The 144179-nt window shown below is 44.4% G+C and overlaps 1 protein-coding gene across 3 annotated transcripts; it reads left to right on the top strand.

Moving 5' to 3' along the window:
* The first annotated feature begins 52937 nt into the window (after window positions 1–52937).
* FKRP (fukutin related protein) lies at window positions 52938–105776 on the top strand. 3 transcript variants are annotated; one of them, XM_069207663.1, is made up of 3 exons: window positions 52956–53024; window positions 97259–97427; window positions 102905–105776. In XM_069207663.1, the coding sequence occupies exon 3, from the start codon at window positions 103323–103325 to the stop codon at window positions 104832–104834; it is 1512 nt and encodes a 503-aa protein (XP_069063764.1). In that variant the 5' UTR covers window positions 52956–53024; window positions 97259–97427; window positions 102905–103322; the 3' UTR covers window positions 104835–105776. The 3 variants fall into 3 exon arrangements, with proteins under 3 accessions (XP_069063763.1, XP_069063764.1, XP_069063765.1); XM_069207662.1 differs by lacking the exon at window positions 97259–97427 and having other exon boundaries at window positions 52938–53024; XM_069207664.1 differs by lacking the exons at window positions 52956–53024; window positions 97259–97427 and adding an exon at window positions 75727–75844.
* The last annotated feature ends 38403 nt before the right edge of the window (window positions 105777–144179 follow it).

The raw sequence follows: 144179 nt of genomic DNA, 5'->3' as shown, positions 1-144179 counted from the left end.
GCGAAAGCGGAACAACGCTTTCGTTAACCACGACTTCCTTGTTCGGTGCCGTAACCGCGCAAGTACTGATCAACACATATGTGTGGTTAAGGCACAGAAGAAGGTAGTCGGCTTCGTTGGAGGACGTGATCAGGCAAGTGGGGCTGTTTTAGGGGTGGGGGTGGAGGGGTCGGTCATTTTTAATTTTTGGGGGCCGGGGTCAGGGTGGTTTAGGGTGGGGGAGGGGGGATCGGGCATTTTTAGTTTTAGGGGTGGGGGTCAGGGTATTTTTCGTTTTTGGGATGGGGGGTCGGGCATTTTTAGTTTTAGGGGCGGGGTATTTTTAGTTTTAGCGGCAGGGTTGGGGGGTCAGGGTATTTTTAGGTTTAGGAGGGGAGGGGGGTTGGGCATTTTTAGTTTTTAGGGGTGGGGGGGTCGAGGTATTTTAGGATTTAGGGAGGGTGGGGGTCATGGTAGTTTTATGGACGGGGTGGGGGTCGGGCAGTTTAGGTTTTAGGGGGGTGGGGAGTCTCAGTAGGTTTATGGGCGGGTGGGAGGTCGAGGTAGTTTAGGTTTTGGGGTTGGGGGTTGAGGTAGTTTTAGGGGTTGGGTTCAGGGTATTTTTAGTTTTTGGGGGTGGGGGGTCAGATATTTTTAGTTTTTAGGAGCAGGGTGGGGGGTCGGGTAGTGTAGGTTTTAGGTGGGGTGGGGGTCGTGGTAGTTTTAGGGGTGGGTTGGGGGCATCGGGTAGTTTAAGTTTTAGGGGTGGGGGATGGGATAGTGGTAGACTTGTTTTTAGGGGTGGTGGGGTTGGGGTCTGATTCTGTTAGGGGTGGGGGAGTCGCATGCTGGAACCACGCATGCCATTCACACATGCCTTTACCAGAAATGCCTTTACTACAAAAAATCATTGTTAAGGCATTCGTGGTAAAGGCATTCATGGTAACAACGCGGTCGTTGTTCCGACCGAGTTGTTTAGGCATGCGTGGTTCCAGCATGCGCTGTTCCGACTCCTATTTGGTGAAAATGAATGCAGCCCTACTTGATTGCCTCCTTGCTCAATGTGCACATATGTTTTCTCTTGTAATGCCATTTCTTCTGCGTGTCTTCATGACCTGGGAGTGGATATCTTTGTAAGGTGCTGCAACAGCCTTGCTAGGGTTGCAAGATTCAGGATGAACCTCCCACAGTATGTGGCTAACCAAGGGAAACTTTTGACTTTTGATTGCAAGGTTCAGCATGCTGCATTTGGATGTCTGTACTCTTTGCAAGATGCCGGTCTTGGAGAAGATGTAGCCATAGAACTCTATTTCGTGTTACAGGAATTGGCATTTCTGCTTGTTTGATGTTAGCCCTACTTTCTCCATTCTTTGGAGGGTGGCAGCCAGCCTCCTCTTGTGTTCCGAAACAGCAGTGGCATGCAACAGAATGCCATTACTGACATTGAGGACACCCTTCATTCCCGCCAAGGTTTCACAAAGTGCAGTTTGAAAAACTTCAGCAGCAGATGAGATACCAAAGTTGAAATGGCAGTACCTCCTGAGGCCAACATGGGTTAAAAAATAAGTTAATTACCGGCAGTCTTTGTGGAGCTCCAACTGGTTCTACCCAGAGTTGAGATTCAACTTTGAGAACCAACGAAACCCATTCAGATCTGTGATGAGGTCATTGATTGTTGGATTATTAAACTGTTTCCTATGAATGGCTCTGTTTGGCAGTCACATGTTGATACAAATGTGTATATTCCTAGGTTACTTGGGCTTGCACGTGGCAACCATGGGAGAAACTTAAGGCATGGACCCAGTGACCTTTTTTATGGCTCCCACCTTTTCCAATTTCAATAACTCAGCTTTCACAGTGAGCCAAAGGTAGAAAAGAATTTGTACTTAATGGAGAGCAAGTGGCTTCCCAGAAGGGTTAATGTGGGGGCCTTTTCAGGCAGCTAAGCCCTTAGGAGGTGTTGGATGTCTTTGAGACATTCGTCAATGTCCATATCAGTAATGGGTGATGCAAAATGGATCAGGCCAATGATCTTGTGCAGTGAAGCAGCCCAGGAGACATTTCCATTCCTTCAGTTGCAGCAAAGAACTCTGTTTCACAGGACAATCCACTATGGGTGATGGTGAAGTGTAACATTCCATACTTTGGAATAGGAGATGCACCTCGATAGACAAAGATGTAGACCATTGTCGGGAGCATTGCAGATGGTGGTTTTAAAAGGTGAAATTGGAATCTGATCATCAAGTTCATTCACTCAGTGGTGTCAATGAGGGATGTCACTGGTGTGAGTCCCACTAACACTTAGTACATGGAGCGGGAACGGTTAGCCTTGTTTCTCCAAACTAACGTGCATGAGATGAGGAATATCTTATTGTCTTTTTTGGCAGTCTGTAGGGTGGGAGATCCTACAATATTTGGAGGGTAGGGTCCCCTGCATCTGGAATCATACGCATTCTCTATTGGGTCCTCGCTCTCTTGGTGAGCTTTGACAGACATCTCCACAGACGTTTGCATAGTGGTTGGGGAGTTGGCAATTAGAGTTTTCCATTGCTACCCAGGTCTTTCACTGGGTGTGCAATGTTGCAAGGTGTGGGGAGAGAACCTACAATATCTACACACTTTCTGTCAAAGTAAGTCAATTGGGACTGGTCTGGAGGTCATGCGGGTGGGGCATGCTTCACTTTTCCATTAGTGCTAACGATAGCATCTTGAAATACACCAGCACCGGGTGGGCTTTGAACAAAAACGTCTTGTGTTGACTTAACAGACTGATATGGTGCTGTATGCATAAAGCACCATCAGTGAGCAAACACCTCATTCTAAAAATTAGCTGAGTTCACTAACATCTAGGACCGGGAGTGGCGTAGTCCTGATATAGACTTTAGTACTCCCTGACTGAAGTTGTCACTTTAAGATTTTAATCAATAGCAGCTAACAAACATAAGAACAGCAGACAAGGATGGTTGTTTCAATCATTTATATAAATGATTGAAGGCAAATGATACAGGACATGGGATAAGTGAATTTTTATAGCAAGGCATACAAATCATAAGTACAGAGAACTCAATACAGTTCTAGGTGAAATCCAGCATAGATTTGCCTTCTATGGGTAGAGATTATGGTCTCCTGTACACAGAATTCCACCACGTCAATGCAGTCACCACTGCCTGCTTCCTTACCCTCCACATGCTCCGAAAAATCTTCAAATGGCTTCGAGTCTCACCAGCCGAACTGTTACTCAAGCCGTTGTCACCAGCCTCCTGGACTCTTGTAATGCACTATACACTGGAATCACATCACACCTCAGCCAGAACTCAGTAGCCAGACTCATCCTTGACCCTTCAGACGGCCCCACATCACCACCCACCTGAAGAAACTCCACTGGCTCTCTGTCACAAGAGATGCCAAATCAAGATTCAGATGCACACCGGTTAAAGCCCTTCACAACCAAGGACCAGCATACATCAACCACTGCCTGGACATCCACCTTCCCTCCGGACTCCTGTGCTCTGCCTCAATCTCCCCTGCCCTCCCTTCCCAGAATCTGCTGCAGCAACAATGGAGGCCATTCCTTCTCCTAACTCACTGTGAAATTCTGAACAGCCTCCCAATCCACCTTTGGACCTCTCCCTCCCTCCAGGAGTTCAGAAGGAGATTCAAGACCTGGCTTTTCAATTGAAGCTCCAAATAGCAGTCTGGACCTAGCACCCGGATACTCTTACTGTGATTACCACGCACCACAAATCTTTATTGCTTGAAATCTTCACATTTTTTAATAAGACTTCTAACAAAGACGTTCATAACATTCTACAGGATCACTTGGATCTGAGGCTGTGCACCAATAGGAGACGATCAATAAGATACATTTTACTACAAAATACATTCAAAGTTTCCCTCAGAGAGCAATGGCTTGGATTTGTAGGTATTGTCGCAGTTTGTTCAAGCAAGCTAATGGATACATTATGCAGTGGTAGCCTGGGACAGTTGAAATTGTCCTTGATCTGATACAGTGAGAAATAGTTTCTAGGAACACTTTCTCTAGTTATCAGTAAGATTCAGCTATTATTTATTTAGAAGAGTCAGCAACAGTCATTGTGCAATAGACTGTTTCACTGTGCAACATAGAAGATAGCATTAACACAGTTAAAGTTAGAATACTCTCAAACTACGTTCTGTTCATTAAGTAAAGAAAAGCAACTTCTACAGCACCCCTCTGATGATTTTGAATCATCACCCCACATCTTTAGTCAAACAGTTTAATAGTGTTTTGGTGGTAGAAACATTTTAGGAAAACTGAGAAAAAGCAGGAATAGGACAGGGGTAATTCGAAATATGGTGCTCCCTCATCTGAAAGGGTTGGAAGTGTGTTAGCTCTCCATATGGAAACATTTTCTGCTGCTAAGATGATTCTCTCATAGTGCGTTAGACGGCTATTTGTTAAATCCTGGGTTCTAGTGTGGTTCGCGAGGATCTCTAAAACGTGGGGTACCATGACAATTAAGGGGTAACACATGGTAACATCTTCCCCAGCCTGAGTACTCCCCAATGACTATGCCACACAGGGAGCTGAATCATCACTCCAAATCTTTATTACAAAACACCACTCATTAACTTTGGATTCTTCTTGTTGGATTCGGCCAAGCTACCAAAGCGTCATAAAGGTGACTTTGCATCTTTTCCATCTTTCCATCAATTCTCTTCCTCTTTCTCCATCTTGTTGCTGATAGCTTCTTATACCCACAATCCGTACCAGTTAGGGATGAAATCCCTTTGCAAAGTTTCAAGCAAACACATACACATGCAATACCAAGCAATATATGGAGGAGAGGGGTTAGAAACACCTTCAGGATTCTTCCACCTATGCTAACTAGCCATTCGCCTATCTTCACAAATCCCTTTCCAATAGATCCAAACACAGATCCAAATCCTTCCCTGGTACCTGATTCTTCCAACTCATTTAATTCATGCATTATATTCGTAATGTTAATAATGCAGCCAACACGCTGTGTATCTACGCATGGGATATTTGCACAGAATTACCGAGCATGAATGACTTTTTAAATTAAACCCTCTTCTGCAAGGAGAAAGTCAAATGCAATGCAATTTTGCATAATTAAAGCTCTCATTGTAAGCATCTCCTTGTTGTTCACTGCCAAAGAACCTGCTTTGTTACAAGCAAACCGTTTGACAAAGATGGATAATCTTCTAATCATTACATCGTTCAGTGTCACTCCTATTTGTGGAATGAAGGCTCCAAAGATATCACTAAGGATTTGCTTAAATCTACTTCTCCATATATACCATGTTGGAGGAAAGTCTAACTCATTAGTATGATATAATCTTGGAAAAACTAAATCTGCATTTCAACTACCTGTCCAGTTATATGGCAGCTCAAAATAAGCTGATTTGCCATACACATAATAGATCCCTTTTATACTTGTCTCTAAATTTGAGGTCGTCCCCTTTACGAAATAATTATGTTCACATTCGCTCCATCCTAGTCTCTCAACAGTTTAATTTCCCTCTGGACGTAAGGATCCCTATTTAAAGACTTCAATGTGCAACCTAGTAGGTGGTTCTTTCAGGGTTTCTTTGCCCTTCCCAATAACATTTTCATCATTGATCTTCCCTTTTCCTATTTCTTCATCTATCCTTATCCTCTTGTTTAGTTTGTCCAAGAACACTTTCTCTTCACTGTTAATTTTTCAGGTTAAACCATACATGCTCTGGTTAGAATTAGTCTTGTTAAAAAATTCATCATATACCCAAGCTGCTCCCTTCAACGTATGCCCTTGATAAGAATGAGAAATATGTGTAGTAGCCCACAAATATGAACTTTCCCCATGAACAATTGGAACTTCCTCTAATGGATCGTCAGAGTCAGAGTAAAACAGTTTAATAGTGTTTTACCGGCAGAAACATTTTAGGAAAACTGAGCAAGAGAAGGAATAGGACAGAGGTAGATGGAAATATGACGCTCTCTCACCTGCAAAGGTTGGAAGGTAGGAGCAGACATAACCGTTCTCCACTCCCATAATCATCCCTTACTTCACTAACATTTGGTAATATACACACTCTCAAGTTGGGGGAGGTGAGAAATTTTACTTGGAGGGGAAGACCTAACTGTAGGCTCAAAGGTAGAGTTTATTGGTATGTGAGCGATACTCCATCCAAGCAAATAGACATCCAACAGCCATCCATGCACAGAAAAAGAACTAGCAACTGTTAGGCTCACTATTAGAGTTTTGCAGCATTGCTATGTATGTTCATCTAAATCAGATCAAAGAAATCCTTAGATGAAAGTTAGTCCTTTAAGTACTACCCTATTGTCTCTACCCTATCTCGAAAGCTACCAGAATTTGTGTTCTATTTCCACTAGAGACCTAAGTGGGCTACTGTCCTCTGACCATTACACGAACTCTCTATCTTTTCATCAATGGCGTGAACAAATAGTCTCCTGTCGTGGTGCCTTTTCATCTCAGGGATGCTCATCAACGTCAGTCAGGCAATCATCAGAACCAAACTTAATTCTGGCAAGGTATGTCCAGTCTGGACCTGTGTACTTCTGATTGCTCTTTCTTTCTCGTTTGAGTCGCTTGCTATAGGTCCAGTCCAAGCTTTCATACACTATGTCAATCTGGTCATCTTTTTGGGTAGCTGCAGCTCTTGGCCAGCTAAGGCTCGGCCCTTGGAGGTGCTTGAAAGTTCTGGCTCTGATGAAGCAGACTCGCTCTCTGGGATGGAGCTTCCATGTTCTGCTCCACTCCTTGCGAAATCTGAGCCAGATTAGTTTTGGTCTTTCATATGTTTTCACTGTCCCTTTGAATGTGCTTTCTTAATCCAGTAGTGGATATCACAAAAGTTGCAGGGGCAAAAGCACTCTCAGCTTGCCCTTCCTCTTCTTTTGAGGCCTCGAACACCTCAAACCTGGGGTGACTTAATATTGGCTCCGCTTCTTCCTCCTCGTGCCTCGCTCTCTTGGTAGGAGAGACGTGAACCCATGCTGGCAGACCAGCATATTTGACAGCTTTGTTGGTAACCAGGATCGCCTGGTAGGGTCCTCTCCAATGCTCCTCCAAACAGGACTTCTGTATGTGCTTTTTGACGTAGATCCAAACACAAGGGTTCAGGTCATGCCCTGAAGACCCTTGAATTCCTGGAGTAGCAGCATCAACTTGATGAGAGATGGCATGCATCACGTCAGACAATCCTTTGTGGTACACACGGACCAGGTCATCAGTTATATTCACAATGGCGGCGGCCAGGACAGAGGGTATGTCACTGCTCTCCACATCAATATCTCATGTAGCAACATTGTGGTTCTTTTACAAAGGGGACTTTCGATGCCAATAAGTACCAAGGGAAGAGCGTCAGGCGACTTCAATGGTGTGGAAGCACAAGCCTTTGCCAGGTTAGCTTTGATAGTCCCGTTCACTCTCTCGACAACACCTGATGCTTCAGGTTTGTAACATTAGTTGAACCTCTTGTCAATCCCTAAAGCTGTACATACCAATTGCATTATCTTGCTTTTGAATTGGGTTCCTTGATCGAATTCAAGATGAAGTGGCATTTCGAATCTTGGTATCAATTCCTACAGCAGCTGCCTGGCAACGTCTCCTGGTGGGATATGACTCGACCCATTGTGAGAATAGGCACACAATGACATGGATGTACCTCAACTGGTTACATCACAGTATCTCAACAAAGTTGATCTGGAGACGATTGAAGGGACCATCAGACTTCCCAATGTGGCTCATGGCTACTGCAACTCCCTTGCCCATGTCCTGCTTTTGACATATGGTGCAATGCTGACAAAAACTCTCAGCCACTGATCTAAAATGAGGATTGTGACAATAACATTAAAAAGTAGTCACAATCCCATCTCTACCTACATTTAGTGGGCCATGCATGTGTCACACCTTTGCAGGCAGAAGGGAATCAGGGAGATGTTTTTTTTCCCTCTTCCGATATCCAGATGTCGCTGGCATCACCCACACATCCCATTTTTTCCCATTTTGCCTTCTCTAACTATAGGGCAGCATGTTCTACTTCCCTCAGCTCGTTAAAAGTCTGCATGGTAATCAGGAGCATATTAGATGCAGTATCCCCTTTCGCATTACATGGTTTATCTAAATGAAAGGTGCTGGGCTCAAGAACACAATTTCGGGCAATCTCATCCGCACTACAGTTGTCTCTGCTAACACAATAATTGCTGGTATAATGTGTAGCACACTTCGCTACCACAATTTCCTTCAGCATTTGCACAGCATTTAACAAATTTGAAACATACAGCACTTTCCTAATGGGAGTACCAACTGACATCAGAAAGCCCGGCTGTGACCTCAAATGACCAAAGTCATGCACAACTCCAAACCCATACTAATTGTTAGTGTAAATAGTAACTCAAACCCTTTGAAGTACAGCAAGCTCAGGTGATAGCACTCAGCTCCGCCACTTGTGTGGATGTTACATTGCACAAGTAGGATGCTTCCACAACCCTACTCAGTATATATTCAGCATAAGCAGCTTTTGAAGTGCTGCGGCCATCCCTCAACAGGACCCGTCAACAAACAGGAAATGATCAGACTCAGCCTGAGAAACATGCAGTAAGTCATGTCTCGATTCTATGCACAATTCAGTGATGCTGACACACTCATTGTCAAACTCCCCTTCATCATCCTCTTCTAGGGTTGGCAACAGAGAAGCAGAGGTTAGTGTGTTACATCTCCAAATGGAAACATTTTCTGTTGCTAAAATGATTCTCTCATAGTAGGTTATGCAGCTATTTGTCAAATGCTGGGTTCTCGTGCGGGTCATGAGGATCTCTATGGAGTGGGGTACCATGACAATAAAGGGGTAATGCACTGTAGCATCCTCCCCAGCCTGGGTACCTACCAATAACCACTACACACATGGAGCTGAATATTATAAATCTTTATTCTTCTGTGTGTGCCTGTGAACTCCACATTCTAAACAAAGCTTTTATTAAATGCCACTCTAAAAATTACATCACAATACTATAGAGTCCATTCTGAGCTAAAAGTGTCCCGTCATAAATCTCTCAAGCAAGAGACTACATCCCCCCTCTGTTAAATAAATAATTACAATTTGTTTGTTACAAAATCTGTATTATACATACATATATATATATATATATATATATATATATATATATGTATATATATATATACACACACACACACACACTCGTGCACACACACACACACACACACACACAATTATATCTCCGCGATAAACGTTCTTGGCACTTTTATTATTCGGCCTGAACTGGTTACTGGAAGCTGGGAGCTGTCATCTTCATTGTCAGGGATTTTTAAAGTCAGTGAAGAGGTAACAGCAGTCATTGAATTTTCAGGTTCAGCCTTTCCTTTGTTGAACCAGTCATGCTAATAATAAAATTATTAATGAATGTTTATGTGCTTTGATTAACAAAAAGTTCATAGAGAAATTAATTGTAGAGAAAATAATGTACACGTTTGAAAATGTGCCCACAAAGAATGGCAGCCACTTATACTAATTTGTACTAAAATGATAAAAAATGCGTGAAATAATGAAAATGTGTAATAATAATGTAGTAATGTGCCATAATGAGCTGTATAACCTATGTTTTGCATTATATTGTAGAGTTAATTTAGCCAAAGTTGTGGCCTTGTTTTTGCCAGGCCTCATGCAGTAGCTGAGATATTAGAGCATGCTGGAGGAAAGCGACCATGATAAACTAACCTTGCACCACCCAATGTTAAAGTCTGATTAGCTAGAATTTTCTTCAATGTACCGATGGACAGGAGATGATGGAATCAAATTGCTACAATTATGTGTAGAGTAGACGAGATGTACTTCCCCAGGACTCAAATGTAGAGACACTGACTGAAGAGGAAGATACAACATTTTCGATACCTGATGAGCCGGATGATGAGGACATCGTACAGTAAACCAATCAATGAACTAAGAACAGCGAAATGCTAGAGTTCATAGATTTGTAGAATTGAAGGTATTGGGTAGCATCACATATGGTGATTAATTGACCAATTAGGAATTAGGGGGATAGAATGAAAAACTCTAATTAAAAGTCATAACAAGGGGCAAAAACTAGAGATGCAAGGGGAGAATTGATGACGTCGAGAGATGAGGTTTGAGATTCTGTTACTGGGTTTAAGGGCTTAAAAGCCTGATGCGTTGCTGATCAATTGATGACCTGAAGACAAAGACTGACTTTGTTGCTGATCCATTACGTGGATAGGTAGCTATGACAATGTGACTGATTAACTTTTGTGCCTTTCTTTATAGGTACCAACTGCGCTGTTTTTATAGTTTTTTTCTAGTTAGATGTTTTCCAAATTCAAGTTTCTAAATTGTTTTCGCATGAAGTCCCACATGCTAAGTGCTAATCTGGGTTAGGTAGGATTCTGTGGGCGACGTTGAAAGTGACAAATGATTGACAAACTGATTGCTGAACTCTGCTACTGATGTTGACATATTCATCTTTGTTGGCTTATGCTGAAGCATTAGAGCATATGTTTTCTCAAGTTCTGATTATACTGTGTTATTGTTGGTCGCTAATAAACTAATTCTGAGCTGATTGAATAAAGTCTGAATTAACCTCATGCACTAGAATTGTAACTAATAGGGAAATAAAAATTGTTAAACATATATTGAGTTGTGGTTATTAATGAAATGTTGATATAATTGTCTAAAAAATAATGATTCTCTTAGTAGAGATTGATGAGTTATATTGAATATTGATAACATTGGTCACTACATGGCTAGGATAATCCGTGCAATCCAAAAGGTTAATCGGCCTATATGCGTCCCCTTATATGTTTACTTACTAAGGACCAGGTGCGCTAGCAGTTTTTGGTAGCAGAGGATGGTTAGTTTCCTTGGAAAACTAGTTATGTGGTGATTAATGTTATGGTGGTAGTTTAAGTTGGGGTTAGTTGTTTATTTTATGAGGTTTGAATTTTTGTTTTTTGTAATGACAACTGTAGCAAAGATGATGTCCCCTTAAGCCCAGAAATGACTTTCCCAGATCCTGGATCCCGCTAGTAAAGTTGGGTATGTTCTCTGCGTATAAGTGATAGTGTGAAAGTGGTAGGTTGCTCTCGCAAAGGGTTATGCAGATCGCAGATGATTTGTGATGTATGAGAGGTTAAGTAGGGAGTTTGCGTACTTCAGTCGAGGTTTAGTAGGAATGTGCGTACTCCACCGTATGAGTAGGGAAGTCGTCAAACTTCACATGTGTGTGGCGCTTTGTGCTAAAGAATTGTCCACGTGGCTGATGGTGATGTACGGACCCTGCGTGGTCTAAGACTACGGAGTATATTGACAAGTGTACGAGACACTTGGTTATATGTTGTAATCTGTCTGGTTTAGTAGGATGATCGGGTGTGGTCAACAAGTCGGTGTGTGAGTTAAGTGAGTAAGAGAATTTTTTTTGACTGAGATTTGTCGAGTCCTATGTGCAGCAGGACAGACTCTTTGAGCAGTTGAGAGTGAAATTTGCGGGTCAAATTTTGCTTCGAATCTGGGAGACTGAGAAAGAGGAATAGCTGCATGAGCGAAAGTGCCATCAGTGAAAATCTGTAAAGTCTTTGAAGCGATTGTGTACCTTCCTGTAGTAAATCATCAGGTTTGTATTGGTTATTGGTTTTTGGTAAGTGCTCGCAATAATTTTGCATTAGTTCTGTGTGAGTTGGAGTTTAGGAGGACAAGCCGCAGTGTGTGGGTGTGATGTCAGAGTGATCCGCACTAGGATAGGGTGGTTAGTGAGAAGAGTTGCGAGCGGATTGGCAGCCATCTATAAGAGGCAATTGGTTGAGTAAGCGGGTGAAAGGAATCTTGGGAGTAAAAGTCATTTCCTTATTGAATCGAATACACAAAAGAAAGCAAAGATGAAGTTTTCAAAGCATTAAGAAGTGCCATGAAGTGGGATTCTTACAATACGGTGACAGTTGGGGAGCATATCCCACCGGAAAATTTTCCGGCATTTATTGTGATGGAGGAGTGAGGTGTCGTGCCATGTCTTTGGTTAAAGCAGTGGTACAAACTGACAGAGAAACAGGGAGCTTTGGCTTTTCCAGAGCATGGAACATTTAATTTGAGAATTTTGGATCAGTTGCGAATGACATTATATGAGACAAAGCCACTTCCAAGATCGGCACAGTTTGAGGCTTTAGCGGTTTGGGAACTTGTAGTCAGACAGCAGCAACAGATGAAATTCCAGAGGCGAATAAGGAAGGTAGAGAAGTCCTTGGCAGAAGCAAAGGTGGGACTGGGAACAGAAGAAGTGGAGAATGACAACGTTACAGGGTGTTAGTTTGTTTCCTGCTATTGCAGTGGAAGATGAGACAGAAGAAATAGAAGGTACTGACAAGAGTGAAGAGTGATAAGAGTTCAGGGGATCAGAAAAAGAAAAAGACTTATGTTGACAAAGAATATCCAGATATTCAGGATCTTATTACACATATATTGAGGGATCGACCTAAGCCATATGCGGCGCACGAGGAAGGTCCAAGTGCTAGTTCTGTTCCGACAGCTGCAGGGTTTGCCGAAGTTCACGTCAATGACAGGGACACAGTCAGATGTGACACCAGTTATGAATCAGAGTATGGGAGTAGCCCTTCAACAAAATGCGGGTGTCAGAGCAGCACCAAATGCAATATCGTTGCCAATTACAGTTGGACCAGCGGTACCATTGTTAGCGCAGAAGAAATCGAATGCAGGAGAACAGGGTGAAATGTCACAGAGCCTCGTGAGGAGAGGAGTGAGAGATCATGAGCAGGTAATATCGTCCATGGGTCAGAACTTTGATGGATCTAGACCGTTAATGTATCTTAGGGCCAGATGTAGGAAGAAAAATATTTGCGAGTCGGAAATAGCGACTCCTTGCGAATCGCTATTTCCGACTCGCAAAACGAGATGCATGAAAAAATCGCGATTTGGGGCGGAGTCGCACTGCAATTTGCGACCTCGCAAATTGCTAAATCGCTATTTGCAAAATCGCAATTTGTGAGGTCGCAAATTGCACAAGGGTGTGGTCCGGAGTCGCAAATTGCGACTGAGTCGCAAATTGCACGCAGGTGCAAATAAAATAGTCAAAAACACACTTCCTGGTTCTGAGTGATGACATCAGAACCAGGAAGTACCCCCATGGAACAGGGAGGAGCTTACCCAGCACAAACAGCAGAGTCACACCCAGCTGAGAGGAACTACTACAACCATGGCATCTCAGGACAAGGAGACATCCAGTGAAGGAAACTGAAGTTTTCTGAGAAGGAGCTGGAGGTCCTAACAGAGGAGTACTGCCTGCACCATGATGTCTTGTTTGGTAAGGCAGCAATGAGTGTCCCTGACACCCAGAAGAAGAAAATCTGGCAGGACATCCTTACCAAGATTAATGCATTGGAGTCAGCCATTGCACAATAGATGAGGTCCGCAAAAGGTGGTACGACCTCTGGTCCAGGATCAAGGAAAGGGTGGCTGAGCGTATGAGGGAGATGCATGGCACTGGAGGAGGACCATCTACAGTACCACCCGTCCAACATGCACCAGACAACATGGATGAGACTGATCTGGGTCATGAGGCAGCCAGCCTGACACCAGGGCCACTGATGAGGGAGAGTCGGCTGGCTCTGTGTGGAGACATCAATGCCCAATGCAGTCAGCGAGTCACAGACAAACAATTTTTAGGACTGGAGGCATCCTTACTGCAAAGGCACTGGCTGAAAAACAGACACATGCGGTTGATGAATAGGAACCTGAAAAGACTGCAGCAGACACTCTCCCAGGGTTTTGCCAATGTGGACAACCAGTTTACTGCTATGAACACAAACATGGCGAACCTTACAAGCTCCATAAACAACGTGGTCAGGGAAATGGTGGCAGATAGGGCACATGCAAGGTGCAGAGGGCGCAACACTGCTGCCTGTTTGGACAGACTGAGTGTATCAATTGGGCGGCATGCAACCACAACAACCTGCCTGTCAAGGAGCACAGTGAAGCAAGTGAAGCTGCAGGTGGAACTCAGCCATTTTGCTGGTGATGTGGCAAAAGAACTAGGGCACATCAGCCATGCAGTGGACCTGATAGAGACCAGCATGGGGCATTGGCGATATCCCTCAGTATAATGAGGAGATCCCCAGTGTCAGCAGTGTATATGCCTCTGATGCATGGATCCTGTGGAGTAGCAGTGCCCGGCAAGGATCAGGGGACCAACCTGGATTGGGCCATGGTGGCCGTAGTCGCAGGAAGCTGTGAGCTACCAATCTGTGTTTTGACTGAGGCACATGACCTTAATGTGTCAGACATTACTTTTTGCTTTCTTCATTCAGTTGAGTTGAGAATATTTTCTGCATTATATTCCTGACATTAAAGGGATAATTTGTAGTACTACACAACTGAGCTATGTGTGTCTTACATTAGTGAGTGTTGTCACGGTTGCCACGTACCTGCCAAAGTAGTGGGTTGCAATGTGGTTCCGTCTCTGTCTGCCCTCCATTGCAATGCTTCCATCCCCAGGCTGTCGGTGTGGTAGCTCTTACTCTTCATCCTCTGAATCGGTGTCATCAGGGTTTGCGATATAGCCCACGTCTGGTGGCAATGTTGTGGAGGATGGCACAAGTTGCAACGATCTTGCATGCAGTTTCTGGGGCATACTGGAGTGCCCCTCCACTTTTGTGCAGGCATCGGAAACGTGACTTCAACAAGCCGAACGTCCTCTCTATGACAGCTCTGGTCCGCTGATCTCCTATGTTGTATCGCCTCTCATTCTGATTCCCAAATGTTAGGTATGGGGTGAGTATCCATGGTCTCAGGGCATATGCACTGTCACCTGTGTGACAAAAGATGCAAAATTAGCAGGGCATCACAGGGTTACGCAGTGACATGTATTTAAGGTATCAGAGTATACTCGACAGTACCTAATAAATATCCTTCGCCAAACTCCCCACGTTCTAGGTGTTGGTGTATCCCACTGTGCCTGAATATGTATGCATCATGTGTACTCCCTGGATATTTAACTACAATGTCAGTAATGACATTATGGGCATCACATACCACCTGGATGTTTAGTGAGTAGGTACATTTCCTATTGCAGAACACATATTCCAGATTTGCTGGTGGGCAAATTGGTATAGGTGTGCCGTCCACACAACCTATTACATGGTGGAAGTTGGCAATTCTGTAGAAGTCCAACGTGGTGCTGTTAATTTCAGTCTCATTCCTGGGAAGGTATATATATATAGGGACATGTGAGCGAGTATGGCATCTAGGAAACATCTGAAGAATCTTGAGAGGGCACTTTGGGATACCCCACCTGACACTTCAATCGCCCCGATAGCTACCCGAGGCCAAAAGGTGCAGTGAGCAGAGCACTTGCATGTGTGTGGAGATGGAGCAGCCGTGCATTGTCTGGTGTTCAAGCAGTTCAACTGTGCTGCTCAGTCTGTATTTATCACAAATCTCATCTTCAATTGTTGAAATAGTGTCTGCCTGGTTCGGAATATCCTCTCCTGTCTCTGCCTCCTCCTCCTCCTCTGCTGGGTAGCCTGGACTCTCCTCCTCCATGCAATCACGTATAGTGCAGCCATTTTGAGCAACTCCTTTTATACTTTGGTTCTGGTTACCACCTGTTCGGAATCAGTGCTAGTCTGGGTGTGCAAAACGAGCTTTTTGCGACTAGTCGCAATTGGCAACTGCCTTGTGCATTCGGTTTGCGACTCGTAATATGCGACTTCATAATTGCGAGTCACAAAATCAGGTCGCAATTTATGCGAGTCAGTAATGGGTTGCATCGCTATTTGGAACTCCGAAATGGCATTGGTACATACCATTTCGCTTTTTGCGAGGTCGTAAATAGCGCTGCGACCCATTTGCAACTAGCACAAGTTTCGTACATCTGGCCCCTAGTCCACTCGTTGCACTTCCAGATGGGGTAAATGGTCTGAGTGCAAGTCAGAGTCTGAAGCTTTTGACACCACAGACTCCAGGTGCAGTGGTACAACAAGTGCCATTGAACGAATGCAAGTAACATCTCATTACATGGATTAACAGCACAGCAGTTTATCGAGTGGTTAGATAGTCTGAATACTCCTCGAAATGCATCCAAAGGTGAAAGCAGATTGATTGTGTAAGGTTAGCTACAGAAATAACTGATTTAGTCGAGGGATCAATGGGAGTGAATAGATTAGAATCCTATACAGAAGAAGAGCTGAGGTACTTGTGTCCAAGCCAGGAATTACGAGAGAAGTGGGCAAGATATATCAGAAATTGGCAGATCTGGTAGACAAACATGACATAGAAATTGAAAGAACAAAGCACTTAAAGTGGAGTTACAGGTTAGATTTGGAAGCAAAAGACTTTGAACACATGAGGTCAGCAGGTATGAAAGCGCATCTCAAAGAGTTATTGCAGAGTGCTTAGATTTTGGGAGCATTAGAGAAGTGGGAAGGCAGATGGGCAAAAAAGAAGGATAAACGGAAACGAGATTCACAAGATGGGTCTGAAGGTGCTCAGAAAGAAAATGATCCAGTAAAGATTTTACTGATGAGGGAAATTCCCAGAGGGCAGTTTGTTCAGGATCCTTGGCACAGGAGTAATATTTTGTCATTCACAAATGATTATCCAAAACTGAGAGAGAAACCAGGTTCTTCGAAGGATTGAGACCTGAAATAGGGCAGATGATTAAGAGTCATTTGATTTGTTGGCAAGTGGAACCAATTGATGAGGTGTTGCAGTATGCAAAATACTGTAGTGATGAGACTGAGTTGAAGCAGAAAAAGTTGAAAGAGAAAGCATTGGTGATGCAAATTAAGGCAGCTCAAACAGGAGTTCAGGGAGCTTTAGTGCAACAATTACTGCAGCAGCAGGGAACTGTTATGTTCCAACATCAGGTGAGAGGTAGGGGTCGTGGAGTCAATATGACTCATGGTCCGGACTTCAGTACTGTAGTGGTTCAGAATGATATGAAAGGGATGAAAAAGATGTTACTGTGTCATCTGTGTGGAAACGTGGGACACTGGAAGTGGGAGTGTCTGTTGATGGTGCTTTATGGTGTTGTTCAGCAAGGTGGTGATGTCAATACATTTCAAACTGTGAAAGTCCCTATAATGAGAGGACTTAATCCGAATCAGAATCAAGTGCAGAATATTCAACCAATGCAGCAGGTGCAAGTGCCGCGTGCACAAGTGACACAGTTGCAACCAATGCAGCAGCAGGTTCCAATGGTACCTAGACAGCAAATGCAGATACCTCATGCCCGATGGAACAGCAACAGATGATGCTTACTCAGCAGGTCACAGGTCAGAGACAAAACAGAAGTAATGACAGTGCACCAATTCCCGTAACATAGTGAGAATGACATAAACAATGAATGGATGAGTATTAGTTAAGATGAAGAGCCATGTATGCTTGCAGCATCCTCAGAGGTAGATCAGAGAGGACCTTTTGAGAAGGGAAAGGTGATGGGTCACAGAGTCTCATTCTTAGTGGACTCATGAACTACAAGCTCTACAGTGAGAAGTGTAGAACTTACCTCTTTCAGGTACAACAGTTCAGTTTGTGGGAGTAACAAACAGACAGTTGACAAATCCGATCACATATCCAGTAAAGGTTGAGATTGGCAACTTCCAGGGATTGCATAAGTTTGTAGTTTGTGACTCAAGTCCAGTATCTCTACTGGGAAGGGACTTGTTATGCAAGACCAAATGTTCCATTAGGTGTTCGACTGCAGGAATAGAGGTTCAAACTAACAGTGATGATGAGGAAGAACAGACACCTGAAACTGAGAAGGAAAATATTAATGAAGAGTACCCGTTAATTGAGTTTTTCCCGATGTTTACTGTGAAAGAACTGCATGCGGATTTGCAGGAAACAGTACAGGAGAATGTGTGGGACCAAACAGGTAAAGAATTGGGCTTAATCAAGGGAGTGGAACTGATTAAGATCACATTGAAGTCAAATGTAGTGTTTCCGCAGCTTCCACAGTATAACATGGCACAAGATGTTCTGATGAAAGTGGCACAGATAATTGGAGATTTTTCTGAAACAAGGGATTCTAGAATTCACCGATAATGGGCTTGAAGAAGCCATGTGGAAAAGTACGCATTGTGCAGGACTTGGGAAAGGTGAATGACATGGTGGTCAAGTGTTGTCCTGCAGTGCTGAACCCAGCAGTGATACTGTTTCAGATTCCATGAGATGCAGAGTGGTTCACAGTGGTTGACTTGTCACAAGCTTTCCTTTCTGTGCCGTTATGTGAGGATAGTCAGTTTCTTTTTAGTTTCCAATTCCTAGTATACAGCTGGTGCAGACTTCCTCAAGGGTATACGGAGTCACTGTCTCTGTTTAATCAGATCCTGAAAAGAATTTGGAGTCATTGTAATTACCGTACCAATCGACTCTAGTGCAGTACGTTGATGATTTGCTAATTGCATCCAGGACAAGGGACGAATGTAAGTATGACTCAATTGCCCTGTTTAATCATTTGGGAAAGTTTGGACATAAAGTGTCACCTTTGAAATTGCAGTACTGTCAGAAGTCAGTGAAATACATGGGACACCAGATTGAAAAAGGCTCAAGGAGAATCTCCAGAGAGAGGATTACAATGATACTGCAGAGAAGTCCTCCGACTTCGCAGAGAGATGTCAGAATGTTTTAGGGAATGGTAGGTTATTGTCATCAGTGGATTCCAAATTTTGCTGAGATTGCCAAACCATTGCAGCAACTGACACATAAGGAAGTTACTGACCCCAGCGTTCACTGAGTTGAGAGAGAGTTTGTGTAGCGCTCCAGCGTTGGGAATGGCTGATTACACGAAGTCATTCACATTGTTTTGTCATGAACGTGATGCTTGTTCTTTGTCTGTCTTGACACAGATCCATGGAGGTGCTTATCCCCCAGTAGCCTATTTTTCAGCTACCTTGGACCCAGTCGCAGCAGCATTACCAGGTTGTCTGGGACAGTTGCCACAGTTGGTCAAAGCCTTTCATAATGTGACTGATCGGATACCCTTTGACGGTAATGGTACCTCATTCAGTTGAGATTTTACTGACAAGGACGAAAACGCAGTATTTGACTGGTGCAAGACTGACAAGGTATGAGACGAGCATACCAGGTGCTCCAAATGTAACATTGAAAAGATGTACAGTATTGAACCCTGCAACATTACTTCCAAGTGATACTGTTGAAATCTAAAAAGAGGAAGCCATCGAGCATGATTGTCTTGAGGTAACTGAACTGCGTACAAAACCAAAGCCTGATATCAGAGATACTAGATTGGAAGAAAATGATCAAATTGTCTTTGTTGATGGCTCATGTCTCAGAGATGGTACAGGGACATTGAGAGCAGGATACGCCGTATGCACAATCATAGGTACATTAGAAGCTTCCTGGCTTCGAGGTGTATATTCCGCACAAGTGGCAGGATTGGTAGCTCTTACTAGAGCGTGCCATGTTTCTGCAAGACTGAGAGTCACAATCTATACCGACAGCCAATATGGATTTGGAATTGTTCATGATTTTGGTCAATTGTGGTTGCAAAGAGGTTTCCTGACATCCACTGGTACACCAGTAAGAAATGGCGACAAGATAAAAGAGTTGTTTTATGCAATACAGTTACCTGAAGAAATTGCCGTGGTGAAATGCAGTGCGCATCAAAAGGCACAAGATTACATCTCATTGGGAAATGGATATGCAGATCAAGTCGCAAGGTTTTGCGCACTGAACTGTATATCATTCAAAGACAAGTGGGAACTGATGTCAGAAGAAGAAAACACATGTACAAGTTTTGTATTGAAAATGAGTGATACTCTGGAAGAGTTGAAAACATTGCAAAGTAATGTTGACAAGGAACAGAAACGTCTATGGGCTAAACTGAAATGTGTCCAACGTCCTGATGAGATTTGGGTTTCTGAGGAGGGTCAGATGATCCAGCCCAATAGTTTATTGTCTCAAATGGGCAGATATTATCATGGCCAGACACACATAGGAAGGGATGCCATGGTTAGATTGTTCAAGATCGACTGGTTTAACCCTACGCTTGCGCCGGCAGCAGAGGCAGATTGTCATCGCTGTATAATTTGTCAGCAGTTAAATGTGGGAAAAGGGACAGTGGTGAATGTGAGCCACATTGGAAGAGCAGGAAGTCCATTCAGCAGAATGCAATTGGATTTCATTGAAATGCCTGTGTGTGGAGGTCTGAAGTACGTGATGGTGATAGTGTGTGTTTTTAGTCACCGGATTGAAACATACCCTCAAAGAAGGAATAACAGTCTCACAGTAGCAAAGTTGTTGCTTACGGAATTGCTACCACGTTTCGGGTTTCCAATCTCTTTAGAATCAGATAGGGGAACTCACTTCAATAACGAGGTGATTAAACTCTTATGTGCAGCACTAAACATCGAGCATAAATTGCATTGTAGCTATCGCCCTGAAGCATCAGGACTGGTGGAACAGATGAATGGTACCTTGAAATCAAGAATTGCAAAGATGTGTGCAGCTACGAATCTGAAATGGCCAGATGCATTACCTTTGGTCTTGATGACGATGAGAAACACACCTGACAGGCAGACAGGGCTGTCGCCCCCTGAGATCCTCATGGGTAGAGCAATGAGGTTACCAGCAGTTCCAGCCAATGCACTTGTAAATATTACAGATGATATGGTGTTGGACTACTGCAAGGGTCAGGCTGATGTGGTTCGCTCTTTCTCTCAGCAGGTGCAGGCCACCACTCTGCCACCCATCCATGAGCCAGGGCACAACCTGAGAGCCGGTGACTGGGTCGTTGTCAGAAAGAATGTTCGCAAGATCTGTCTAAAGCCACGTTGGAGGGGTCCTTATCAGGTGGTGTTAACAACTACGACAGCTGTGAAGTGTGCAGGACTCTTGAACTGAATACACGCGAGCCATACAAAAAGAGTGGTATGTCCACCAGATCATGAAGAAGTGCTGTTGAGAGCACCAACAACAGGGAAACAGGTCGCCACACCTGAACCAGAAAAAGAGCCAGCAGAGCCTGAAGTTGAACCAGAGCTTGTGGAAGATGGTTCTATTACCCCTGTAAGAGACAAGAGTGAAGAATTACAGGAGGGTGCAGAAGAGCCAATCTCGACAGATACAGTAGGAGAGCCTAGCTCAGCAGAGGTTCCTCCAGAAGCAGAAGGTGCTGAAAAGCAGACAGAGCAAGTGCCGGACCAAGAGGGGGAAAAAGTTTAGACGGGTCAAAGTCAAGGTGATCCGACTCCTCCTGAGCCCGTTGCAGGTCCATCAAGAGAAAACCCCATAGCGAAGGAGAAGAGTCCAATCCTGAGAAGAATATTGACAGAAGGAACAAGAAAAGGAGATAACTGGCCTGAATCGCAGATTGGGAAGAAAAAGGAACTGGTCATAAATGAAACAATAGAGGAAGAAGTGGATACTACGAGAAAAGAAGAATTGAGTGAAGGAGAACTAAGTGGTGATCGAAAGTTGAAAAGAAAGAGAATAGCTGGTGATCGAAAGTTGAAAAGAAAGAGATTAGCAAGTCGACGTTACGCAGCTCCTTATTGGGCATATACAACTACCAATGAATGGCACATGAGTTTATGTCTTTTTGTTTTGATAGAGAAGTTCTGAGTCAGTACTTTAATGTAACCTGATGGTGATCAAGAAGCTGAATTGTTGACCTAATCTAAAAACCTAAGAAAAGACTGTTTGAAAATAAAGCTAAAAGAGACATTGATAACCTGATTGTACATTGAAAACTGGATGTGACAAGCTGCTACTCTATTTTGACAGAGGAAATGGGTTCCTGGATGTGAAACTGAAGTGTGAGAGAAGACTTTTTCTTCATTTTTTGATTTTACTGTACTTTATCTAAGAGTTACTTCTGCTTTCTGATTCTCTACAGATCATGGCTGAGCTAGATAATCAAGACAGAATTGCTAGGCGCTGTAAATACATGAGTGTAGGAATGGCAGTTATGTGTGGAATAATGCTTATAGTGATGATTGTGGGAATGTTTGTTCCTGATATGAAAGGAGCCACTTTTACTTCTGCTCCTGAAACTACTACATTAACAGCTTTAGAGAGGTTTAAGTTAGATGAGAAGTATTTGCATGATTATACTAATGCACAAGGAGAGCTTTCTTCTAATGTTTTCTATCGCTTATTGAGTGAGTATGTTGACACAATGATTATGAGGAATTGTCTTGTATATACGCAAATTCCTTTGTCAGTAGAGGAAGGAGTTACGTACTATAGTCTTCCACTAACTTATGGAATAAGCTGTAGTTTGCTACTAACAAGGTACTATAACCAAGAGTACATACAGTATTTTTATTCTAACCACGATGTTGTGTTATCATTTGTTCCTAATATTAGATATCTGAGTAAAATAGCTAGAGAGCATGATATAGTGATAGTTAGAGGATTCTTTGAGCCTACACTCACACTTGGGACAGCTTATGCGCATCGTAACAATCTAACGTGCTTGTTTACACCTTTAGAGAAAAGCTTCATAGGACATACTGATGATAGAAGAAAAGCACTAAAGGAGAAATTAGAAATGGGTTTAGAGAAGATGACTTACAAAAATGATTATGCTTACACTGCTATTAAAGCGCAAGGGAAATTAGCATTAGATGCATTAAGCGTAAGGAAGCTTTGTATTTATAGGCCAAAATCACGCACTGAACACTTTATTTGTGGGAACGAGTGAATGTAGGCATGTGTTTTTCTTCCAGAGTATAGGGACTTTTATGCTGAATGGCCAGGACCCTGCGATTCCTGGGATCTATTATACTTGTTGACTTAATGCTTATTACCGTCTTCCAAGAGAATGGTATGGGACATGTTATTTCGGGATAGTTTTTCCAAAGATTTATCAGATAGATGACCTAAAGAAGTTGCCGAAATTGACTGAATTACATCATAAGCGACAGAGGAGGGAAACCTCTTCTGCAATTGTGGGAGATATCTTTGGTGCAGTGATTCCCTCAGTAGGAGTCATCCTGAATTCGATCAAGATACGTAAGCTGTCTACTATTGTGTATAACATGCTGACAAACTTTACAGGGGCAATACTCCTGATAGATACTGAATTAGCCGCGGATAGAGCTATGACGCTTCAAAATAGTCTTGCTTTAGGCATTCTTTTAGCGAAAGACGGCGGAGTCTGTAAGATGATTAATGCTAGGCATTGTTGCTCGTATGTTCCAGACAATGATAGGGAGATAAGAGACTTAGGGCCATATGTACGAACACATTTTCCCATTGACACAGAATGGGAAAAACCCTTTGCTACATCTGGCCCTTACTCACTAATCTGACTAACTCAAGTAAGGATTTGAAGGAATTGAAGGAACCAGGTGTTTGGGAAAAGGTTGGAAAAAAATTTGCTTCAGTGGGAAATTGGCTTAGTCAAATTTGGAATGGGGTATTATTAAAAATCATACAGGGAAAATTAATTGTGATTGCTTGCATATTAGGAATATGGGTTAGTGTAAATTATGTCAAAAGATAAAATTGAAAAGATCTAAAAATAATCAGAGGAGGGAAGAACAAAACAGGGAAAGAATCTATAGGGAAGATTTGAGGAGGAGCCAAAATACAGCAGAAACTGAATTATGAAATGATGGTAAAGAAACGTGTGATGAAATATTTAGTCATCAGAGGAGGGACTGTTGAAGCAGATATGCTAATTAGAAATTATTAATGAATGTTTATGTGTTTTGTTTAACAAAAAGTTCAGAGAAATTAATTGTAGAGAAAATAATGTGCACGTTTGAAAATGCTCCCACAAAGAATGAAAAGAATGACAGCCACTTATACGAATTTGTACTAAAATGATTAAAAATGCGTGAAATAATGAAAATGTGTAATAACAATGTAGTAATGTGCCATAATGAGATGTATAACCTCTGTTTTGCATTATATTGTAGAATTAATTTAGCCGAAGTTATTGCCTAGTTTTTGCCAGGCCTCGTGCAGAAGCTGAAATATTAGAGCATGCTGGAGGAAAGCGACCATGATAAACTAACCTTGAACCACCCAATATTAAAGTCTGCTCAGCTAGAATTTGGTGAAATGTACTGACGGACAGGATATGATGGAATCAAATTGCTACATTTATGTGTAGAGTAGACTAGATGTACTTTCCCAGTACTCAAACAATAGAGACACTGACTGAAGAGGAAGATGCAACATTTTCGATACCTGATGAGCCAGATGATGAGGTCATCATGCAGTGAACCAATCAATGAACTAAGAACGTAAAAATACTAGAATTCATAGATTTTTAGAATTGAAGGTATTGGGTAGCATCACGTATGGTGATTAATTGACCAATTAGGAATTAGGGGGATAGACTGAAAAACTCTAATAAAAAGTCATGACAAGGGGCAAAAACTAGAGATGCAAGGGGAGAATTGATGACGTCGAGAGACGCAGTTCAAGATTCTGTTATTGGGTTTAAGCGCTTAAAAGCCTGATGCGGTGCTGATCAATTGATGACTGAAGACGAAGACTGACTTTGTTTCTGATCCATTCCGTGGATAGGTAGCTATGATAATGTGACTGATTAACTTTTGGGCCTTTCTTTCTAGGTACCAACTGAGCTGTATTTATAGTTTTCTTCCGGTTAGATGTTTTCCAAATTCACATTTCTAAATTGTTTTCGCATGAAGTCCCACATGCTAAATGCTAATCTGGGTCAGGTAGGATTCTTTGGGTGACATGACAGTGACAAATGATTGACAAACTGATTGCTAAACTCTGTTGACATGTTCATCTTTGTTGGCTTATGCTGAAGCATTAGAGGATATGTTTTCTCAAGTTCTGATTAAATTGTGTTATTGGTGGTCACTGATAAACTAATTCTGAGCTGACTTAATAAAGTTTGAATTAACCTCTGCACTAGAATTGTAAACAATAGGGAAATAAAAATTGTTAAACATATATTGAGTTGTGGTTATTCATGAAATGTTGATATAATTGTCTAAAAAATAATGATTCTCTTAGTAGATATTGATGAGTTATATTGAATAATGATAACATTGGTCACTACATGGCTAGGATACTCCATGCGATCCAAAAGGTTCATCAGCCTACTCACATGTCCCCTTGTAAGTTTACTTACTAAGGACCAGGCGCTCTAGCACCTTCATCATCTCGATTTGGAGACCGATGAATCAAAGGCCTAAAGTGAGATGAGTCTCTGGTAACAGACTTCCAAGGCACTGGGCAGCCACCATGTGTCCCTTGGTAGACACCACATGGAAAGGTTCAGCATCATATGGAGCATCAGATTTCCTTCTGTGCATCTGTCGGGTGATCACTTAAGCTCCTCTGTTAAATGTGATGTTCTTTGCATGTCGCCTCTGTTCTCAATTTTTTCTCTCCTGGTGGTCCATTGAGATAATTTGGTTGTTACTGCTTTCCTGAAACTCAAAATTGCAGGACTTTCACTGTGGTTGAGTGAGATGTTGAAAAATAAGCTCCTAAAGTAGAATTTAATAGTTATCTAACTGAGCCTCTCACGTGGTGCACGCTGTACTGCTTTTTTTTTGTGTACTCATAAAACGCTCAAGAAGCCCATTGAGCTCTGGCCACAAAGGTGTAGTCCTTTGATGCTTTATGTTCAAATGCTCAGGAATTCTTTGAATTCTTGACTGTTAAACGGAGGGCCATTGTCAGATTTGAAAATGGCTCGACTGCCCAATGTCGCAAAGATGCCATCTATTTTTCAATGACTCGTTTGTGAGTTGTGGATGAAAGATCAACGATCAAAGGAAAACATGTGTATTTAGCTACAGTAACCATTAGGTGATGTTCTTTACTGAGCAGATCAAAGAAGTCAATGGCTATTCTCTCCAACGCATGCTTAGGGAGTTCTGACATGTTCAGAGTATGTTGAGTAACACTCGTAGAAAGGTAGTTGTATAAATGACAGGCCTTGAGTCCTTTTTCAACCCTTTCATCTAAGTAAGGAAAACAAACTCAGTCTTGAAGAGCTTTTTTTGTGGCAACAAAACTACAATGTTCTTCATGAGCCACATCAATGACTTTCTGTCACAGACTGTCCAGAATCAGGATTCTCGACCCTCGCAGTATTACTCCTTCGGAGTAAAAGGAGCTGAACAATTCAGCTTTGACATTTCTGTATTTTTGATATTCACCATCAAAGTGAGAGGTCAAGTGTGTCGGTTCCATGACTGATGTGTAATTATGTCTTTTAACCTCAGCATGTCACTATCATGACTCATGGCCGTGATAATCTAGGCTAACAAGATAGAAACTGGTGTATTTTATTTTACGATTAAATTAATGTAGGATTCAGCAATATTGGATGGAGTACTGCAACCTTGTATAAGCACTCTGGAAAAGTAGTCAGCATGTTTCTGATCTTTTCCTGGATGATGCACAATTGTATAATTGTATTCTTGCAATTGTACTCCCCATCTTTCAATCGTTCACCTTGGCTTGTGGAGTGCCAAAGATGGCCAGTAAAGCTTGATGACCAGTTACCAGCGTAAAAGGCTTCCCGTACAGGTACACATGGAAATGGTCACAAGCCCATTTCAAAGCTAAACTTTTGTTCTCAGGTTGTGAGTGAGCACGTTCTATTTGGGACAAACTTCTACTAGAATAGGCTACAATATGCTTTTGAGCATTTTGGTGTCCACTGTGCTGTGCAAGAATACTGCTAAATCTAATTAGGCTAGTGTCAGCAAAAACCTCTGTATGAGGTTTAGATTTAAGTATGCCATTTCAGTGGTATTTTCAATTACATGTTTCATTCTCTTAAAACTTCTCCCACATTCATGTGAAGATTGAAATGAAACATTTTTCTTCATCAGCTCTCGTAATGGAGCACTAACAGTGGCAAAGTCTTATTTATACCTTGAACTACAACTGGACATATGAAGAAATGAATGTACCATAGAAACATATTTTGGGGAATCAGCATTTGACAGAGCTTGTTTTGCAGAATCGGGTGTCATGCCCCCATCAGAAAAGATATGGCCAAAGAATTTTAGTTTTGTTTTGTTGAACTCACACTTGTCTGCATTCAAAGTCAAACCTGCATCAGTGAGTAAACAACATATTTGTGTAAGAACTCTATCATCCTCCTTCTGTGTAGCTCTGAAAACAAATATGTCATTGCTATAACTGAATGCATTCACACCGGGCTGTATGATACATCTAATGAAGTTCGGCAACCTGATGACACACCAAAACTAAGGGCCTGATTTAAAACTCAGTGGACAGGTACTCCATCACAATGGTGACGGATATCCAATCGGTCGAAATCTAAATCCCATTCTAGCCTATGGAATTTGGATTTCAGCAGACTGGCTACATCTGTCACCATTGTGATGGAGTAACCCATCTACTGAGTTCTAAATCAGGCCCCAAGTCTTTTGTATCTAAACAGACCAACTTGTGTAGAAAAGGTTGCAATGTACCTGCAGTTTTCTTTGAGCTCCAACTGGTGATAACCTTAATTTAAATAAAGGCGAGAGAAGACCCTTGCTCCATTTAATTGCGTTATCATGTCAGTATTGTGTGGACCTGGATGTTGTCCAATTGCCTAGTTTGCCTGAAGGATGTCAATACAGATGCATACAGCTTTTACTGTCCTTTTTGGGCAGTACCACTATGGAAAAAAAACCATGGCGTTGGATCAGTGGAAGGCTGAATAATGTCATGCTTAAGTAACAATTCAAGTTCTTTTTCAACAACCTTTTATAAATAAAAAGCATTTTGTCTATGTCTCTGAGCAACAAGACGGACATCCTCATTAATATGCAGCTTTACTTTCATAGTCTGAAGCTACCCTAAACCATGAGACAACAAAGGGAATTGACTTACTATTTTGTGATGAGCATTCATGTTCTAATTCATAGAAATCAGTCCCATATTAGTTGTTGTGCTGAAACTGAGTAGACAGGCACTTGATGCTGTACATTGAAGGACATGGATAGGTGTTTGAACATTCCTTTTCTTATCTTTCATTGTTACTACAAATTAGCCTTGACTTTTTATGGGCGTCGATGCAGCCCACGTATACACTTTGGTTTTCAATTGCATAAGTTGCAGTAATGGAGACAGTTCATTGCATTTCTCTTCAGGCATTAAATTTATCAATGCACCACTGTTGATAATAATGGGTATCGACAATCATTTATTTTCAATGTAATCTTTGGACAGTGTTTGTATGATTTTGGCACTTTGACATATCAAGTTTTCTTTGAATTACATTTTTTCTTCACATGCAGAAGGTCCAACATGCACACGTTTTTCTGAAATAAAGATCGACATGGCATAATCACCATCTACACTTTCACTTGATATTGAGAACTGTTTGACGATGATTTAGATGATGATCTACTTCGCTTAGTGACAATTTGCCTCAACTGGCGTTGCGGCTTGCCCTTGTGGTCGTGCGTCGAGCGTTGCTTCTGAAACATTATGGTGGCCATTTGTCTTTGTGCCGTGACACATTTTCTTTTTCCTTCGCTTTAAACACTGTCACAAAATGGTTCTCTTTCCCACATCCTTTACAAATTTGTCCAATGGCGGGTCATTTACCTCCATGTGGAAAAGAAAATCGACATCAAAAACATAACTACATGTAGTCGTCACTTTGTGTCCTTTAGTATTTTGCTTTGACTTACTTTTCACAGTCATGACTGATTCGGTCTGGCACCTCTGACCTCCATGTTAGAAGCTTGTGTTTCAGCACACCTTTCAGTTCTGGCAGTCATTAATACTCGCTTTAGACTAAGAGTTTCACTCAACATTCTTCGTCTGAATGAATCTGACACACATCCATCAATAACTGTAAGATGCATAGCTTCTTTATCTTTAAATGAATTGGACTTACAGTGTTCAATGAGTGCATTGAGTCTCTCCACAAACTCATAGGTAGTTTCACCTACTCTTTGGTGTTCTTGACTGAAAACGTATCTTTCATAATCGACATTTGGTGTGGGACTGAGCTTGAGATTCAAAGCTTTCCAAATCAGGCAGATTGTGACATCTTTGCCAGTTCTCTGCATTTTCTTTATGACTTCTTTCACACTATCAAAAGCAAGATTTTTGAGGTACTTGATAACCTTTCTGATATCAGTCTCTTCAAGTGCCTCAATGAAATCATGAAATATCTCTATCCAAGAAGTCTATCTATTGGTAATATTTTGCTTTTTGGTGTTAATGAAAGGTGGTGGTGGTTTCAGGAAGTCAGCAGCATGGTAGCTAGTCATGTGGATGGCTGACATTGAGGGTGGAGCTCTTTTAGATGCTGTCTGCGGTCTATTAGGACCTGCATCATCGCTAGGGCCCTGTGATGGATCAGCCTCTGTGTAATCCTGGACAGTGTTAGGACTTTGATCGTTTTCTTGGTCTTCATCAAATCCCCATCATTTTTGGAGTCCTCTAGAGTTGTTCTGAGCCACCACCTAGCAGCTTTGTCACTTCAGGTAAAGGACAGCTCAGTAAGCACAATCCCTGTGCTTTTCTTGGGTTTCCCTGCCCGGTGCTGAGGTCATAACGCTCCACTTATCAAGACTCTGGTAAGTGTAGTAACAGTATGCTTCTCTTAGCAGGGTTCTTTGGTAATTTATGATTATCTTTGACTCTGCTTTGTAAACCTGGTCGTATGGGCCTTCAGCGTTAACGCTCCATGCAATGTATAATTTATCTTGCATCGCAGCAAGGTACCTTTCTGTATGACGTTGTTCTTAATTTCTTGAAGAATGATTTGTATACTTTTAAGTAAAGCTTTCCGTATCTTCAAATGCTTTACACTGGATGGAGTTGCACTTTCACTCCACATGCACTAATCGTTGGGTTGGCACTTTGACAAAAGCACATGTTGCACACACAAGCAGTCTACTTGGACCCCGCAAACTCTCTGGGAGAGCACAATCGCTCTTCGGGTCACTTATCCCTTAAGTAGTAGCCAGTTGTAGCGTCCTCCCTAGCCTGGGCAACTGGCAATAACTACACCAAACATGGAGCTTAATTTTACACCTCTTTATTCTTCTGTGTGTACCTGTGAACTCCACATTCTAAACCAAGCCTTTATTACATTCCATGCTAACGTTTACACCACACCGCTACGGAATTCGTTCAGAGCCAAAAGTGTTTCGTCACAAGACACTACACCCATCACAATCCCTTCAGTTTGCAGAATACAGAAGCTCAGTACTGCAACTGCTTTGAAGCAGCCAGGCAAAGCTGTGGCCACTGGATCAAGTGTAGCTGAAAAGTAGCCAATAGGGCTCTTAGTCTCACCATGGGCTTGTGTTAGAACTGCCAATGAACACCCATCTATTTTGTGACAAAAGAACACAAATTATTTTGTACAGTCTGGCATTCCAAGAGTGGGTGTGCTACAAAGTGGGTTTTTGAGCTCCTAGAAGGCCCCCATGCTTTTGTCATCCTTTTGGTACCATATCATTGACTTCAGTATGCGTTAGCCTTGTCAAAGGCTTCGCCACAAAGGAAAAGTTCTGAACCCATTTTCGGCAGTAGCCAACCATGCCCAAAAACATCTTCACTTCCCTTTGGGTGGTTGGGAACTTCATCTTGAAGACTATCTCTATACGCATATAGGACACTCTCCTCGTTCCCTTCCCTATCTGTTCAAGTACATGACTTCCTTCTGACAATACTGCAACGTCTTGGGAGAGAACTAATGTCCACTATCAGCTAAAAGATTGAGCAAGGCAATGATGTCTTGTTTGCAAGCTTCTGTGGTCATCAAAGCAATCAGGAGATTGCTGATATACTTAATGTGGAGTTGCATGGTAACTGCTGCGTCTCTCAGTTCTACTTAAGGACCTGGTTGAACTAGGATGGACTTTTGGTATACCCTAGTGGCCCACATGAGGGTCTTCTCTTGGAACTGGAACACAAATAGGAACTGTCTCTCTTTGTGTAACTGGACCAAAAAAAGAGCTTAGTAAAGGTCAATGACCGTGAACCCCTCAGCCTCTGAGAGAATTTGGAACAAGATCACAGCTGGGTTCGATACCACAGGATAGCATGAAACGACAATCTGGTTAATTTTTTGGGAAGTATTGAACAATTCTCCACTTTTATAAGGCAATAGATTGGGAGTTACATGGACTCCTGATGACTTCGTTCAGAATGCACTGTTGTGTCCTATTCTCAATAACAGGGGTGATCCCTGCAATAGTTTTGGGTGAGACTGGGGAAAAAACAGCATTGAGTCAGAGGGTGATCTTAAGAGGCTTTGCACCTTTAATTAGCCCAATCTCTCTGTAAAATCCCAGAATTCCTGTCTGTCTGTTTCCTTCAAATCCACCGGCAAGTCCTCTGTCATAATGACCGGGTACAGTAAACAACAGGCTCTTTGGATTGAACGTGTACTGTGTGTCTGGGTATCAATTCTTACCCCCTCCTGCGCTGATTAGATGATGCAGTTGAGTTTGCAAAGGAAATCAAATGCTAACAATTTACAGGACTAGAATCGCAAATCACACACTGATGTTGCTCTCTGAGATCTCCTATTTTGACCAGCACAGGAGCAATGATTTGGTCAGTGCACTGTTGGTTTGTAATACCTGCAACATGGACTTCCTTTCCCAAGAGGGATAGGTCAGGGACCTCAACTATTCTAACTGTTGAATGAGTCGCTCCAGTGTCTAGCAGGAAAAATACAGGATGCCTGTTAACCTCTACATCAACCCACGGTCCACTGTGGTCCACTTCCAGGACTGCACCAAGTATACACTCCTTACCACCCATGACACCGTCAATGGCCCTGTTTGGAGACTGAGAAAGTCTTAAACTCCATAGGAAGTGGATCTCCTTGTGTCATCAGATTTTCGGGCATTCTCTGTGGTTTAGGTGGGGATAGGGAATACCTCCTTGCATCTGTATTGGGTTGAAACAGTTTGGCAGAATTCCAAATTTTGAAACTTCTGAAGCACCCACTGGGGGACTAGGTATAATGGGGAGCTCACCCTAACCTGTTGAACTCATCTCCTGGGAATCCGTCTCTATTCGGTCTGGATTGTAGCCACCTTCCTGCTTCCGGTGCCCTACCCTATTGTAAATGTAACACTGGGTAACCTTCTTAAGGAACTTATATTTGTCCCTGTTGAATTTCAGCGACTTCTCCCCATCCATGGAACGTTACAGTTTATTTGATGGAAACTCCCTGCATTACTGTTCCGAAGCTAGGGTCTAACTCGTATCCCTAGATTGGAACTTTAAGTTGCTTAACCCCTCCATTCTGTGCAACCTGAGTTTGGGCTACAATAAACTTCTCCTTATGCCTCTTTCGTTTCACTTCTAGTGTGTCACTTCAGTATTTTGTGTACTGCAAGATCTCATCAACTGTCTTGCTCTGCAAGCAGAGGACACTCTGGATGATTTGATTGCTAATATCTGACCTTAATCCATACACAAAGGATGCTAGAAACCTTCCCTTGTCTCCCAATGGATCATTCATCACACTATGCTCTCTATACAACTACCTCAATCATTCAAAATAGGCATGCAATGATTATTGGCCAATTCATCTCATTCTGGGGGACCTTTGTTTTCAGATGCTTTATGATCTCATCGTACTTGGCTCTAACAATAGGTGAAGGTGTATTCATCCGTGCCACCTGAGGTGGTTCTTGTGTAGGCCGATCAAATGGCCTTTTATAGTCTGTTCACAGATCTTTTGGGACTGCTACCTCCAGTAACACATCCAAATCTTCCTACAGAACTTTGGAGTTGGTCACAATCTGTTCCATTTGTGTATATCTTTTTTGAGATTATCTCTAAGCTTTGGAAGAATGTTTTATAAAATGAAAGAGGTCTGATTAGGACCGTGGAACATGTACATAAGCTCCTCCTTGTGTTTCAAGCAAAGGGGACTCTTTTACTATCTTCTCTGCGTTCCTCTCTTGACTCTTCTCCTTTTTGTTTTAACTTGCCCTTCTTTCAACCACAATTCCCTACATTTCTTGGTATTGCCCTATTTTCTGATTTTCTCACTCAGCTCCCTCAAATCAGTCCTCAAACCTCTCCACTTCAGCAATCGCAACTTCTTCTCAGACATGGCCGTCCTGGTATTCTTCCTCAACTTTTTCTGCTGCAATTCCACGTTCATCCGTGACCTTCCTTATTCTTGCATGCGGCTCTCTCACCACTCTTTCGGCTTCCTTGCTTAGGTAGAGCAATTCATCCTCCCCACAGTAGCCTAAATAATCCATTTCCACATTTCCCTTCATAATCTTTTCAAATTTTGTTTTCAGCTATGCCAGATTTATGTGTTGTGAGATCTGCCCTATTACTGGTGAATTTCCTGACAGGTCGGTGCACATACTTTGACCTCCCATCCCGCTACCAACCAAGTTATGTCCTTGTTGAGGGGATGATGCCATTCCTCCGAGCCTTAGTGTGAGGTCCTAAGGTATAATAGGGATAAAATATCTTGGGACGGAGCTAACAGATGTCTTGAAGGGGGGAATGACTAGGTTGCCTGATAAGGGCATGGTGTTTATTGCAACAGACACAGGGGTCTGACGGACAAATGAAATAACAGTTTCTGAATAACTTGGAGGTGCTGAGGGTTCTGCAACCGTTTCAGTTTCAGTCGACCCTGAGGCAGGGGCACTAGGTGCAGTAGCTGACTCTTTATGTGGAGGCTAAGATGTTCATCTACGAAGGCATTTTCTTCCTCGCTCTATGATTCAGTCCCCTTCTTTGGTTTTTCCTCTTCCTTTTCTTCACTCTCAAGCGGGTTGGTCCCAATAGTCTCTATAGCCTCCTCTCTACACTTCCACTGCCTTTCCTCATCCTGTGCAATTCCCCAGGAATGGGCCCTACTACAGAACTTTAGTTCAAACCCTTTCTCTTTTTCTTACTTGCCACTTGTTCCCAAAGGTTTAGGGCTTCAAATTGAATGGGCCTAGGCTGTGGTTTCAAATTGTACATCCTTCTCCTCTGTTGGGCCTGGCCCTTTTCGCAGGGTCATCCCCAAACTTATTGCCTCCTTCCTCCTATTTTTTCTCATCTGTTTTGTTGGCTTTTGGTATTCTGGGCACTTTACCACTGCTGATCAGTGCTAAAGTGCAAGTGCTCCCTGTGTAAATTGTGATTATGATTAGTTATCCATGATTGGCATACTTTATTTACCAGTATGTCCCTGGTATAGTGCACCATGTGTGCCCAGGGCCTGTAAATCAAATGCTATTAGTGGGCATGCAGCCCTGGCTGTGCCACCCACATGAGCAGCCCTGTAACCGTTCCTCAGACCTGTCATTACAGTGTCTGTGTTTGCAGTTTTAAACTGCCATGTGGACCTGGCAGGTGTACCAACTTGCCAGGCTCAAATCCTACCTTTTACTACTGGTGAGTCAATCCTAAGGTAGGCCCAAGGCACCCACATTGGCAGGATGCAGTGTATTTAAAAAGTAGGAAATGTACTAGGTTGTTTTACATGTCCTGATAGTGAAACACTGCCACCTTTGGTTTTCCCTACTGCAAGGTCTATCTCTCCCATAGGTTAACATAGGGGTTGAATTGAAATATCTTTAAAGTGCAATTTCCCATTGGGAGCAGACAGAGATGTGGAGCTTAGGGTCTCTGAACTCACAATTTAAAAATGCATCTTTGGTAAAGTTGGCTTTTAAATTTTCAGTTTGAAAATTGCCACTTTTAGAAAGTGGGCATTTTCTTGCTTAACCATTCTGTGCCTCTGCCTGGCTGTGGAATACACGTCTGGGTCAGACTGACAGTTGGGTTGTTTGTGAATTCACTCTAGACAGTCACAGAAAGGGAGTTGAGGTGTGTCCTGCATATCCTGATGAGTCTTCTTGGGCTAAAGTGGAGTGAAGAGCTGACACTTGTACCTGAATAGGGCTGAGCCTGTCCTTACACAAAGCAGTCTCCACCCCCATGCAGTGTGTCTGGAGCCAGGACAGGGAGAGGCAGGGTCTTGTATACTACAAAGACTTTCCTTTGAAGTGTGCCTATTTCAAAGGCAGAAATGAGTATAAGTATTGGGCTGCTGTCCCCACAATTTGAGGACACTTCTGGATCAATAGGAGACTCTGCCAAGGAGAAGGGCTGAAGAGTTGTGAGGAGTATTGTCCCTTTGTGTGTGTGCTTTGCTGGGTTGGCCTGCAGTTGCTGCTTCTGCTTTGGAGAGGACAAAGACTGGACTTTGATGTGTATCCTGCTTGTGAAGTTTTTCCAAGGGCTTGAACTGAGCTTGCCTCCTGTTGTGAAGAACCATCAAAGATTTAATCTGCCAGTGCCAGAGTTCTTCTGTTGAGAGTCCTGATTTGCTAAGTGGTGACAAATCCAGTCCCTGGGTCCTTAGAAGTGAAAGCTGGTAACCTGTGGGGGAAAATCCACGCACAGCTGTGTGTGTGTAAGAAAACCGACGCAGCGCCTGTCCCACGGATGAAAATTCAACGCAGCGCATGCCTCGTGCCTGGAGAATCAATGGAGCATCTGTTCTCAATGTGAACCCTTTGCATAGTGTGTCGAAATTTTCCATGCATCAGCCCTGGGCATCAAATCTTCAACATCGTAGCAAGGACCTGAAGCTGCAGGTCCGGAAATTGACGCATTGTTCTTCTGTAGGGAAAAAATTGACGCACAGCCTCACTTGCGAGTAAGGAATCGACGCATCACTTGCTTTTCTGGCGCATCACCTCTCCTGCAGCTTTATTTTGATGCATGTCAGGTACTTTGTGCTAAAACAACGCATCCACCGATTCATGTGGATTAAGACTCTTTCAACTTCAAAAATTGATATCCTTTCTTTGTTATGTTAGATTTTTGTCATTTTGGTCTTGTTTAACTTAGATTAATACTGGCTATTTTTCAAAACTGTTGTGGAGTACTTTGTGGTGTTTTCACTGTATTACTGTGTGTGTGTACAAATATTTTGCACGTTGCCTCTGAGATAAGCCTGACTGCCTGTGCAGAGCTACCAAGGGAGTGAGCAGGGGTTATCTAGGTGTGTGGCACCCTTATCCTGACAAGAGTGAGGGTCCCTACTTGGACAAGGTGTAAACTGACTGCCAACTAGAGATCCCATTTCTAACATCCTTAAATTCTCTACACCAAGGAATGAGTAAAGTCCAACTTAATGGGAACTGGAGATCCCCATCCTTGGATGTATATTAGTGCCATTGGTTAAGCCACATGTATGTGGGCAAGCCTTTCTTCACCCTGTTCAATTTGGGCTGGCTCTTATTGGAACCATCACCTCTGCAACCAGATCTGTCAGTGTGAAAACACCTTTTTGGAACAACTAGCGGGGCACGCCAACATATAGGCCCAGAAATAGTGCAGTCCCGATATGGATGTTGATGCTCTCAACTGGAGCCATCACTTTCAGATTTAACTCAGTAGCAGGTAATAAGCATTCTTGTCAAAATCACAGATAAGGATGGTAATGTTTTATATTAACGATTAAAGCTAATAATATAGGACATGGCATAGGTACAGAGAATTGGGTAAAGTTCTAAGCAATATCCGGCATAGATCTGCCTTCCAAGGGTGGGGAATTTGCTCTCCTGCACTTACAAATCTGCACGTTCTTATATATGACTTCTCACAAAGATGTTTGTTCACTTCTACATGAGTACATGGTTCTCAGGCTGTGAACCAATAGGAGCCAGGCAAGGAGAAACATTTTACAACAGACTACATTCAAAGTTTCTCTCATGGGGCTATGCCTTGGATTTGTAGGTATTCTCACAGTTTGTTCAAGTAAGCTAATGATACATTGTGCAATGGTACCCTGGGACAGCTTAAACTGTCCTTGATCTGGTACAGTGAGAAATGTCTCTGGGAACACTTTCTCTTGTTATCTGCGGGATTCGTACAAATCTTTATTTAGAGCAACGAGTCAACAATAGTCATCACATAATAGATGTTAATGATATGCAAGAAGGAGGACAGTATAAACAGTTTAAGCTAGCATACTCACATGCTATGTTGAGTATATTAGGTAAAGAAGAGCAACTTCCAGGGCATGTAGGTTAGAAAAAGGGTCTTCATGACAATGACTTCCTTAAATCCACTAATCTTGTCGTTAAAATGTGTGTGTGGGGGTGGGGTTGAATAGTTTTCATTCCATAACAATCACTTTCTAGAAATGCCTCAATGCAGTGGTATAAGCTGATGCACTAATAAGAAATACACTTTTTAGGGCCGAGCCTGTAAGACAATATTGTATACAGAAAAGAGCTTAGGCCACCCATGTGTACCATTTTTTCGCTTCAGCGCCACTCTTCTTTACAGGCTCCTTAATTGGACAATGCATGTACAATGTTATTTCCAGACATTTCTGTAGAGCAGAAACCAAGCAAAGATTGATTCAAGTTAATCTGTGCCAATCTTCTGCTACTGAGGTACTATTTCTCACACCCAACCCACTCTCCCTGCCTCTTATTCTCTCCATAGCACTTGCGTTGTTTTTCATTTTTTTATGCATGAAGAAATAAGTGACTTGCCCAGAATCACTGATTGTTACAGCGGTGATACAACCCTACTTGTTGTAATTGGATTCTGTCTCTCACTGACAAACAGTAGCAGCACGTCGCCCCCCCTCCCCCTCCACCACAGTGCTCAATCCACCTGAGCTTAAATGCAGGTGTGGGAAGGAGAAGGGGCTTCTAGTGCATTAACTTCTTTTCCCTGTAGTGTTGTGTGAGTGTGTATGACGGAACCCTTTTGGCTCCTGAAAGACTCAGTAGAATGATGATGCAAGTGTTAGAATTTGGTGATAGAAATGCAGGCTTAGAATGTGGGGTTCACGGTTACACGCTGACGAATAAAGATGTGTGATACATGGCTCTGTATGTGGCATATTGATTAGCATGTACCCAGGCTGGGGAGGACGCTACAACTGGCAATGAGAAAGAGGATAAGTAACACGATGATCGACAGTGCTCTTCCAGAGTTTGCAGTGGTCCAAACAAACTGCTCGCGCCTGCCCTGTGTGTCTTTGTCGAAGGGCTGAAGATTGATGTTTGGCATATGAGGAGTCAAAGCGCAACTCAAGCCTGTGTGAAGATAAAGAAAGTTCCACTGATACGTCAATGCAACATTGGTCAAGAAACTACTAGCAAAGCCATACAGAGAAGTACTACAACGCAATTTAAAAGTATATAGTGCATGGAGTGATGACGATAAAGGCGGCCATAAACAGATACAGAAAAGAGTGCTAGCTGACAGAACAATTGATAACCAAGCATACTGTTGTCATACTTATCAGAGCCTTGAGCAGGAGAGCTCTATGACCTCAGCAGTGGGTGAGGAGACCCAAGAAAAAGCTTAAGGATTCTGCCTACTGAGCGGTACATTACCTGAAGTGACACACCACTGAAGCTACCAGGTGCTGGCCCAGCACAACTCCAGTAGTCTCCAGAAACTGAACCGCTCCAATGTAGATTGAGAAAGAGGTTACAGTTCCAGACTTTTCAAGAAGATCCAGAGGCCAGAACGTCACCAGCCCCCAATGATGGTGTTCATGAACCAATTCACCAAGATCACCAGGTGGAGATGGAGAGAGCTCCAGTGTCAGCCGATACTGTAAACAGTTATAATGCTGCCGCCTCCTGAAACCACCACCACCCTTCGATTCTGCCAAAGTCCAAAATATTGGCGTTAGATGCAATGCCTGGATAGAGATGTTTGATGATTTCATTGATGCGCTTGACAGTGGTGCGTTGACAAATATTATGCCTCAGGAGAACTATAATGAACTATCTCCATTACCACAATTGATGCCATTGAAAACCAAAGGGTACACATGGGCTGCATTAACATCCCTGAACGGTAGTGACGATGAAACACAAGAAAACAAAAGTGCAAGAACCTATTCACATACTTCAAGGTAAGGTGTCAAGTGCCTGTTTACTCAGCTTCAGCACAGCTGCTGTTAAGGGACTGATCTCAGTGAACTACAATATGAATGCTCGTCACAGAATCGTAAGTCATTTCCCTTCATTATTTTGTGGATTAGGAAAATTTAGGACTACGAAAGTACGATTGCATATTAATGAGGATGTCAGTCTTGTTGCTTAAAGACACAGAAGAATTGCATTTCATTTACCAGAAGCGGTTGAAAAGGAACTTGAATCATTACTTAAGCATGATATCACTGAGCGTTCTACTGGTCCGAAGCCATGGGTTTCTTCCATAGTAGTGGTGCCCAAAAAGAACCGTGAAGAAGCTGTATGCATCTGGCTGGATGTGGATCAAGCGAACAAGGTAATTGAAAGAGAATGGCATACAGGTCCGCACACTGCTGACATGATAACAACATTGAATGGTGTGAAGGTCTTCTCTCGCCTTGGTTGAAATAAAGACTATCATCAGTTGGAACTCGAAGAGAATTGCAGGTACATTACAACCTTTCCTACACATATTAGTCTGTTTCGATACAAAAGACTACGTTTCAGTGTGTCACCAGCTGCAGACATTTTTCAAGATGCCATTAGACGGATCATACAGCCTGTTGTGAATGCTTTCAACTACAGCAATGACATTAGTTTTCAGAACTACACAGAAGGTACACGACAAAGCTCTCAGGCGAGGCTTTTGTTTACTTGTTGATTCCAGCTTAAAGCTAAATGCGGAGAAGTGTAAATTCAATAAGACGCAGCTAAAATTCTTTGGTCATATCTTTTATGATGGGGGCATGACAGCAGATCCAGCCCAAGTACAAGTGTTATCAACTACCAGTCCCCCACAAGATCTTTCCATGTTACGTTCATTCCTTGGCATAGCCAGGTACTGTGCCAGATATAAACAAGACTGCCACTCTGAGTGCTCCATTGAGAGAGTTGACGAAAAAATAATGTTTCTTTTCACAGGTCACATGAATGCAAGCAAAATGTTAAGAGAATCCAACAAGCTATTAAAAACGCTACTGAAATGGCATATTTTGATCCAAAGCAACATACAGAAGTAGCTGTTGATGGCAGCCCAGTTGGGTAAGGTGCAATCTTTGCACAGCACAGCAGACACCCAAATGCTCCAAGACATATTGCAGCTTATGCAAGCAAACGTTTGTCCCAAACTGAATTTGCTTATTCACAACCTGAAAAACAAAGTTTAGCATTGGTGTGGGCTTTTGAACATTTCCACGTGTTCCTGTATGGGAAACCTTTCACACTTGTGACAGATCATCAAGGAATATACGACGAAACAACGACTGCAAAAAAAACTACTGCCTTAACAACGAGGTCGGAACACCGACCTCGTTGCTACTACTAATGATTTTACCACGAATGCCTTAACAACGATATTTCGTTGTAAAGGCATTCCTGGTAAAATCATTAGCAATAGGCACCATTCACCCTACATCCCTCACCCCACCCCCCCAACCCCACCCCAAAACCTAAAACCCCCTGACCCCCCACCCACTCCCCAAAACCAAAAACGCCCCCCCCAAAACCTAAAACCACCTGACCCCCCACCCACTCCCCAAAACCAAAAACACCCCACCCCCCCAACCCCACCCCAAAACCTAAAACCCCCTGACCCCCCACCCCCTCCCCAAAACCTAAACCCACCACTTACCTTCACCAAGTCCCTTCTTTGTACCTTAACCACGCATGTTTGTTGTTCAGAACATGCGTAGTTAAGGCACAAAAAACCGAAGTCGTGGTTAAAAAAAGCGTTGTTGCCCTTTCGTTAACCACGACCTTCGTAAAAAAAAAGTTGTAAAAAAGGATGTTTCCCATCATCAAGCATTGCTGAAAATCTTTGGCAATCCAAAGGCCAAGATCCCTCCGCACATTGAACGTTGGGGTCCACAATTACAGGAATACAACTATACAATTGTGCATCGTCCAGGGAAAGGTCAAAACCCTGCCTACTATTTCTCACTGTATAGAGCCTATACAGTGACAGGGTACCCCATCAAAAACAGCTGAGGCCTACAAAAACTTCATTGTGAAATCAAACACATCAGCTGCTATTTTGTTGAAAAAATAGTCACTGCCATAAGTCAAGATAGTGACATGTTAGAACTGAAATATATTATCACACATTAGTCATGGAGATAATATATTTAACCTCTTACCAGAGACAGTGAATACCAGAAGTATAAAAATGTCAAAGATTAACTGCCCGTAACACAAGAAGGAATTATCCTGAGGGGTTCAAGAATTGTCATTCTGGAGACTGTGCGTCAACAGATAATTGAGGTGGCCCATGAAGGACATAACAGATTTGCTGCCACTAAACAGGCTCGCTGAGATAGAGTCTGGTTTCCTCGCCTTGATGAACAAATTGAGAGAGTTGAAGGCCTGTCATCCATGCAACTGCCTGTAATTGAAAACCGCTGAACACTTCTTAAATGTGTCAGAGCTGCCAAAGCATGCATGGGAAATAATTGCTAGTAACTTTCTTTGGTCCACTTTTTTTTAAAATATATTTTATTAACATTTTGTTATTATACATATGTGTTTCAGTTCAGAGTAATCACTTGCACCGGTTATACATGAACACATAGGCTGGTCACAGTTGTAGCATACATTACTCGTGTTACACTTTTAGGTCTTGTGGAGCCCCTAGTGCGTTTACTGCAGTTATCAGGTACTGACTCTAGTGTTTTAAACCCCTTGACCCACTACGCCGAACTCATCGTTGGTCTTAGTGTATTGGATTTATGCGATTTTTATACGTAACAAATTTGTGGATAAAAAACCCATTCCTATTTGCAACTTGGAGAGGAGATCATGGGAAGTGAAGATCGGAGATAATGGGAGAGAAAGGGAAAAAAGAGGGGGGGGGAGGGAGGCTAGGAGGTGATAGGAAGGGTAGTCAAACTGAACAACGGGTTAACTTTACAGCATTGTATGGGTGATACTTGTAGTTAATGTTTTTTAAGGAGCAGGCGCGCTATGGTGATCTTAAGGAGGCCATGCCCGGGGCGCACTAGTATGTGGGTGGGGCAGGAGTCTGCTCTTTCCGCTTCTTCCACCCCCTTACTCATGAGGCACTATGGGCGGTGGCAGTTCTTGTGGCTTTTTGTTTCTACATATGGTCCAATTATCGGTACTGGGACCTCAGGGCGCCTGCTGGGCCACCTCCTGTTCAGGACCACCCCTTGGGGCATGCTGTTCTCCAGTCACCCCTACCTGGGCGTCAGTTGTACTCTTGGTTAGAGCGTCCCATGTCGTCACCAGTTCTTCCCAAGCCGGGGCAATAGGAACAAGTCGGACACCCTTGGCTTCCTCAGCTTTCAGGACCTGTAGTTCGGCCCTGGACCATTTCGTAACATCCCTTTTCCAATCGGTAAGGGACGGGCTGACCGGGGCCCTCCAGCCTTTTGAGATCAGCCTTTTGTAGAGGGCCAGCGTTAGGTCTAGAAAACACCCTCTTACTTTCCCCTTTAGCTCAGTTGGCCTGAGTCCCAGTAAACACAGGTTCGGGGTGGGCCTTAACTCCACACCGAGTAGTCGGGATAGGGCAGCCAGTGCATCCCTCCAGCCGGTCTGGAGCGTCGGGCACCCCCACACCATATGGTCAAAGTCTGCCTCGCCCCCCCAGCATCTCGGGCATGTCCTGGGAGTTCCTCCGTATATTCGGAATAGTCGGTGCGGTGTGAGGTATGTTCTATGTAGGTAATTATATTGGATGTAACGTAGCCGCATATTACGTGAGACCACCCGGGGGTATGCTAGCGCTTTGCTCCATTCTGATTCGGTCAATTCCCTCCCTATGGTGCCTCCCCATCGCTCCCTCAGGGATTGCAAGGAGCCCAATACTGCATGGGCCTTGGCCCGGTAAATCTTAGCTATCAGGTGGGGTTCTTCTCCCGATGTCAGCAAAAGGTGCAGCACCCCGTGGACTGCGGGCTCTGCGTTTATCGTGCACCAGTGATCTTTCAGGGCGTGAACCAGCCTCCCGAAGAGTAGGAACTGGTCCCGGGGAACACCCGCTTCCGTTAGGGCAGAGAAAACTCTCAGTACCCCCCGTTAAAGAGGCCGCTCACGGTCTCGATCCCTGCTCTTGTCCATGGGCCAAGTCCGAGGCTTCCCGGGCACTGTCCCCCAGTCCCCAGGACCAGTGCCGAAATTGGCAGAGCCGGAGAATAGGGGGGGCCCATTCCCACTCTTTTCATGCACCTCTCCCAGCACGCCAACGCAACACTCGTCATTATGTTTCTACCAGGTAGGGCTACCTTCCTACCTATCATACGTGCCATAATCCATGCTGCGTCTATTGTCCTCCGGGGTGTGCACAAGTCCAGCGGTCTCCTGCCCGTCATCCAACCAGGTATCCATTGTAGCTGGGATGCCAGGTAATAAGCCTCAAAGTCGGGGGCGCCCAGTCCTCCCATTTGAGTCGGTCTGCAAAGGGTTGTAAGTGCGGTGCGCCTACGACCGTCATCCCATATTAGCTCCCTTAGCAGCATGTTCAGGTCGCGGAACCATGATGGGGGGATCAGCAGCGGCAGGTTTGCGAAGTAATAGAGGAGTCGGGGAAGCATAATCATTTTGGACAGTGCCACTCTAGCCATTACTGTAAGTTTCAAGGAACGCCAGAATCCCACCGAGGACCTCAGCGATCGCAGTGCTCTGCCCGGATTACCCTCCCTGAGATCTCCCAGCTCGTGGTATATCTGGATACCCAGGTACTTGAAGGTTCGGGGGGCCCAGTTCACATCTGTTGGGCATGTAGCAGGACACACGCCGTCTGGGGACAGAGGGAACACGTACGTTTTGCTGCGGTTTAATCGAAGTCCGGAGACCTCACCAAAGTTCTCCAAGACACTGAGGGCCCAGGGGAGGCTGCTGCCGCCGTCCCCAAGGTATATTAGTATGTCGTCAGCATACAGGGAGACAATGTGTTCAGTAGGTCTGCACATTACCCCCCGTCCCGCTCCCTCCTCCCGCAGCCGGCTCGCCAGAGGCTCAATCGCCAGGGCAAACAGAAGCGGGGAGAGGGGGCATCCCTGTCTGGTTCCACGAAACACCGGGTATGCTCCGGATATCACTCTATCCGTCCTCACCCTTGCCAGTGGGGATGAATATAGTAGGTCAACCCAACTCACCCAGTTCTCACCTAGGCCCATCCTCGTCATCACCGACCTCAGGTAGTCCCACCTAATTGAATCGAAAGCCTTTTCGAAGTCCACCGCTAACAGAAGCCCGGTCGGTGGAATCGATTCTCGGGGCATATGCATGATAGAGAAAAGGCGTCTGAGGTTTAGGGAGGTGCCGCGGCCCGGAATGAAGCCGTTTTGATCAGCGTGAATCAGCGTGGGCATATGAGGGAGCAGGCGGTCGGCCAAGATCCTGCTAAGGATCTTAAAGTCGCTGTTCAGCATTGATAATGGACGGAAGTTTGTCACCGAGGGTTCACTGCTAGTGGACTTAGGAAGTGGCACTACTAGTGCTTCGCGTATCGTGGCTGGTAACTCTCCGTTCCGCAACGCCTCTGCGGACATTTCCGCCAGGCTTGGGGTTAACAAGGATCTATGGGGGTGATTCTCAGAGTTCCCCCCTCCAAAATACCGCTCCGCGGTCGAAAGACCGCTGAGGGTATTTTGGGTTTTGCACTGGGCTGGCGGGCGACCGCCAAAAGGCCGCCCGCCAGCCCAGTGCAAAACCCCCTTCCCACGAGGACGCCGGCTCAGAATTGAGCCGGCGGAGTGGGAAGGTGCGACGGGTGCAGTGGCACCCGTCGCGTATTTCAGTGTCTGCAAAGCAGACACTGAAATACAAAGTGGGGCCCTCTTACGGGGGCCCCTGCAGTGCCCATGCCATTGGCATGGGCACTGCAGGGGCCCCCAGGGGCCCCACAACACCCCATACCGCCATCCTGTTCCTGGCGGGCGAACCGCCAGGAACAGGATGGCGGTATGGGGTGTCAGAATCCTCCATGGCGGCGCAGCTCGATTCATTTGGGCAGCGGAAAACCGGCGGGAGACCACTGGTTTTCCGCATCTGACCGCGGCCAAACCGCCGCAGTCAGAATGCCCTGCGGGGCACCGCCAGCCTGTTGGCGGTGCTCCCGCCAACCCTGGCCCCGGCGGTCCAGGACCGCCGGGGTCAGAATGACCCCCTATATTTTTTGTAGAAGTCCATGGGGAGACCGTCTGTTCCGGGGGTCCTCCCAGGGGCCAGATGCGCTATTGCATCGTTGATTTCTTCTATAGTCACCGCCCCCCCCCCAAGCTACCTCAGGTCTCAGTTCTCGGAGCGGGGTCTGTTGCAGATAATTGTCAGAGGTCACTAGTTCCAGGCTGCTAGGTCTACCATACAGGTGCATGTAATAGTCTCTGAATAGTAAGCTGGCGGGTAAGGTGTCGTGATAGGCTCGTCATGAATAAAACCTGATCTTGGTTAGGGGCGTAGATGCAGTTCAGGACTAATGGGGTCCCATGTAGTTTACCTTCCAATATCACAAACCTGCCCTCCTTGTCTATGTTTGCAGTTTCGATTGATAGAGGGACACCTGCTCTGATCCATATCATTGCACCCCTTGAATAGGCTGAATACTCCGTTGCGAACACTCGCCCTCTCCATCTTCGTCTGAGTTTCTCTCCCTCCCCCAGGGCGAGGTGGGTCTCTTGTATCATTGCTATCTGCACCCCCCTTCTCTTTAGGAAAGACAATATTCTGTGTCTTTTGGCCGGGGTACCCATTCCCCTGACATTCCAGGTTATGATATTGTAATCTGCCATCCTGTTCTTGGGATCTGATAATTGGAGGACCAGTGCGCACGGCAGTTCAATTTACCCACTGCTGCCCTCGCTCCTACATTGTGATAACATTCAGTTGCCCATGCTGTTGGATTAACTCAGAACTGTGAACCCCAACTCCCCCTCCCCAGGGCACCCTCGGAACTATGGGTAGCCCAAAAAAATGTGCAACAGTGCAACTTTACCAAACACAGAATTACAATACTCGCCAGCCAAGCCTGAGAGGCGAGAGGTACAGTCAGGGGGGGAAGCGGCCAGGTCCGGAGGGGCCAATCATTCGTTCAGATCGTTATTACCTCAGGCCCAGCCGCGCGGCCAGGTCAACCCAGCTCGTCAGCTGTTTGCGGAGTCACCTTTGGTGCCGGGGACGGGCTCCCCGAGCCCCCGGCAGATGACACTATTGTGTTGTCGGAGTCCGCCCCCGAGTCCTCGCGGGAGGTCGCCTCACAACTGACCCGGGCCGCCGCCTCCAGGGCCGCTCTTCTGCCTGTTTCCCTCTGCGTTTCCGTCGGGGCTAGGCGCAGGCGATCCCAGGGCCTCTTCCTCCTAGTTGCTCGGCAGAACCCGCCAGCACCACCATCCGTCAGCGCTGGTCGTTGTGTTTGGGCCCCACGCCTCTCGAGCCAGTCCCGTGCCTCCTTGAGGGATTGGAAGAAAGTGGTCATTCCATCCACGATCACTCTCAGCCTAGCAGGGTATAAAAGCGAATATTGGATCCCTTCGGTTCGCAGTGCTCTTTTGACCGCTAAGAATGAGGCTCGCCTATTCTGGACCTTCAGCGTAAAGTCTGGGAATAGTGTTACTTCTCCGTTTGCCACCTTGAACGGGCCCGTTTCTCTGGCTTTCTGCAGGAGGATATCCCTGTCCTTGTAATGCAGTAGTTTAGCAATTACAGCACGGGGGTCTGCCAGGTGCCAGCGGTCTTGATGGCACGCGGTGAGCGCGTTCTAACGTGTAGTAGGGAGTCAGGCATCCCCGCGCAACTTCCGTACTCAACCATTTCTCCAAGAATTCAACCATGTTCTCCCCTTCGGACCCCTCGGGAAGGCCCACCACTCGTACGTTGTTCCTTCTGTTCCTCCCCTCTGCATCTTCGGCGCGTTGTTCTAGTCTTGCTACTCTGTCAGCCAGTGAGGTTACATGTCTTTCTGCCTTGGGGCGATGTCTGCCAGCATAGCCTCCGTGTCTTTGACTCTGTCGGACAGCTTGTGATGTTCGGCTCGCAGGAGACCCACCTCAATCGCGACCTGGTTGATGTCACGTTGCAGTGTTGACTTTGTGCCCTCTATGGCTCCCAATATTTTGTCTAGGGTGTCCTGAACTTTGGAGTGTGGCTGGCTCAACAGTTCCGCTGCGCCGTTCCCAGGGGGAGCCGGGGGGTCCATGGCACTGCCCTTATGTCGGCCCTTGGGGGGGGCATCGGTCCGACCAAGAGGATTGTCCCGGGGAGGGGGCCGGGTGCTGACCCGGGCGCTGTCGTGGGAGTCGCCGCCGAGATTTACCCCGCGATTTAGGCTACACGGCTTTGATGCTGTTCGTGTTCGTCGCTGGGTGGGCCCTGGGCGCACGGACGGTCATGTTCTGCCTCGGAGGGGGGGGGTTCCGACGTGGTCAGTCGCGATTGTTTGCCACTCCAGGCAGTGCCAACCCCCTCGCCTGCACCCGCTGGCAGGGCCCACAGTACCAGCCAGTGTCAGGCGCGCAGCGCCGTCAGGCCGAGGCCGATCCCACGCTCTGCGTTCCTACTTCTCCGCCGGTGGCGCCAGCATGCTTGTGGGTGTGTGCTCGCTTGCCTGCGCAACACATGCGCACGATGGCTGGTGGTGTACTAGAATATCACTCTGGCCCCCAAATGGCGGTGCAGAGTCGTTTGCGCCTTCTCGTAGGGGGAGATAGGGGGTATCCCTCACCCCACTGGTTATCCTACTGCTGGTTGTTGCCAGAGAGGGCCGTCTGCCACCTGCTGTCGCCGCTTAGGATGTCTGTATGGGGCAAGTGCCTGTATTCTCGGGGTGGCCCCACTGGGAACTGGGCCACACCCGTTTTATTTGTTTCTGGCGAGGCGCACCATCAGGGGGGGCACCAGCAGGCCCAACGGTGCCCCCACAGCGTCACAAGGTCCCGCCTCCGAGGTCCGGGGCTCGGGCGTCCCCGCCGTCTTTCGCAGGCCGCTTCTCCCGTGCCCACCGCGGCCCGCTATTTCACACGAGGCCGCGGCTTCAGGGCGGAGGAAAGGCCTCAGGTCCTCTTGTTGCCCGGGCACCGGGTTCGACCCGGGGGTCCCGCCGCTCCGCCCACCTTCCGGCAGCGCGGTCGGGCAGTTTAGTGCCCACGCAGCTTGTGCCGGCGCGCCGGGCCGAGGTTCTTGTGCTGGCCCCTCCGGAGCCGGGCTCCTATGCTGCCGCCATTGCCGAAGTCCTGGCCACGCCCCTTCTTTGGTCCACTTAACAAAGGACATCTCCTGATGGTTGTTGTAGATGAATACTCTTGCTTTCCATTAATTAAAGGTCTCTTGTCAATCACTCAGGAAAGAGTCACTGTGAGATTATATAGCACCTTTGTGACATAGGACACTGCTATGATTTTAAAATCTGACAATGGCCCACCTTTCAATAGTTGAGAATTCAAAGACTTTCTCAATCTGTTTAATGTGAAGCATCTGAAGCGCACATCTTTTTGGCCAATGGCCTTGATGAATATTTCATGATGTGTTAAAGAAAGCTGTTCAGCGTGCTGAATTAGAAAAGCTCAACCTCAAAACTGTCTTGAATTCTACCCTGTGAGCTTACCGTTCAACTCCTCACTCGACCACAAGTAAAAGACTTGCAACGCTGTTGTTCGGGAGAGCAATGACGATTACGTTACCTTAGTGGACCAACACAAGATCAAGAACCGATGAAGAGACCCATACAAAAGACTTGAATCGTTAAAAGTAAATGAAGGCATAAGCAGATAAGAGACAAAATGCAAAGGAAGTTGTTTTCACAAGAGGAGATGGAGTGCTTGTACATCAGCCAAGAAGGCGTAAATCTGATACTCCATGCCAAGCCACTCTATGCTGTAACCAGCAAAGGGCACATAGTGAATGTCCAATGCGAGACTCCTCGCATTTCAGACATGTGGCTCAACGCTAGTCAGATACTGATGCCAGCATAGAGACTGGTTCAGAAAAGACAATTGGAAAACCACTCAGTAGAGTGATGTCGCAAGTGTCAGAACGTGGTGAAGGGAATGCATGTTTAGAATGTGGGGTTCGCAGTTACAGGCAGATGAATAAAGATGCGTAGTACATAGATCAATGTATGGCGTATTTATTAGCGGGTACCCAGGCTGGGGAGGATGCTACATTCCCTTAATGTGTAAACTCTGTATAATAAAACTAATTTTATTGTGTTGTTTATATTTATTTAAAGCAACGTTGTTGAGGCTTTATGCAGGGCTTGTAGTGACTATTCCAGATGTTGCAGTCCCACCCTGCTAGCTCTCAGTCCCCATGTGCTTGGCTGCTAGATTCCAACAAGAATTAGCTGCTAAACCTGCTGAATGCCTATAACAGCTCCTTTTTATATAAAATTGCCAAAATCAAAGACAAGTTATCCTAACAGCTTGTGCTAAAGAAGCAATAATTTTGCGATCCGTGCAAGCCGCCGGGGTCCTCATTCATTGTTTCCAACCAACAGAAAAGGTTATAGTCTTCACTTAGGTTCATTGTCAGAGTCTTCCTTCCTTTCTCCTAGTAGCTGTGTGTGCTGAAGTCAATAACATTGTGCAGTCACTCCTCACAAACTTTTTTTTTAAATAATACTTTGTCAATAGTTAATAGTGCAAAATAGCACTGAATTATATTCTACTCTGTGCTGACGATATAATAGGTGGTTTAAATGAAGAAATTTTGTCCTGTGGTTCGCTGGTAGGGCACGAAGTAATGAGTTGGTGAGTGACTTACCTGGGCAGAAATAATTGGTGCATATTTCTTGTTCACACTGAGCTATGACAGCAAAGTGCTCATTGTTGCTAGAATGTTTTGGTTTCATTACCGTTTCTGCAACCTGATGTATAGTTTTGTGTTTTCCGTTCATAATAGAGTTGCCAATTAAAGAACTCAACTCCCAGAAACAGGACATTAGTTTTGCTCTTTTGTTGTTGATTTTGTGTTGAATGATTTTCTGGTTATTTCATGCCCCTTACTACCAGACTAACTTTGTGAAAGACACGAGAGCTGCAAATAACAGCAACCAATAAACACCACCGGCACATAGCTGTAAAACCAATTCTGCTCACAAACCACAAGTGCTTACTAATACGGTGCTCTATATGTTCACTACTGGGCACACTTTAAGTATGACAGTCACAGCCTAAGGGTGCTCAACACTACATCAAGATGCTAATCGTATACATTTTATACAGCTACTTTTCACACATCAATCTAAGGTGTTGCTTGTCTCTGCTAAAGCAGCAGCTACATATTTCTTGCTCACACTGTGCTGTGACAGCAAAGACCAGTGAATAGAATTTTACACAACTATAGCATCAACCACTGGGACAAGTAGGGCTGCAGCACAAACCCTTTGGCTGCCAGTTTACAGAGAATTGTCTGCAGTTGAGGTAATATGTGTGTCCATATGTTAATACTGTTCAAACTTGTATTTATGGTCCATTAATTAAAAGCCTTCATTATTAGGGTGAGCACTGTAAATAAACATTTTAAGGTCACACTGCACTACTGACACTGGTGCCAGTAGAAAAACAAAGTGTACACATGTTTGAAAAGTTTAACAATATGAGGCTAAGTATAATGATCCCAGAATGCTCTCTGATTAGATGCAAATGTTTGCAGAAGTTTGTAAGCAAGAATGATGATACTTTGCTTTCAAAATAATACGTTCAGAAACAAATGCAAGTAGGAAAAAAAGCATTTCACTACTATGAAATTTTAGGTTATATTTTTTTTGAAGCATCATTTAGTAAAACGTGTTGATGCATGCTAGTATTTCCAAACACATATTCCTAATGGAAAATCAGTGTAACCATTATCAGCAAGATTATGGGAAGCATGAAAATAAACAAGCACTGGCAAAGCCAACCTATCAGACATTTTTTGTGAGTCTTTTGGTTTCGCCAATGTGTGTCTTATTTCGACATTGATTTTGTAACACTTTATTATTGTGGGAGGTACCAGGCCCTCAACATTGTAAAAAACACTGGCAAAAAGAAAAAAAAAACTTTTTGGTTCCAAAAAAGCACACATTGCCACCAGTGGCTTAACAAAAGCCCCGCAGCCTCCCTCCAGGGGCCTCCTCAGCACAGCACCAGCCCTGAGTGAGCCTGGAGGGGGGGCTCTACTTTTGTTATGCCACTGATTGCCACAGTGGTTCCTGGCACTAAACGAACTTACTTTGTGTGGAAATATGCTCCTTGTGGAAGAGCAAAATGCAATCACTCACAGTAACGCCAGCCGATAGAGAGAGAAATAGAAGTTTAATTTTTTTAAAATGTCTTTGTTTGGGCCAGACCTAATTAGGGACCCACTTCTTAAAGAAAGTAACAAAAGTGCATCCATGGTATGTCTTTGAATTAGGGGCTTTCATGAATTCACAAGAGCTTACAGAAGTAGACCAGGAATTCGTACTCCCAGAAAATATTTGTGAACTGTATTTTAGCATGAGGAAATATGCATGTCTAGTTTTGCTCAAGGGAAAATCTATTCAGTGTTTACAAGTTCACTTTCTCTCCAACCACATTTTTTCCGAACCTTGGAAGAACATCTACTTCTACCCTTGTCAGGAGTAAATTTCCAACCTTTCTCACTATGGAAAAAGATTAGAGAAGAGCTGGTGAAAATCCTTAAAACATGCAAGTTAGTAGTTTTGCAGACTCAAAGGCATTCCAGCCCTGGAACTATTGCTTACTTCTTCTTCCAGCTCCAAGAAGCAGATCTGTGAAAAGGTGGCAAAATAAGGTAATTGCTATAAAAGCGATTGAAATTGCAAGTATTCAAGCCTCACTATAGTAATAGCCCTGGCATAATCAGAGAGGCTATTATCAGAGCTCTTACATACTGAGATTGCTGCCATAATTTGTTGCCGCACTGCATGGCACCAAAGGGACAAGTAGATTTTTGTTTTACCAGACAACCTGATTTAAGAAGCAACCTGTCCCTGGTACAATTCGATATTTTATTTAATTCCACACCCCTATTTGTTTCTTTTTGGTTATGCACCAATAAGAGTTCATGTGTTTGTTAGCTCTCTCCTTCTATAACTTGTATGCCCCCCATCAAATGCCCATCCCTGCTCTTTTTGTTTCTCTCATGTACTTCTGCACCATATACCCATTGCACTGTGTGCTTCTCCCTTCCTCTCATGACGCTGTCACTCTCGTGTTCTTCTCTTTCTCTCTTATGTCCCCAACCCCTACTGTTTTCTTCTCTTCACCATGCTGTGTTCTTTTCTCCATGTGTGCTTTTCCCGCCCTTCTATTGTTCTCTACCTTTGGCAATGCTTTCCTGCCTCCGCGGCCAGCTTTTACTCCCCATAGGCTCCTCCATTACCCTCCAACTTCTAAGGTCCTTTTTTTTTTTTACTTTCCTCTTTTGTTCTCATATATTTTATTATTTACTGCTTCAAGTGACAACCCTTATCTTGGATTGTTAAATAAAAAAAAATATAACAAATGACACTGACCTCATTCCGCTGGTTCGAACACATACACCAGCTGAACCACCACAACCGCCTATTGAAGCTGCATCTTTGCACCTTTTTCCTGATGATGCATGCACATCATCGAGAAAACGGCAGAAGCTGCAAAGCATGTTCAAAAGGTACCGCAAAGCCAATAGGTCACACGTTATCGAGACATATGTTGTAGAGACTTTATCGTGGCTTTACATGGTTTGTTGCACGATTCAGGTGCCGAAACATTGCCACGGCTGGCCGGGCTTCAGCACGAAACTCTTGGAGCCAAGCAAGACCTTAGAGTCGGCTCGCCCTCTTAATATTTTTCCATACTTCGCGTCCTGCCTATTCCTATAGAAAACAGGAGACGCTAGCAGCCTACTCTAGTCTACCAGACCCGAACAACGACTAGTACGACTCAGACAGCAAATCAGTACGTCTTAATTCTGTATGACGCAGTAGGATTGGTTGGAGAGCTATCAATGGCAAGTCAGCTTACATACGAACAATAACGCTAATTCCAAGACGACTTCCATCATAGGTTCACCTCTAAAATTGTTTTTATGTGACCCGGAAATGCTAAAATTACAGTCAAATTACATTCGTGGAAAGTTCAGGTATGGACTATGAGAATGATGCTGAATTCAAGGACAGTCAGTGTAAGTAACGGATAGATCATTGCCGTATAACGAAACAGAACACGTGCTTGCTCCCCATTTATGCATTTTCCACCCTCCGCTATGCACGCATAGTTGTTCAATGGGTTCAGTGTTACAATCCTGGCTTTATTTATCTAATTATACTTAGCATGCTGTGACGTTTAAAGGGCACATCTCCAAAGCTATCTTCTGCAGTAAAAAAAAGGGATATAGTAGTTCAGGTCATGTTATTGTCAGTTACTACAAACTCACCAACAATCGAGATCTCTTTCAATCTAAAATAAATAACATTCAAAACACCCAGTGCAAACACACCATGCATGCATCGCTTAGCTAGGATTTTGAAACCTAATGTCTACATAGATCTCTCTTTCCATAGTCACATTATTTCAGCTTTCTAGCAAGGAGGAAACCGGGTTCATTTAAACTATATTTAACTACACCCCTCATAATGCGAACTTCAGTAGTAGTAGTCGTAGTATAGTTTATTCGATCCATATATGATGAGTTATATAAAATATATAAAATCATACATAAATACATTTAAAAACAAAAATAATAAAAATACATTTAAAAACTCAAGCTCAAAAGCTTAGAAACAGCATAAGGAAAAGTACCTCATGGGAATTTCCTAAACATGATACCCGTGTGCAGCATAATACGAGATTTTAGCTAGTATTTTGTTCCTAATGCACCAGACAAAAAGTATGTACCTTGATACAGAAAACACAACCTGCTTCGTGTTATCAGATGTTAAAATTTGTATGGCTTCTATAAGGCATGAAATAGACATTAGCCGACATGACGGGACAATCCCTGGTTTTCTCAGGAACAGGGCAAAAAATCATAAAGTGTTCTACAGATTAATTACTAAGTCTCCACACTGGGCGAAATGGTGGTAAAGTGTGCTGTTTCCATTTACTTCTTACTGTATTCACAGGTAGAATTCGATATCTAAATTGTAAGTAAAGTGATAAGTGATCATGCTAGCAGGGGTTCTGTCTGATCCATACATTTTCCAAGTGTTAAAGTGCATTTAATATCCAAGATCCGCTCAGTTAAAATGTCATGTGTGAAATAATTAAAAATGGTGCGCTGAATGTAGTCCCAAAACATTGTCTTTAGGATTAATGCTTTATCTTCAGCCATAGTCTTTAGTTTTTCTGAAATTTCTTTCAAATCTAATTTATGCAATCAATGTTTAACCTTCTTAAGCCAAGGGGTGTGTCCACCTCTCTATCCAATGCCTCTACCACTGCAACAGCTTCTTTGATAGGGATCTGTGTCTTGCCTGCCCAAAGCCTAACCCACAACACTAAGGTTTTTAAAGCAACAACATAGATGATGTTTTTCATATCAAGGCGCACTGGAACAAGCAGTGTACTCTGTGGCAAATTTATTATCAACCAACTCCAATACCTTGCTCGGTTCCAAGCCCCGCAGTTCTGCCCTGTGTAGGGCTGCACCCAACCCGCTAGTACGGTATAGTTCAAATGCCAGATAAATGGGGCAGGTGGAATGTGGATCGATTTAATGTTTTTTTACAATTGTCGCTGCTACATGTTGCAATGACATTTGGCTTTTGTGGATCCAGACAGACTATGACAAATTGCTAGATAATCTTACCTCCAGATAATCAAAAACCTTGACCTGTTCTAAAATCCTCAGTGCCAACCTCAGCATCCCTTAAAATGACCTGTGTGGCCATAAATTCACAAATTTCGTTTTCAAGCAATTGAGCTCCCGCCAAATTTACTGCATGCATCAGAAAAAATATTTAACATATTCTGAGGGCCCATTGGTGTTTTGGAGATCAACAGCGTATTATCAGCAAAGAGAAGCGCTGATATTAGTTGGCACCCTCATTTTTGGGGGGTCACCTCCATAGTCATCATTATCTTTCTTTCGGCAATGTGCCATGAAAAGCATACAAAATATCACATTCGTAGACATGAATACACTTGAGCATAAAGGAGCAAAATTTAGTCATTTAAAAACTAATACAATTCTATATAAAAAACGTACTACAGTTTTACGGAACAGCAAAAATTTCCAATAAGATCAGAGCCTCCATTAAAAACTTACCAACTCGTAGCAATTTCTGATCCCCAATGCATTTCTAATGAAATTTAGAACTGTGTGACACATATCAATCGTAATTAGTTTCTGTAGAAATTCTAAAGTGGGCCAATAATGCTTAAACCCTGCTTGCTGCAACAAAGGAGTCAGGTAAGTGCTTCTTTGGCCTGAGTACAGGGAGCAAAATAGAATAAAGTGACATGCTCTGTTTTGTGGCATTATCACAGTGGCAAGGTGGTAGATCATGCTACCAGGCACACTGTCTCGAAAGCAACTTTAAAGTCGATGAAATGTAATCTAAAATATGTTAAATGGAGACAATGATTCATGTTCTCAATCCATCCCAGGTACGATTCACTAGATTTCACTGCTGAAAGTTGGACGTATTGCTCAACAGTTTTCATATTTAAAGTACACTGCAACTTCTCTAAACAATAATCAGCATGACAGGATTTCACAATAACCTTAGCGTTGCGCAAAATGTGATTTGGGGATGTAAACATTTCTATAAGGTCCAGTTTGTAAAAACAAAACTTCATATACACCAAACAGGGTATCTCACATTATGTAGCGATAAACAATCTGACATACATGCTCTCACCAAATCTGCTTCCAGATTTTGCCAGCACTTGATTCATAAAATGAGTGGTGCAATATATATCTGGTCACTTACATAAGGTAGGCCCAGCTCCTCGTAGCATCTTACATTTTCAGTATTCTTTGGGACTGTCAGCAACCTGCGTGTAAACCCATTTCCTACATGTTGGAGCATGTCCACTTTTTGGTACCCTCATGCCCCTGCCCTAAAGTGAGCACCAGAGATACATTTTGATTTGTACGGTGCTGTCATTGCTGCCAGGGGTTTATGTTTGAGCCTCCTTGCAAAGCGGAAGATAGCCTCACATTCTTTCCAATTTGTTGCATTTTCATCTGATGGTGTGATTTTCATTTTAAGGATGAGTTGAAAATGATTCCTAAATAGCTAAAATCATTTGCTCTTTTTAAAATTGTACCCCCATACTAAAGTGCTTCAATTTGATGTTATTGGCCCACATGTCCTGGTATATGATTTTGAATAGTTCACTTTCAGGTTCAGAACCTCCATAAACTCTGAAAAGAGATCTAACAGCTTCTGCAAAGCGTTTGGGGTGCAAGCAATCATGAACGCATCATCTGTGTAAAATTGTATGGGCACAGATTGATCACCTATCTTTGGGACAGCCACATCCGCCCATAATAAATATTCTGTAATGTCGTTAATGTAGTTCAAGAACAACAAAGGGGCTAGAATGCATCTCTGTCTTACACCTCTCACGGACTATTTGAGATGATAGTTCATCTTGCGGACCGTATCTGACTGAGACTTTAAGGTTTGTGATATTTTTGTTGTATTTTAGGGAAAGTAGGTTTGATTCCGCCCCCATTTTCTGCATTATTGCCATAATTTGTTCCTGTTGACTAGGTCAAGGGCACTTGAAAGATTAATGATAGCTATATGAATGCCCCCCCTTTTGCCTTCACATACTCATGACGATGAGTTGTAAGTTTAATATTTGTTCTACAGTCCCTGTACCACTCCTAAACCGATCCTGGATGGGCATTCAAATGTTATTTCTTCCACCCATGTCTCTAGTCTGGCCAAAATCACCCGTCCCAGGATCTTTGCAGCCGCGTCAATTAAAGAAATTGGCCTATAACAGGCAGAGGCCAATTTATCTCCCTTTTTAAACATAGGGACAAGCGTGGCCAATTTCCATGACTTGAGTATTTCACCCACTGCTGCACTTCTTAGAAAATTTGTTAACATGGGGCCCGCAATTCAATGTCTGATTTAAAAAGATCAACTGGGACCCCATCCAACCCGGGCACTTTTCAGTGGGCTGATTTATTTATTGCCAGAGCTACCTTGCGTCCCCCAATCGGGGTGTCTAAGGGTATTGGAACCAGTTCTGTTCGGGAAAGATTATCTAAATTATCCAATAAAAGTTGCTGTCTTTCAGCAGCCTGAAAAACACCCTTAAAATGGGATACCCACTGAGCTTCCAGGATTATGACTTCCACTTTCAATGTCTCATAACAAGAAAAACGGATTATTTATGGGTTCCCAGAACCTAGAACTATCCCTTAAAGAAGCAGCTGCGCTCAAATCCTCCCATGCCGCTTCCCGTATTTCCCTCTTCCTTTCCTCCATGACTCTCTGGTACTCTTACCTAACCTTTTGAACATCTATAGGGTTACGTTGGGTTAGTTTAAGAGCCGCTTTTAGTTGTCTGTGAGCTGTAGAACAATGCGTTGAACCATCGATGTGGAACTGACTCTGGAATAGGTCTATGGGTAACTGGATCATCTGAGATAAACTCGTATTACCTTTTAAATTGCTTTAAAATGGAAACACAACTGGATTTTTCCTCTAGACACACAATAATAGACAATTCTCTGAATATATCTGCATGGGTCCATGTTTGTCCATTTAATCCCAAGACCCTTATTCTTTGTAAAAGACATTTTACACTCCTTAGCTCCATGATTCTTACTGAGTTTTAGTGCTAGTGTAGTTCGTACAGGGTCATGGGCTCAAAGGCAGCTTGCCAGAATTTTACAATCTGACACATGATAGGTGGCATCTGCTGATACCAATATGAAATCTAAAGTGCTCCTTTTGGCCCCACGTAAATGTTGGGATCAGCTCTGTGGAATTTGCCTCACTCATAATTACTAAATCGTGTTTCAAAGCCAGATTATTGAGACTGGCCCCAACTCTAGTATGTTTAAAATGTGCCCTATTTCTACATTCATCCCCTGGAATACCACACAAACGGTTATCTCTGTTTGAGCAAAAGGTAATGTTAAAATCCTCAAGCCATATCAGGTTTAATTTCTCTGTCAAATGAAGAAAAAAGACATCTAAGGATTCATCTGAATCATTAATTCCTTTACATGCTTCATGGTTAAAAATGTTGTTATAAAGGTTTATCAACAAAATGTCTTGTTCTTCAGCTAACAACATCAAAGAAACCAAGAACTGAGGCGAAGACCATTTAAAAACAACATTAACTTGAGGGATTTTCACAGAACAAACATAGCGAGATGCCCTTGTGCCCTTCCTGCTGATGACACCAATGCAGGTTGGAACAAAGGGAAAATTACATCTATCAGTCATAAAGTGAATCAGTTAGCCCATTCATGTATACAGTACTAAGTCTACACACTGGGCGAAATGGTGGTAAAGTGTGCTGTTTCCATTTACTTCTTACTGTGTTCACAGGTAGAATTCGATATCTAAATTGTAAGTAAAGTGATAAGTGATCATGCTAGCAGGGGTTCTGTCTGATCCATAAATTTTCCAAGTGTTAAAGTGCATTTAATATCCAAGATCCGCTCAGTTAAAATGTCATGTGTGAAATAATTAAAAATGGTGCGCTGAATGTAGTCCCAAAACATTGTCTTTAGGATTAATGCTTTATCTTCAGCCATAGTCTTTAGTTTTTCTGAAATTTCTTTCAAATCTAATTTATGCAATCAATGTTTAACCTTCTTAAGCCAAGGGGTGTGTCCACCTCTCTATCCAATGCCTCTACCACTGCAACAGCTTCTTTGATAGGGATCTGTGTCTTGCCTGCCCAAAGCCTAACCCACAACACTAAGGTTTTTAAAGCAACAACATAGATGATGTTTTTCATATCAAGGCGCACTGGAACAAGCAGTGTACTCTGTGGCAAATTTATTATCAACCAACTCCAATACCTTGCTCGGTTCCAAGCCCCGCAGTTCTGCCCTGTGTAGGGCTGCACCCAACCCGCTAGTACGGTATAGTTCAAATGCCAGATAAATGGGGCAGGTGGAATGTGGATCGATTTAATGTTTTTTTACAATTGTCGCTGCTACATGTTGCAATGACATTTGGCTTTTGTGGATCCAGACAGACTATGACAAATTGCTAGATAATCTTACCTCCAGATAATCAAAAACCTTGACCTGTTCTAAAATCCTCAGTGCCAACCTCAGCATCCCTTAAAATGACCTGTGTGGCCATAAATTCACAAATTTCGTTTTCAAGCAATTGAGCTCCCGCCAAATTTACTGCATGCATCAGAAAAAATATTTAACATATTCTGAGGGCCCATTGGTGTTTTGGAGATCAACAGCGTATTATCAGCAAAGAGAAGCGCTGATATTAGTTGGCACCCTCATTTTTGGGGGGTCACCTCCATAGTCATCATTATCTTTCTTTCGGCAATGTGCCATGAAAAGCATACAAAATATCACATTCGTAGACATGAATACACTTGAGCATAAAGGAGCAAAATTTAGTCATTTAAAAACTAATACAATTCTATATAAAAAACGTACTACAGTTTTACGGAACAGCAAAAATTTCCAATAAGATCAGAGCCTCCATTAAAAACTTACCAACTCGTAGCAATTTCTGATCCCCAATGCATTTCTAATGAAATTTAGAACTGTGTGACACATATCAATCGTAATTAGTTTCTGTAGAAATTCTAAAGTGGGCCAATAATGCTTAATCCCTGCTTGCTGCAACAAAGGAGTCAGGTAAGTGCTTCTTTGGCCTGAGTACAGGGAGCAAAATAGAATAAAGTGACATGCTCTGTTTTGTGGCATTATCACAGTGGCAAGGTGGTAGATCATGCTACCAGGCACACTGTCTCGAAAGCAACTTTAAAGTCGATGAAATGTAATCTAAAATATGTTAAATGGAGACAATGATTCATGTTCTCAATCCATCCCAGGTACGATTCACTAGATTTCACTGCTGAAATTTGGACGTATTGCTCAACAGTTTTCATATTTAAAGTACACTGCAACTTCTCTAAACAATAATCAGCATGACAGGATTTCACAATAACCTTAGCGTTGCGCAAAATGTGATTTGGGGATGTAAACATTTCTATAAGGTCCAGTTTGTAAAAACAAAACTTCATATACACCAAACAGGGTATCTCACATTATGTAGCGATAAACAATCTGACATACATGCTCTCACCAAATCTGCTTCCAGATTTTGCCAGCACTTGATTCATAAAATGAGTGGTGCGATATATATCTGGTCACTTACATAAGGTAGGCCCAGCTCCTCGTAGCATCTTACATTTTCAGTATTCTTTGGGACTGTCAGCAACCTGCGTGTAAACCCATTTCCTACATGTTGGAGCATGTCCACTTTTTGGTACCCTCATGCCCCTGCCCTAAAGTGAGCACCAGAGATACATTTTGATTTGTACGGTGCTGTCATTGCTGCCAGGGGTTTATGTTTGAGCCTCCTTGCAAAGTGGAAGATAGCCTCACATTCTTTCCAATTTGTTGCATTTTCATCTGATGGTGTGATTTTCATTTTAAGGATGAGTTGAAAATGATTCCTAAATAGCTAAAATCATTTGCTCTTTTTAAAATTGTACCCCCATACTAAAGTGCTTCAATTTGATGTTATTGGCCCACATGTCCTGGTCTATGATTTTGAATAGTTCACTTTCAGGTTCAGAACCTCCATAAACTCTGAAAAGAGATCTAACAGCTTCTGCAAAGCGTTTGGGGTGCAAGCAATCATGAACGCATCATCTGTGTAAAATTGTATGGGCACAGATTGATCACCTATCTTTGGGACAGCCACATCCGCCCATAATAAATATTCTGTAATGTCGTTAATGTAGTTCAAGAACAACAAAGGGGCTAGAATGCATCTCTGTCTTACACCTCTCACGGACTATTTGAGATGATAGTTCACCTTGCGGACCGTATCTGACTGAGACTTTAAGGTTTGTGATATTTTTGTTGTATTTTAGGGAAAGTAGGTTTGATTCCGCCCCCATTTTCTGCATTATTGCCATAATTTGTTCCTGTTGACTAGGTCAAGGGCACTTGAAAGATTAATGATAGCTATATGAATGCCCCCCCTTTTGCCTTCACATACTCATGACGATGAGTTGTAAGTTTAATATTTGTTCTACAGTCCCTGTACCACTCCTAAACCGATCCTGGATGGGCATTCAAATGTTATTTCTTCCACCCATGTCTCTAGTCTGGCCAAAATCACCCGTCCCAGGATCTTTGCAGCCGCGTCAATTAAAGAAATTGGCCTATAACAGGCAGAGGCCAATTTATCTCCCTTTTTAAACATAGGGACAAGCGTGGCCAATTTCCATGACTTGAGTATTTCACCCACTGCTGCACTTCTTAGAAAATTTGTTAACATGGGGCCCGCAATTCAATGTCTGATTTAAAAAGATCAACTGGGACCCCATCCAGCCCGGGCACTTTTCAGTGGGCTGATTTATTTATTGCCAGAGCTACCTTGCGTCCCCCAATCGGGGTGTCTAAGGGTATTGGAACCAGTTCTGTTCGGGAAAGATTATCTAAATTATCCAATAAAAGTTGCTGTCTTTCAGCAGCCTGAAAAACACCCTTAAAATGGGATACCCACTGAGCTTCCAGGATTATGACTTCCACTTTCAATGTCTCATAACAAGAAAAACGGATTATTTATGGGTTCCCAGAACCTAGAACTATCCCTTAAAGAAGCAGCTGCGCTCAAATCCTCCCATGCCGCTTCCCGTATTTCCCTCTTCCTTTCCTCCATGACTCTCTGGTACTCTTACCTAACCTTTTGAACATCTATAGGGTTACGTTGGGTTAGTTTAAGAGCCGCTTTTAGTTGTCTGTGAGCTGTAGAACAATGCGTTGAACCATCGATGTGGAACTGACTCTGGAATAGGTCTATGGGTAACTGGATCATCTGAGATAAACTCGTATTACCTTTTAAATTGCTTTAAAATGGAAACACAACTGGATTTTTCCTCTAGACACACAATAATAGACAATTCTCTGAATATATCTGCATGGGTCCATGTTTGTCCATTTAATCCCAAGACCCTTATTCTTTGTAAAAGACATTTTACACTCCTTAGCTCCATGATTCTTACTGAGTTTTAGTGCTAGTGTAGTTCGTACAGGGTCATGGGCTCAAAGGCAGCTTGCCAGAATTTTACAATCTGACACATGATAGGTGGCATCTGCTGATACCAATATGAAATCTAAAGTGCTCCTTTTGGCCCCACGTAAATGTTGGGATCAGCTCTGTGGAATTTGCCTCACTCATAATTACTAAATCGTGTTTCAAAGCCAGATTATTGAGACTGGCCCCAACTCTAGTATGTTTAAAATGTGCCCTATTTCTACATTCATCCCCTGGAATACCACACAAACGGTTATCTCTGTTTGAGCAAAAGGTAATGTTAAAATCCTCAAGCCATATCAGGTTTAATTTCTCTGTCAAATGAAGAAAAAAGACATCTAAGGATTCATCTGAATCATTAATTCCTTTACATGCTTCATGGTTAAAAATGTTGTTATAAAGGTTTATCAACAAAATGTCTTGTTCTTCAGCTAACAACATCAAAGAAACCAAGAACTGAGGCGAAGACCATTTAAAAACAACATTAACTTGAGGGATTTTCACAGAACAAACATAGCGAGATGCCCTTGTGCCCTTCCTGCTGATGACACCAATGCAGGTTGGAACAAAGGGAAAATTACATCTATCAGTCATAAAGTGAATCAGTTAGCCCATTCATGTATACAGTACTAAGTCTACACACTGGGCGAAATGGTGGTAAAGTGTGCTGTTTCCATTTACTTCTTACTGTGTTCACAGGTAGAATTCGATATCTAAATTGTAAGTAAAGTGATAAGTGATCATGCTAGCAGGGGTTCTGTCTGATCCATAAATTTTCCAAGTGTTAAAGTGCATTTAATATCCAAGATCCGCTCAGTTAAAATGTCATGTGTGAAATAATTAAAAATGGTGCGCTGAATGTAGTCCCAAAACATTGTCTTTAGGATTAATGCTTTATCTTCAGCCATAGTCTTTAGTTTTTCTGAAATTTCTTTCAAATCTAATTTATGCAATCAATGTTTAACCTTCTTAAGCCAAGGGGTGTGTCCACCTCTCTATCCAATGCCTCTACCACTGCAACAGCTTCTTTGATAGGGATCTGTGTCTTGCCTGCCCAAAGCCTAACCCACAACACTAAGGTTTTTAAAGCAACAACATAGATGATGTTTTTCATATCAAGGCGCACTGGAACAAGCAGTGTACTCTGTGGCAAATTTATTATCAACCAACTCCAATACCTTGCTCGGTTCCAAGCCCCGCAGTTCTGCCCTGTGTAGGGCTGCACCCAACCCGCTAGTACGGTATAGTTCAAATGCCAGATAAATGGGGCAGGTGGAATGTGGATCGATTTAATGTTTTTTTACAATTGTCGCTGCTACATGTTGCAATGACATTTGGCTTTTGTGGATCCAGACAGACTATGACAAATTGCTAGATAATCTTACCTCCAGATAATCAAAAACCTTGACCTGTTCTAAAATCCTCAGTGCCAACCTCAGCATCCCTTAAAATGACCTGTGTGGCCATAAATTCACAAATTTCGTTTTCAAGCAATTGAGCTCCCGCCAAATTTACTGCATGCATCAGAAAAAATATTTAACATATTCTGAGGGCCCATTGGTGTTTTGGAGATCAACAGCGTATTATCAGCAAAGAGAAGCGCTGATATTAGTTGGCACCCTCATTTTTGGGGGGTCACCTCCATAGTCATCATTATCTTTCTTTCGGCAATGTGCCATGAAAAGCATACAAAATATCACATTCGTAGACATGAATACACTTGAGCATAAAGGAGCAAAATTTAGTCATTTAAAAACTAATACAATTCTATATAAAAAACGTACTACAGTTTTACGGAACAGCAAAAATTTCCAATAAGATCAGAGCCTCCATTAAAAACTTACCAACTCGTAGCAATTTCTGATCCCCAATGCATTTCTAATGAAATTTAGAACTGTGTGACACATATCAATCGTAATTAGTTTCTGTAGAAATTCTAAAGTGGGCCAATAATGCTTAATCCCTGCTTGCTGCAACAAAGGAGTCAGGTAAGTGCTTCTTTGGCCTGAGTACAGGGAGCAAAATAGAATAAAGTGACATGCTCTGTTTTGTGGCATTATCACAGTGGCAAGGTGGTAGATCATGCTACCAGGCACACTGTCTCGAAAGCAACTTTAAAGTCGATGAAATGTAATCTAAAATATGTTAAATGGAGACAATGATTCATGTTCTCAATCCATCCCAGGTACGATTCACTAGATTTCACTGCTGAAATTTGGACGTATTGCTCAACAGTTTTCATATTTAAAGTACACTGCAACTTCTCTAAACAATAATCAGCATGACAGGATTTCACAATAACCTTAGCGTTGCGCAAAATGTGATTTGGGGATGTAAACATTTCTATAAGGTCCAGTTTGTAAAAACAAAACTTCATATACACCAAACAGGGTATCTCACATTATGTAGCGATAAACAATCTGACATACATGCTCTCACCAAATCTGCTTCCAGATTTTGCCAGCACTTGATTCATAAAATGAGTGGTGCGATATATATCTGGTCACTTACATAAGGTAGGCCCAGCTCCTCGTAGCATCTTACATTTTCAGTATTCTTTGGGACTGTCAGCAACCTGCGTGTAAACCCATTTCCTACATGTTGGAGCATGTCCACTTTTTGGTACCCTCATGCCCCTGCCCTAAAGTGAGCACCAGAGATACATTTTGATTTGTACGGTGCTGTCATTGCTGCCAGGGGTTTATGTTTGAGCCTCCTTGCAAAGTGGAAGATAGCCTCACATTCTTTCCAATTTGTTGCATTTTCATCTGATGGTGTGATTTTCATTTTAAGGATGAGTTGAAAATGATTCCTAAATAGCTAAAATCATTTGCTCTTTTTAAAATTGTACCCCCATACTAAAGTGCTTCAATTTGATGTTATTGGCCCACATGTCCTGGTCTATGATTTTGAATAGTTCACTTTCAGGTTCAGAACCTCCATAAACTCTGAAAAGAGATCTAACAGCTTCTGCAAAGCGTTTGGGGTGCAAGCAATCATGAACGCATCATCTGTGTAAAATTGTATGGGCACAGATTGATCACCTATCTTTGGGACAGCCACATCCGCCCATAATAAATATTCTGTAATGTCGTTAATGTAGTTCAAGAACAACAAAGGGGCTAGAATGCATCTCTGTCTTACACCTCTCACGGACTATTTGAGATGATAGTTCACCTTGCGGACCGTATCTGACTGAGACTTTAAGGTTTGTGATATTTTTGTTGTATTTTAGGGAAAGTAGGTTTGATTCCGCCCCCATTTTCTGCATTATTGCCATAATTTGTTCCTGTTGACTAGGTCAAGGGCACTTGAAAGATTAATGATAGCTATATGAATGCCCCCCCTTTTGCCTTCACATACTCATGACGATGAGTTGTAAGTTTAATATTTGTTCTACAGTCCCTGTACCACTCCTAAACCGATCCTGGATGGGCATTCAAATGTTATTTCTTCCACCCATGTCTCTAGTCTGGCCAAAATCACCCGTCCCAGGATCTTTGCAGCCGCGTCAATTAAAGAAATTGGCCTATAACAGGCAGAGGCCAATTTATCTCCCTTTTTAAACATAGGGACAAGCGTGGCCAATTTCCATGACTTGAGTATTTCACCCACTGCTGCACTTCTTAGAAAATTTGTTAACATGGGGCCCGCAATTCAATGTCTGATTTAAAAAGATCAACTGGGACCCCATCCAGCCCGGGCACTTTTCAGTGGGCTGATTTATTTATTGCCAGAGCTACCTTGCGTCCCCCAATCGGGGTGTCTAAGGGTATTGGAACCAGTTCTGTTCGGGAAAGATTATCTAAATTATCCAATAAAAGTTGCTGTCTTTCAGCAGCCTGAAAAACACCCTTAAAATGGGATACCCACTGAGCTTCCAGGATTATGACTTCCACTTTCAATGTCTCATAACAAGAAAAACGGATTATTTATGGGTTCCCAGAACCTAGAACTATCCCTTAAAGAAGCAGCTGCGCTCAAATCCTCCCATGCCGCTTCCCGTATTTCCCTCTTCCTTTCCTCCATGACTCTCTGGTACTCTTACCTAACCTTTTGAACATCTATAGGGTTACGTTGGGTTAGTTTAAGAGCCGCTTTTAGTTGTCTGTGAGCTGTAGAACAATGCGTTGAACCATCGATGTGGAACTGACTCTGGAATAGGTCTATGGGTAACTGGATCATCTGAGATAAACTCGTATTACCTTTTAAATTGCTTTAAAATGGAAACACAACTGGATTTTTCCTCTAGACACACAATAATAGACAATTCTCTGAATATATCTGCATGGGTCCATGTTTGTCCATTTAATCCCAAGACCCTTATTCTTTGTAAAAGACATTTTACACTCCTTAGCTCCATGATTCTTACTGAGTTTTAGTGCTAGTGTAGTTCGTACAGGGTCATGGGCTCAAAGGCAGCTTGCCAGAATTTTACAATCTGACACATGATAGGTGGCATCTGCTGATACCAATATGAAATCTAAAGTGCTCCTTTTGGCCCCACGTAAATGTTGGGATCAGCTCTGTGGAATTTGCCTCACTCATAATTACTAAATCGTGTTTCAAAGCCAGATTATTGAGACTGGCCCCAACTCTAGTATGTTTAAAATGTGCCCTATTTCTACATTCATCCCCTGGAATACCACACAAACGGTTATCTCTGTTTGAGCAAAAGGTAATGTTAAAATCCTCAAGCCATATCAGGTTTAATTTCTCTGTCAAATGAAGAAAAAAGACATCTAAGGATTCATCTGAATCATTAATTCCTTTACATGCTTCATGGTTAAAAATGTTGTTATAAAGGTTTATCAACAAAATGTCTTGTTCTTCAGCTAATAACATCAAAGAAACCAAGAACTGAGGCGAAGACCATTTAAAAACAACATTAACTTGAGGGATTTTCACAGAACAAACATAGCGAGATGCCCTTGTGCCCTTCCTGCTGATGACACCAATGCAGGTTGGAACAAAGGGAAAATTACATCTATCAGTCATAAAGTGAATCAGTTAGCCCATTCATGTATACAGTACTAAGTCTACACACTGGGCGAAATGGTGGTAAAGTGTGCTGTTTCCATTTACTTCTTACTGTATTCACAGGTAGAATTCGATATCTAAATTGTAAGTAAAGTGATAAGTGATCATGCTAGCAGGGGTTCTGTCTGATCCATAAATTTTCCAAGTGTTAAAGTGCATTTAATATCCAAGATCCGCTCAGTTAAAATGTCATGTGTGAAATAATTAAAAATGGTGCGCTGAATGTAGTCCCAAAACATTGTCTTTAGGATTAATGCTTTATCTTCAGCCATAGTCTTTAGTTTTTCTGAAATTTCTTTCAAATCTAATTTATGCAATCAATGTTTAACCTTCTTAAGCCAAGGGGTGTGTCCACCTCTCTATCCAATGCCTCTACCACTGCAACAGCTTCTTTGATAGGGATCTGTGTCTTGCCTGCCCAAAGCCTAACCCACAACACTAAGGTTTTTAAAGCAACAACATAGATGATGTTTTTCATATCAAGGCGCACTGGAACAAGCAGTGTACTCTGTGGCAAATTTATTATCAACCAACTCCAATACCTTGCTCGGTTCCAAGCCCCGCAGTTCTGCCCTGTGTAGGGCTGCACCCAACCCGCTAGTACAGTATAGTTCAAATGCCAGATAAATGGGGCAGGTGGAATGTGGATCGATTTAATGTTTTTTTACAATTGTCGCTGCTACATGTTGCAATGACATTTGGCTTTTGTGGATCCAGACAGACTATGACAAATTGCTAGATAATCTTACCTCCAGATAATCAAAAACCTTGACCTGTTCTAAAATCCTCAGTGCCAACCTCAGCATCCCTTAAAATGACCTGTGTGGCCATAAATTCACAAATTTCGTTTTCAAGCAATTGAGCTCCCGCCAAATTTACTGCATGCATCAGAAAAAATATTTAACATATTCTGAGGGCCCATTGGTGTTTTGGGGATCAACAGCGTATTATCAGCAAAGAGAAGCGCTGATATTAGTTGGCACCCTCATTTTTGGGGGGTCACCTCCATAGTCATCATTATCTTTCTTTCGGCAATGTGCCATGAAAAGCATACAAAATATCACATTCGTAGACATGAATACACTTGAGCATAAAGGAGCAAAATTTAGTCATTTAAAAACTAATACAATTCTATATAAAAAACGTACTACAGTTTTACGGAACAGCAAAAATTTCCAATAAGATCAGAGCCTCCATTAAAAACTTACCAACTCGTAGCAATTTCTGATCCCCAATGCATTTCTAATGAAATTTAGAACTGTGTGACACATATCAATCGTAATTAGTTTCTGTAGAAATTCTAAAGTGGGCCAATAATGCTTAATCCCTGCTTGCTGCAACAAAGGAGTCAGGTAAGTGCTTCTTTGGCCTGAGTACAGGGAGCAAAATAGAATAAAGTGACATGCTCTGTTTTGTGGCATTATCACAGTGGCAAGGTGGTAGATCATGCTACCAGGCACACTGTCTCGAAAGCAACTTTAAAGTCGATGAAATGTAATCTAAAATATGTTAAATGGAGACAATGATTAATGTTCTCAATCCATCCCAGGTACGATTCACTAGATTTCACTGCTGAAAGTTGGACGTATTGCTCAACAGTTTTCATATTTAAAGTACACTGCAACTTCTCTAAACAATAATCAGCATGACAGGATTTCACAATAACCTTAGCGTTGCGCAAAATGTGATTTGGGGATGTAAACATTTCTATAAGGTCCAGTTTGTAAAAACAAAACTTCATATACACCAAACAGGGTATCTCACATTATGTAGCGATAAACAATCTGACATACATGCTCTCACCAAATCTGCTTCCAGATTTTGCCAGCACTTGATTCATAAAATGAGTGGTGCGATATATATCTGGTCACTTACATAAGGTAGGCCCAGCTCCTCGTAGCATCTTACATTTTCAGTATTCTTTGGGACTGTCAGCAACCTGCGTGTAAACCCATTTCCTACATGTTGGAGCATGTCCACTTTTTGGTACCCTCATGCCCCTGCCCTAAAGTGAGCACCAGAGATACATTTTGATTTGTACGGTGCTGTCATTGCTGCCAGGGGTTTATGTTTGAGCCTCCTTGCAAAGCGGAAGATAGCCTCACATTCTTTCCAATTTGTTGCATTTTCATCTGATGGTGTGATTTTCATTTTAAGGATGAGTTGAAAATGATTCCTAAATAGCTAAAATCATTTGCTCTTTTTAAAATTGTACCCCCATACTAAAGTGCTTCAATTTGATGTTATTGGCCCACATGTCCTGGTCTATGATTTTGAATAGTTCACTTTCAGGTTCAGAACCTCCATAAACTCTGAAAAGAGATCTAACAGCTTCTGCAAAGCGTTTGGGGTGCAAGCAATCATGAACGCATCATCTGTGTAAAATTGTATGGGCACAGATTGATCACCTATCTTTGGGACAGCCACATCCGCCCATAATAAATATTCTGTAATGTCGTTAATGTAGTTCAAGAACAACAAAGGGGCTAGAATGCATCTCTGTCTTACACCTCTCACGGACTATTTGAGATGATAGTTCACCTTGCGGACCGTATCTGACTGAGACTTTAAGGTTTGTGATATTTTTGTTGTATTTTAGGGAAAGTAGGTTTGATTCCGCCCCCATTTTCTGCATTATTGCCATAATTTGTTCCTGTTGACTAGGTCAAGGGCACTTGAAAGATTAATGATAGCTATATGAATGCCCCCCCTTTTGCCTTCACATACTCATGACGATGAGTTGTAAGTTTAATATTTGTTCTATAGTCCCTGTACCACTCCTAAACCGATCCTGGATGGGCATTCAAATGTTATTTCTTCCACCCATGTCTCTAGTCTGGCCAAAATCACCCGTCCCAGGATCTTTGCAGCCGCGTCAATTAAAGAAATTGGCCTATAACAGGCAGAGGCCAATTTATCTCCCTTTTTAAACATAGGGACAAGCGTGGCCAATTTCCATGACTTGAGTATTTCACCCACTGCTGCACTTCTTAGAAAATTTGTTAACATGGGGCCCGCAATTCAATGTCTGATTTAAAAAGATCAACTGGGACCCCATCCTGCCCGGGCACTTTTCAGTGGGCTGATTTATTTATTGCCAGAGCTACCTTGCGTCCCCCAATCGGGGTGTCTAAGGGTATTGGAACCAGTTCTGTTCGGGAAAGATTATCTAAATTATCCAATAAAAGTTGCTGTCTTTCAGCAGCCTGAAAAACACCCTTAAAATGGGATACCCACTGAGCTTCCAGGATTATGACTTCCACTTTCAATGTCTCATAACAAGAAAAACGGATTATTTATGGGTTCCCAGAACCTAGAACTATCCCTTAAAGAAGCAGCTGCGCTCAAATCCTCCCATGCCGCTTCCCGTATTTCCCTCTTCCTTTCCTCCATGACTCTCTGGTACTCTTACCTAACCTTTTGAACATCTATAGGGTTACGTTGGGTTAGTTTAAGAGCCGCTTTTAGTTGTCTGTGAGCTGTAGAACAATGCGTTGAACCATTGATGTGGAACTGACTCTGGAATAGGTCTATGGGTAACTGGATCATCTGAGATAAACTCGTATTACCTTTTAAATTGCTTTAAAATGGAAACACAACTGGATTTTTCCTCTAGACACACAATAATAGACAATTCTCTGAATATATCTGCATGGGTCCATGTTTGTCCATTTAATCCCAAGACCCTTATTCTTTGTAAAAGACATTTTACACTCCTTAGCTCCATGATTCTTACTGAGTTTTAGTGCTAGTGTAGTTCGTACAGGGTCATGGGCTCAAAGGCAGCTTGCCAGAATTTTACAATCTGACACATGATAGGTGGCATCTGCTGATACCAATATGAAATCTAAAGTGCTCCTTTTGGCCCCACGTAAATGTTGGGATCAGCTCTGTGGAATTTGCCTCACTCATAATTACTAAATCGTGTTTCAAAGCCAGATTATTGAGACTGGCCCCAACTCTAGTATGTTTAAAATGTGCCCTATTTCTACATTCATCCCCTGGAATACCACACAAACGGTTATCTCTGTTTGAGCAAAAGGTAATGTTAAAATCCTCAAGCCATATCAGGTTTAATTTCTCTGTCAAATGAAGAAAAAAGACATCTAAGGATTCATCTGAATCATTAATTCCTTTACATGCTTCATGGTTAAAAATGTTGTTATAAAGGTTTATCAACAAAATGTCTTGTTCTTCAGCTAACAACATCAAAGAAACCAAGAACTGAGGCGAAGACCATTTAAAAACAACATTAACTTGAGGGATTTTCACAGAACAAACATAGCGAGATGCCCTTGTGCCCTTCCTGCTGATGACACCAATGCAGGTTGGAACAAAGGGAAAATTACATCTATCAGTCATAAAGTGAATCAGTTAGCCCATTCATGTATACAGTACTAAGTCTACACACTGGGCGAAATGGTGGTAAAGTGTGCTGTTTCCATTTACTTCTTACTGTATTCACAGGTAGAATTCGATATCTAAATTGTAAGTAAAGTGATAAGTGATCATGCTAGCAGGGGTTCTGTCTGATCCATAAATTTTCCAAGTGTTAAAGTGCATTTAATATCCAAGATCCGCTCAGTTAAAATGTCATGTGTGAAATAATTAAAAATGGTGCGCTGAATGTAGTCCCAAAACATTGTCTTTAGGATTAATGCTTTATCTTCAGCCATAGTCTTTAGTTTTTCTGAAATTTCTTTCAAATCTAATTTATGCAATCAATGTTTAACCTTCTTAAGCCAAGGGGTGTGTCCACCTCTCTATCCAATGCCTCTACCACTGCAACAGCTTCTTTGATAGGGATCTGTGTCTTGCCTGCCCAAAGCCTAACCCACAACACTAAGGTTTTTAAAGCAACAACATAGATGATGTTTTTCATATCAAGGCGCACTGGAACAAGCAGTGTACTCTGTGGCAAATTTATTATCAACCAACTCCAATACCTTGCTCGGTTCCAAGCCCCGCAGTTCTGCCCTGTGTAGGGCTGCACCCAACCCGCTAGTACGGTATAGTTCAAATGCCAGATAAATGGGGCAGGTGGAATGTGGATCGATTTAATGTTTTTTTACAATTGTCGCTGCTACATGTTGCAATGACATTTGGCTTTTGTGGATCCAGACAGACTATGACAAATTGCTAGATAATCTTACCTCCAGATAATCAAAAACCTTGACCTGTTCTAAAATCCTCAGTGCCAACCTCAGCATCCCTTAAAATGACCTGTGTGGCCATAAATTCACAAATTTCGTTTTCAAGCAATTGAGCTCCCGCCAAATTTACTGCATGCATCAGAAAAAATATTTAACATATTCTGAGGGCCCATTGGTGTTTTGGAGATCAACAGCGTATTATCAGCAAAGAGAAGCGCTGATATTAGTTGGCACCCTCATTTTTGGGGGGTCACCTCCATAGTCATCATTATCTTTCTTTCGGCAATGTGCCATGAAAAGCATACAAAATATCACATTCGTAGACATGAATACACTTGAGCATAAAGGAGCAAAATTTAGTCATTTAAAAACTAATACAATTCTATATAAAAAACGTACTACAGTTTTACGGAACAGCAAAAATTTCCAATAAGATCAGAGCCTCCATTAAAAACTTACCAACTCGTAGCAATTTCTGATCCCCAATGCATTTCTAATGAAATTTAGAACTGTGTGACACATATCAATCGTAATTAGTTTCTGTAGAAATTCTAAAGTGGGCCAATAATGCTTAATCCCTGCTTGCTGCAACAAAGGAGTCAGGTAAGTGCTTCTTTGGCCTGAGTACAGGGAGCAAAATAGAATAAAGTGACATGCTCTGTTTTGTGGCATTATCACAGTGGCAAGGTGGTAGATCATGCTACCAGGCACACTGTCTCGAAAGCAACTTTAAAGTCGATGAAATGTAATCTAAAATATGTTAAATGGAGACAATGATTCATGTTCTCAATCCATCCCAGGTACGATTCACTAGATTTCACTGCTGAAAGTTGGACGTATTGCTCAACAGTTTTCATATTTAAAGTACACTGCAACTTCTCTAAACAATAATCAGCATGACAGGATTTCACAATAACCTTAGCGTTGCGCAAAATGTGATTTGGGGATGTAAACATTTCTATAAGGTCCAGTTTGTAAAAACAAAACTTCATATACACCAAACAGGGTATCTCACATTATGTAGCGATAAACAATCTGACATACATGCTCTCACCAAATCTGCTTCCAGATTTTGCCAGCACTTGATTCATAAAATGAGTGGTGCGATATATATCTGGTCACTTACATAAGGTAGGCCCAGCTCCTCGTAGCATCTTACATTTTCAGTATTCTTTGGGACTGTCAGCAACCTGCGTGTAAACCCATTTCCTACATGTTGGAGCATGTCCACTTTTTGGTACCCTCATGCCCCTGCCCTAAAGTGAGCACCAGAGATACATTTTGATTTGTACGGTGCTGTCATTGCTGCCAGGGGTTTATGTTTGAGCCTCCTTGCAAAGCGGAAGATAGCCTCACATTCTTTCCAATTTGTTGCATTTTCATCTGATGGTGTGATTTTCATTTTAAGGATGAGTTGAAAATGATTCCTAAATAGCTAAAATCATTTGCTCTTTTTAAAATTGTACCCCCATACTAAAGTGCTTCAATTTGGTGTTATTGGCCCACATGTCCTGGTATATGATTTTGAATAGTTCACTTTCAGGTTCAGAACCTCCATAAACTCTGAAAAGAGATCTAACAGCTTCTGCAAAGCGTTTGGGGTGCAAGCAATCATGAACGCATCATCTGTGTAAAATTGTATGGGCACAGATTGATCACCTATCTTTGGGACAGCCACATCCGCCCATAATAAATATTCTGTAATGTCGTTAATGTAGTTCAAGAACAACAAAGGGGCTAGAATGCATCTCTGTCTTACACCTCTCACGGACTATTTGAGATGATAGTTCACCTTGCGGACCGTATCTGACTGAGACTTTAAGGTTTGTGATATTTTTGTTGTATTTTAGGGAAAGTAGGTTTGATTCCGCCCCCATTTTCTGCATTATTGCCATAATTTGTTCCTGTTGACTAGTTCAAGGGCACTTGAAAGATTAATGATAGCTATATGAATGCCCCCCCTTTTGCCTTCACATACTCATGACGATGAGTTGTAAGTTTAATATTTGTTCTACAGTCCCTGTACCACTCCTAAACCGATCCTGGATGGGCATTCAAATGGTATTTCTTCCACCCATGTCTCTAGTCTGGCCAAAATCACCCGTCCCAGGATCTTTGCAGCCGCGTCAATTAAAGAAATTGGCCTATAACAGGCAGAGGCCAATTTATCTCCCTTTTTAAACATAGGGACAAGCGTGGCCAATTTCCATGACTTGAGTATTTCACCCACTGCTGCACTTCTTAGAAAATTTGTTAACATGGGGCCCGCAATTCAATGTCTGATTTAAAAAGATCAACTGGGACCCCATCCAGCCCGGGCACTTTTCAGTGGGCTGATTTATTTATTGCCAGAGCTACCTTGCGTCCCCCAATCGGGGTGTCTAAGGGTATTGGAACCAGTTCTTTTCGGGAAAGATTATCTAAATTATCCAATAAAAGTTGCTGTCTTTCAGCAGCCTGAAAAACACCCTTAAAATGGGATACCCACTGAGCTTCCAGGATTATGACTTCCACTTTCAATGTCTCATAACAAGAAAAACTGATTATTTATGGGTTCCCAGAACCTAGAACTATCCCTTAAAGAAGCAGCTGCGCTCAAATCCTCCCATGCCGCTTCCCGTATTTACCTCTTCCTTTCCTCCATGACTCTCTGGTACTCTTACCTAACCTTTTGAACATCTATAGGGTTACGTTGGGTTAGTTTAAGAGCCGCTTTTAGTTGTCTGTGAGCTGTAGAACAATGCGTTGAACCATCGATGTGGAACTGACTCTGGAATAGGTCTATGGGTAACTGGATCATCTGAGATAAACTCGTATTACCTTTTAAATTGCTTTAAAATGGAAACACAACTGGATTTTTCCTCTAGACACACAATAATAGACAATTCTCTGAATATATCTGCATGGGTCCATGTTTGTCCATTTAATCCCAAGACCCTTATTCTTTGTAAAAGACATTTTACACTCCTTAGCTCCATGATTCTTACTGAGTTTTAGTGCTAGTGTAGTTCGTACAGGGTCATGGGCTCTAAGGCAGCTTGCCAGAATTTTACAATCTGACACATGATAGGTGGCATCTGCTGATACCAATATGAAATCTAAAGTGCTCCTTTTGGCCCCACGTAAATGTTGGGATCAGCTCTGTGGAATTTGCCTCACTCATAATTACTAAATCGTGTTTCAAAGCCAGATTATTGAGACTGGCCACAACTCTAGTATGTTTAAAATGTGCCCTATTTCTACATTCATCCCCTGGAATACCACACAAACGGTTATCTCTGTTTGAGCAAAAGGTAATGTTAAAATCCTCAAGCCATATCAGGTTTAATTTCTCTGTCAAATGAAGAAAAAAGACATCTAAGGATTCATCTGAATCATTAATTCCTTTACATGCTTCATGGTTAAAAATGTTGTTATAAAGGTTTATCAACAAAATGTCTTGTTCTTCAGCTAACAACATCAAAGAAACCAAGAACTGAGGCGAAGACCATTTAAAAACAACATTAACTTGAGGGATTTTCACAGAACAAACATAGCGAGATGCCCTTGTGCCCTTCCTGCTGATGACACCAATGCAGGTTGGAACAAAGGGAAAATTACATCTATCAGTCATAAAGTGAATCAGTTAGCCCATTCATGTATACAGTAAAGAGGGTTGGAGAAGGAATGCAACCTTAGCATACTCCTCTAGAGAAATCAGTTTCCTAGTTAGCACACCACCCTTACACCACCCTAATTGTGCAAAATTACCTTGATGCAAACAAATTATAATTTGCAGCAGACCTGAGGGCATTATTATCCCTCAATGCAACCCACAATTTGTCCCGTGGAATTAAATCAAAAGCAGACTTAAGGTCCACACAACATAAAAATGTCACTTACCGATCACAACAACCTTCCAAATGATCACTACTAAAGGCAGAACACCTGACCTAAAGTGCTGTTATATGCCCTAGAGCTGGCCCGCAAATTGGATAATACCTTGTTATCCTCAATCCAAGATTGTATGTGTATCAAAATCTGCTTGCTAAAATCGTTTTGCACGGTATCTATCAAACTAATAGATCTATATTTTATAGGGTCCCCTTTGTTTCCTTTATCTATAAATTGAAATTATTTCAGCACCCTTCCATGTACCTGGTATTTCTGCACCACATGCTACAGCATTTGAGACTGTATTAGGTAAATAACCCCAAATGGTCGACTCTAAACAACAGGGATCTCCAGGAATTCTATTGAGTCCTGGAGCTTTTCCACTTATCATGCTATCAGTGGCAGCTATGGTTCAGCCAGGATAAAGGTTACTATTTTCCCTCCATCTTGGTCCTGAGGCTCATACTGTTCTTTGCTGCCTGTATCAAGTCTCATTTCCCCTTTACCCAGTGAGTATAATTTAAAAAAGATGCTGTTACTAGATCTGAGGTTGTTTGAAAGCAAAAAGTCTGGGGGAAGACAATATTTGATACCCCTTTGTAAAACAGATGCCGAAATAGCTGGCTTTCTTTCAGTTTGGGCGCTCTAGGTAATTTACACAAGTTACCTTCCTCCCAGCATGTCCTGGCATGCAACTGTATCCTACTTTAAGCCACCCTACCCTCTACTATGGCAGTACTGTTATAATTAAATCTGACTTTGCTATCTTACAGTTCTCATTATTCCATGGCGCATCCTAGTTGGAACAGTTTGACAATCTCTACAAATATGTTCCCTAATGGACATGAGTAAGTTGGCAAATTTGTCCGTAGTAGTCAAGTTACCTTGCTCTGAGTTCTCAAACCTAAAGTCCCTGTAAATATCAGCCAGAGACTCTGTGTCAGATTGTACAAAAAGCCATTCTATCCTTCTATCATAATTTGAAGAAAATATAGGGAGATCCAGTATACTAGAGAAATTACTGTTAGTTAGGTAAGGGATATCAGTTAATTCTATGATCAATGCATTATAATTGCTATCAGCTCATTCTAAAACTGTCACATCATGTAGAAATCCTTGGGCCACAAATTGCGAACACCAGTAGATTTCTATTAAAACAAGCATTCTCTTATTAGTGCTGGACAAGAGCAAATAATGTAATGTGCCAACGTTTTATGATGGCCGCACAAACAACTCTCTTCTAAGGTCACACAGTGTGATTTCCAAGATGCCCACATTCAACAACATCTAATCTGCAGAAATCTGATCTTCAAGAATTTTAGCCTTACTGATGGAGAAAGATTAGAATCAGGTAGCTTATGGTCCCATCTTTTCATTTGATGAAGCTACAGAATCAAAATGGTTACAGTAGCTGCACAATAACTAGAGTTTTAAATCAAATGTAGTTCATTTACATGTCTCGTTGAGAAAGAGACAGATCCTCTTCTATAACACTTGATCTAAATACCTGGCCAAAGGATTCTATTTTATCACATTATGTTGTCCATTAATATGTCGCTATATTAAACCTTTAACATTATTCAAGCTGTCATCGATGGCTTTGAAACAAAACTTAGCATTGAGAAAGAAGCAGATTGTTAGAAATCGGGTTTCTAGTTGGCAGAGGTATACACCCTGTCCAACAAAGGACGACAATCGTAGTCAGGGTAAGTCAGATACACAACCTAAATTAACCTGTGCTCACCCTCTGTTAGCTTGGCACAGAGCAGGCAGGCTTAACTTAGCAGGCAAATTGTAAAGTATATGTGCAACACACGTGCAGCCATCACTATGAAAACTCCACAAAAAGACTCCACACCGGTTTATGAAGATATAGGTTATTTATCTGTGTAAATCAAGACCAAAAAAAAAAAATCCAATTTAGTACAGCATTAGATTTTTTCAAAGTTATCGAAACAGTGCTTTTAGCAAGGTACATGGTTTAAAAGGATGTGGGGAATTCTGCGATGTGAATGTGTTTAAATCAATTAAATTACGGTAATACACTGATCGCACTCTTCTCTATAGAGGGGCTGTGTGTTGTGCGGTCCATCAAGTCTCTTCCTCCTGCACAGCGGGAAGAAATGCTGTTAAGGCCACGGGGAAGCAGGAAGTGAGCCGGTGGCTCCAAGAACCCTGAGCACAGTGGGGGGAAGATGTCTGCCAAGACAGGGGAGCTGCAGAAATCGTAAGCACTGGTGCACTTTTCAGGAGTGTGGTGGATAGAGTTGCAGTGTAGGACACGGGGCCTACGGTCATTGTAAACAGTGAGCTCTCTTAAAATCCGTACCTATTAAGACTTTGGTTGTTGCTGTGAAGAGTGTGGTGCTACCGAAGGGACTCTGTGGGGTGACTTATATGTAAGCCTTTAAGGCTAGGCAAGAGGTTTAAAATGCCATGTCCCACAGAGAGGAGGCAGCAAAATTGCATATGCAGGCCCTGCAGTCGCAGGACTGAGAGATGTTTATAGGGCTACATAAGTGGGTGGCAGAACCACTGCTGCAGGCCCACTAGTAACATTTAATTTACAGGCCCTGAATATATGCTATGCCACCTTACAAGTGGCATGCAGATAAATTAAATATGATATGCCAGTTATGGATACACCAATGTTACCACATTTAGGGGAGAAACACAGGCTCTTTAGCAATAGTTAGCAGTGGTAAAATGCTTGAAGTCCTAAGGCCAACAAAAAGATACATAACAAAACAGGAAGTAAAAGGCAACAAGTCTGGGGTAAGACCACCCTGAGGATGCCAGGTCTAACATGGATCATCTGTTATGATACTTGATCTAAATACCTGGCAAAAGGATTCTAATTTATCACACCATGATGTCCATTAATATGTCTCTATATTAAACTTCAACGACATTCACATTGGCATCTCTGGATTTGAAACAAAACTTAGCAAAGTTGGCTTTAACTACTAATTTCTGATTAATCCAAATTCCTGTCATGTGTGCACTATTTTTGAGCACAGTATTAAAATATTGAAACAGCCTACTTTGATCCAGAAAGATGAGATTTTATTGTTGCCATTGTTTCAATCAAGGCACTGAGAGCCTTCACCTCAAACACCACAGTTCCAGCTCCAATGGGGACCGCTGGTTGCTCTCCACCTGGAGGCCACCAGCGATTCATCTTCCTCATCAAGGAAGATGGCTAACCAAATCCTTTTCAAGGAAACGTCCAAGAATCTTCTATTCTTGAGCATGTGCTACAAATACCCTTTCTGAATTAGTGGGTATTAACTTGCCAAGACCTAAAGTAAGACTGTTGTTGCAAAAGACTTAGAAGTGGACACCAAGAAAGAGGGAGCAAGGGTATTTATGTAGCAGCCTGCATGTAACACCAGATCAGGCCAAGAGTTTGATCAGCTGCGCTCTGAACATCAAAGATACAAGGTGTGATCTTCACAGATCAGCGCATTTGCATACTTTGCAATTTTCCATTACCATTTAAACAAAAAGCATTAGCTCACTTTAGGTGTGTGCCAGGGAAGAAGACCTTCTGCTTGCATGTACTACTTTGCTACCTGCTACTTTTCAAGATGTAAGCCACATCTGTGAGCATGGAAGGTTTGTGGAGTCAGTGGGATCCGACATTCAGATTGGGAAGTTTGAGAATGCTTTTTAGTAGCATTCTTCTAGGAGAAGAGAAGTTGAAAGAGTGAGGAGTGAAGACAGTGCTTTTAACCTCATGACGGAGACGAGTACTGCTCCAAACAGGATTTCTAGTTTCTTGCATTGAGCCTTGCGCTTGTGTAGCACTGCTGGGCAGCGATTCGAGGCAATGCACAATAACTTTTTCATCTTTGCCCAAAATATTCCAAGACTGGAGTTAGTATAGTAATATTTGCCTTTCCTTTTTCCACAAAACACTCTGCTGTCTGGAGGACGCAACTGAAGGCAAGAATCTCTAATTCTAGAAATCCAAAATGCTATACATGATTTATACCTAAAAGCTCTTGTTATTTTTTAAGAATGGCATTTGCAAAGCCATATTTTCCACCTTTTTCTCTATTGCTTGTTATAATGTTTGCTAACCTCCCCTCACTGGTAAAACATTCTCTAATTCTGTAATTGCATTGAAATTTCCTGTATTTGCTTCTACCCTTTATTCACATAAGCTACACATTTTAGCTTATCTGCTGAGATAATTACTTGTTTCCAAGCTTGAGGTACTGGGTTTTTCAGAACCGGTACTGATCCGGTAACCCAGTGGTGCCAGGGTACACCCAAAGACCTCGGGTACTTTCCTGATTCAGACCACAGAAACTCAGAGTCTTCTAGGTGAAGTCAAAGATCGAATTTATTGGCTGCAACTAAGTAACAAGCGTCCTAGAAGTACAACAGCACGGTTTGTATGTTCTCAGGAGACTGTGTTTCAATGCAAAGTCAGGTTTCCTTATATACAGTTTTTTAAGCTTCAGGCAAACACTCTTGACATTTTGGTTGGTCATTCAAATGTTTTCACTACAAAGGAAAAAACAGTGTCATGATGAAACCTCATATTTCATATCATCCAACCCATAATAAATTACCCGGCAAGGCCTAGTATTTTACATCAGATAAGTGTGGACCCCCAATAAAAACGGGCACCTCCCCCTCGTAAAGTAAGAAGAAGAAAAGAGCAGGTGCAGGTGTGAGCAAGATTAGGCAGGGTGTGTGAGCGATAATAAGGGTTTTATGGCCTGGTGTGCCTTGATGCTATCTGATTCGGCCACTGGGAGAGGGACTGACCAAACAGGTTTGGCCTGAGGCAATGGTTCCAGCTTGCCCAGGTCAGAGAAAAGTCAATCAAGGTGTACGTGTCCTTGGAATCAAATCTGACTGTATTATAAGCCTATGTGAGGGCAACTTTTAAAAATGGCTGCCGTGTATAAAATGGGAGCCACGAGTGCAGGACGAAAATGGCGATTTCGAGGTGAAAACGCTGCTGGAATTGAGCGAAAATGCTCATGCTTAGTGTACTAGTCATTATCGGTCTTTTGATATTAAAATCGTACTGCTGTGGCAAAGTAAATTACATGGGTCCAGAATTTTTAGAACCACAAACCCTCCTTTTGCCCTTACATAGGCAATAAACCTATTCTCATGCTAATCTGAGTCCAGGTCTATGTTTCTAAAGTCGTTGAGATGTTGCTGTAACATCATCCTAGTATTTAGCTCATCTCTTGGTGCAGGCTTCCTTATGCATGATGTAACACAGAGGCCACATATCGCAGGAGCACACTGCACGCATAGACAGAACAGGAAAAGAATGGCCAAGATCATCCCAATGACCATCAGTATCTTCCATCCCCATGCTGATATCAGTTCCCAGAACCATCCCATTAATGACCAATCTCCTCTATCTAAATGAATAGATTCGGAAATTCTATGCAGTTTGGAGATGGCCTGGTTTACTGTTGGAGCGTTATCTGGGACAAAAACACAGCAACTCGATTGGATCAATGTACATACTCCACCCGGGTCTGCAAGTATGACATCTAATGCGACCCTGTTCTGAAGGGTCATAAGACGATCCGACTGGAGCTCAGCAGTCAAGTTACCAAGGGCACCAGCGGTTTCAGCCACGGTGGATTCAACCACTCTTATCAATTGCCTTATGCTCCTGCTGTTACCTATTTGTCCCCAGAACGGCAGAAAACCCTTTACGAAGTCCCCAAATTCTTGTCCTGCAGTGTCTTCTTCACTGAAGACGCCTCTAACTATCCTTGTCTTGTGGTAATCTGCCGCTGCTGTGTAGGTAGGGGGCAACAGGAACGAAACGAAGCATGTGCCCGAAAAGTCAGGGGGCAACCATGTAAAGGCTCTATCATGGCAGATGAAATAGGTACCCTTAGCTGCCAAGAGCGGAGGGGAGGTCTGAGATGCGAAGACATGTCTCAGTGCAGACGCTTTCCCCTAGCTGAGCTCTGGGATTCTTGCCAGTACCTTGCAGACACAGGTGACCCTGATGGGGTACAACCCAAATCAGGGAAGATATCTTAGCTTGCTGTTTCTCACTCATTGTGGCTTCATATCCGGTCATGTTCCATCCTATATATGCTATCGTCTCATCTCTGGGGATAGTCTCGTAGAAGATATTGTCCTTCATCATGTCTATGATACCTTTAACTAAAGCATTTTTCTTAGGGTTGTCTTCTGCAAAACGTAGGGGGTAGTGTGCATAGATGAATATCGTTCAGAATGCCCACACGGAACCATTGTGGCTGAAAGGCAGGATCAGATAAGGGATACCTTTATCTGCTGTGTGAGGCATAAGGCCACACACCCAACAGTTAGTTGTATTTATCACTAGTTGGTGTTGGTGCAAAAGCTGGATGAAGGAGTTATTAATGAACTCTAGTCTCCTAGCAGATTCGTGTTTAGGGAGGAGTTGAAAAGAATGTGGGGAAACAGTGGAAGGAGGAGGTGTAGACGAGGTAGTGGGTGCCAATATCACGTTAAAACAGAATAAAACATATCCTATAAAAAACATAAGTATACTAAATAACATAAAAATGCACAGCATCAAAACCGTTTCCTGGTTATCGTTTCACATATTCTCTTCTTGCAACTCAGTCTTTCAACATGTTCTCCATTTTGGAAAGATTCCATCCTCTAACCGTTGCCGTTCGTGGCGGTTGGTTTACTTCACTTAGGAGTGTTCTGAATGTTCCAGCCCGCCCTAGAACAAACCAGACCTGTAGACCTTGTGTCCACAGGCTACCCCCCTAAGTCTTTTCAGCCACGATCCTACAGCTGAACCCGGATGGAGGTTCGAAAAAACACAAAAAACAAAAAGTCATTCAAAAATAATTTTCCATATTGGAGAACTTTGCTAAAGGGAAGAAAAGTAAACTGTTTTATTTGTCCTTTATTCTTGGTCGTAGATTATAACGGTTAGTCCCAGGTATCGTGTGGTCCTGAAAAAGGAGTTCAGGTTCTGTAGTGTCCAATCGAACTGACGGTGATACTGCTGATTGTAAAATGTCATCACTTTTTTTCTCAGTGAGTGTTCCTTTTATGCGTGCATCGCTGAAAGGCAGAAAACGTGGCACGGTTTCAGTCTCTGAGTCGGCGACACCTTCCTGGACCCACCGGTCATATGGCAGAGGTAGGGGTACCCTTTTGCAATGGGTCCCATGGATCCAGTGTTTCTTCCCTTCTACTCGAACAGCTGATCTTGTGGAGAGAAGAACGAGGTGCGGTCCGGTCCACCTGGGCTGCTCGTTTTTGGTTCGCTGAAAGTTCTTTATTAAAACCCAGGATCCAGGCTCAATGGGATGACCTGGAGATTCAGAGTCCGGAGGCAGGGTGTCGTGGACCTGTTGATGTAAAACACGCAATTTAGCCGTCAATTCATACAGATAGTTTAGCAAAACAGGATGCTCTATCTCGCTAAACTTCTTGGGCCTGGGCACTCCCCATATATTGGCCGGGCGGCCAAAGACTATTTCATAAGGGCTAAGTTTCACTAGTGAATGCACAGTCATTCTGGTTGATAGGAGTGCTAAGGGTAGAGCGTCAGGCCATTTAAGACCAGAGCTCGCTTGTATCTTGGCCAATTTTAGCTTTAGAGTGCCATTATAGCACTCCACTAATCCAGCTGATTGGGGGTGATTTGCCGCGTGAAACTTTTGGTTTATGCCTAGCCCTTCGCATACTTTCTTCATCACTTGACCCACAAATTCACTTCCATTGTCACTCCAGATCATTCTCGGCATTCCGAATCTAGGGAAGAACTCTTTCACAAGGGCTTTGGCTGTGGATAGCGCAGTATTGTCTTTTAGGGGATAGGCTTCCACCCATCTTGAAAAGGCACAAACAACAACGAGTACGTATTTTAAGTTGTTGCACCTCTCCATGTGGATGAAATCTAGCTGCAAAACCTCAAACGGATACGTAGGAGGTGCAAAATGACCAGCTGGAGTTGGGGTTCCTCTACCAGGGTTGTGTTTCAGGCATACCATGCAATTTCTAACCACATTTTCTGCGCACTTGGGAATTCCTGCATTTTGCCATACTGGGGCCAACAACTTACAAATCCCTTTCACACTGATGTGAGCCATTCCATGAGCCATTGTAACTACTGCAAGCACATACGCATCGGGTAGCAACCATCTCTGATGTTCTGACAACTCGACCCAACAACCATTCGCATCCAATTTACTGTACTTTCTCTCCACACACTCAATTCTCTCTCTGTGGCTTCAGCTTGAATCGATTTCACGCTTTCTATCGGGTCTTCACACATTCCAACATCACCAATCCATCTTGCAGGGCCCGTGACATACATTCGGCTCATCACATTCCTTGCCGTCTCTTTTGCGACCTCGTCAGCAAATGCATTCCCACGACCAACATCATCAGTCACCTTTTTATGTGCGCTACTCTTCACAATCACAACTTGCAACGGTAAAGTAAGTGAATCAAGGAGCTCATTTACCAACTGACCATGCTGTATTTTAGTTCCATGCAAGGTCAGGAACCCACGTTCCTTCCACAAACGCCCAAAACTATGGGCCACACCAAACGCATATTGGCTATCGGTATAGATAGTCACTTTCATTCCTTTTGATACTGTACATGCTCTTGTTAGGGCTATTAGCTCAGCTGCTTGGGCTGAATTGTGTGGGATACGTGCAGCTTCAACAATCGTACACAAAGTTGTCACAGCATACGCTGCAGTCGTGTCACCATTCGTGAGCTTAAAGCATGAACCATCCACCCACAAAGTACCATCACTCTTTGCAAGGGGAGTGTCCAGAAGGTCTATTCTCCCTTTCGTTTCTTCTTCTGTTCTATGGAGACAATCATGTTGTTCAGAAGTATCTAACTCCGTCACAATTGGCAATAACGTAGCTGGGTTAAGTGTAGTGCATCTTTTTATATGTACATGGCTCGCTAACAATGTCAACTCGTAACCTGACAATCGAGCACTAGTTAAATGCTGTGTCTTGGTTCTGTTTAACAACGTGTCCACTGCATGTGGAACCATTACGATTAATGTGTTATTCATCACTAAACCAGCAGACTGTCGGATAGAAACAGCAGCTGCCGCTGCCGCTCTTAAGCAGCTCGGTAGTGCCTTAGCTACTGGGTCTAAGGTTGAAGAGAAATAGGCACATGGACGCTCCCTGTCTCCAAACTGTTGTGTCAAAAATGCTAACGCACAACCTTCTTTCTCATGGACATACAATGTAAAAGGCTTGCTGTAGTTGGGGGTACCCAACACAGGAGCTGAACATAATGCATCACGTAATTCGACAAAACTTTTCTGACAATCTTCAGACCATGGGACGGGATTTGGTGTATCTTTACAAGTTAATGCCACCAAGGGTTTGGCTATTAACGAAAAATTAGGTATCCATTGTCTGCAATATGATGTAATACCCAAGAAAGCACGCACTTCTCTCTGTGTTCTTGGCACACTCATTGCTGCAACAGCCCTGATTCTCTCTGGGGTCAGTTGCCTTCCCTCCTTCGAAAAGAGATGACCTAAATAGGTCACTTCTTTTTGACAATACTGTAACTTTGAAAGGGACACTTTGTGGTGTAAATCAGACAAATGACGCAATAATGACAATGTTGCTTCTTTGCAGATCTCCTTAGTATCTGCAGCAACTAGCAAATCATCGACATATTGAATGAGAGTGGCGCCATCAGGTAACATAAGAGTGTCAAGCTGTGCTTTCAAAGCCTGACTATAGATAGATGGACTTTCACAATAGCCTTGAGGAGCTCTCTTAAATCTGAAGCTTCGTCCTCCCAAATTGAAGCCAAAAATGTCCCTGCTCTCTTCTGCAATAGGGATGCTGAAGAAAGCATTTTTCAGGTCTATCACTGAAAACCAAGTGGCTGAAGCTGGAATCATTGTCAACAATGCAGTGATATCGGGGACGACTGGAAACTGTGGCACAACTATTTTGTTCACCTCTCTAAGATCAATTACAAACCTATAAACAGGTGGCTGAGTAGGGTCAGTATGCTTCAAGACAGGCAAAACAGGACTATTGCAAACGTTGCCTCTTGTCTCTTCAATTACATCCTTCTCAATCAGATCACAAATAATTGCTAACAACGCTTTTTCCCCTTCACTAGAGATCTTGTATTGGGGAATACGTGGCATTTTAACATTGGCTTTTAATGTTATCACATATGGCTGAATTTCCAAAAGACCTACATCATTAGGTCCAGTAGCCCAAAGAGTATTAGGAAGAGACGAAAATTCTGGTGGAAATCTGTCCTTTGACAAATACATTGGTGAAACCACTTTCTTACCCAATGTGAGTTGCACTCCAGAAGGAGAGCAATACAATGTCTCATACAATCTCTTTAACAGATCTAATTCTAACAAGTTCTTGCCACAACCTGTCGTCAAAATAAGGGGTGTTTCAAATTTACAAGGTCCAACAGAAAGAGATATAGGGTTAGAAATCGGATTTCTAACTGGGGCGCCGGAAAACCCTACTGATACATTTGTTTCGCCAGACAAAGGTGCGCCAGGGAGTTTTGAGTGCATAATAGAACTCTTGGTAGCACCAGTATCCAACAGAAAAGGTTCTGACACACCTGATGCAATCACCTTAACATAAGGCCCACTCTGATCTACTGGAACTGAAACAACTCCCTCTCTTTGTCTATGGCTGTCCTAGCAATCATTACTGTCCAAATGCTCATCCTCTGTATAGTAATCATCAGTATAGTACTGAGCCGTCCTACCAGATGCATTAACCTGTTGATCAAATCTGTTCATTGAGTTTTGAGGGGGGAATGGGCGCGCGCTCTGGGGAACATATCCACGTCCTCTTCCTCTAGGTGCTTGTGGAACACCTCGACCTCTTAAACCAGAAGTACCATTTGCGTGCTGTAGCAAAGCAGGGCAATTATACTTGAAATTACCCTCTTCCTTGCAATATGAACACTGATTGGGACCTACTGGGATACATGGTTGAGCATACTCGGTTCTTTGCGAGTTTCTCTGAAACGGTTGGGGCTGATAGTTATTCTGATAGTTGTTCTGATAGTTACTCTGTGCACCACTATTTTGACCACCACGTGGCGGGTACGCTTGTTGTAACAGAACCTTCGTTTTCAATTCTTTCGTTTTCTTCTCTACTCTATCTCTCTCATCTTTATCACTATTTTCGTAGTACTGTGCAGTAGCCAATATCTGCGCTGAAGAGGAAACTGCCCAAGAACTTTCTGAATCTTTTAACTTTTTACACAACTCAGGAAGCAGATTATGCACAAATTTATCGACGAACAAACGTTGACCACCTTCCGTGCTCATATCTTGACCACTGTGGTCCACAAACGTTTCTTCAAACCTGGTGAAGAAATCTGATACCGTTTCTTCTTTCTTTTGCTTACGTGCAGACAATTTATCCCAGTTTACACGCATCGGAGGTATTATAGTTTTCATGTAATCAATAATCCTACCAGGAAGCTCTGTCACTAAAGGCTCAGGTTTAGCACCACCAATTTGTCGGGCATCTGCAGCAGCAATATTAGCCCATGTGTCACCTAACTCTTGAGCATGGTCTGTATGGCGAATCTTTCCCCATAAAGGCTGTGGAACAACATTCCCAAACAACATGTCTATGTCAGCTAAATTCATAATGCAAGACCCCGCAGTCTGTGACAATTCCTTGTAATACCCTGTAGGATTCTTACGGGGACCAGGCAATGTCTGCTTAAGGGCTAAAACTTCAGCTCGCTTCCATGGAACGTGTACCCATACACGCTGGAAATGAGGCAGGACAGGTGGGTTAGCATTTGGGTCCCCTTCCCTCCATTGTGGGGGAACTTCTCTCATGGGGTACTGTTTCCCTTTCTTTTTAGCAGAAGAATCATATTTAAACAATAACCTGGAAACACCTTCAGTCCTAAACGACAATAACATTGCAACTGCTTTCTCGACATCTGAACCCACAATCAAACCTGTCGCAAAATCGAACCGTACACGACACAACTTAGGCGGATTGGGCTCCAAACCATTTTCCTCTAAATCCTCAGAAAGAAAAGTACACATTTTCTCAAAAACGTATCTCTGTTTCGGTTCTTCCCACTGATGGAAGACATCCATAACAGACTCTAGTTCATATCTTGCTGGTTCAGTAACCCATTTATGCACCAAATAATTCAGTGTCTCTTTCTCCCTACCATCAGGCAATTGGCTACGCAATTGTTTACGCTCTGAAACTGGGGTCGTAGCTAATGACCCAAAGAGAGGGGATAAAAGACTAGTCACAGTGTTTGTCATTCTCTGACGGACAGAGGGAGAGGTTGACAAATGAACAGGAGGAAAAACAGAATGAGACAAGGCAGAGACAGAAGCAGTGTCAGAAGCAATACCAGGAGTGGTAGTCGCTATAGTAGTCAAAGTTGTAGGAAGTAAAGGCAGAGCAGATGTCAAAGCCGGTGGCCCTTGAGGAGGCTGCACCGGAGGAATAGGAATGAACTGAAGAATAGCTGGTGGGTGCTGTGGAGGAGCAGGAGGCAATGCAACCACTGGTTGTGCAACTAGAGGTTGCAGAGGTGCCGTGGCATTCGGCGCATAGGGTGGTGGCGAACATAGCAAATGCGACATTAGGGGATCTTTTTCAGAGTCTTTTGCTGCATCTTGCTGAAGAGGCGGCAAAACTGGATAGCATTTATCTACTGTCATTTTATGTCGCCTATGCAACTGCTCATTCAACTGTTCTACTTCGTTATCTTTAAACTGTATAGCAGCTTGCATAATCGAAATACCTTTTTCTCTCTTATTTTTCTTAGCTAATTTAATTTCCTTTTGCTTGGCTTCCTTACACCATAAGCGGAAAGAATCAAACATTGCCGGCCGGGCTTTCTTCTTAAAAAGTCTAACTTCGAGGTTATCTAAGATTTCTGTGTCAAAGCTACCATTTTGGGGCCATTTTAAAACACCATCTTTTCTGGTGTAACGGATCCATACTTCATTATATGTGATGGGGCCTACTCCGTGCTTCACATATAGTTCATAGGTTGGAGTTCCAATCGGAGGAACCGGACATGAGTCCTCCAACTGGGAGTCCCTTTTACAACCAAGACAAAACAAATTTCCAAGTCTGCTAAGACCAGGCATCTTCGCTCACTAGTCTAGCTTCAAACTTCAAAGGATTATCGTTTACGATAGTCTCGTGAATACACGAGTCCTTTGGCTTTGGTACTTGCAAGTTCCAAATCAAAGTGATCCCGAAGGGATACCAAACCAAATGTCCAACTAAGGACCAAACCAAGTGTCCAACTAAGGACTTGGAGACGCTCCACTTATACTTAACTGAAAATATCGATGACGTCACCAGAAGACTCGTCTTATCGTTTCGCTCTACCAAACATCAAGGGTCCAAATCAGGGCGATAGCCAGGGCAGCAGTCCTTCGTAGCCGTCGGGAAGCGGGGAACCTCGCAGCAAAGACTTTCGGACCACGTCGACATACAGGGGTCGATGAAGTGGCGGCCTTCCTCCAGAATTTTCACACGAAGCTCCTCACGGACCTCAGACTTGGACCGGTACCGCTGGCATTGCCCCACGTTGGGCGCCAACTGAGGTACTGGGTTTTTCAGAACCAGTACTGATCCGGTAACCCAGTGGTGCCAGGGTACACCAAAAGACCTCGGGTACTTTCCTGATTCAGACCACAGAAACTCAGAGTCTTCTAGGTGAAGTCAAAGATCGAATTTATTGGCTGCAACCAAGTAACAAGCGTCCTAGAAGTACAACAGCACGGTTTGTATGTTCTCAGGAGACTGTGTTTCAATGCAAAGTCAGGTTTCCTTATATACAGTTTTTTAAGCTTCAGGCAAACATTCTTGACATTTTGGTTGATCATTCACATGTTTTCACTACAAAGGAAAAAACAGTGTCATGATGAAACCTCATATTTCATGTCATCCAACCCATAATAAATTACCCGGCAAGGCCTAGTATTTTACATCAGATAAGTGTGGACCCCCAATAAAAACAGGCACCTCCCCCTCGTAAAGTAAGAGGAAGAAAAGAGCAGGTGCAGGTGTGAGCAAGATTAGGCAGGGTGTGTGAGCGATAATAAGGGTTTTATGGCCTGGTGTGCCTTGATGCTATCTGATTCGGCCACTGGGAAGAGGGACTGACCAAACAGGTTTGGCCTGAGGCAATGGTTCCAGCTTGCCCAGGTCAGAGAAAAGTCAATCTAGGTGTACGTGTCCTTGGAGTCAAATCTGACTGTATTATAAGCCTATGTGAGGGCAACTTTTAAAAATGGCTGCCGTGTATAAAATGGGAGCCACGAGTGCAGGACGAAAATGGCGATTTCGAGGTGAAAACGCTGCTGGAATTGAGCAAAAATGCTCATGCTTAGTGTACTAGTCATTATCGGTCTTTTGATACTAAAATCGTACTGCTGTGGCAAAGTAAATTACATGGGTCCAGAATTTTTAGACCCACAAGCTTCTTAAATTTTCCTTTTCAGCTTCCACAAAATCCTTTGCTTCCCTGAGAGTTCAACAGAAGGCAAGAAACTCAAATGATAGAAATCTGAAATGTTTTGCTTGATTTATAGTTACGAATAATACAGTGATACACAAAATATGATATAATACCCGTAAAAAACATACAAAAGTCTACTCTTGTATGTGTTTATGCTGGAGACAAAAAGCACTGGAAGGGCTTCATGCTGATAAGATAGGGTCAGTGAAAGCTTTACTATTATTATCTTTATTGTTGGCTGTAATGCTGGACTTACTAAGTTATAAAAGAAACCCCCTGATAGCAAAATTATGACAGCTTGTATGCGATTTTGAAGAACGGCATATGTTACTCCCCATTTCTTTCAGTCAAATGCCAAGATACTTCTAGGCTGACCCTTTTTCAGTTTTAGTTTCCCCCGAATACCAAACGCTTTTCCCACTCTCCCTCACACCAGACACAATGATCATTGTCCTTGTATGAAAAATCTCCAGATTGTTGTCAAGAATAGAAGTTTATAAAATGTTCTATCTCAATAGAGATTTACACCAGCAAGCCCAATGACCACTGTGTCATCTCCATATTGGCTCAGTGGTACTGGATGAGTACCCAGTAATGAAGGATCAAACACCTTAAATAAGTAGCTGCCATGTTCAGTAGTATATACACTGTATGTAAGGCAGAGGAGTTAGAATTCAATACTGTTTGTGTTCATGAAACAATACTAACCACAGAGAAACATAATTACTCATGCCCTGAATAATGTGGACCCATGAGTCCCGACAGACCATTGAATTGTCACCAACGAAAGATTTGTTTATCCCGCAATTAGCTCCTCTGTAAAATACGATGTACTATCAGTCAAACACTGCACAGTATAGTGCATGCAGTATTGTAATCGCATGTTCCTAGTTTGCGTAATGTAATGAATCATAGAGAACGTTCCATGCTATCGTCAGTAGTTATGCAAAATGGATGGAACCGTACCAGAGACGGAGAATCACCAGCAGTCTACATTTGAAGTTCCTTCAGTAAAATCTAGGCATAATGGTTCACTTCTTCATTGAGCAATTCTTTCAGGTGGTAATTTGCGGGTATGGAGGGCTCCCCATCTAGAACAATGGTTGAAGATCTATCTCCTTCAGCTTTCAGGAATCTGACCTTTTACGCAGCATACTACATAGCGGCACTGACAGTGGAAACCAAAAGCTTATTTGCCTCAGATACTTGCTTGTTTCCACACTTCTTAAAACTCAAAGTGTTATACAATTCTGTTAATGAGAACACCAAGCCTTGGGGGGCGGAGCTTGCCGAGCTGCATGATGGCCGCACAGTAGCGGAGCTCCGCCGGCTACCCAACGATCCTGACAAAATCCTGTGGGCCACACACATCGGGGCCGGACGACCTGGGCCTGGTGAAAACGTGACGGCGCTGGCGCCCGCTTGCAGGCATGCCGCGGGAGAGACCCTGCGGAGATTTGGGGTGAGCCCGGCTGCGCCCGAAACCGGAGGAGTGGTGCGACCGGGAGCGTCCCTGGACATCACAGTGGGGCGGTGATGGTCCCCGAGTGGTACTGGTCGCGCACATCGGCGCTCCACGGCGAGATCAGCTTTGCAGTGGGAGCTGAGGAGCAGTGAGGAGGCCCAGAGGTGAGGCACACCAACAAGGCAGATAGTAGCGCAGAAACCCACTGCTCTCTCGGTAAACAGAGCCAGGTTGGGCTGCCCGGCATGGGCATGGATGAAAGGAGACCAATGGTGATGCTGCAGAGCTGGCCAGCGCAACTTAGAACGCAAACTCAAAATTAACGTAGGAGGGCCCCTGTGAATGCAGATTTCAACGCGCTGAATATTACCGGACCCCAGGTGGGTCATAGCGACTTTGGGGACCAGCAGGAAGACACCAGTTGATGCGAGGCGTGCCTCGATTGAACATACCCGGTCCTGGCCCTCTGATCGGTGGTACTAACCATGTGGAGAGGCCCTCGACAGAGAAGAGGTCACTGTGCCTCTAATATCATATAACTCAGCAAGTAAATTCACTGGAGACGGGGGGCTGGCCGCGCGGAGGGGAAACTAGTTCTTGTCACCATGGGGAAACACGACAAAGCTCAGCCTAAACTACACTTCGAGCGACGTAAAACGATGAGCCAGACAGGGAAGGGCACAGAGGCTGGGCCGGAGAGGACCCCAGAAGTCCCTACTCTTGAAGATCAAGACTTACAACACATTCTGACAGCTATGCAACAAAGTCTAACCCAAAAAGACAGTAAAATCGACTGTCATATTACGTGGACAGAATGTCGGAGTGACTAGATAAGCAGACAGAGCGATTGGACTAGGCGGAGAGGCGGGTATCAGCAGTGGAGGATGGACAAACTGCACTGGCCACCGGACAACTAAAAGTTAACACGGAGCTGGGTACTCCTAGGCATAAGATGGACGATTTGGAGTCCCGCTCTCGAAGGAACAACCTTCACATTGTGGGAATAGCGGAGTCTACTTTGATCGCAAACACAGAGAACTTTGTTGAAAGCCTGCTGATACAACTGCTGGGTCGAGACACCTTCTCGGCGTTCTTCGTGGTGGAACGAGCACGTAGATCACTGTCGGCCCGGCCTCCGTCTGGGGCTCCACCTCGCCGGGTGATAGCGAGGCTGTTGAACTATAGAGACCGGGATGCGGCGCTGAGGCGGGCACGAGAGTTGAAAACATTGTGATACGAGGGTATGACCCTCTCATTGTACCCAGACTTCACATTGCAGGTGCAGGAAGCGAGGAAGCAATTTCTGCTGGGGAAGAAACAACTAAGAGCACTGCAATTAGATTACAGAATGTTATACCCAGCCAAACTGAGAGTAGATGTGGACGGAAGCACAATATTTTTTACTGATCATAAAAAACTGGAACAATTTGTGAACTGTAAGCTAGCAGATAAAAGGAGCGCTCCGGCAGCTGAACCGGCGGATGAATAATCAATGTGCAGGTTTTGGTTGTAAAATTCCTCCTGTAGAGTTTTGATCAGAACACTAACTTTGCAAAAGATGTGTTAATTATAGGCATAGATCAATGACACATGGTTACCAACCATAACAACAAGTCTTGAGGTCATCTGGGGTAGAGATTAACCACACGCGTTTCGCGCACTAGATACGACATGCCCCGGGCGTGGGGATGGTCCATTGGAAATAAGTATAGGTAGCCGGTATAACAGAATTGTTGTTAAGGAGAAGCAACATCCGCCTTCATGTGTGTTCCACTTATAGTAATGTTGGGGATTGTATTAATTGGGGTAGTTAGCGGGAGGATTCTGAAAGTAACAAGTAGATGGGCAGGTTGGGGTTTGGCCTAATGTGGGGGGGGGGTGGGTGATAGGGTAGAAGTTGTTGCAACACTATGGTTGGAAAGTTGTATAAGATGAAGCAGACAAAACGCAGACGAGTACTATGCACAATCGGATTTAGAAAATCAACTAAGAGAATTAGATGACTCGAGAACATACAGCTACTGACTCACAAAAAGGTCGCCATAGGCTTAGGTTAGTCACCTGGAATGTGAGGGGACTTAACGATGCACGTAAAACTTGTGAGGTAGTTGCATACTTACTTCAACTCAAGGTTGATATTGCAGTCTTGCAAGAAACACATTTGGCCCCTAGTAGCCCTATGCTCACTCCTCGCAGAATGAAGGGGCAGTTCTTGGCTGCAGGTTACACAACTCACTCTAAGGGCTTCCTATTATGGGCCTCTCGTGCGTCTGCCATTGAGTTTGCGGAGGTAGACCCTGGGGGACGATATGTGGCGGCAAAATGTAAGGGAAGAGTTCTAACCTTTTTACTAATAGGAGTATATGGACCAAATTACTACGACCCTCAGTTCTACAGAGACCTAGTGGCATCTGGCAGTGAAATGGAGAGACCTTCCACAACTTTGGTGCAGAGACTTTAACTGCACGCTGTCTCCCGCATTAGATAGATCGGGGGTAGAACCAGAGGCCCGGCTGCTGATGCACACGCAATACTAAACACAATGATCGTCTTGGGACTGGTGGATGTCTGGAGAGATAAGCACCCAGAAAAGGGAGGATACACTCATTATTCAACAGCACACGACTTGTACCCACGTATAGATTTATGGTTGGTCTCCCACAGTTTGTCACATAGAGTGACGCTCGAGGCGCCTTGGCCCCGCGAACTTATTCGGATCATTCGCCTGTCCCAATATTGCTGACAGTAGGTCCCATTCCACAGCCACTGTTCTTTTGGAGGTTCCCTCCATACTCACTGACAGACACCGCGTTCAGGGAATCACTAGCTAATGCAATCAAGGAATTTTTCCAACTAAATAAAGGGTCGGATGCCCGAGTAAGCACAGTATGGGAAACATTTAAGTTGTACATAAGAGGGATCACCATGTCCAAACATGCAGGTGTACTCCGATCGATACGAAGGCGACTACAACTACTTGAAGGGGAACTATCCCAGTTAGAACAAGAACATCGTGACACTGCAGATATACGTACATTAGGACATATTTGAGCCAAAGTACAAGAATTTCAAGAGACAGCCCTCTTGGAAGTTCGACATATGGGGAAGTATGCTGTGGCCCGGGCGTATGGGGAGGGGGATAGACCTGGCAGAGTCTCAGCGAATTTAAACCGCCCCAGTTGCAGCACCAATCTAATTAACAAAGCTGTAGCTGCTGATGGTAGCATAATCGGTGACCCTGAGGGTGTAGCTGCTAGATTTCGTGAATATTACCAAACGGTTTACACTACAAGAGGCGGCCCTGAACCTAATGCTATAAGAGAGTATCTCACTCACATTGTATTACCGAAACTGTCGGATAGCAATAAAGAGGCTCTGGGGGCACCATTTACGCTGGATGAAATAACAAAGGCGTTGGGTGGGGTATGGCTGAAGGTAAAGCCCCAGGCCCTGATGGCTTGACTGTGTATCTCTACAAAGCATACCAAACATTGATACTCCCACATCTAAAAGAGGTGTTTGAGGAGATGGTGGCGGACGGTTGCATGCCTCCATCGATGCGGGAAGCTATGATAATTACACTACTTAAGCCAGGGAAACCACCTGAATAATGCTCCTCCTACAGGCCGCTATCGTTGTTGAATGTAGATGTCAAGATATATGCTAAACTTTTAGCGGACCGACTGGCCAAGGTGCTGCCCCTCTTGATAAAACCAGATCAGGCAGGATTTGTCCCCGGCTGTAATCTAACTATGAACCTACGCACATTATTTGGCACCATACAAAACATTAACCCCGATATACAAGCTGTAGCTGTCTTTTTAGACGTGGAAAAGGCATTTGAATCAGTGGAGTGGGACTTCTTATGGGCAGCGCTGCGGCGGTTCGGAGTGGGGGACTCTTTTTTTGCACCTGATAGCCAAATTGTACAGGGATCCACGGGCCAGGGTTCAGGTTAATGGCATGGTAATGGAGACATTGGACATCACCAGGGGCACCAGACAGAGATGTCCGCTTTCCCCCCTATTATATGCACCGGTGGCGGAACCTCTGGCTTGTGCCTTGAGGGATAATCATGGTCATCGTGGCCTTAATTTTAAACATTACACAGTTGTAGTTTCGGCATACGCAGATGACACCTTGCTGTATATCAGAGATCCAAAACGCAATGCTGCTCCGATGCTCCAAGAAATAGTGCAATATGGTGCACTGTCCGGCCTTAAAGTTAATTAGGGTAAATCATTGATGTTTCCGCTGACTCCCTCCACGGAGCAGACAGGAGGTGAGTTTTCCACTCAGATGGGAAACTGGGTCGGTTAGATATCTGGGAATTAAGGTACATCCCAACATTATAAGTAATGGATAATTATGACACAGCAATAACTAAATTGGCAACAGATGTTGAGAGATGGATACGACTCCCATTGTCTTTGTTTGGTCGGGTAGCGTTGATGAAAAGGGTGGTATTACCACGCTTTCTCTTCCTATTTCATAATATTCCGATGGTACTGCCCAGAAAATATTTTGCCACATTAAGATCACTCCTGATAAAACTAGCCTGGGCAGGCAAACAACCCTGTGTGCAGTGGCATGTACTAACCTTACCGTATGAACTAAGCGGACTGGGAGCCCCAGATCTGGAGGCCTACAGTGTGGCAGCTCAGTCTGCGGTGGCGCAGGCTTGGCTCCACGGACCAGAAGATACCCCATTTCTTAGGATAGAAAAGGAGCTGGCCTCGCCGGCCCCGTTGCAGGGAAGGCTATATCACACCCCAAGCAGGCAATATAAAAAATTGGCCTCTCTGGACTCGGTGGCGAAGGCATGGCAGGAGATTGTGGACAAACAGAGATTAGTTTTGCTATACTCCCCACATGTTCCATTATATTGCTGTACTTGGTTTCCACTTTGGCGCTACAGTAAGCTGATACGCACCCTGAGCGAACTAGGTATTAACACGTTGGGGGACTTATTTGAAAACAATAGAATGAAAATCTGGGAATGTGTGAGGAATGATGCAGTTGAGCCAACTCCCCTGCACCGGTTTCAGTATTACAGGGCACGACATGCACTAGCACAACTGTTAGGTGATGATATGCAGGAACCCCCGAGGTCACATCGCTCTCTTTGATCCTGCAGGGGAGTTGCGCGAAACGCTTGGTGTCCCGTCTATTCACATTGATGCAGGAATCAAGGGCTCATGAGCTCTCAAAAGCCCGAGTGGAATGGTGAAGAGATCTGGGCGTACAGACCACAGACTCACAATGGCGTTACTGCTGCGCTAAAACACGCTCTGTCTCTCTGAATGGTAAGCATCGACTCATCCACTTCAAATTCCTTAATAGAATATATTACACCCCACTCCGACTACACAGATATGGTTTGCGTGAGAACTCGAACTGCCCAAGATGTGGAAAGGAACGGCCTGATTTCCTGCGTATGGCTTGGGCGTGTGAGAAAATACAAATCTTCTGGAGAGCAGTATTTAACGACCTACAGGCTATGATTGGGGAACCAATAGATGCTGGACCATTCTTAGCACTCGTGGGATGGGATGACCACTTACCAAAAACTGTTTGCAAGTTGGTGGCTATGGGTCTGTTGCTTGCTAAGCGTAGGGTCGCCATACGATGGGACCGTGGACCGATCCCTAAAGTGGATGTATCGCATAGAGATATGGCGTATTGTAACACGCAAACAGATAATTACAGTGAGCTACTCCCCCCTGCAAATAAGTCAGCACAATTCTGGGAGATATACAAACAATACCATATACGGAAAGAAATGGGAGAACCAGAGGTTGAGACAACTGTTTGATATATAAAGCATGATCATTGTTATAAGTAAAAGTCGAGACTACCAATTACGCATATATATGATTGAAGGACTCTGTACTGATTGATTCTGGAAGGTGGAAAATACTCATTAAGAATGACACAATATGACATCTGAATTGTATGAGTCTGCAAATGCATGATCTTATTGTACTGCTTCACTTGTTTGTATAAAAGTATAAATAAAGGTTTAAAAAAAGAAAGAAAAAAAAGAAAATGAGAACACCAAGCCTTAGAGGCAACTGCCTTATTATGATGGTCCATAATCAAGTGTATTAATAAACACTGAAAGACGTGAGTTTACTTGGTTACAAATTTCATAATTTTTGCACACATTGCCTATCATTCTGCCATTACGCTTCATAGACTAACCTTCAATACAGCTTCTTTAAAAGATGTATTTGCATTCTGTGACTTTCCAACCTTTTTCTTTACTTTTGAAGTTCCCTCATTTTTTTAATAATTCATTATCATCTTTTACCTTTTGAGACCTCCATAAACCATGAGCTGCACATTCTTCCTTTAAACAGGATATCATTGCTCTGAAACTTTGCCAGAACCATATAAGCCCCTGCAATGTTCCAGTAACTGTACTTCATACATGCAACTCAAGACACACAACACTGTGTATTCCATGTCTGGCACTCCCATGCCACTTTGTGTATATCCACAGTTTTAACATTGTGTTGCAGCCTAACAGCTTGGAATTGTTTCAATAATTTAGATTTAGGTAAAAGACTTAGATTTGTAGACAGTGGGTGATCGGCACTGTGTCCAGTTTTGGGATTGTGTGAAAATCAACACAGCCTGAATATAGAGTGATACAAAATCATAGTCTAAGCCTACATTATGATGAAGAGCAATTAGCATAGTTACCCAGAGCGTCTGATTTGAAATGCCCATCATTCACTGCCCTAAGATTTCAACCATGAAGGTCTGTCAACAATAATTTCTCCTGAAAAATACCTTCTTTTTTTGGGATGCCTGCTTAGGGTTTTCCAAGAACTGAGTTGTCCATTCCACCTATTCTTCGTTCCACTCTTTGAATGTAAGATGTTAATTCAAATAACAAAGAGTGCAAAAATAGGCCTTTATTTATAATTATAATAATTTTAAATAATCAATATGTTTTGTAATCAAAGCTTTTTGCACCATCAATGGATTAACGTGTTGATTAAAATTACTTTCAGAAATCACACCTCCTCAACACTTTGGCACAAAGATTGCAAAACCACCAACTGCCCTTGATCACATTCAAGACCTTCTGAAATAAAACTATCCTGATCCCATGTCTTTTCTAAACACATTAGGTCACTATTACTCATTGACTGGGAAATGTTCTGATTTCCTCCACCGTGATGAAATCCAGCAATATGCCAAGAATGAGCTTTCATTTGTTGAGCAGGTGTGGAGATTTATGTAAGGGTTACTTTTGTGTTTTTAGTCTGTAAGGTCTTGCTATTAGTTGTCTGCTAGCTAATGACCTCCTGCGGAACATAGCAAAAACTTAGTCGCTTCCAGGAAGCCCACTGCTTACTACTGATTTGCTTTCTTGTCACTCTTATTTGCTTGCCTCTTATTCGAAGGCTTTCCTTCCTCATTTTGTGTTTGCCTTTCCACTGGAATATTGCTTTTTTACTTCCCTTTTGATTGCATGTTTTTTTCCTTGTACTGCACACTTTTTAGGAGCAACTTATTTTTGTTTTTCTTTAAGCACTCCATGAGAGTTGATTGATTATTTGAGCATTTTCTCTCGCCCTCTATCTCTTTCTTTGTCTCTTTTTCATGCTGCTTCTCCCTCCTCAAATTCTCACACCCATGCACTCCACATTGCCTCCTCCTCTTCACCGTTTTTATTCTCCCTGGTGTGCTGCTTCTAACGTTCAATACCTGACCCCCTTCCCTGTTTCCGCCATGCTGCGCCACAGACCCTTCCATTCCTTTGCACACTGCCTTTTTTATTTTTATTTATTGCATCTGCCCAAATCTCCCCGATTGCTCCCTTCGCCTTTTGCTCCAATGCTCCCCATTCCTTGTGTTCCTTTAAATAAAATATATTTTTTAGGATTTTAGAGGGCCCTGTAGCTGCCATTTGCTTTATTTGTTTTAGCTGTCCATCTTGTCTTCCTCATCATTTGTTTGATGGCTCCTTTTATCTTTACACTTTAAAGTGTCTGTTTTTTGGGGGAATTTTTTTTTGTCTTCTTTTTCTGTAAGCACTTAATAAGATGCTTGCATTTCTCTTTTCTCTGTGTTCTTCCAGAACTTTTCTTTAAATAACGTTATAAATATTTCATTTTCAACAACTTTGTCCTTGGAGCTGCTTTTGTGTACTCTTTAACTTTTATACAGCTTTGCCCTTTGAACCACTCTCCTGTGCTATTTCATGTCATGTTGCCCTCTCTTGTTGATTCTCTTTCACCCCGCACGTTACTCTGCCTGTTTGCTTTCCTCCACTGTCCTCTGTGTTGCTGCCCTCGCCCTCTCTATTACTTCTCCCCATGCAGCACCATGTTGCTTCCACCCGCCCTACATGTCTCTTCTCTGCCTTTTATGTGTTGGATTCTTTTCCTCACCCGCTTATTTTTTTGATGGCCCTTTTTTCCTTTTGTTTCCCTGATCCAATTTAGATCATTAAATAAAAAGAAAAAAAACGTCATTTTGTAGGTGTTCTTTTGCAAATGTACATGTCCACAAATTGAAGCATCCAGCCATGTAGGCTTTCTTTCTGTTTGTTAGCTGTGCTGCACAGCATCAGGGATGGTGTGCAGCATGGCTAAAAATACTGGCAAAGCTAATAGGTCCCAGAGGCGAGAGCTGCTAGATTGTCCAAAGCTTGCTTTTTTAATATACTGCTTCAAGTGGCGTTCACCATCTTCGTTCAGTAAACAAAATTAAAATGGCACTCACGTCTGTCCATCGGTGCATGCATGTATGGTGATGCCTGCAAATGCATCTAGCATCATGCGTGCATGTGCTGGCAGAATGGCAGAGCTGGCAACAACTTCATGATGTGCACACGTTCATGTGCGCATTTACCTCATTGTGCCTTATATATATATATATATATATATATATATATATATATATTATTTTTATTTTTCACCAATACTATACAGGCAATGTCTATTGGTTTTGGTAGTGCTTGTTTACTTAAGGCATATAGCTAATTCCATTCTTGGCTCACATCCTTAACAAAACTGATTTCCATTTTGTTGTTAACGTTTGTAACACTCGGAGCATCAGTTTAAATCTCTATACAATCTACAGTGACAGACTTCGAATTGGACCTTTGCATTCCTTAATTTAGGCCTAAGCTAATTACTTGATGAATGTCAACTGTGGAAAACTTAGTGTAACATACTTACAATTAACAGTGAGAATTTGCGAGTTCCAGCATATAAACTGATTCGGCATTCAAAGCCATGTCTGCTTGTAATTGTCTCACATGAAATTGAGCAGCATTGCAACCGTTTGCAGGAATTCAGTCACCTCCACTACCCACAGATTATTAATGTGAAGTTTCGTCAGCCCTCCACCCTTATGTGCACTGGACACCTATCCAAGAAATAATTTGTCTGGAAGGAGGTACAAGTGGGTCCCTGCTCTCATACCTCAAAGGTCGGTCAAGTCAACCTTCAATGAAAGATAGAATAATGGTTGGCGAACCACCACTCTGTCTGTCACCTGTGCACTCCAAAGAGTTTATCCCTGCAGTGAAGAGGGTGCTTTTGTTATTTGTAATTTTGCTGACGGTTTCGGTTTTCTGTAGCAAGCAGGGAATCCTCAGGGATATTTGTGAAGTGCAAAGCACTACATATAAGAAACATCCCAAGATTTTTCAAGGAGGGCATTAGAAGGATGCTGCCCTTAAGTATAAAATGTGCCTGGGTGATTCTGCCATCCATCAAATGGAATCTGGATTTGCAGTTTTTTTTACTTGGTTATCTCGTTGGTGCTGTTGATTGGCTGGTAGGACTTATAGTGCTGATAACCCATAATAACATGTAACTTGAAATCTGATTTGCAGGTACTAAAACCAGTCAAGATGTAGATGTCTGAGTGGCACAATGAATGTTGGCTGGTGGTGGTACTACAGTTGGCCTGGGTCACTAACTGACTGTAGGCCAAGCAGAATAAATTTAGCCTCATGTTTTGTCGAAATTCAGGAATTCCCTTCAGGTTTAAAATGAAAAGAGGTTGTCTAAATGGTAGTGTGTCACATGTGATGTTCTGCTATCAAGTCTCTAATCCTGGTTGGAGAGATGTCAAGCCAGCTCATGGAAACCAATGTTGGGTTCGCATAAGACTGGTAGAGCTGGAAGACCTTTGATGGTTATTCTGGAGTGTAGCCATGCAGTGCATTGTTGGTCTTTCCTTAATTGGTAGCCACTAAATTCTCTTCTGGGCATATATGATGTGGCCAAGGTGTCTCTGGTCAAAGACTTTCCAGTAGGGTAATTGTAGAATATTTGGAGCTTGATATAGCATTTATTTGGAGCCCATTGCAAACACCATTTCAGTAGTCCAGATGGAACGTTACAATTTGGAATCCAAAGTCAATTTTGAGGGAAGTGCAGAATATGTTGTACTTTGGAACACATGGCATGGCACTTGGCCAGGTTCAACAATCAACAAAGATGCCCACTCCAGGAGATACATTTCAGGGAAAAGTATCAAATGGGACAAGGTCTTCTCTGTGAATCGATTTCTTAGTGCCAGCCTTCCTCCCAGCTTACCTTCAGTGTTCTGTCCCTGCGGTGCATAACTGCAATTCAAATAAACATTAGCTTTTGGTGGCATGTGAATACTTCCTGTTTGAATCCTTGGGTTTTTAAAAAATGCACGGTTAGAATACTCGATTTTGCCGGGTCCACACCAATAATAGGTTTTCACGTTGACATACTTGTATAATTCCTGACACTCACAGGACATTTTTTCTTTCTTTCAGGGTTCGAAGACTCCTGTGTCTCACTACTTGAATGTCTTGGTAACTGCACGAATAAAGGAAATAACACAAGGCATCAACAGTTTGAACATGCAGTTGACCTTTCTTCGAAGGCTGGATATGTTGTTCATATAGATGGGCAAATGTCATCATTTACATTCGGTTACACTTATATAGACTGACAGTGACTATTCACCAGTGGATGTTATTTTGTGAACATTAATTCTGCGCACAGCTAGGTTAATTTATTTTCCATCTTTTTGACTTTGGGATTTCCATATGGCTTATAGTAAGTGGGCTGGACTCCAGTGGAGCAAAATCCATGGAACGCTTCCTTTGCTTTACAGTAAAAGATTAGTAGACCATGTTGGGATGAACAGCCTACTCCCTGAGTGAGAAATTAGTAGCTAACCTTGTCAAAATGCGGTGTACCTTCTGCCAGTGGGTCCTGTCTCTAGCCATTGTGGCTAACTTGATCATTCTGTACTATAGTACCAAGCTGCACCCACGTTTGGTACCGCGTCACCGGGAGCCTGGCAGCCTGTCCTTCCACCGGCAGCCAAACTCCAGCACCCCTGGTGTTACCATCCTCATTCGTGAGTTTGAAGACTTTGAGAATTATGTACCTGAGGTAGTACAGTCCTTCTTGAAGCACAACCCAGCTCAACCTGTTGTGGTTGTTACAGACACTTTTCCGTACCCCCCTTTGCAACTACCTCATAGCCCTCATGTCCATCTAGTGGTCCTGAAGCCGTCTCCTGAGAAGCCAGCCTATGCTTCAAGGCCTGAGCATTACATCCGGACTAGCTATGTCGCTTTGGTGCCAGATGGTGTCCGAATGGATGTTTCAAAACAGCTTGAGAAGATGGTGGAAGAATACAAGCATAGTATGAGCAGGGCACACATGGTGGCTGCCCCAGTCGAGTCTTTGACCCCACTGAATTGTTTGGATTTGAAAGTTAACCTCAAGGAATGGACAGCCACATACAGAATGTCTGCTTCCAGAAATCTCTGCAGTGCCATCCGTGGCGATGCAGTTGTCCTCCTTCAAACTAGGGACTTGTTCAACCTCTCTGCCCCCCTTGCCAAACCACTTGATTACTCCCTGTTCATCCAGTCCTCACTGCGTGGATGGAGAGTACGTATCTTGGAGGACATCTCATTTCCAGCTCCCCACCGGCCTCTCTTCACTTCTTCCCATAATCAATGGAAAGCAGACAACAACATTAAGGCCAGCAGAGCACAGCTTTTCAGAGACTTTGGGATTCGGCGGGTGGTTATGGAAGATGAGAAGCAACAGTGGTATGGATGCAGCAAAGAAACGCCTCGGTGCTTTGGCACAGTTCATGATGATACTCCTGAATACCTTTATCAGGACCGCTGGACGCCACCCTGTTGCTTAAAGGCTCTGAGAGAGACTGCTTTGTATGTTATCAGCATCTTGGAGAGCTCTGGAGTACGGTACTGGTTGGAAGGTGGTACTTTGCTTGGGGCTGTACGACATCAGGACATCATCCCTTGGGATTATGATGTAGATCTTGGCATTTACCTTGAAGACGTCTCTAATTGTGACTTTCTGCGGAACGTTGAATCTGGATCCATTGTGGATGAGAAGGGTTATGTATGGGAAAAGGCCATAGAAGGTGACTTCTTCAGGGTGCAGTACAGTGAGACCAACCACTTACATGTCGACCTCTGGCCTTTCTACCCCCGTAATGGGGTAATGACTAAGGACACATGGATGGACCACAAGCAGGATGTTGAGTTCCCAGAACATTTCCTTAAGCCCTTGGTTCCTATATCCTTTGCTGGATTCACTGCTCTGGCACCCAACAATCACCGGAGTTTCCTGGAACTCAAGTTTGGATTAGGAGTCATTGAAAAGCCAGAGTATCCCAATCCAGCCTTGAAGAAACTAAACAGTGGAAGCTAGATCAGCAGGGAGAGAGAGCTGCTAAGATCGAAAGGACTACTCAATTTTGAACCTATTTAAAGGTTGCAGTAGATCTAACAGTAGAGGGTGCAGTGGTTTATTAGACTGATTGAAGCATAATACCACAATGGCATTACATGTGATCACTGCAGTTTGACATTTCATCATATTTTTGCTGCTATGTATCAAGTTGCAGATGATCTTTCTCTCTGACTTTAGCTCGCATACCTACCCCCACAAAGCCCTCAACTAAGTATTGTCTTGTTTTCTTACCCTGAAATTAATTAGCAGGACCATCTAAAAAAAGCTTCTGATGTGAACTGTCATAATAGAATGATGGACAGATAGTCATACATGTGTAACTGAAATTGTGGATGTTCATCAAGGATGCCTTTAGACTTGCGTCTTCTGAGGCAGCTTGTCCAAATGTCCATTGGCATAGAGTTTTGCATGTGTTAAGGTATCCTTTCCATTAGGAGCAGAATGTCCAAAGGTAGCTATTGAAGTAAAGTATGCAAGTGAAGAAAATTTCTTGCAACAGGTTTTGGTAAGTACGGCACTGCATTTTACATAGCAGACAGTACTCTTTCCTGCACATGTAAGTTCACTTACTTGAACATCAGTGTATGGAGTTTTTAAAATCATCCTACCATAATACTGTAGCAAAAATATTGATATCTGTAATATTAAGAAGGTTAGTATATATGAGTAAGTATACATTTACTATTGTTAACTCCACGTCTACACCCCCTGAAGATGCATATATAACCAGGGTAGGTATATGTGGAATTAAGTATAGTGTACCATAACTTATTTTGAAGCTATTTTGGTGGTCAATGTTTTGCTATGCTTTTATTGTAGCACAATACTTAAAGACTCTGGGGGTTATTACAACTTTGGAGGAGGTGTTAATCCGTCCCAAAAGTGACGGTAAAGTGACGGATATACCACCAGCCGTATTACAAGTCCATTATATCCTATGGAACTCGTAATACGGCTGGTGGTATATCCGTCACTTTACCGTCACTTTTGGGATGGATTAACACCTCCTCCAAAGTTGTAATAACCCCCTCTGTATTCTGGTGCCATATCCATAACTCTTTAGCAGAGTGTCCGTTTAGCTTGTTTACAGCTGCCTCAGTTGAGGAACTAAGGGTGTGGTCTTTTATTGCAGAATCGTTAAGATTTCCTTGGTTGCACTTTAACAGCTTTGCACATTGTATTTCACAACATTTGCCGTCCGTGTACTTAATGATCAAGGCAGTTACTACAGTGTGCTCTATTAAATCTGTAGAATTGTGGCTAGCACAGCTACAGTTTAAAATTTACTTTCAAGAAGAAGGTTTAACAGCAGGTCTTATAACGATTCTTTTGTGAAATGCCTATCCCATAAGATCTAGAAATTGTGTGCTAAAGAGGATAGAATGAAATTCCATCTCTGTAATTACGAGTGGTTCCATTTGATTAAAGAATCTCCAGCCGTTAATTAGGTGTTGTCTATGTGAGTTACCCTACACCGACATGGGCATGCTCAGATGTCAGCCTTGAGCTTGATATGCTAAAGGGACTCTGTTCTAACTCACCAGTAAGGCCCAGTTACGTTGAAATGCATCTGGGCTTATTTGTGTCCTTATTCAGCATGGACATGGTTACCAGACAGTGTACTCTTTAGGGTATGCTTACCGGTCATTTGCATGTGGTTAATAACTCTTCTTTCCAGCCTTTTTTCTTCCCCCTCTCCACCTCTCTTCTCCTCTCCACCTCTCTTCTCCATCTCTCTTCTCCTCTCCATCTCTTCTCCTCTCTACCTTTCTTCGCAACCTCTCTTCTCCTTTCCACCACTCTTCACATATCTTCTTCTCTCCCCTCCGTCTCTTTTCTTCGGTTTTCTTCTTCTCTCTTCTCTGCTTCTCTTCTCCTCTCCACCTCTTCTCTTCTGCTCCCCACCTCTCTTCTCCACTCCACCTCTCTTCTCCTCCCCACCTCTCCACCTTTCTTCTCTTCTCCACCTCACGTCCCTTCTCCACCTCTCTTCTCCGCCACTCTCCACCTCTCTTCTCCGCCACTCTCCACCTCTCTTCTCCACTTCTCTGCTGTTTACCTCTTCTCCCCTCCTCACCACCTGTATTCTCCTCTCCACCTCTCTTTTCTACCTCTCTTCTTCACCTCTCTTCTCCTCTCCACCTCTTTTCTTCTCCTCTCCTTCCCACCTCTCTTCTCCACATCTCTTCTTCTCTCCACTCTACCTTTCTCCTCCTCTACCTCTCTTCTCCTCACCACCTCTCTTCTCCTCTACCTCTCCTTTCTACCTTGATTCTCCTCTCCACCTCTTCTCTCCACCTCTCCTCTCTTCTCCTCTCCTCTCTTCTCCTCTTCCTCTCTCCTCTCCACCACTCTTCTCCTCTCCACCTCTCTTCTACTCCTCTCTTCTCCTCCACCTCTCTTCTCTACTTCTCCCTCCACCTCTCTTCTCTTCAACTGTCCACCTCTGTTCTCCTCTCCACCTCTCTTCTCCTCCTCTTGTCTCCTCTACACCTCTCTTCTACACTTCTCCACTCCACCTCTCTTCTACACTTCTCCACTCCACCTCTCTTCTCCAACTCTCTCCACCTCTCATCTCCACCGCTCCTCTCTGCCTCTCCTCTCTCCACTTCACCTCTCCACTTCTCTTCTTCAACTCTCTCCACCTCTCTTCTCCTCCTCCTCTCATCTCTTCTACACCTCTCTTCTCCTCACCACCTCTCTTCTCCTCACCACCTCTCTTATCCTTACCTCTCCACCTCTCTTCTCCTCCATCACTTCTCCCCCTCTATACCTCTCTTCTCCTCTCCTCCTCCCCTCTCCACCTCTCCCCCGTGAGCTAGAAATAAAGTTGTTCAGTATGTCCAAATTAACTATCAGTGGTTCAGCATGATTTAAGAATTTCTAGGTATTTTGCTTGTATACAGATGTCTGTACAATTAATTCTTCACCACCATCTGCTCGAAATGTTGTATTTCCTTTCCAACAGAGTTGTTGTAACGTCTCTTCTTGTTAATTTGTTTTATTGTGCAGTGTCTATATGCACTGCTTCCTGTGTCAGGTGTTCTAATTGTGATGTTTCCTGGGACAGGAAAAGTACCACAATAGTATTTAATGTGCATGATCAAGATTGTCTGGAAAATAGTTGTATATATATCGTATTAAAGAAATTATGTTTTTTAACTAATCATTCATAACTTTGCCTCAGTTCTTCACTAGCAGGATGCCCAGATGTCCTAGCTTTGTTGTACCACCGGTAACCAATAAAGTTCATTTAACATAGGAGTGGTATCAGAATGTCTTCGTTGCTTGAATTTGAGTATAGCTAGAACCTAGCCCGAGACACAGTGCTTGACAGGACTGGCTCAATAGACATCAGCAACAACCCGGATAGGGCCTTACTGAGAGACTTGACCTCAGACCACAGACTAGTGGACCACTGGAGGCTCACGCACCCGGCAGATAGAGAATATACTTTTCTCTCGTCGGTGCACGACACCCAGTCATGGCTGCACTATTTCCTTGCATCACAAAATACAGTGTTCCACGTTCGGGACTCCTGGATCTTTGAATCAGCTCTCTTCGATCACGCTTCTATCCTGCTATCCGTCGACCTAGGCCTTACTACTACGTGCCGCAAACTCTGGTGCTTACCATACACCGCAATCGTACCCCACCAGGGCAAATCTTCTCTACAGGCGCATGTCTCCACCTACATGCAGAACAACAAAGGCTCAATTTCTTCCCAGAGAGTACTGTGGGCGACAGCAAAGGCAACCATACGTGGCGTGATGCTGTGCTGGCTAATAAACAAAAGTTAGTGCACCAAACAGAACTGTAAGGCAACATTGCGTGTCTCACCTGGTTGTACACAGCCCACCCCTCGCTACCAGTGCGCTGGCATTTGGAACAACTTTGCGTAGCGCTCAACGAACTGTATGCATCCAAGGCAGAATACATGCTGCAATGATTCCAGGGTCGCCACTATAAACGGGGGTAAAGGCTGGCCGACTTTTAGTGGCCCAACTCTACCAACAGGAAGTGGCACAAGCCATCCCTGCTATTTATTCCTCAAATGGCTAGATCCTCACCCGACCGCAGGATATTATTAATGAGTTTACAACATGCTACTGACAACTGTACACCCCAGAAACGGTGCCCAGCTCCAACCAAATAGAGATCTTTCTGGATGGCATCAACCTCCCGGACTATCGAATGAGGGTCGAGCCCTACTGGACAGGAAGATCAGTAAGTCTGAGATAGCTCAGTCCATATCCAAACTCCCATACCAGAAATTTGACGGGTGACCAATTAATCGCCAAATCACACCTGTGGTATGACTGTCCATGGCTCAGGTTAATTGTGGCAGCTTCTTATCTGGCCCCTTTCTGATACAGAGAGGGACAAGGCAAGGCTGCCTACTTTCACCACTTCTTTTTCTGCTGGCAATAGGAGCTCTAGTGCCCACTGCCCGCCAATTTCCTCTCCTCACTGGGATACCCCTCTCCAAGGGAGTGTGACCAAAATCTGCTTATATGTGGAAGATATCCTACTTACCTTAGCAGGCCTGAGCCGTTCCATCCCAGCTTTATTAGAGATTATCGATGACTTTGCAATCCTACCTGGTTAGCGGGTGAACTGGGACAAGAGTGAAGCACTGCTCCTCGCCACCAACACCACGTATGTGGAGATTCAAAGCTTCCCTTTTTCATGGACGCGGTCTTGTCTTAAATATCTAGGGATCCTAGTCAAAAGGGGATTAGAACGTATGATTGCAGACAACTTAGACCCCCTCATAGCACGTATGAAACTAGTCTTTGAGAAGTGGTCGCATATCGGACTCTCCATATGGGGCTGAGTATAAACGGTGTGGATGGTCACGCTACCACGATTCACATATGTGCTAGGCACGATACCCCTGCAGGTGCCCCTCTCGCCACTCTTATTTATAAATGCAGAGTTTGAGCGTTTGTGTGGGGCTCCTCCTGTCCCCGCTTCTAGCCTGCCAGGCTCATGGCACACCGCTCCTGTAGAGGTATATGGCTTCCATTGGTAGAACATTACGCTCTAGTCCTCCATCTCTCCCAACTAGCATGACTGCTCCCTGAGGCACCGGACCCACCGGAATGGGTCATCACTGAACGACTGTTACACTCCAGCCCGAGTGGCCTCAGCCCCTCGTACAGAGTCAGCTCCTCCCAGCCTCATGCTGTTAATCCGATGTTACGGGCCATGCATGCAGCTTGGTGCAGAGTGCATCGCCTTCTCAACATTCACTTATGGGTCCCCCTGTAGGGCATCAACAGCCTTCGCGTCAGAGGGGACACCATCAACTGGACATAATGGAGCCAGCCGATATCGATAGCCTAGACCAGGTCCTTGCAGATGGTGAATGTAAGACATTTGCGAACCTATGAGAGGAATATGGCCTCCATCCCAAACAGGCGTGGCAGTACCTGCAACTAAAGCACTGCCTGCATTGTTGCATGGGAGCTAACCCCTAAGCCCTCCAGACCTAGCCTATGGTGTCCTACCGTACACACCATCTTTTCTTCCAACCCCTCATCGACAATCTCCACTCTAGGTGGCAATTATGTCTCTAGAAGGAGTTTGAAGAGGAGGACTGGGCCGACATCATCAAGGCCCTAGATAGGGGCATGCGAGAAGCCCGCCTGAAGTTCTGCCTATTCAGAATGGTCCACAAATGGCACTGGACCCAAACAAAACTGCAGAGAGCGGGACTCCTGCCTCATACAAACTGCTGTTGATGCGCGGACACTCAATGCAACCTGGCACATATCTTTTGTGAATTCCCATTGATCCAGCCCTTCTGGGAGGTGTTGGGTTCCACCCTCGATACCTCCATGGCCATTCGGATACCCCTCTCTCCCTTTTTAATCCTCCTCAAAAATATAGGGGCTTCTCCGGCCTTCCCCGTCCACAATGCTGTCTGTTGCACACAGCCCTTGCGACTGCCAAGATTTGCATCCTCTGCCACTGGAGATCCCCAGCTGCACCTACATCGGAGGAGTGGATGTTGGCAATGGTTCAGACCACCGCCCATGAGCGCTTCATCTACCACCTGCAAGGCCAGTCTGCCCTGTTCATGCAGACATGGGCGCCTTTGTTTGCCGACAGCCCATAGCATGCTTGCATCTCTCCCATTGCCAATGCCACAATTGCTAAAGGAACGAGAGTCATCACTGATGCCTCTGTTATCCCACCTGCATCACCCCATCTACCTTCTACGCTCTCCCACCCTATAGCCTCTGCCTCTATGCCCCCTTCCCCTTCCTCTTATCACTGGCGTCCCTATCTCCCACTCTACCCCCTACTTCCCCCCCATTTTCCCCTCCCTCTCTACCCCCTCCCCATCATAAGTATTCTTTTCTCCCTCTTCATGCCCCCCCTCTACCCTCCCCTCTCGCCCCCCAATCCTGCACCCCCTCTCAGACCCATCTTGACGCAGGGCGCCCTACCCTGTTCTGGGTTTGCCGTTCTATTACTCTACTTGTCTTCTACGTCTTCGTCTCCACCCTCCTGTCCTACTTTGTAACCGGTATGCCCCCACCTCTTTCTTGCTACTCTATTGCTGGATGCCTTTAATCATCGATCCGAACCATTTTTCATTTTCCCTCCCCCTGGGCTTCCCCTCTGACCTTTTTGTCATACCCCCATCCCGCTGCCCCCATGTGTGTTACCTTTGAGTTCGGTCCTCCCTTTGGGGTGACTAGTATTCTCACCCACTGACGCTAGGACTTTTCCCGTGTCCAAGTCTCTCCTGTGTTTATGCCCTCTTATTTGGAATGTTTTACAGCATCATATACTATATGCCTCCCTTTTTTCCTTCCTTACCCCCCTCCATTACCTCCTCCCCCAGCCTTTCTCTCCATTTTCATATTTGTTGTTTGTTTTTGTTTCTTACGTCTCCCTCTATCTGAATTTGTTTATCGTAAACCCTGTCGGGTGGGAGAACACGGCCGTACGCAGTTTCAACTGCAATAAAATCGTTAGTTGCTGTCACATCCAGATGATCTTTCAGACTCTGGCGACATATCGTGACCTCTGCTGCGCTGTCTAACAGAGTCACTGCCCACGTCTTGTTCCTCAACAGTGTTCTCAAGTGTACTGGCATTTTTAGCTGTCAGTGCTGCCCCCTTTTTCTTTTTAAACTGTGGCTTTTGCTGAGGAGTCTTTTCTTCTTTTTTTAATTGTAGACTGCGTTGAGTCTTTCTTTTGTTTCACGTATTCAGCACGTCGATCAGGACGCCCCCTCTCTTGCTACGTCTATCCGGTGCGTCCTGAAAGGAACGAGAGGGAGGTGAATCAGTATATCTCTCCGGTGTTTTAATATTCTCCCTATTTCTGAGATTGTATCGCCTTTCGGAGTTCTCCGGGTGTGGAGAATCAGCTCTCTTATTTCTTTTATCTTTAAACTCTTTTTGTTTTTCCCAGCGCTTCTTAGAGCCCTCTTGTGCCTGCTTTGTACCCTCCTTATGGGCGGTACATTGTAACTCCAATTTCTTTGGTTTGGCTCCCAAACTATTCCGCCCTATACTGGTATAGGTGTCGGAAATTATTTTTGGTACCTGTCTCTCTTTTTCCAGGTGTGGAGTTTCCCGGAGATGCTGGCGTATTGTCAGTGCTACCGTTTCCCCTTTAATATTACTCAGTATTATTGAGGAAACCGCGTCAAAGTTACGCATTAATTTCATCCCCAAATCCAAGGCTGGTGCAGCCCGTGCTCATTTTGTACTTGTTTGAACACCTCCGGTAAATTGGCAAGTGCTGGGGTACCTTGTGTGGTAGTGTAAATAGCAGCGAAGACTGTACCCCATGTGGCGTAGTTATCTACTGAGGGAACCATCCCAAAGGGCAAGCACATAGTGAGCAGTCTATGTTTTTCCTGTGGTCCCATGTGGGGAAACACAGCTTTCAGCTGATTAGTTTTCTGGGCAGTCCAGAACAGTATTTTTTCCCGTTCTATGGGTACTTTACACAAGATATTATGCACTGTTTGTAGATTAATCCCAGTAGCCAATTGGTAACCACCAGGTGCTGGCGGTGCTGGACGTGCTGGTGTGGTGTTCAAAGTTCGCATTACGAACTGAACTACTCGTCTATATAATGTCACTAATTCATTATACAAATCTCTCAGATCTGCTATTGCCATATTTTGTATGCCTGGGTGAGGTGTGTATGTGGCAAACATAGGCCACGTTGGTCCATCATTACTGAAGGGACCTAGCCTCACTCTTTGTAATACATGTGGTAGGGCGCCTCCAAACCAGTTCTGATGCTCTTGGTATGTGAGCGATGTTTCATCATACTGGTATGCTCGGTACCGTTGAGGTACATTTGCAATTTCATATGTGTGGATGTATGTGTTCTTTGGTCCTCCTCGGGAAAGGTGACACAACAATAAAATGTTTCTGTTTGGTATGCTTCATTAGCTTCTATTATTAGAGTAACATCCCTGCCCTCATGTGTAAGGCAATGCAATAGTAAGTGTTGTGTTAGTGCTTGTCTAACATTCTCAGGAATGTCAATGGCGTTAGCCATATTTGTTTAGAAAAACGGAACACCAAAATGGGGAGTATAGTCCTTTTATGAGTTCGAGCTCAAACAACCTACAGCTTAATCAGGTGTTACCTTTTCAGCTGAGGAGCAATTTTCCCAATGACCATGGACGTCTCTGTATAATGGTACTTAGGGTACCTGTTGTCTGGGAGATGGTGATAGTCGGGTATCCGTAAATTAGTGCCTAAACACCATAGTTGGTGACGCCATGTCGTAGTTTGGACTCTTGCTCCAGGCAAGACTGCTAGTTTAAGGATTGCAGTACTTTTGTTTGTAGATGACTATGCCTATCCTACAACAAGTCGCAGCTGTCGTCCCAACCCTTCTGGCTCACTGGCAGCACCTCAACAAACACAATAGTAAAAGGTGATTTGTGGTAGCCTTTACGCATGGACTCGAGAGTAAGATATCTTAGGGAGTGTCGTGGTTAAACGGAGATTACCCCTTTCTCACAGATACATCATGTCTCAACCAAACACAGGCAATTACAAAGATGCAGTAAAGTTTCAATAGTTTTTATTTAACACAACTGCAATTTGCGATATGTTGCATGGGCTGCAATGATTAGGATAATGAACAGTGCAAGAAACAGAATTGTGAAGAAGAGAGTCATTATTACAAAGACCCCCATTATCTTTCAATAGCATGTAAAAGACGTAAGGGGTGTAATATGCCCTAATACCCTAACATGATAGGCCTAACTTCCTACCTAAAGGAGAGCTGGGTTTGTTAAACCTAATCTGCCAATGCTATGTTTTTGAGAGGAGCCCCCAACCCTCGTTACCTTGGAATGAGGTCTCTTTCTCAGACTCCGCAGGCACACGAAGACTGGGTCAGCGTCAAGACGACATGCAGCATCGATATCAGCGATGGTGGCGATGCCCTCTGGTCGGAATCCCTCTGATTATCTGTCTAAAGTGCGATGTATTTATACAGATCTACCAGGACCCTTGACTTAGGTGTGTTCCCAAACAATAGATAACAGACATGCTTGGAACGGCAATTATTATAAACAATCCCTTGAAAGTATAAAGCGGGAAAATCCCTAAGTGTGAACACCTACTGTTTGCTTGTCTTTGTTGCTTGATCTTGACGCCTTAGCGCGGTGGCACTGATAATGCAAAGCATAACAAGTGGCCTAACTACAAACAAGGCAGCCATCTTAGATGAATTAAATAATTAAATGGGCTAAGACAGAGCAAGCTAAGTAGGTTAAAAGTCACTAGGTGACGGGGGCACGAGTCTGCAAGCCAAAGGCTAAGGTGACTCCTGTTATCCCATTAAAACAAATTAGGATTCACTGCACTGTTCAATGGGTCAATGTACCCACACATCACTATTGTTATGTTTCTTCAATAAAAAATTACAAGACAAAAAAAGAGTATAAGAGTAGCTGCTTGATTTTGTACAAGTGGGAGTCTGAGAAAGACATTTAGGAAGGCAAAGAGAGAGCGTTTGCATAGTCGATTCATGAGATGACTAAGGCAAGAATGATCTGAACTAGGGCTTCAACAGTGAGGAACTTGTTGATCTTAATTTTCGCCCGCTGTAGAAAGCAGGGTGATATGACTGCTCCTACTTTGGGTTTCATCGACAAATGTTTGTCGACGAAGACTCCTAGACTTTTTATTGAGTGCTTAGGTTGGGGAGAGATGCCGATCAATGGAGGCCAGAAATGAAGTGTCTCTTTTTTCAGAATTCTCCATGCCTCAGCCTAGAAGATGGGTGTTTAACCAGCAACTCCTTCAAGAGGAGGGATGGGTACAGGTCTCTAAGGTCAAAATAAGTGAATTTTTCATACACAATCAGGGATCTTCAAATCTAGCTATGGTTTGGGATGCGTTTAAGGCCTTTTTCAGGGGCTTGGTAATCGCTAAGGAGGCAGCAGATAAATCTTCTCAGAGACAACAAGCCATGGCTCTGGAAGAAGCAGTGCAGAGGTGTTCAACTATTTACCTTCACGCCCCCACGGAAAGCGATAGACAGTCTTTTGAATTAGCTGAAAAGGCCCTGGCCAATAATCTTTTTAAGAAGGTTGACATAAGATATCAGACCTATAGACAAAAGGTATATGAAGAGAGTAATTTTACAGGTAAATTTTTGGCCTGGCAAGCTCGAGATCGAAGTGCTAGCAATATGATACATGCATTAAGGTGCCCTGTCACCGGGGTTAGGCATACTGACCCCAGAGTTGTGGATAAAATCATGCTAGAACATTATAGGCATATTTACAGCCAAATTCAGGATATTGACCTTAAGACCATTAAGGATTTCTTGGGGAAATTGGATATTCCTAGTCTCACAGAAGAAGAGAGTGATGCTCTAATACAGCCATTTACGAAGTTAGAACTCCTTGAGGTTGTCGAGAACCTTCCCATGGGGAAGGCTTGTGGACCTGATGGCTTTCCGGCTGAATTTTATAAAGGTTTCATAAAGGTATTTATCGACGATTTTTTGTCTTTAATTAATGGCTTGTTTAAGGGCGAGCAGATCCCCAATTCTTGGTACTCAGGCAATGTGGTTAGCTTTCCCAAAAAGAATAAGGACAGGGAAGACCCTAATGCATATCATCCAATTTCTTTGCTAAATACAGACTATAAGATTATCACAAAACTTCTGGCTAACAGGCTTAACGGGGTTGTCAATAAACTAGTGCACCCCGATCAGAACAGGTTTATTGCTGGTCGGCAACTTGCAACCAATATGCACTATTTAGCCGAGGCTTTTGATTATTTCGCCTCTAATAAAATTTCTGCCATCATTCTTTTATTAGATGCGGAAAAAGCATTTGATTTTGTTTTGTGGGACAGACTGTTTGCAATATTGTCTAGCTATAAGGTGCCCTCTCAGGTCTCTGCATTAATTCAAAGGCTGTATCTAAACTCTGAAGCCAATATCATAATTAATTCTGCTTGTGTTGGTCAACTTCAAGTTTGACGTGGGACCCGGCATGGGTGCCCCCTTTCCCCTATTCTCTGTGCTCTCTTCATTGAGCCTTTAGCGATTAAAATCAGACAAAATAATCGGATTCATCCCCTGTTGAAGTCAATGGGGAAGATCAAACTTTATGCTGATGATATTATTATATTTTTAGATGAAGAATAATCCTCCCAGGAAGCGGCTTTTAAGGTTTTTGCTGAATTTGAGCAAATTGGTGGCTACAAGATTAATATGAGTAAGACTGATATTATTTTGTGTGGTACTTCTTCTATTAGACTGCTCCCCGAATTAAAGCACTGTGTGAATACTAGGCCAAAGAGATACCTTGGGATTAACGTTTCAGCCGACATAGGAGACCTGTATGATTTTAACTACACTGTTTTGCTCTTGAAAACCCAGGCCCTGTTTGCAAGCTGGGGGCCTCTCCCCCTCTCTATACTAGGCCAAATTGCACTGATCAAAATGTCTATATTACCATTATTTAACTTTCTGTTTTCGGCCATCCCTTGTGTATTAACATCCATACTTTTTCAAGAAACTGGAGTCTGTTTCGCCCATTCATGCGGGTGCATGGAGAAGGTTACTCCTAGAGTAGGATAAGGCTGATCTTGGGGCAAAGGCGGCGAGAAAATGGGCCCGCCAGGAGGGTCTCGACCTGTCAAGGGAGTGCTGGGAGAGGATCAATCATTTAAACTTCACAGTACTTAGAGGTGCGAATTGACATTGGATGATATTTTTCAGTAAATGGCTATTTTCTGATGGATACAACTACCTGTGAATTCCTCACTCATTGAATTTTCCCCCTGCGCCAGCTTTCGACGGAAATTTTCTTCCTAGCTTCTGCACGTCGACGAGGACGTCACAATTGCCCACGCGACGCCGTCTGACGTCATACAGGCAATAAGAGGTCCTCGCCGACGTCAGTTCCCTTTTTTCCGTGCCTTCTAACAACGGTTATTCTTCGAGGGAGCTACTGTTTCTACTCTGCGTAGTTACTGTTACTGTTTCTTTCTTCGAAAAGAAAGCATGTCTCAACGAAAGTCGGCTTTTAAGCCCTGCAGGGAGTGCGGTGGCAAAATGTCGGTGACAGACCCACATGTAGACTGTTTGTGGTGTCTCAGCTCCGACCACGACGTGGAGAAATGTGACTTCTGTCAACGGATGAACCCGAAGGCGTTGAAGGAGCGTGAGGCGAAACTCTTTTTGGCGAAATCCAAGAAGAGGGAGAAGCGGCATCGGCGCAAGTCATCTTCTCCGAAGTCCCATCCGCGTCATCGTGACTCCCGGCGTCGTCGCAAATCTCGGCTCCAGTCAAGTAGGGAGCGGTCGTGCTCGAGGTCGCCTTCTGTTCGACGCCGAAAGACATGGGAGGTTAGTCCCACCATCACTCCGCAGACGCCTCCTGCATCACCGGCTTCGCCGCCGCCGCCTTTGAATCCACCATCTGTTTTTGAGGTTCCTCAACGTCAGGAGTTCTCTCCGGCTTCTCAGATGCCGGGGCCAGCGCCGATGTCACCTCGAGCCCAGGCTCCGCAGTATCCGGCTTTCCCGGCCCCAGGTGCTGACAATTCCGCACTTTTAAATGCGATGTTTGCCATTTTTCAACAAATGGCTCCAGGTGGTGGACCAGCTGGTCCTTCGGGCCATTGGCCTTCAATATGGGTGCTCCGGCTCCATTACGACCGGCACCTTTCATGCCCTTCCTTCCAATGGGAGGTGCTGGCTCGGCGCCGGTTCCTTTGGCGTCGAATTCACAGCCTGTGACGCCGAGTAGATCTGCTGGTCCGGCGCCGGAGAGTTCTCCTGTTTATCCTTTGCCTCATACGGCGCCGAAGAAGTCCACGGCGCCGATGGATCCGGCGTCAGACTGATCCGAGGATCGGCGTCCGGCATCGACGTCGGCTGACGCCATGTCGACGCCAAGGATTGAAGCCAGGCTACATTCAAGAAGGCTTGCTCTTCGCCTCCTTGAGGAGCAGGAGTATCGGAAGAAAGCCCTGGAGGAAGGGGAGATTGAAGAACCTCTGGGAGATCTCCAGGGTTTGGATACGGCAAGTGGCATAGACACCTCTCCAGAATGGGACTTAACATCTCCAGGAGAATATACAGAGAAGGCTGCTTCATCCCTCTCTGTAATAAGGAAAGCAGCTGACTTTTTGGACCTTCCCTTACCGGTGTCTGAATCTAAACCCAATATATTGACTGAGGTATTACATCCTGGTTCGATGGTTGCGGAGCCACTTCTGCCATTTAATTAGGCTCTGTTACAACCAATTTTAGAGATCTGGAAGAAGCCGGTGTCATCTGCGGCCGTTAATAGATCAGTGTCACGCAGGTATCGTGTGGCTCCGGCGGATCCAGGCTTTTTGTCTAGGCGCCTGACCCCAGAGAGCCTGGTGGTTCAGGCTTCATGTTCATCTCGTATTGCCCCAGGCTCTTTTCTGGGGGTGCCTTCGGACAGAGACTCAAAGAAAATGGACCAATCTTCCAAGAAAGCTTTCTCATCATGCAGTATGGCTCTCAAGTCTACTAATGCCACATGCATTTTGGGCAGATACATCTAGGCCATTAGGAAGAGATAAAGTTGTCCCATACGGAGGTGCCTCAGGAGGTATTGAGTCTGGTTTCAGATGCTCAAGCTGCGGCAACCCAATTAATCCAGTCGGGGCTGGACACTACTGATTCTGTGGCCAGGGCTATGGGCACTGCTGTTGCTACGAGGAGACAGGCCTGGCTTCGTTCCTCTGGATTTTCATCTGATGTCCAGTCAGCCCTGCTGGATCTTTCCTTTGATGGGGATAAACTTTTTGGATCCAAGGCGGACTCTGCCCTTGAGAGATTTAAGGAGAGTAGGGCTACGGCAAAGTCATTAGGCTTGCAGGCCTCCTCTTCTGCTTCTTCGAGACTGTTCAGAAGATTTAGGGGGTTTGGTCATGGCTCATCCTCCTCCTTTCGAGGCAGATTTCAACAGCAACCCGCCACTGCTCTCCCCTATAGATCATACAGGGGGAGGGGTAGGGTCCGAACCAGAGGAGCCGCCCAGCAGCACTCTGCCTCTTCCTCTTCCTCTGAAGGGGTGCAGCATGGGAAGCAGCTTTAGTCTTCCACCAATTCCTTCACATACCACTCCTGTAGGGGGGAGGTTATTGAACTTTCTCCACAAGTGGGAGGATATAACATCAGACTCATGGGTCACCAGCATTGTGGGGAAAGGCTATGCCCATCCCTTTCGGGAGTTTCCTCCCCCCCATCCCGCCCCACCCATCCTACTGTTCAGAAGAGCATCTCCTGTTACTAGAACAGGAGGTTCTAGTCCTCCTTTCAAAGGGTGCAGTGGAGTTGGTTCCAGAGCAGGAGAGGGGTCAGTGTTGTTACTCAAGATACTTCCTGATCCCCAAGAAGGATGGTCGGTTGAGGCCAATCCTGGACCTGAGGATTTTGAATTGGTTCCTCAAACAGGAAAAGTTCAAGATGCTGACCTTGGTTCAGGTGCTTTTGGCGTTGAATGAAGGAGATTGGACGGTGTCTTTCGACTTGCAGGATGCTTACTTTCATATCCCGATACTCAAGTCGCACAGGAAGTATCTCCGGTTTGTGGTGGGATCGCGGCACTATCAGTTTGCGGTCCTTCCGTTTGGTCTCACGTCAGCACCTCGTGTCTTCACAACGGTGATGTTGGTGGTTGCAGCAGAGCTCAGAAGGAAGGGGATAGCGATATTTCCTTACCTGGACGATTGGTTGATCAAAGCCAAGTCTCCGGAGCTTGTGCTCTGTCACCTGCATTCGACAACCCAGTTGTTGTTCGACCTGGGTTTTTCGGTGAATGTGCCCAAATCTCACCTGGAGCCCTCTCAGCGCCTTCTGTTCATAGGGGCAGCACTGGATACAACATTGAATCGCGCCTTTCCTCCGCCTCAGCGGATTCAGGACATTCAGGCATTGGTTACAATATTTCAAAGTGGAGCGGTCATTCCAGTCCTCAAGGTCCTACGTCTGCTCAGTCTGTTTGCTTCTTGCATTCTGTTGGTCACTCACGCTCGCTGGCACATGAGGGCTCTTCAGTGGTGCCCCCGAAAGCAGTGGTCTCAGCACAAAGGAGATCTCGAGGGATCGGTAAAGATCTCTAGGGACGCTGCAGTGGATCTAAGATGGTGGGTTGCGGACGGCAATCTTTCCAAAGGAAGGCAGTTCTCGCAGCCTCCGCCGGTGACCACAGTAATAGCGGATGCTTCCACTCTAGGGTGGGGGAGCTCATCTGGGGGACCTGGAGGTCAAAGGTCATTGGTCTCCAGTGGAACCGATGTTTCACATAATTCTGTTAGAGTTGCGTGCGATACTTCTGGCTCTCAAGGCCTTCCTCCCTTCCCTTTGCGGTCAGTCGGTTCAGGTCCTGACGGAAAATACTACCGCGATGTGGTATATAAACAAACAGGGAGGAGTAGGGTTGTACCTTCTCTGCAGAGAAGCTCTGCGACTATGGTCCTGGGCAAGGGACCATCGGATTTGCTTGGTAGCAAACCATCTGGCCGGAGTCTTGAACGTGCGTGCCGACAGTGTCAGTCAGCACTTCTTGACCGATCACGAGTGGCATCTTCATCCAGATCTAGCCCGGCAAATCTTCCAGATGTGGGGAATCCCTCAGGTAGATCTTTTTGCCACTCTGGAGAACACGCACTGCCCGTTGTTCTGCAGCCTCCAGTATCCGGTGCAAGGAACGTTGGGGGACGCGTTCCAGATGTCCTGGTGCGACCAGTTGCTTTACGCGTTTCCCCCCATACCCTTGATTCCTTGGGTTCTGAGGAAAATTCGCCAAGACCGGGCCCAAGTCATCTTAATAGCTCCGGATTGGCCAAGGAGGGTGTGGTATTCAGATCTTCTCCAACTCTCTCTGTGCCCCCTGCTCCGTCTCCCTCACAGGGCAGACCTCCTCTAGCAATCGCAGGGGCAGGTTTTACACACCCACCTCCAGAGCCTGTACCTTCATACCTGGAGATTGAACGGGGCAATCTGAATTCCTTTTCTCTCCCACCTGAGGTAGTGGGTGTTATCTTATCGGCCAGGTGACACTCCACTAAATCTATCTACGCTAGCAGGTGGGCTAAATTTGTGAATTGGTGTGGAGAGAAGCAAATTGATCCCTTACGTGCCCACTTATCAGATGTCTTGTCTTTTGCGTTGTCCCTGGCACAGAGGGGTTGTGCAGTGGCTACAGTCAAGGGCTATTTGTCGGCACTATCAGCCTTTCTGTGTCTTCCAGACCAACCTTCTTTATTTAAATCTCCTTTAGTATTAAGATTTTTAAAAGGCCTCATTAATAAGTTTCCTCCCACTCCTTTCATTATGCCTCAGTGGGATTTGAATTTAGTCTTAACGTTTCTTATGGGCTCACCCTTTGAGCCAATGCATTCTTGCCCCATAAGGTTATTGGTTTTGAAGACTGTTTTCCTTGTTGCAATTACTTCAGCTAGAAGAGTGAGTGAGCTGCAGGCTCTTTCTGTCAAACCCCCTGTATACATCCTTCTATGTAGACAAAGTGGTGTTGAGGACCAAGGCTGCTTTCTTGCCGAAGGTTGTTCCACCCTTCCATTTGGGTCAGACTATTACTCTCTCCTCTTTTTATCCACCGCATCATCCTTCGAAAGAGGAAGAAAGATTGCATTGTTTAGACCTGAGAAGAGTGCTAAGCTTCTACGTGGACAGAACGAAGGAGTTTAGATTGGAGGATCAACTCTTCATCGGGTACGTGGGAAAGAGGAGAGGAAGGGCAGTCCACAAGAGAACACTCTCCAGGTGGGTCATTCTTTGCATAAACCTGTGTTATTCTCTGGCAAAGAAAGAACCCCCTGATGGAATAAGAGCTCATTCCACCAGAGCTAAGTCGACCTCTTCGGCCTTGGCTAGGGGTGTTCCTGTGGCATCTGCAAGGCCGCGACTTGGTCGTCCCTCCACACTTTTGCAAAGCATTACTGCTTGGATTCGGAGGTTAGGAGGGATGGCCATTTTGCACGGTCGGTGCTGCAGGATTTTTTGGTTTGACCATTCAGGCACCCTCCACCGAATGCGGTACTGCTTTGGGACTCTGTTCAATGAGTGAGGAATCCACAGGTAATTGTATCCATCAGAAGAACGAGTTACTTACCTTCGGTAACGCCTTTTCTGGTGGATACACTAGCTACCTGTGGATTCCTCATGGTCCCTCCCGCCTCCCCATTGCCTGTCTGGTCTTACCAAATTATCCTTGGGTGAGCTCCTCTTGGTAGTTTATGGCTTTCATATATAGTGTATATATTTATGTATATAAGTACATGAACAAAAAAAAAAAAAGTAGAGAAAGGAATTTGTGAGATTGCTGTACATAGTATGTATGTATATAATTTTGCATATTGACATTTTTGAGCTGATGTTTTTAACTATTTGGTATAATTAAATATTATTGTATAAATATTTGTATCAATTGTCTATTGCTTTCAGAGGCCCGTAAAAAATGTTGGTACTGACGTCGGCGAGGACCTCTTATTGCCTGTATGACGTCAGACGGCGTCGCGTGGGCAATTGTGACGTCCTCGTAGACGTGCAGAAGCTAGGAAGAAAATTTCCGTCGAAAGCTGGCGCAGGGGGGAAAATTCAATGAGTGAGGAATCCACAGGTAGCTAGTGTATCCACCATAAAAGGCGTTACCGAAGGTAAGTAACTCGTTCATATCGAACCCAGCAAGCCTTATCCCGCGTGATGCCTAGCTGTCCTGATCTCTGTTTTCACTATAAGGCAGTAGGGGTGGCTGGTTGGATGCGTGTGATTGGTACATGTCGACTTATACAGGAATACTGGGATGGAATATTCAAGATACTAACAACTATTGCTCAGGTCTTTATAACTACCAGTATTTGGTTGATGTGTTTGGGCTTCGACCCCCGCGGCAAGGCTCCCACCCAGGTGGAAAAAACTCGTTTTTATTGCCACTTTGATTGCCAGATCTCTCCTGTTAAGAAACTGGCGATCTGATTTAACTCCCTCCCTTCAAGAATGGCTGAGTAAAATGGTGCAAGTCAGAAATCTGGAAATGAGATATGCTAGGAGAGTGAGCGGTGGTAAAAAGTTTTCTCTGATTTGGGGCGAATTATTTTTAGATATGCATGTATAATCTTTTTCAGGTTAAATCATTAAACGAATCTGGGTGGCTACCTAGCCTGATTCCATTCATTAAGAGTTATCTTTTTGGAAACTATTGGGAAAGTTATTTAAGATAAAGTATTGAATTGTAATGTTTTTTGTTATCTTGGTGGAACCTGATAAAAATTCAATAAAAAAATGTAAAAATTAAAATGGAGGCCAGAAAGAAGAGTTCCATATCACAATTTAATTTTGAGTTATAACAATCTCTGTTTTTGCCTAGTTAAGTTTCAGATGATCATTGTTCGTCCAATCTCTAATAAACATCATAGAATTTCAGAAAGTTTCCTGGGCTTCGATGGAATCATCAATGGTGAAGAGAAGCTGCACATCATCCGCGTAATTGTATATTCTGACATTCATCTTTTTGAGGGAATGTGTTCGGGATCGAATATACAATTTGAAAAGGTGGGGGGACACGGCAGACCCCTGAGGAACCCCACACGATAGCTGGACATTGGTGGATTTGAAAGGGAATAGCCAGATAGATTGCCAGCAATCCTTTAGGAAAGATCGGATCCATGCCAGTGCTGAATCCTGAAGGCCTGCCGCCTGAACACAGCCCATCAGTAACTCATGGTCAACCATGTTGAAGGCTGTAGAGAGATCGTAAAGGGCCAGCACCTGGGAAATGCCTATATCAGCTGCCTCCCACATTTTGTCTACAACTGAAAGAGTGACAACTTCAGTTGAATCGGCTGGCTGGAAGCATGCCTGGTAGAATTCAGATTCTTCTAGCTTTACCCAGACAGTCCATGTTTTCGGTGGGCTTTCCCAACATTATTTTCTAATTTAAATACATGTCCCAGTTTTGGAAAAAGGAACGAAGAAGCGTACGCTTTAAAATTTAAAAATGTTGTGCAAGCTCACATTTCCACTACTTCTCTCTATTTAAATCCCAGGTGGAGCTTAATTGATTTACAGTGTCAGCAGCTGTGCTTAATTAAATCTTCACTGAGTGATTACACTGTCGTATGTGTGAAAGTAGCATCTTAGAAGATCATCTAACCGTCATCACAGCATGTGGGAGGGAGTGTAGTTATTTAATGAAAACGTTGTTGTGCACCATTTTTGGTTGACAAGGTACCTCCCTGGTGCTAATGCTACATTAAATTTGTTTTGTTTTTTTACTTCCATATTAAAGGAAATTCAAATAATTGTGATACTGAATCCAAATGCATTTCTCTGCACCATCCCCTCCACTTCCTCACAGGCACATATTGATGTTTACCAATTCCTGATTTTATACTTTGCTTTCTGGTACTTGTAGTTATGTTTTATCTTCATCAATGCATGACTGCAATTCTAGGAAGGCAGAGAAAATCAGAAATAATGACCTTCTAACTTTTCCATAGGCCATACAAAGTGTTCTGCAACAAAGTGCACAACCTCTAAAACATTGATCATTTTGGTTTTATCTTATGTATAGCCTGTCTTGTAGGTCTGTGAGATATCAGTACAGTCCTTCTAACTCATGGCCAGTGACGAGCTTTAGCCGTACTTCTGTGTCTATTACCTGTAATTGTTTAATGTTTTGGCAATCTTTTTAGCCTATATACTCTTTCACCCTGTATACTTGCCATCTACAATGCTGAGACTGCAGTGGGTAGACAGTAGTACTACTCAGCTACATTCCTCATTCTTGCTGCATTATACTTGCATTGCTGTGATACCGTAGAGTAACAGGACGGGGATCTGACTATATTGCATGGAGAAGACTAAGGCCTTCATTACAACCCTGGCGGTCGGTGTTAAAGCAGCGATAATACCGCAGTCAGACGGGAAAAAAAAAATGGAATCATGACCATGGCGGAAACTGCCAACATAGACAGCCACTTTAACACTCCGACCGACACAGTGGTAGAAACAAACACCGCAGCGGTATCCGCCAACAGACAGGCCGAAGACAGTGTACTGCCCACCGTATCACAAGAGGCCTATCCACCACTTTTCCCGGCGCGGAACCAACGCGAACAAAAACACGGCAGAAACAGTACACAGAAGGGAAAACACTCACCTCTCCACACCCCACGAGGAACCAGGAGGCCATGGAGCCCGAATTGCAGATACTGCCGATGCTGGTCTTCCTTCTCTTCTATCAGGAGCAGACGGCGGCGACGACCACGGTGAGTACTGCACCTACAACACAGGGGAGGGGGGTGGGAAAAGAGAGTTACACACACACGCAACACCCCCACCCCCACCCTCACCCACAACACCATACACACAAATAAATGCAGCAACATTACACATACACCCCCCCCCCACTCCCTGGAAGAACGCAAGGACAAAAGGAAATGATTTGAACGAATGTAATCATGTGAAATCTCATTATCAAAGATCAAAATCCAGTAAATACAATTATGTACACCAACTACACAAGTCCGGATAGTGCACCAATCATTGTCCGTGGACCACTGGGCCCAAAATGCATGGGCGAAGCCCACACTAGATACCTGACTGGGAACGGAGAGAACGCTGCAGGGGCATCAGATCAAAATTAAACAGGCACCTCAGGGGGAAGTGGAGAGGGGCACCTCAGCCAGATGAACGCACAACGCCACTGCTGCATGAGGGGGCTCCATGCCCACTGCTTTATCCTGGGGAGTGCAAAGCCACAGTCTCTCAAGTCTCTCCAGTGGGCGGTTTGCCCACTGCTTTATCCTCGGGAGTGCGAAGCCATAGTCTCTCAAGTGGATAACAGTCTCCACTGGTTCTGGGGGGGGCCTTGTGCCCAGAGTGCTTCATCCTGCCAAGGACTGAGGTAGTGGATGTGATTCTCCACTGGTTCTGGAGGGGGCCTGGTGCCCAGAGTGCTTCACCCTGCCAAGGACTGAGGTAGGGGACGTATCTCTCCACTGGTTCTGGAGGGGGCCTGGTGCCCAGAGTGCTCCGCGTGCATTGTGGCCAGTACAATTCACTCACCTGGGTGTGCGTGTCACGACATGGGTGTGAGGTACAGGTAGCATGATACGCCATGGAGGCAGCGACATACCCCTCACTGCTGCGGCTTTGCATTCCACCTGCAGGTGCCAACAGTGATGATAGTAATGCTTCATGGAAGCTGCCCAGGGTCCTGGAACTCACCACCAGCCTCGGACGACTGACTACTGGGGATGGTAGGCATGTCAGCAGTGGTGCCACTGTCCGAGGATGTCGCGGGTCCACTGGCGGTGCTTGCGGCGGTGTCTGTGGTGGCGGTGCTGGCGGCGGGGTCTGTGGTGGCGGGGTCTGTGCTGGCGGTGGGGTCTGTGGTGGCGGGGCACGTGTCAGCACCTGCTGAGGGAGAAAGCAGGATGTCTCCTGCAGCCTCGGACAGCTGCCCACCGGGGAAGAGGCTGGGGACTGTCGCAGCGGCTGTAGACGTGCCGGAGGCGGTGCAGGTGGCGGTGCAGCTCGCGGTGTTCGCCGCCATACAGGTTGGCGTGGACGTAGACAGAAGGTGTGACACTGGTCCCTCAGTCTGTGCCACCATGCCCTCTCCTGACCTGCCCTCTGTTTTTTGCCCTTCCCCACTTTAGATGGTGGTGCAGTTGTCTTGCCACTATCCCCTTTCGTTTTCGCTGATCCCTTGGTGGCTGGCGGTTTCGTCTTCTCCCTCTGGGATGTGGGCACCTTTTTCAACTTGGCAGGTGGCGGAATGTCCTTGCCCTCGCTACGTGGCACATTGGCAGCCCTGTTGGTTTGCGCACTCCATGACCCTGCAGTTGCTGGCACTGCTGTGCCTGGGGATGTGGTGGCTGAGGTGCTGGGCTGGGACCTGGAAAGCCTGGCCCTAGGGGAAGGACGGGGGGCAGGTGTAGGGAAAAGGTCAATGTTAGCCAGGAAAAGTTTTTTAGACACACTGGGACGGGTAGATGGAGGGGGTTTGGGAGTGGAGGAAGAGGTAGTGGTTGTAGGAGGTGTACGTCTTCTGAATTTGGGTAAAAGTGCATGGGCTGGAGGCTGTTGTGAGGTGGATGGCTGTTGGGTGGGTGTGTGCCTGCGTTTGTGTACTTTGGGAGGAAGGCTCATAGACACACTGGTAGAGGACACTGGGGATCTGTGAATGGTAGTGGGGGTGTTGATTGCACGTGAGTGGTGTGTGGTGATGGGCGTGCTGGAGATGGAGCTAGTGGCTGAGGATGTAGTGCATGCAGGTGTGAGTGGAGATGAGACTGGGAGGGAGGAGGGAGACGTGGAGGAGGGGGACACAGTGGAGGAAGTGGATGTTGGTATGTGTGCATGGGCATGTTGCTTGTGTGAGTGCCTGTGGGATGTGTGGTGCTTATGTTTGCCTGAGCCACTCTTGTGTGTTGATGTGTGTGCATGCTTGTCTGATGGTGTGCTTGGGATAGGCAGAGCTACAGGGGATTGGGTCTGGGTGGAGGAGGTTGGAGGGGGGAAGCTAGACACAGGGACAATGGCTGCCATCAGTGCTGAGGCCAGAGCCTGAAATGCTCTCTGTTGAGCTGCCTGGCCAGAATGAATGCCCTCCAGGTATGCATTTGTTTGTTGCAAATGCCTCTCAACACCCTGGATGGCATTCAGAATGTTAGACTGCCCAACAGTGTGGGATCTCAGGAGGTCAATAGCCTCCTCACTGAGGCCAGCAGGGCTGACTGGGGCAGGACATGAGGTGGCTGGGGCGAAGGAGATGCCCACCCTCCTGGGTGAACGGGCACGGGACAGACGCTGAGGGACTGCTGAGAGGGTGGTGCTGGTAGGGGGGGTGGAGGCTGTACCTGTTGATGCGGTGGGCACAGAGGTGCCCACCACTGCAAGGGAGCTCCCATCAGTGGAGGAGTCGCTGTCGCTGGTCTCTGCTCCTGTCCCTGCCGTGGAGCTCCCCTCGCCCTCCGTCCCACTGGTGGCTTCAGACTACGTAGCTTCACCCTCTAGGGCCAGGTGGGATGCAGCTCCCTCCTGCTCCGGTGCCAGTGCTCCTCCGTCTGATGATGCGATTGCACACAAGAACAGGGAGACCACAAAAGGGGGGGGGGGGGGGGACAGAAGAAAGACATGTTCAGTGCATGCAACACCACTACCGTTGGCGGACACAACAGACAGTGAGCAGCCCTCTGCACTACGCCATGCACTTATAGTTCCTAGATTTTTCACATGCCCATGGGGTACGAGGCGTAAGCCCAATTGCTGCACACCTGGAAGTCACAGGAGCCTGACTAGGTGTAGATACTACTAGATACTACTTACCACTAGTGGGGTTTGGGTGCCACATAGCCTGCCTCACAAGGGACCTTGCCTACCAAGATCGCCCTGGCCTAGGGGAACCCACTGCCCACCTCCCCCGCCAAGACACCTCGTAATGCGCGCAGAGTCTCACCCTTTGTGGCTGCTGTGATGCCCTCAAGCGCCCATCCAACTCCGGATAGGCCACCGCCAGGATCCGGAACATCAGGGGGGTCATGGTGCGACGGGCACCCCACCCACATTGGGAGGCCATCCCCAGCTGGGCCTCCGCTGTTTTCCTGCTCCAGCGGCGCATGTCCTCCCATCTTTTACGGCAGTGTGTGCTCCGTCTGTGGTAGACCCCCCAGGGTCCGGACGTCCTTGGCGATGGCACGCCCAAATAGCCTTCTTCTGGTGGGCGCTGACCTAGTGGAATGGTACAGGATGAAAGGACATTACTCACCTAGCCGAACCGTCATACTCATTGCCCACCAGTTCCCACCCATGTCCTGACGCACATACACTCACCATCCGCACATGTAGGCCTCAGCACCCCCCCCCCCCCCCATGTATCTTCCAGCCACACCACTCAAAGCAGGCATTGGCCATTCGGCATGCGCACAGTGTACTCACCTGTTTGTCCGGAGGACCGTACAGTTGCGTGTACTGGGGAGGACCCCATCCACTAGTTTCTCCAACTCCTCCGAAGTGAAGGCAGGGGCCCTTTCCCCAGACACTGTAGCCATCGTCGTTTCCAGACACAGGTCACAGCAGCACTTCCAGTGTAGGTCCTCTCCTGTTAAAGGTCAGGTATCAAGTGAGCGAACAGACAGAAAATGGTGGTCACGTCCGCGGCGGTGCGTACCGTCACCGCTGGCGTACATCGTCATTGGCTCCTCGGACCCATAGGGCCCAATGTTAACCAATGCTGAATTGCACCGTGGTCTTTGACCGCCCACCGCAACGGTGTACAACGCCAACGCAGTTACCTCATATCCCCTTGTCCCACCTTACAGGTCAGGCAGCCGCCATTTCAGGAGGCCACATGGCATTAATAATAACTGTGTCACACCTATCTAGGCCTGGAATACACACAGTTACAAGCACGTTGCGGATTAATACATTTCTGCAAATGACATTTTGTGATACCTCAATGTTGGCTGACTCTCTGCTCGCTGGTCTCCTCCGGTGTACAGACCCCTGGTGGACCTGTCGACAGTGGAAGAGAGACACATCATAGTCACATACAGACTTGATTGTGCATCAATCCAGGAACTGTGTGCCCAGTTGGAGCCAGACCTGATGTCAGCTATCCGCCATCCCACAGGGATATCCCCTCTAGTGCAGGTCCTGTCAGTACTCCATTTCCTGGCAAGTGGTTCCTTTCAAACAACAGTGGCCATTGCATCAGGGATGTGCCAGCCAATGTTCTCTAATGTGTTGTCCAGAGTGTTGTCTGCCCTGCTGAAACACATGTACAGTTACATCGTGTTCCCTCAGGTGGAGGACTTGCCCACAGTGAAAGGTGACTTCTATGCCCTGGGACATATCCCCAACATCATTGGTGCCATTGATGGGACACATGTGGCATTAGTACCCCCACGCCGGAGTGAACAGGTGTACAGAAACTGGAACAGCTAGATGTACAGATGGTGTGTTTGGCAGACCAGTACATCTCCCATGTGAATGCCAAGTTTTCTGGCTCAGTGATGGGACAACTCCAGAGGCACTGTGTGTGGCTAATAGGTGAGGCCAAGGACCCAATACAGTGTGAATAGGTGTCTGGGTATGGGGTTGTCCCTAAAGGTTAGTGTGTGTCTAACAGTTGTCCCTCGATATTTGCAGGTGACTGGTTACCCCAACCTGTCATGGCTACTGACCCCAGTGAGGAATCCCAGGACAAGAGCAGGGGAACGTTAAAATGTGGCACATGGGTGAACCAGGCGGGTGATCGAACGCACCTTCGGCCTCCTGAAGGCCAGATTCCAGTGCCTCCATATGACAGGTGGTTCCCTATATTACTCACCAAAGAAGGTGTGCCAGATCATCGTTGCATGCTGCACAACCTGTCTTTGCGATGGCAGGTGCCTTTTCTGCAGGAGGATGGGCCAGCTGGTGGTCTTGTGGCAGCTGTGGAGCCTGTGGACAGTGAAGAAGAGGAGGCAGAAGAAGAGGATACTGACAACCAAAGCAACATAATCATGCAATACTTCCAGTGAGACACAGGTAAGAAGATGTCACTGCCTCCCACATCTCATACTATTGTTGGAGGTAGCATAAGTCTGTAATTTTCACTCAGTGTATGGACCCTGACTTGTCACTTTGCCTTTCCATTTCACAGATGTGGGTCCCACTTTGTGCCCTCTGCTATATTTCCTCCTGGCCTACTGCTGTGTTACCTCGGTATGTGCACAAGTACATTGACATTGCTATATTCCATGGTTATTGCAATTACACATTTGTGAAAGCACAGACTGACTCCAGATTGTTTTGTAATTGAAGTGTGTTTATTTCTGTGATAATAAGTGGAGGGGGTTGTAAAATGGGCTGGGGGGATTGTGGAGGAATGTCCATGGCAGAGTCCAGTCTATTTGTTTCACAGGTGCAGTGTCCAAAGGGGCATAGGAAGTGAAGCAATGGCAGTTTAAGGATGGACAGGGTGACAAAGTGGGACAGAAGGGTGACATTCAGGGGGATCTCATTTCCTTGCTGGGGTCTTGGCGATGTTCTCTGTCTTGTTCCTGGATCTCAGGGACCATTTGCGGGGTGGTTCTCCATCTGCAGGGGGTGGGGTGCCGGTGTTGTGTCCCTGTGGTGGTGCCTCCTGTCCACTAGCGGTGGTGGAGGTGGAGGGCTGTTCATCGTCTAGGCTAATGTCAGGGGTTCCCTTGTTGTGCCACTGTGTCCCTCCAGGTGTTGACAAGGTCTGCCAGCACCCCTGCAATGGTGACCAGGGTGTTGTTAATGGACTTCAAGTCCTCCTGGATCCCAAGGTAGTGTTCCTCCTGTAGCCGCTGGGTCTCCTGAAACTTGGCCAGTACCGTTGCCATCGTCTCCTGGGAATGATGGTAAGCTCCCATGATGTTGGAGAGTGCCTCGTGGAGAGTGGGTTCCCTGGGCCTGTCCTCCCCCTGTCACACAGCAGTCCTCCCAGCTTCCCTGTTGTCCTGTGCCTCTGTCCCCTGAACCGTGTGCCCATTGTCACTGCCCCCAGGTCCCTGATCATCCTGTGTTAGTGGGGTTGCTTGGGTTCCCTGTAGTGGTGGACACACTGCTGATTGACGTGTCCTGGGGACAGAGGGATGGGCCCGCTGGGTGGGTGCTGTGCGGTGTTTCCTGAGGGGGGAGGGTCTGTGGTGGCTTGTGACTGTGTCAGGGGAACCGACTGTCCCAAGGTCCCTGATGGGCCGGGCAGGTCATCTTGATCCATTTGTGCAGAGCTGCTGTCATCAATGTGGGTCTCTTCTGTGGGGGGACTGGATATGTCTGGCACCTCCTGTCCGGTGACGTTGGGTAGGGCTCCTGTAGGGATGTATAAGCATGATTATTGCATCGGTGTGTGCCATTGTGTGCAATGGGTGAGTGACCCTGTACTCCAGTACTTGCATTCTTGGCTTGGTCCTTGTGTGATGGTTGGTTTGGGTCTGTGTGGGTATCTGTACTGGACATGCTTTGGTGATGGGTGTCCATTCATTGGTGTTACATGCAGGGCTTGTTTTTGGGATGTGTGGGTTGTGTTGGTGGGGTATCTGTGGGTTGTTGGGGTGATGGGTGTGAGGGTAAAGGTGGGTTATGTGATGGCATGCAGGTAGGGTGGGGGATAAAGTAGCAAAGATTTGCCTTACCAGAGTCCAGTCCTCCTGCCACTCCTGCGAGGCCCTCAGGATGAAGTGTTGCCAAGACTTGCTCCTCCCATGTTCTTAGTTGTCGGGGAGGAGGTGGGGGTCCACTGCCAGTCCTCTGTACAGCAATCTGGTGTCTGGAGACCACGGAACGCACCTTCCCCTGTAGGTCGTTCCACCTCTTCCTGATGTCATCCCGTGTTCTTGGATGCTGTCCCACTGTGATGACCCTGTCGACAATTCTAGTCCATAGCTCCATCTTCCTTGCAATGGAGGTGTGCTGCACCTGTGATCCGAATAGCTGTGGCTCTGCCTGGATGATTTCCTCCACCATGGCCCTGAGCTCCTCCTCAGAGAACCTGGGGTATTGTTGAGGTGCCATGATGTGGTGTGGGTGATGTGTGAAATGGTGTGTGTTGTGATGTGTGAGGGGATGTGTTGTGTGTTGTTTGAGGTGCGTGGATGTTGTGTAAGTGATGGTGTTGTGTGTCTGTGGATGCTGGTGTTGTTTAAGGTAGTGTCTCTCTCTGGCCTGCTTTCAAATTTCTGGTAGTAAGGGTTTGTGGGTGATGTGGGTGTGAGTGTGTGGGTGTGGTGTGTGTATGTGTATCAGGTGTGTGTATTTCGAATTGTCCAATGTGGTGGTGTTTTGTAAATGTGTGTGTATTTTGAGCGCGGCGGTGTGTACCGCCAATGGTTTACTGCGGTTGAAAGTCTGCTGCGTTGATTCGGGGGCCGTGATAGTGTGGGCGTATTTTTGTTGGCGTGACGGTGTCGGTTTGGGTATCGCCAGTTTATCACTGACCTTTGGTGTGGCGGATTCCGAGCTGTGGGTCGAAGTACCTGTAGCGGAATTCCGCGGCAGCAGCGGTATGTTGGCGGTCTTCTGCACGGCGGTAAGCGGGATTTACAGCCAGAGTTGTAATGAGGGCCTAAGTGATCTAAATACTTATATTTCAACTAATACAATGCTCCACTGCAAAGTCATTACCAGGAAACAAAGCTAACTTTCGCTTTCTCTTATTAATATTTGCTTTAAAATTCTGATGTCTTCATTTTGCGCTGGAAGTGCTTGCACAAGGAACATTAGCATGCCATATTGTCAAATGGCCATTGCATAGAAGTACATAATCACTACTAGAGCAGTACTTACATGTAGAGTATTCTATTTATTCAAAAATGTCAAACACTGCATGAAGTGTTAGCCTTTTGACATTGTAACATGTATTACTGCAGGTTTTGTAAAGTCTTTGGAAAACTGTTTTACTTATGACCATCACAAGGATTACCTCTAGGAAGAATATCCTTTTAGCCTTGTGGGGAAGAAAGCCTGTATAATATTAACATGTGTCTTTATATAGAGTTGACTGAAAGATAAATCTCTGCTCAACCCTTTTATTTAGAGTTATGTGGAGTTGTTCTGTCGAATGATTCTTAAACGGATAACTTGTGCCTAGTGATTACTAAACTGTACATGTTCTCAGACAACTGAGTTCTTTGGTCTATGTCAGAGTACTTTACAACTTTTTTGGAAATTTTCTCCCAGAACCCCTAAGAGTGTTGCTGTAGATTAAAATGAACAGTTTGCTTTTGTAAGTCATTGTCTGGTTTTTCAGTGTTTCCATCATTGAGGTGAATCAACTTCAAACAATCTTTCACTGAGACTTTTCATGGTTTGTATAGGACAATGGGTTCTTAGTCAGACATCCAACGTTAGTCATAATACGGTATAAATGAGAGGCTTTCCTGAATGGTAATTACTTTAAATATGAGAATAACATTTCACCAGACCAGTGCAGGTTTTGGGCTGAGACTGAATACAATTCTTCATGACATTATTTTGTAATACATACTCTTGTGTCTGCTGCTGTCCATTTCAGCATTCAGCACCTGTGGCTCGTCTGTTTGCTCCACTTAAAGAGGATCCTGATGGTTCATTTGTAGTTCTGGAACTACATGTTGCCCTCTCCCCTCTGTACCATATTGCCAAGGGGGTTGCCAATTTGAAATAATATACGTATTCCTCACAATGTACCACAACACCTCATCAGGGTGGGATAAAACTTGCCTCTGTGTCCATGTCAGGAGCGGAGGCTCCGATAATGCTGGTTCAAAGCTGTGCTACCACCACTGACGCTACATGCACAATTGGTTTGTAGTAAAATGACTTAAAAGTGGATTCAGAGGACCAATCTGCTGCTTTCACGATTTTGTCCAAACGATAACCTAGAGAAAATAATTTTGAGCGCCTCTAGAAGAATGAGTCCCAAACACAGAAACATCAACGCAGGCCTCCAAAAGGAGCCAACGCATCCATCTAGCCAAAGTGGCTTGAATGACTTCTGCAAGGCGATGAGCAACTTCCCATTAGGATCCAGACAGAACTCACTGGTAACTGCCTCATAAGCCTTAAGACACTGCACCACACAGAGTTTGTACTCTTGGGGAGAAGACGGATAAGTAATCACCCTGGTAATAGACTTGGTTCTCCTAGAAATAGAAAAACATACTCCTTCTGGAGAAAATGTTCTGCCCTTGAGGTCCAAGGCTCTAACATCTGAAACCCTTTTACATGAAATCAGACACAATAACAGTTAATTTGGTCAATATTTGCTTATGTGACAGATACTGATTATCAGGCCATGTCTTCAAGAACCTGAGCACTATATCCACATCCCATAATGAAGTATATTTACGTTGAGGGGGCTTGAAAAAGCGATACCCTTCAATAATTTGCTCACCAAAGGATCTTCTCCGATCGGTTTACCATTAACTGGGGTATGACCTGCAGATATAGCTAACCTGTAATTATTCACTGATCTATAGGCCAGCCTTGCGTCAGCTAAAGAGGATAAGAAATTGATTACGGAACATACATATGCCTGAGAGGGATCCAAACCCCTTTTGCTACACCAATTAACCTATCTCCGCCAAGCTGAAGCATGTCGTTTGTGGGTACTAGTGGACCATGATTGCTCAATTTAAGCAGAAGCTTGTGGTGAAATGCCTGGCAACTTTCATCTACCCCTGAAACCCTCCAGGTCACCAACCGTAATTGTCCCAAGAGAATCCGAGGATGTGGAAGGCCTACTGGGTCCAGCAACAGATTCTGTTGATGAGGAATGAGAGGAGGAGAGTCAAAGGACATCTCCAGGACCAAGGGGAACCAAGGCTGAGCCGTCCACAGAGGTGTCACCAGCAGAAGGTCAGCTTTCTGACGACGTACCTGGGCGAGAACTCTGGGAATCATACTGAACGATGGAAAGGCACACACCCTTGAGCGATGACCAATCCTGCAAGAGTGCATCAGTTGCCAGGGCCTCTGGATCCGTATGCCAACTGAAAAAGGCAGGAATTTGCCGATTGAGCCAGGAGGCAAAAAAAATGTCTACTGAAGATGGGCCCCAGGTGCAATTGAGGAGAGCAAATTCCCTTGGGTGTTACCTCCAATCGCTGAAATCCCAGAGGTGACAGGAGTACCAGTCCGCCACCGAATTCCTGGTCTCTGGAAGATATTCTGCGATGATCGATATCTGGTGTTGCAGGCAATAATGCCATAGGTCCTTGGCAATCTCTGCCAACATCCGAGACTTAACAGGGGACAGGCTCCTGATCTCAAAGGAATCCACCAGCAGTTCCAGGCAATTGATATGGAGTTGAAGCTCGGACTCTGACCAACGACCTCCTGTGGAAAGGGGACCGCATCTGGCACCCCATCCCCATCTGCTGGCATCCGACTCTAGAATGACATCCGGGTACTGCCAAAAATCGCCCTGCCATTCCAGGCTTCCGTGTGGTTCAAGCACCAATAAATCTCCATCTTGGCATCTTGTGAGGGCTGAATCTGGTCTACATACGCTAACCCCTTCTGCAGATATTGTACCTTGAGACATTGAAGAGCCCTGTAACAGAGGGGACCCCAGAATATTGCTTGGATGGACAAACCCAAAAGGCCTACAATCCGAGCAACTGATCTCAATGATATTGTGTGGTCTTGCAAGGCAGACCTCAACTCCCTTTTGATATTCTGAAACTTTTGATGAGGGAGGATCATTTGGGACAATACCGAATCTATCTGGAATCCCAAGCATTCCATCTATTGGGATGGAAGCAGACAGGACTTTGGTTAACTGAAGACAAACGCCAATTCTTGTAAAAGGTGGATTGTCCATGACAGTTGACAAGTAATTGTCAGAGAGTCCTGAGCCATCAGAATTAAGTTGTTGAGATAAACGATCAATCGGATGCCCCTGGCACGAAGAACATCCACCACGGGCTCATCAACTTGGTGAAGCACCATGGGGCAGACAAGAGACTGAAGGAAAGGACTTTGTACTCGTAACATTGACCCTGCCAGAAGAATTCTAGAAAGCGCCTGTGGGGTCGAAGATAGGTAATGACAGGTACGTGTCCTTTAGATCCGACCGGACCATCCAGTCACGCTGCTGAAGCAGATCTCTCGGAAGATGGATACCCTCCATCTTGAAGTGCGTGTAAATTATCCAAGAATTGACATTTTTGAGATTGAGCACCAAACGAGATCCTCCGCCCCTTTTGCTGACCAATAAAATGGAACTGACAAAGCCCTTTGGATGGGAACTGGACAGACAGATTGCATCTTTCTGGAGCAAATCCGGAATTTCCTCTGTTATGAGCTTTTGATCGTGAGGGAAAAATACAGCTCAAAGGGGGGGAGGAGTCTGGACCGGAGAACTGTAGAACTCCACCTTGTACCCCCGAACTGACTCCAGAACCCAGGGACCCTGATCCAGGAGTGCCCAATTGTGTACAAAATACTGAATCCTTCCCCTCAGTATTACCTCTGAATAAGGTAAAATGCTCACCTGTATATCCTGAATCCTGGAAGCCTCTCTGTTGGCCCCTGCCATATCCCCTGTGGAATCATTGACGGCCTCCACAAGGACTGGTGGGGTAGGTCTGGTCAGAAGGCTGATCTTGCCGGGTACCATGAGTGCGGTTGAAGGTCTCACGAGGGGAGCCCTGGTAGAATCCTCGGCCTGGAGAACAGGCCTTAAATCGTCCAGCCCTCCCAAAAAGGGTGTTGTGAAAAACCTTCTTCAAGGGCAGATGTGCCTTGTCGAGTGTATTATATGTTGCAGCGCATTTCGCAAAGTCCTTGACAAAGGACCTCTGAATAGGAGACCCTGCAACACTGGACCAGCCTTGGAGGATGCTAAGTCATTCAATTTTTTAGTCAATGCACATCAAGATTGAACTCCGTCTCTCTGTTGACAGTGTCACGTTGGTGTTACTCAACAAGCAGATGGCCCTCTGCACCCAACCAATCAGGATATCAGGATCAACCGCTGCATTGGACTCTTTGGACAGAAAACCCAATTCTAATATCTTCGAAAGAGGTCCTGATATGTCCAATAACTTGTCCTGATGGGACCGCCAGGCTCTATCCAGGCCCTTCTTGGGGTCCCTGGCCCACTTCTTCATGAAGTTTTCCATTGTAGGATCAACCTCGGGAGTATCTGAAACCTTACCAACCAGATCTAGTCTGGGACATTCAGAGCGAAGCCTCGCCCTGACCTCCTTTTGCCGGAGATGAGATTGAACGTAGTTAGCAACCTCCGGAAGTGGAGTCCAGTTAATGGACCGGGGATGCACAGTCTCAATCGATGGTGAGAACCGTAGGAGGGCTTGGACCGTGATCTGATCCACGACCAGGACACTTTTTCTTGCTGGGACCCGGAGCGTCATCCCGATTGTTGGCTGATGAGTCATTGGAAGAGTCAGAACCTATGAGGTCGGGTAGTTTGAATGACTCATCAGAAGTTAAAACTTGGAGCTGGTAGTGACTGTACCCATGCCCCTCCAGCTGAAAACTGTTTGAGGGCATCGGAATGCCAACACCCCGCCTTAGACTTCCCTTTTGCCTTGCCCCCAGATGGGTTGGTAGATTGAGACATGTCTTCAGTTGAAGCAGAAAGAGGGGGGAGCCAGCCCTGCTGGTGAGCAAAACCATTAAGATGCCAGGTAAGGGAACCTAGGGCCTTAGCCAAGGCCTTGCTATCTGATAGCTGCACCTTGTTATCTAGGGCTACCAACTACCACGAGGTGTCCGCAAATGAAGGAACGAAATCCTGATATTCTGGTCTATCCTCCCCACAGGGATCATATTGGGCCATGATGCCAGACCACACAGTATATAACAGGACCAGCTGCACCAACAATAGCTGAGAAGCTATCAGCAAGGGGGAGTGTGTGCCCACCAGGTGAAGAAATAGTTGAAAAGGTAGAGGGAGACACCTTCTTAACACTAGGCAGGACCTATGTCACTATCTTACAACCCTGGACACTCTCTGAAGTCTCAGGGCGGCAGGAGTTAAAGTAAGCATAGGAGAGGAAAAAAAGCACCCTGAAGATGAAAGCAACACTCAAGGCGATGAAGCGCACCGCTCGACAAAATCCCCAGACTACTCACACTGAAAATTAGTCAAGTGTCAGCGTGTATGTGCACGCTTGTTCTCGAAGTCCCAAAGGACTAGAACACCGGATTGCGGCTGACCAAATATGGTGGCTGCGACCGGCTCCTTCAAACGCTCTTAGGTACCACGGAGGCTGAAGTGCTCCACAATGGAAAAAATGCAGCGAAAATTATGTGTGGCGCTGTACGAGCATGAACACGACCCGTAGGGTCCCTTTACAAGACCAGGACATGCACTCAACTATAAGTACATATATGTAATGAAATATGTGAACTTAACTGGCTGCGAAGCAGCAAAGAAAAATGATGAGGAGTTTTAATGTCACCTGGTTTTATAGGGGGGGATCCTCTATGGTTGATCATGTGATCAGTATGTTTTAGTGGGAAATGTAGTTTCAATAAAGTTTCTCTTTTTATTGGGTGCTGAGAAAATTAAAGCATAGAAAGAGAAGCATAATCGGAGCCTCGCGTCCTGCATAGAATTGGCTTTGCCCCCTCTTCAAAGGTGGACGGGTTTGGTGTAAGTTACGAGTTAACTGAAATTAAAATAAGACTAAAGGTGTATTTTTCAGGAGCTGATATTGACCAATCTTATACTACCAATAGTGGGCTACCCAACAAATCCTTTTTTTATCCCTCGATCCAAACTGCATCACACTATAAATAAAGGCCTTTGAATAGTTAAAGATTTTGGGTCGGTGGACTATTCAAGGGACAATAGAAATTACATAGTGATGCAAAGTGACACCACAGAGGACTTGCTGAAATGAAGATGCTGGTTAAGAAATAGGAACAAGCAAACTGATTACTGAAAACAAGGCAGAATTACTGAAAACAAGGCAGAATTCTTAGTAGCAAACGTTGTAAAAGTTCTGTACATCTACACTCTGCTTAAGAATTAAAAACCAAACTTCACACAGAGAGCAAACCCACATTCTAAATTTAGGTTTGAGAGAGGGGTACACAACCATAAATATACATCACAAAATCTTCCCGCTTAACCTGTATTTCTTCCAAATGGTACATTCCTCCCTCAAAGGCTACAAAATGTAAATATCACAGTTCACATAAGGTGATGCATGCATGGTCGCTGTTATATACGTGCATGGTAAGGTATAAGTTAGCGTTGGCATGTATATTTACAACTACTAAACAGTGGTAGCAATCAGCATGGCTCATAACTGAATTACTTCAGTAAGAAATGGGAATAAACATATCAATTACATCTTACTGGAGTGGTTAAGGTCTCAACAGATGGGCTTGCTATAGGAATTGTATCTGTTAAGCTTTGCCATGTATGATCCGTGAAAATATTTTAAAAAACATTCATTTTACACATTTCAGATATTTCAAGCCCATTATCCAGCAACAGAATGTATCTAATTTCTTTTATATTTCTTGTCCCTGAAGTAGGTGGTGCTAAAGCAAATATTGCCACTGAATTGTGTGTTGTCTGTCTGTTTTAGTGTCGTCTAAGAAATAACACCCATTCTTATGGATGAAATGTACATGTAGTCTCTTGATTGGGTGATAAAAAGAGTTCCTTTTGATCTTGTATAAATTTAAGAGAGGTGTGCCTGATACATATAGTTGAGATTGGGTTATGGGGTCCATAACAGTAAGCTATTTGAAATTATGAATTTATTGTGTAGTGCTTACTAGAAATAGTTATAAGTTTTATTGTTTAAAGAAACTGGAACTATATATAATAAATTAATAAAGATATATTCAGTGGCATGTGTAGCTGCAGATACACATGCTATGCATAGGTTCTGCCATCTAGTGTTGGGCTCGGAGTGTTACAAATTGGTTTTCTTCAAAGAAGTATTTTTTTCGAGTCACGGGATCGAATGACTCCTCCCTTCGGTGATAGTGCCCATGGGCATTGACTCCTTTGTTAGATTGTTTTCCTTCCACTGTCGGGTTTGGATGTGTTTCCTCTCGCTCTGAGAATTTCGATTCGGAAACTTTATAATATCTCTATTTCACTGTTGGTATTGTTTCGATCGCGTTTCCATCTGTAATCGAGCCGATAGTACAGTTGGAAACCAGAAAACGCCCTTTTGGGGATGTGCGTCCAACTCTGGCCTGTTCAGGCCTACACGCCGAAGCCTGGTGGATCGGACTCCATTCCGATTCTGTCCTCGATGCCACGCAAAATTCCCGTATACAGATCAACACGTGGTATGTAATCTCGTCCTCTCTCCCGAGCATCGAGAAGAAGACTGTGAAGCTTGTCGGTCGATCCGGTTGAAAAACACACTGCGTGGCCGGAGAGCGAGGAGACTTGAAATGGCGTTGAAACATACAGAATACAACACCGTCGAAGAAGAACAGGCACAGACGGCAGTTTCAATCCAGAACACTGACTCTGAAGCAGACTCGGACGAAGACAGTCACTGCAGCTCAACATGTGAGTACAACTGCCTCTACCCCCACTTCCGAGAGACCTATTAAGTCCTTGGGTGCACCCCTGCCAGAGTGCCATTGTTCCACCCGAAAGAAAATCGTCGGCAACCGATCTTCGGGTTCGGCGCTGAAAAAGGCCACACCCGTTTTGATGCTGGAGTCGAGTAAATCTCTTAAAAGTTCCACAGCCGAGCCGACGTCCACACTCTTCGGAGTCGAAAGTTTGAAGTCCAGCTTCGGAGACGAAACCACATGCTGTATCTTCAGGACCAAAAAAGTGGTCCTCTTCAGAGCCGATAAAATCTTTTTTTACAGAGGAACAAGGACTTTCGAGACGATTAAAGCACAGCTCAAAGACATTCGATGATCAATCCTCTAAATTGCCTAAAACATCAGAATATATTTCTGAAGAATTGGATACTCAGCCTATACCTGAAATCATGGACGCCAAACAAACAAGGATACACATCCAAAAAGAGACTGCGAGGATCATTGCTTCACCTCCTCTACAAACCAAAAGAAAGTTTCTGTTTCAAGAAAATCTTTATACTGCTCCACCACCAGCAAAAATCTTTAGAAGGAAGGAGAAACCATTACCTTTACAAATTTCTACACCACACTCGCCACAACTTTCTTTCTCACCACAACCTGCTAGCCCACCACCATTGCCTTCCGCAACAAACTCCCATACATATTTCCATGGTGATACAGTTGACCCCTGGGATTTGTATGATCCTGATACCAATACCACTAAATGACCCAGACCTCTCTCCTTCCAAACCTTCCCCACCAGAGGATTGCACAGCATATACACAGGTAATTTCTAGAGCAGCTGCGTACCATGGGGTACAGATGCATAGTGAGCCTTTGGAAGAAGATTTTCATTTCAATACATTGTCCTCCACCCACTCACAATACCAGTGCTTGCCAATGTTGCCTGGCATGCTCAGACATGCAGATGACATATTTAAAGAACCGGTCAAGGCTAGAATTTTAACACCAGGACTAGACAAAAAATACAAGCCTGCACCAACAGACCCAGCTTATATCACGCAACAGGTGCCACCAGACTCTGTTGTCGTCAGCGCTGTTAGGAAAAGGGCCAATAGCCAGTCTCCCCCTGACAAAGAAAGCAGGGAGTTTGATGTTGCTGGTAAGAGGGAAGCTACACAAGCAGCTAACCAATGGTGCTTTGCCAATTCACAAGCCCTACTAGCGGGATATGACGTGTAGGAGGCTGACCTGGTTTGTAGTGGGTACCTTGGGTACTTACACCGTATACCAGGTCCAGTTATCCCTTATTAGTGAAGTAGTAGTGTTCTAGCAGTGATGCAAAGCTCATGCAATACCACTTATATCATATAGGTACTATATCATAAGAAAGACAATACTCATAGTTACTAAAAATAAAGGTACTTTATTTTAGTGACAATGTGCCAAATATATCTCAGAGGATATACTCCCTTAGGAGGTAAGAAACATACACAACTAACCAAATCAGGTAAGTAAAACAGTCAGAAAGTTGTGCCAACACTGTAAAACACAATAGGATGCATTAGGCCTAGGGGCAACACAAACCATATACTAAGAAAGTGGAATGCAAACCACGAATGCAAGTGTAATGTGTAGAGGGTCGCTGGGAGTGTGAGAAAACACTAAGGGTGTAAAGGAGACCCCACCCCAAGACCCTGGAAAGTAGGAGTAAAGTACTACTATTTCCCCCAAAACACACTAAAGTCGTGATAAAGGATTTTGCAAGGACCACAACAGACTGCAAAGCACTGAAAGACGGATTCCTGGACTTGAAGACCTGCAAAGGAAGGGGGCCAAGTCCAAGAGTTGCTAAAGTGTCCGGGGGGGGCAGGAGCCCACTAAACCCGGGATGAAGGTGCAAAATGGCTGCCTCCAGTTGGAAGAAGCTGCAGGATTTGCAACAACGAAAGGAGGTAGGAAGTTCTTCTTCGTGCAGAAGATGTCCCACGGTGTGCTGGAGGATGCAGAGTTGTTTCCTTTACAAAATACTGCAAACAAGCCTTGCTACCTCCAAGAGTCACGGTTGGACAAAAAGGGTGCTGGCCGGGCCCAGGAAGGACCAGGATGTCTCCACTCAGGTGAGGGGAAAGAGGGGACCCTCAGCAACGTAGAGAGCCCAGGGACAGGAGGGAAGCACCTGCAGAAGTCCTTGAACACGGGTTCAAGAAACCTGAACATGGCGGTCATCTCAACACTGCAAAGAGAGGTCCCACAACACCAGAGGTCAACTCAGGGAGCTTGGCATCGCAGGGCAGAGTGCTGGGGACCTAGGCTCGGCTGTGCATGCAAGATTTCTTGGAAATGTGCACATAAGTCCTTATAGCTGCAGATCACACAGTGCACAGGATTACTGTCTGGGGACAGGAGGCAAGGACTTACCGCCTCCAAATGCGGACAGTTGAACCACTGGACAGTCTGGGTCACTTGGGTCCACCATCTGTGTTCCAGTGGCCACGCTCGTCAGGATGAGAGGGGACCCAGAGTACCAGTGAAGCTGAGGTTTGGTGCCTGCTGGAGCAGGGGGAAGATTCCGTTGACCCACGGGAGACTTCTTCGTGGCTTCCAGTGCAGGATGAAGGCAGACAGCCCCCAGAGCATGCATCACCAGGAAACAGTTGAGAAAGCCGGCAGGATTAGGCGCTAGTCTTCTGGCTACTTTGTTGCAGTTTTGCAGGCGTCCTGGAGCGGTGAGCAGTCGATCCTTGGCAGAAGTCGAAGAGAGAAGTG

Source organism: Pleurodeles waltl, chromosome 9 (assembly GCF_031143425.1).
Source record: "Pleurodeles waltl isolate 20211129_DDA chromosome 9, aPleWal1.hap1.20221129, whole genome shotgun sequence".
In the NCBI taxonomy this organism is placed as follows: domain Eukaryota; kingdom Metazoa; phylum Chordata; class Amphibia; order Caudata; family Salamandridae; genus Pleurodeles; species Pleurodeles waltl.
Note: the sequence above shows the minus strand (reverse complement) of the source record. Positions and strands in the feature narration are given on the sequence as shown.

Coding starts and splice junctions, on each gene's coding strand:
- FKRP (XM_069207662.1), top strand. CDS start 103,323: ATGCGGTGTACCTTCTGCCAGTGGGTCCTGTCTCTAGCCATTGTGGCT.